This window comes from Sinohyriopsis cumingii, chromosome 17, assembly GCF_028554795.1.
Source record: "Sinohyriopsis cumingii isolate HCF-2022 chromosome 17, ASM2855479v2, whole genome shotgun sequence".
Lineage (NCBI taxonomy): Eukaryota > Metazoa > Mollusca > Bivalvia > Unionida > Unionidae > Sinohyriopsis > Sinohyriopsis cumingii.
The window spans coordinates 21,863,916-22,008,094 of NC_142977.1; the positions used below are offsets into that span (position 1 = coordinate 21,863,916).

The window sequence follows — 144,179 nt, forward strand, 5'->3', positions numbered from 1 at the left end:
GCAATAAACAATATCTGTATGTCGGACATAATATTTCATACGGATAAGTGCATATTCATTCTGCATCGTAGAGCATCTAAGACTGATGCTTGGATATCAATATTTATGCTATGGATTATGATGTCCTTATATGCCCATACCGTGTGACGGAGAAAGTCCATCGTATTCATATATTATCTGGAGCTCACCCTTATGATCCTCTGTTTCTCATGGACAATGTTCGCGTTTTAAGTAGAACTTTCTTTATTACTACCATTAAGGCAGTTTTGTCCATGTTAGGTTATGATTCACATCGTAATAATGGACACTCCTTACGTATGGGGACGGTTACCAGTGCTGCTAAGGCGGGAATCCAGACAATCTTGTCCAAATCTTAGGGCGATTGCCCTCTAATGTATAATGTAGATATATAAAGGTGCACCCAGACAGAATTATCTTTCCACAGAGACAGATGTCAGAACGTGTGCCTCACTAGTTGGGTCACGCTTGTGTCAACCAATGCACTATGCGTTTCTTTTCTTAGTGAGACCATCATACAAAAAATTACCATCTATTAGCAGACATGTTAATTTCTATTTCATGCGTTTTCAATGCATTGTATTCATTATTATATGTATACATCCTTACATTTCCTTCAAATTGGGACCTTCTTTAAGTTACACTGTTCCATGGTCAAAGCGCTACCTTCACTTCGTTAGGGCCATTGCCAAGTTTCATGCATTCACAACTTTGCTTTTGAATCCCAATTGGTGTCAGTACTTAAATGTACTCAACTATTATTCCCATATATACTTTTGACCCGCTTCCTACGGTGCATGTATGGAGTATCGGCTGATGTTTGTTATCATAGCATCCTCAGGATCGTATTTGTCACGTTTCGGTTATCAGTGTCCTTATATACCTTAGACCCTTGCGGCTCAACATGCAAGTGTCGGACACTCTTCACAACCCGACAAACTCACCCAGGTCTTTCTTCCTGAGGTATTCCTATGGAACTTAGTCAGGTGGGCTTGCCCCCCGTTATGCCAAAGATTTTGTATATGTAAAATAAAATGTATATTGAATCTATGCATTGTGTGTTATTTAAATTGTAATTTAACTGATTAAATACAATTTGAGTAATACAGAGTGCATCCTTCTCTGGCCCATTGTTGGATCCCTCTTTGTCTACTAGTGTTTATCTGCCAAGACATGATATCATTGCTGGCAATATATGTTAATAAGCTAGTAACTAAATTTAGATATGTTGTCATGTTGAACCAATCAGATGACAGAGTTGGAGCATGTTATCGAGCATTGTCAGTTATACTTCATACACGCTTCCTATGGTGCCTGTGTGGAATATCCGCTGATGTTTGTTATCATGGCAATCTTCAGGAACAGACTTAACGAGTTTCGGTTTTTACTGTTCCCATATACCTTGTATCAGCTCCTTGCGGCTCCACATACAGGTGTCGGAGACTTCACAACTCTACAAACTCCCAATAGGCTCTCTTCCTGAAGTATTCCCAAAGAAAAAGGGCCATTGCCAAGTTTCATGAATTCAAAATTTTGCTTTTGAACCCCAATTTGTGTCAGTACTTAAATGTACACAACTAATATGCGCATATACCCGCTTCCTACGGTGCATGTAAGGAGTATCAGCTGATGTGTGTTATCATTATATCCTCAGGATCGTACTTGTCGAGTTTCGGTTACCAGTGTCCCTTTATAGCTCGCATTTTTTGTACAATATCTGAAATTTTCAAAACTTGCAGTAGCTTATTGAAGTTTTATTTACTACTGTTCCTCATAATTTCATTGGATTCAGTGTTATTAAATTATTTAGGACAAGCTTTATTTTCTAAGGTCAATATGATCCTCAATAATGGCAGAGTCAGCTGTGGTTCTTGATCAATGCTCGAAACAGGCATGTCTTCCCCAAACGACATTTCACCTGCTTCTAAACTTTATCCTTCAGAAAAGTCAGTGTTATACGAATCAGTACCTGTTTCATCATCAAAGTCAACACTGATCTTCTCTAAATAATTTAAGATACAGAATGGCTACAGTATTCTAAACTTGAATCAAAGTATGCATAGCTTTCATTGTAGAACTATGTATTCAACTATTTTGTTATGTTTCTGTGAAGAGATTTAGTTGCCATGGTCCATCATTTAAAAAAAAAATCCTTGTCTGAAAGCATGTTTTCTTGGTGTGACCAGTTAGAGTGTCACTTAAGATGCCAGCTGTCTATATCTCTCTCTTCCTGTGTCTTTACGTGTTTGTTCTCTCTCTCTCTCTCTCTCTCTCTCTCTCTCTCTCTCTCTCTCTCTCTCTCTGTATCCCCACTCATATGTCTCATATTCATATTGAGATTGTGTATTCATAGAGTTCCATTCTCCAATAACGTATTCTTTAGGCTAAACACTGTTATTTCAAGGCAAATTTTACATTCGTCAGAATTTTTGCATTGCCTCTAGACATGCGCGTTTCCAAATGTCCCATATTTCTAATGAGACGTTGTTTGGTTTTTATATCAAAATATGTTCGAGACTGTGAAAAATTGCAAGAGCTGATTGGTTTAGGTCCTAAAGAAATAACCATAGTTTTTCTAAAAATGAGATTATTAATAGGAAACCATTTACAAACTTACTTAAACTAGAGCATCAGCTGTACATCATGGCATGCCTTTTTGTGCTAAGTAAAGTTACTTGAAATGTAAAGTTCTAGTCAGTCTTATCGTATTTCTTAATGTCAAGTAATTTCAGCACAAGCTTGGTGTTTATACCTTCTTTTGTCCATTTTGATTTAGTTGTGACAATTCTTTTAAAGTAGCAAAAATATTGCAGTTGTGTTTATTCTCACTCAGGGTATGAGTCACAGCAATTGATTTATCTCTTACCTTTATTTCTCCTAGCATAACAATTTAAATTTTTAATATTATTTACCTTTGCCAAACTTTCTGAACTACTTGTACATGAAACAAAGATATTGATTTTGATATCATTGGATCAAGGGTCACAATCCATGTAACAATGCGAACTTTGTAGATGTTCTTGCAGCAGATTTGCAGCTGCCTTTGCAAATTAAGTTAATGAATGTGATTTTGTACAGAATTAAATCCATGGTTTAGGTACGGATACAGAGTTAATGTCTCTGGTGCGGACATGACTGATTCTAAGTGAGGTTATGTTTGATAATTGTTAAGCAAATTGGTTCATCTTAGGTGAATGTTGTTCTAAGTATCGAAAAATGCCAAGGGATGAACTGATGCAGATACAGCATTTGTACTTTCTAAAATATTCATGATAAGTTGAAAAATATCAGAGATCAGTTTGTTAATGGAAGCACAGAATATTTGACAGGGTTTAATAACAAAGGTTAGATAAATCTAATCCTAACTGGCTAATAGAACTAAGTGGTATGTGTTTTCCGGGTTAAATTTCATGTTTTCCTGCGGAAGGCAAAACATCTCGACTCAAGAGGGTTCACCGCATATTTCTCTGACTAATCTATACAAATAAATACAAGTATATATATATATATATATATATATATATATATATATATATATATATATATATATATATATATATATATATATATATATATATATACACGTAGACGTATACATAATTATTTCAGTACATGATAACATGATAGATCCACTATCAATCTCAAATGCAAACGACCACACCAACACACGTAACAGTTTTGGGTTGGTCTAAATTATCAGGTTTCAGTTTTACAAAACATTTCAGAATTCTTTCTTAAATTGAGGATTTATTTTATACACTTCCCTTATAACATTGCTGGATTTAGTTAGATTAAATTTGAATTACCACAGGTTGGTCTAATGTGAGGAAAGCCTCACATCTTTCTTTAATAAATAAGACAATTCATCTGTGCAGAATTTACAAACTTTACTAATCACAGTTGTAATCCTTTCTACTATTCATTACCGTTGCCAATAATCCAAGATGTCGGTAGAAGTATCAAAAGCAAGAAATTTAAATCTCAATATACAAATGAAATCCTGATAAATCTGGCCAGGTACAAGTTTTTCATATAATTTAATGTGTGATAAGTAATTAAACTAGGTATAAGGAAATTACTACATTGATACAGGGCACTGACTGTGGATAAATCACTTTTTATAATACTTAAATAGGGCACTGATTACAAGTCATCAGTATTATAGGGTAAATATAATTTATATGATTTTCTATTGCAAAGAGTTTGATGCCCGTTACCTCAGCACATCATTTAATCTTAAAATAAAGTGAAGATAAAACAAAAACAAATACCAAGCGTTCTAAAGGTCACACAATTCCATTCTACAATTCATATATTTTCAAATAGTTGATCGAAACATGTAGTTACAAACCTGTTATTTTCATAATTGTCACAGTGCATCATTGGGTTACAGTAATTGTTGAAATTAAAATCGACAAAGTTGTCTAATGAAGTTATATCACTATTCTAGGGAAATGGGACAAAATAAGCCTCTCAGACACAATTAGAAGAATCAATTTTATTTTGCTTTGAAATTGCCAGTTATCATCCTGAACTTATATTCTCAAAACTTTCTGCACTCCAAACATTAATTCCCAAACCAACAAATATATTATTTGACCACTATCCACATTTTCGAAAACCATAACAATGGTTTGATTTCTAAATTGATTCAGCAAATGTTTGAGCATGGTACAATGTGCATGGCTTTTGAATTCTCATGTTTTAACATATAAGACTGTGTATGATCATTCTCATTTTAGCAATTACTAATTGTACATATTACATACTAGTACTGCATGCCTACATAATGGTGTTTTCAAACACAAATGGTGCCCAACAGCACCTGTGAATTCTAATGTTAGGGTACTGCTAATATTACCAAATCAAGTGTGCGCGATTGATCAGCGGTAACAGTTGTAGAAAAAGTCACACGAAGTTTTACATTTTGTTGCATCGTATCATATATTTGGGCAGCATACACTGCATCTGAGTTGTCTAAGAACACATCATCGCTGATGTACGAATGAAGTTTATCGTATACATCAGTGTTCTTGCATCAACGCACGATATGTTTTTTCTATCCAAGATTTAATTTGCAAATTGATGCAGCTTCATTATTGACTTCTTGTGCGTTGTCTCCCGCACGAACTGATCCCCCGTGTGTTTTCAATCTATCCGTGAGTTCGTTCGAGCCCAACAAGGCCTCCTCCATTTTTTCCTTTTTGATTGGCATCATTTTCTTAATGTTTCGCCTAGTCATTCGGATAATTCTTTCTCTGGTGTGAAAATGAGGCGCAGGTCCTTGCTCTAGCCACATTGGAAAATGTTCGGGGTTTGTTTTCCATTTTGCAGTTCTTCGAGTGTTTTCGTAAAAAGTGATATGCGTTTTGGTTGCATGTGTTTCTTTTATTTATTGCTCTTCGCTTCAAAGTGGATGTGCTTCACGCCTTTATTGCTGCATTGTAAAGATTTTCTTTTTCTTGGTCCTCGAATGCATGGTGTTGATTTGCTGATGTTTCTGCAGACGTAACCCTTTGCTTTGGAGTAATAATGATGATGATAATAATAATAATAATAATAATAATAATAATGAGGACTTTGTATAGCGAATCTTCAGAAGCTCGAAGCGTTTTACAACATTAATCAACACCTATAAGATAACAAACATATAATCATAAAAAAACAAACACCAAGAAAGTAGAAACATTAAAAAACATGCTGAGAATATTTAAGGCAGCAAACATTATTAGGTCTTTAAGTTTGTTCTTGCAGTCAAAATAAGTGAGTCTTGAATGTGATCACTGTGTCTTTGTGTCTAAGTTCAGTGGGCAATTCATTCCACGTTGCTGGGCCCTGGTATGAAAAAGTACGCTGTCCATATGACATGGTTTTCATAGTGGGAATAATGAGTATACGATTGTCAGAAGAGGAGCGTAAGTATCTTGCTGTAGCGTACACATGGGTGAGGTCGGATAGGTATGTTGGACTAGAAACAGTGAAATGTAGCACAGAGAACAAATTGTGTGCTTGAATCTGGATGGAATGGATAGCCAGTGTAGGGTACAGAGCAGCGGGGAGGTGAGCTCTGATCGTGGTACTCTAAGTATAATCCGAGCAGCTGTGTTTTGAACATATTGAAGTTTCTGGAGCAGATATTGAGATGAACCAGACAGACATAATTGAGCTACAGTAGTCCAGGCTTGAAAGTACTAATGAACACACAAGTGTTTTAGTGGCATCAACTGAAAGATATTTGTGAATCGAGCTGATTCTTCTCAGCTCAAGATACGCAGCTTTGCATATGTTCATGACATCTTGGTGCAATGTAAGACTACTGTCCAGAGTAACACCTATGTTTCGCACTGGTTGTGTAAATTTAATGTCGGTGTTGCTGATACTTATTGTTTGAGGTAAAGAATGTGAATGAAAAAGTCTTTGTGTTGTGATCAGAATGGCCTCAGTTTTATCATCATTCATCTGCAGCTTGTTACATGTCATCCATGATTCCACATCAGAAATGCACCTCTCTACACCTTGGATGTTGAGTGGCTAGATTTGTATATTTGGGTGTCATCAGCGTACAATTGGTGAGACACTGGATGATGCTCTATGACACTTGAGAGCGAATGAGTGTACATAATGAAGAAAACATGCCCAAGAACAGACCCCTGTGGAAGACCACAACATATATCAACTGGGCTGTATTCAATTTGCAGTAGGACTTGAACCACAGTAAGGCTGTATCATGAATGCCAAATACATGCTGGAGACGGTGAAGTAATATATCATGGTCTATTGTGTCAAATGCTGCAGACAAATCAAGTAGCATGAGGACTGTAATCTTTCCGCTATCCAACGAAGAGAGAATGTCATTAACTACTTTTAGAAGAGTAGTGTCAGTACTGTGGCAAGGGCGATATGCAGATTGTACATTGCTAAAAAAATTTGAATTTAGATGAAATAGAAGCTGGGATAGAACAACATCTTTGAAGATTTGTTTTATGAATGGGAGATTAGAAACTGGGCGGTAGTTCTTTAAATCGTTATGGTCTAGTGTTGGTTTCTTAAGCAGAGGCTTTACAATGGTAGTTTTGAAAAATGATGGTAATTCCCCGGATGAGGCAGAGGTATTAATAACATCAGTTAGTGAAGGCAATACTGGATCTAAGCACTCAAGCAGCAGTGATGTTGGAATTGGATCAAGTTCACATGACTTTGGTGTAATCTTCATCAGGAGTGTACGTACACAAGCCATAGAGACAGGTTCAAATGCTGCTAATGGTTGCCGCTCAAATTCTGCACCCCAACTGTATGGTGACGACGAGTCAATTGAAATTGTGATGTCTAGCTTATCTCTAATGGTTTGTACTTTGTCACGGAAGAAATTTGCAAACATGTCCGGAAGGTCGACTGGAGAGAAGGTAGATGGAAGTGGTGTAGATTTGTTCCTTGACATTAGCTTGTTAGTAATCTCGAAGAGCTTTGTGCAGCTGGAACTTTCCATGATCTTAGTAGTATAGTGGGCTGATTTCGCTGCTTGGACTATATTTGTGACATTCTTCTTAGTAGCTTCATAGATTTGATTATGAATAGTGTCTGGTGGAAAGCCAATGCTTCTCAGCTTTACGACGGTCTCTTTTAGCAGTGCGAAGCTGGTCCCTAACACTGCTATACCATGGGGAACACCTTTGACTTGATTCTCTGCACTTGGTAGCTATGGTATGTTTGTCAAGGAATGAACGCAGGCAGTTATCGAGTTGTTCTGCGGTAAGAGGTAAGCAAGTTGTTTGGTTAGCTTGGATATCGTGCATTAGTTTGGTTCTATTTATCATACGAAGGTTTCTCTTAGTAGCAGATAAAGGAGGAGGGTTATGGACTGATACGTCAAGATGGCATATAATTGGCATATAATGCAGAGGTGATCTGATGCAAGGTCATTGTTTACCAGGGAGGACCGTAGAATGTTATCATCAGGTCTATGAAGAATCCAGTCTAAAATGTGACCATGTAATCCACTTTCCATTGCCTGATTTGCAATCACCGAATCAGACAGTCGTTGTTGACCGGCAGACAATCAAACGGGTGTGATCGGATAATATACCAACTGTAGAAAATTCGCAATCAAGTGACGCATCATTTCCATTTCAGACCAATAAGACATCGTTTAGTACCAACATGACAATTATCAAATCTTTGTTTCAAATAAGTAATGATAACAATAATTCTGAGACGACTATCCCGGTGGCCATATTGGATGTCAGATTGTCAACATTTCCTTTATGACCAACTAGACATCATAAGCAACATGAAAATGTGTTTAAAATAAATGGGATCACAAGAGTGATTCAAAAGACAGTGACATTTGTTGCAAAAATGAGATGTTATGCAACACAAAATCTCGGCATCAAGCTTGAGACAAAATGTTATTTGGCCACGCAGCATCCTGAACAGCTATACTGTCAATGTCTAAGATATTGACTGGACAAGGAGCATGTATCTACATACTTGTCTTCTGAGATGCTTATTACATTTGATTCTTGTCATTGTTGGATATAAAGCTGTAAGTGGATTTTGCTTGACTTTGTGATTGAGATTTCTTTTATACAAGATTTCCAAGGCTACGAAATCATGCATCAATCACCTTTTTATTGCATTTGGTGAGAGTACAATATTTATATGACCAGCCATCTAGAAGAAATATTACTAACAGTATTTTCAACATGGCCACTGTATCATCCATACTGGAAGTCAGATCGACACCATTTGTATTGACAACCAATGTCACATTATACGAAGTCTTCAAGGAAATCCCATGCTGTTATGATCATTAGTTCAGGAGTAGTGATAAAAATGTTCAAGATGGGCAATATCATGCCCAAACTGTATGTCTAGAGAGCACTAACCCTAGCCAGTTTGATTTAGAACCAATCAGCCATCAAAAGATACAACCATTCATTTAGGAGGAGCAGTGATAAACCGTTCTTTTTAAGATGGCCGTGGAGGTGGCCATACCGGATGTGCAAGCAGCACCGTTTTCATTTTGGTCAAAATTTACATCATACCAAGTCCTCTGGTCAATATTACTTTTCATTCAGGAGGTGTAGTGATAACAGTATTTTCAAGACAGTCACTGTGGTTGCCATACTGTATTGGCGTCATTTACATTAAAGAACAACTAGACATAATTTATAAGAAATATTCTGGTGGAAATCCAGTGTGACTCTGTTCAGATTAGGAGCAGAGAAAACAATATTTCAAGATGCATGCTGTAACAGCCATATTAGACATCACATTAGCACTATTTTCATTTCAGACCAAACAGACAGCACAAAAGGTCTTTTAGTAAAACCACACTGTTTTGACCATTCATTTATGAGGAGTAGTGATTTTTTAAGATTTCTGGATGTCTAAGCTGCACCATTTAAATTTAAGAACAACAATGAATGTGTAATTAGTTTCGTGGTAATCCTAAAAGTTGTTTAGAAGGAGTATCAATAACAAAAGTGTGATAATAGATGGATGGAACAATGGACAACATACATCCAATATGTTCTCCTAGTACAAGACCAGTACAGCTAACCCCATAATGTTAGAATATATACTGAAGATATTAGCATTGTTCTCAGCAGCTACCATGTATACTCAAAACAAAAAGGAACAATTATTGTGCTAAGTGTCCAGCAACAATACTTTTTAAAAAATCTTAAATCGTCAAATGAAAGTCAACGGTTTATGAATAACAATTGTGTACATTGAGGTTATGAGGCTTATTTGTCATACATGCATACAACTTAGTACCACATGTATAAACAGTAGGTGATCTGATTATCCTTTGACATTCATGGACCTCAAGCAGTAGCATAGCATGGATATTTGAGGCCCTATGCACAGCCTACCTATGGGCCCCTGCAATGTTAAGAGCAATTTTGTGGGTCCACAATTATGTGGGCCCCCTAGACATGTTTTTTGAGAAATTATCTGAATATCATAGCATTTTAAGATTAGATGGCATGGAAGAAAATTAGTAAATGTAATAAAATAAAACCAATTTTCAACTTGCATTAACAACAATAAATTATATACAAGAGACCCAAGTGGACCTTATTCTAAACATTGATTCACTTTAACCACTGCAAGATTAATTCACTTTAACATCGATTGCTAAGCCTTCTCCAAACACAGTTTTGTAGACTAAAGATATTCTATTGAATTTTCATACCACATAGCCTCCAGTGTAGTCAAGAGTTCAATTAATCAGATGCAAAACCACATCAATACTGTACATGCATCTGACTCATAAATGAATTTACTTGAGCTTTGGTGTGATATAGCCAATACTGTATGTATATGTGTCAAATTTAATTACAATTGGAATGTTCAGTTTCATATTAGCACAAGCAATGACAAGAAAATCAATGTTAATGCTACTACAATGACACCATAAACCCATGCAACATAAATGTACAATGAATGAAAAACTTACTGTACAATAATAGTAACTGTTGTTGTTATGGGGTTTAACACCATTTTTCAGCACATGTTAGGCAAAACATGTCAATACGAGGTGGCCAGTATAACTGGCAGAGGAAGAACCCAGGAAACCCGAGTAATAACAATCAAACTTATATGATAATGTACAAGATAAATATATATTCCCACCTTAGGTTAAGAAATACATATATAAACAGTAACATGTCATATATCAAACCTATAATGGTATTTACACTTTTAGCCAACTGAAAACAGAAAAACATTGTCTCCATTGTGGTATCAAACTCTACAATATGCACGGTGACCTCATCACTATCTCACTCATTATCAAATATTCTGAGATTTTGATAAGACCATATTCCAAGCTACGTGATGACCAAATCAGAAAAATGGCCTCCAGAATAGATACAGGCTCAATCAATCACGAGCAAGATCACCTCATTAATATGCCTGGTTCTCATTCAATATTAACCTACGCTGGATCCTGATGAAAGAGCCGCTTATGTTCAGTGTTTAATTCTATACAATGTAAAGCCTCGAAAATGTAACAAGAATTTTTTTAATGGCTGGTGGACAGAAAAATGATAACTGTAGATTTATACAAGCTCATATTTTTAATGACCAAATGATTTAAAACTATATTGATTATTTTTCCAATTTTATTACAATAGAAATTAAATGTTTGATAATGACAGGTAAATCAATGTTAATTTCACTATTACAGTATCATACCACCTACTTATTTTTCTTTTAATATGTTTGATACACGAATAATGGAATTAAAACCCATGAGATAAAATTACACAAAAAGCATAAAAAACATGTATCATAATAATGATAATTGAACAAGATTTATATACATACAAACATATATACATACATACATACATACAAGATTTAATGAAATATTATATATATATATATATATATATATATATATATATATATATATATATATATATATATACACACACATACATACATACATACACACAAACATATTGCATCATGTACAGCTACTAGGTTCATACATATCAGACATGACCTTCATAGTGGTAATAAGGTACATTACATGTACAAAGATTGCCTCATCAATATACGTATCTCGATAATTATTGAATTATTTCGAGATCTTGATGATATAAGCCCGTATTCCAAGTTAGTTTAAACCCAGATCAGAAAATGGCCTCCACAACTGGAACAGGCCTGACCAATCACATGGAAGATCTATCTCCTCATTAAAATGATTGGATCTCACTCATTATTAAAGCTGGTTTGAGATCCTGATGATAAAGGCCTAAATTCAACATATGATCAAAATATTTTACAAATGTGGCCTCATGCGGGTTAAAAGAAATGGTTGTTGGACTAATTGACAATGGAAACATAGATGTGTGCGGTTGTGTATGTGTTTGTGTGTGTGTGTTTGTATGTGTGTGTGTGTCTGTGTGTATGTGTGATTAGGATTTTTAACATAGCTTTAACAATTTTTCAGTCATATCACTAAGATGTCTGCAGACTGTGGCAGTTTATAGTGATGTCTATAACTCGGGCATCGTGCCGTACACATAAAGCATGATGTCCCACCCAGTCACATTATCCTGACACCGCCAAGGCCGACCAGTCCTAACACTAACCTTTTAATTCTGAGCGACAAGCGAGGCAGCTGTTAGTGCCATTCTTGTAAGTCTTTGGTATGACTTGGCCCGGGCTCAAACCCATGACCTCCCACTTCTGAGGTGGATGCTCTAACCCGTAGGTCACTGGAGCGGTGAAAGATAAATGGATGTATGTTGGGTCATATTATAAACTGATATGATTTTATGATATATTCGATGAAATAAAACTGAAAATAAAAGCCATAAGAGGAAAAATGACACAATAAGCATTAAAAACATGATAATAATAATAATGTAAAAGAGGAGATACATAAATGTACATGAAACATATTAAGTTAAGAAATACAAATAAAAGAAGTAATATATCATGATATAAACCTATAATGGTGTTTAAATTTTTACATTTTTAGCGACATCAGAATAGAAACATGGCCTCCAAATTGTGGTAACAAACTGCAAATTAGACGCAAGATTACCTCATCAATATCTCACTTATTCCCAAATATTCTGAGATCATAATAAGACAATATTTCAAGCCAGATCATGACCAAATAAAAATGGCCTCCAGCATGAAGACAAAGCAACGGCTGGTGATCCACATATCGCATGCTACATTGTTTGATTTCCAGGATCTTCACACCACAAGTCTATGATTTTTTATCAACTTCCGCTTGCGTCAATGCAATTTCATGACTCCTTTAGGATGATTTAAGCACTAAAAATTACATTTTCTTCAATTATAAGAACGCGTAGGAAAATTTGAAGTCAATTTGGGCAAATGCTGTTAACATATGACAGGTCCACAACTAAAACAAAATCCTTCCTGGACCTCAGACAACCCTCATTTTAAGGCCCTGTTTGTAAGCCTCTTTTAGTCTGAGAAACAAAAGGTCAGTTGTACTCAAACACAATCTGGAGGTGTATTTTCATTACTTAATTATTAATGATACTAATACTAATGTCTGGATGAATTTGATTCAATTAATCTAACCTGAAACAATTAAGTAATATTTTGTTACCTGGTTATAAGGCATACAAAATCAGTGACATCTTTTAAAAACAAATCAGCATATCATTAAAAACCGCTAATGAAAAACTGACTGATTGCCAAGTCTATTGCCCTCATTTTTATTACTTACATGGACACCATTGTTTACTTTATGTACATTGAAAAGATTTGGTGTGTCTACTAATGCCGTAAATTGTTGTTGTATGGTTTAGTGCCATTTTTCAGCACACGATAGGCTATACATGGCGGCCAGTATTAATGGTGGCGGAAGAACCCGGGAAAACCACAGAAAGAACCACCGACATATGAGAAGCTACTGGCAAGCTTTCTCACATACCCACATTAGCCAAATCCGAGACTCGAACCCACGCAGACAGAAGTGAGACGGCAGTGATCCGTTATGGAAAGCACTTTAGACCACTTGGCCACTCAGGGCCCCATGCCGAAAATCATTATTGTTCTGCCTCAGAACACAGACACCTTGGTGTACTGCAGATCAAACAGACTTGACATGTCTACAGTAGTGTGTGTGTTTGTGTGTACTATTTGGATTTTTGATGTAGTTTTAACAAATTTTAAGTCATATCACTATGAAGTCTGCCGTGTGGTAGTTTTCAGTGATGTCTCGCACTGGGGCATCATACCGCAGACGTGTAGCATGATGTCCCACCCAGCAACATTATCCTGACACCAGGCCAACCAGTCCTAACAATAACAATAACAATAAACTCTTAATGCTGAGCACCAAGTGAGGCAGCCGTTAGTACCATTTTTATATCTTTGGTATGACTCAGCCGGGGTTCTAAACCCGTGACCTCCCATTTCTGAGGCGGACGCTCTAACCACTTAGGCCATCAAATCGGTCTACAGTAGTAATAACAACAATGTCATAAACATTTCAAAATATAAATAATATGAGTAAATGTATAGGAAAAATATAAGGATGACATCAGATAATTCAATATGTAATGCATATAAGAAACTCATCAATATAGCTTTTAGAAGGGAGGTTACTTTACTGGAATTTCTGAACTCACTCATGCTATCATTAAGAATGTAAGTTCATAATTGGAAAGACAAAACAGCTAAAACCTATTTGGTATATGCCCATACAACTGTAGCATTGGTGTATATATGATGGTCAAAATATTTAATTTGTAATACCAAATTAACAGAGCAAGGAATCATCTTGAATTAAGGCTCATTTTTTGGTATATGGTAGGCAATTTGATATCATAAAATAAATGCTAAATCTATAAAAAGGGTCAGTATATCCAGAAATAAATCACCTATCTAAAAGCTGTTACTTATACCATTTTGCAATCAACGGGTGCGACAACACTGGTATATATATTTGATTTAAAATGAATTTAAAGACTAAACGTTTCAAGCAAAATGCTACCATTTTCAAGTTTTATCTTGCCCATAATGAGGCTGCTGTGTTTAAATAATATTATACCCTTATGTTAAGAAAGTGGTCACTGGCATTCAATTTACTGAGAAATCATAACTGTATTTATTTGAAATCATGCATGGATCCTCTGAACAAACTAAATAATACATTATGACATTTTTATCACCATGTTTAGACAACATTTTTGTCCCAAGTGTTATTGTAAAATAATAAAAAAATGTAATGCCATACTCATATGTTTTTGTGTTTGACCTTGCAAAGAAAGTACATGCTGACCTAATTTACAAGTCGTTAAAATATGGCACTGACATAATTTCCGACACAGTTTCATGAAGTTTATAAACTGGATCGGTATGACATTTCAGATTCATATGAAGTAAGAGCAAAACATGGACAATTATTTACAGTGTTTCTCTGTTGTTTGGTAGATTAAAGGTAAGTATACCTATTTTCTACCACAGTTGCATCTTTAGAAACAACCATTGTGCATGGAAGTTTCACTCTGTAAAGATGGACAAGCATATAAACAGTTATCTATTGATGAACAAGTTAATTTCAATTGATGAACAAGTTCAATTTAAAATATTTTTCTTTACATTAACACAGAAACAGTTTGCAGAAAAAAGTTTTCATGTGCAGTCAATGCAAGTAAAGTTATTCTGCGGAGGACATTCTTAACCATCATATAATCACCTCACTGTCCCCAGTCCATGGAGTGATAACATGTAAGTGGGTTTGACATTATATTTTTCTATAAAGAAGAAACATGAATGGTAATGACATATCTGTACGAGTAAAGAAAAAATTGAGAAACAAATGACCATCGTAAATTGATTATATCCGATGATGTTCTGCAAGGTTGGGTGTCAAATGGGAAAGAAAATCCCTGAAACCACTATTAACAGTTCAATTCCTAAATAAAGTCAATCAGTTGTCAGATAATTTAGCAAATGACATTACACAAAAAGTATTTAAATTGCTCCATGTCTTGTAGAAATATGAAAGTCATGTTTTCATCCAAACTCATGTTAATACACCCCATCTTCTCTGTATAAATATTCTGGAAGCCGAATAAATTATAAGCCTCCCTTCTGAACAAGCAGATCACGTACATCATAGTTCTGTAGACTATAAGCATAATTTAGTGTTTTACATGCATCATCACATTTGGGATCCCAGTTATCCATGTCTTTCAAGTGTTGTATTGCTTTCTTAACTGATTTAATTGGTGATTTAGATCCATATATAACACGAGGCTGATTCATCATTGTTAGTGAGACTCCCTCTTGAACTAGAAGATCGCAAACATCACATTTGTGCTGACTATAAGCTTTTCCTAATGCATCCGATGCATCATCACACAATGGATCCATTGTGCGAGTGTCTTTCAAATGCTGTATTGCTTTCCTAACAGACTCTGATGATGCCTTTGAACCAGATATAATACCAGGAAGATCTTTCATATTTAGTGAGACTCCCTCCTGAACAAGCAGATCATAAACAGCATATTTTTGTTGACTATAGGCACATCCTAGTGCAGTAGATTCATCATCACACCTTGGATCCTAATTGTCAGTGTCTTTCAAATGTTGTACACTTTGTTAATGGACTCAAATGACGATTCAAATCCCCCTATAACACCTGCAAGATTTTCCATTGCTAGTGTGAAACCCTCCTGAACAAGTAGGCCACATATGTCGTACTTTTGTTGAACATATGCAATTTCTAAAACCTGACAGGCAGTATCACACTTTGGGTGCCAATTGTAAATAATTTTCAAATGCTGTATTGTTTTCTGAACAGTTTCAAATGAAACCTTAAATCCCTTCATAACACTGTGTAGATTTTTCATTGTTAGTGAGACACCCTCCTGAACCAGCAGCTCACAGATATCACACTTCTGTTTGATGATAAGCACTCTCTAATGCTTTTGATGTGTCTTCACAATTGGGATTCCAATTCAGTGTCATTCAACTGCTGAACTGCTGTTTTTACATAATCTGTTCACCTTGACATAACAACATGAAAATTCTTCATCGTTATTGAGACTCCCTCCTGAAGCAGAAGATCATACATATCATTCCTCTTTTGCCTATACGCAGTTTCCAATGTTTCAAATGCATCATCACAAAATGGATCTCAGTGATGGGTATCTTTCAAATGTTGCACTACTCTTGTAACCAACTCAAATGATGCTTTCAATTTACATATAACAGTAGGAAGATTTTTCATTCCTAGTGCGATTCCCTCTTCAACCAATAGGTCAAGCACATCATACTTCTCTTGAATATAAACAATTTCCAATGCTTTAGATGCATAATCACTGTTTTGATCCCAATGGTTTGTATCTTTTAAATGCTGTATATTTTTTCTAACAACAGGTTCTGATAAACATAATGATACCACACCAGGAAGATGCTTCATTCTTATCGAGACTCCCTCCTGAACAAGCAGTTCACAGGCATCATATTTATGTTGCCTATTAGCATTTTCTAATGCTTCAAATGCGTAACCACAGTTTGGATCCCAATTATGAGTGTCTTTCAAATTCTGGACTGCTTTCTTAACAGACTCAAATGATGATTCAGATAAACACACAAATCTGGGAAGATTCTTCATTGCTATCGCGACTCCCTCCTGAACAAGAAGATTGAACACTTCGATCTTCTTATGCCGATAAGTATTTTCTAATGCATCAGCTGCATCATCACAGTTGGGATGCAAATTACCAGTGTCCTTGAAACGTTTTATTGCTTTCATAACAGACTCAAATGATGCTTCAAATCCACATATAATACCAGGAAGATTCTTCATTTTTAATGAGACTCCCTCCTGAACTAGTAGATTACAAACATCATACTTCCTTAGATTATCAGCTATTTGTAATGCTTTAAATGCTTCACTGCACTCTGCATCCCAGCGGCCATTGTCTTTCATGTATTGTATTATTTGTTTAGCAGCATCTAATATTTTAGCAGTCTCTGATGATCCAAACAATACCACAGCAGGAAGGTGATTCATAGTTATGGAGACTCCCTCCTGAACAAGCAGTTCACAAACATCAAACGTCTGTTGCTTAAAAGCATTTTCTAATGATTTAGATGCATCACACGACTTGGGATCCCAACTGTCACTTTCTTTTAAATGCTGTATTGCTTTTATAACAAACTCAAATGATGCTTCAGAGGAACATACAATGCTAGGAAGATGCTTCATTGCTATTGACACTCCCTCCTGAACAAGCAGATGACATACATCGATCTTATGTTGCCTGCAAGCATTTTCTAAAGCATGCGATGCATCGTCACACTTTAGATCCCAATTGTCGGTGTCCTTCAAATGTTTTATTACTTTTGTAACAGACTGAAATGATGCTTGAGACCTTATAACACCAATCAGATTTTTCGTTATTAGTGAGACTCCCTCCTGTACCAGCAGATTACACATATCATACTTCTGTTGACTATAGGCTGTTACTAATGCTTCAGATGCTCCATCAGACCTGGGATTCCAATTGTAGGTGTCTTTCAAATGTTGTATTGCTTTAATAGCCGACTCAAATGATGTATCAGATCTACTGATAACACCACAAAGATTCTTTACTGATAATGAGACTCCCTCCAGAACAAGCATCTCACAAACATCATACTTCTGTTGACTGTAAGCACTCTCTAATGCTTTTGATGCATCTTCACACTTGGGATTCCAATTTTCTGTGTCATTCATTTGCTGAACTTTTGTTTTCATGAAATCTAAGGACATCATTATCACACCATGACGATTCCTCATTATCACACCATGAATATTCTTCATTGTTATTGAGACTCCTTCCTGAAACAGGAGATCACCCACATCATAATTTTGTTTCCTGTAAGCAATTTGTAATGATTCAATTTCATCATCACACGTGGGATCCCAACTGTGAGTGTCTTGCAAATGTTGTATTACTTTCTTGACAGAATCAAACGATGCTTCAGATTTCCTTATAACACCTTGAAGATTATATACTATTAGTGAGCCCCATTGTGAATTAGCAGATCACATACATTATACTTCTGCTTACTATAAGCAATCTGTAATGCTTCAGATGCAAAAAAGAACTGGAATCCCAGGCACCAGTGTTTTTCAAACTTTGTATCAGTCTGTCAACAGCATTCTGTGTACTATATTCCAACACATGAGGAAGTATATCCATTGATACAATGACTCCATTTTTCACAAGATAATCTGCCATAATAAACTCCTCATTACAGTAGGCTATATACAGTGCCGTAGAAAATGGAACTTCACCTATTTCATGTGGTTTGTATTTACCTGGACACACAAAAGGAGGTATGAAATTCCAGTTTGTCCCAAGTTTTTCCAAATGGGGATTCCAGTTATTATGACATTTCAAATGTTCTGTCACCTTCACTAAAGCGTCCATATCTCCTTGTCTTACAACACGTCCTAAATGCCTGCTATATAGTGTCATTCCTTCTTCTAAGAAATACTCTATCACCTCCTGGTTTCCTGATACATAGGCTCTACACAATACCTCCTTTGTCTTATCACATAGGGAATTGAAAACTTCACGCATCTTTAAGGTCTCAATGACTGACTGAATTCTTCTGAGGTCACAATGCCTGGAAGCATTACAAAGGCTTACATGAGTATAACAAGCATTCATAGTGATTAGTTTGTTTGCAATCGCAAAACATTTGTAATAGAGAGCTAATTCCAGTAGCTTCTGCTTCTCTCCACAGTGCCAACATTCAGAGCTGATACAACTATGCTTGCATGCCACGAATTCCAAGAATGTATCATCCACTAATGTGACCACATCTTCATCGGTTTGTAATAGATGTTCCAAAAATGTAATATACTCCCCTTCTGATAAAGCTTGGCAAATGAATGATAACTTATAATGTGCATTATTCTTAAAGAAATCCATGATCCTCTTCTTACCTCTGTGCAACTCATCTTTGAGTTTCATCAAAAACTGGTGTTGTTTAAAAGCTGGATGTTTAACAACATTCTCTACAAGTCCTTTCTCTGCAACATCATGAACCATCCGCTCTGCCAGAAATCCATATAAACACGCTGGTATAAATACACTTTGTAATGTTTTGTCCTTTGCTTCTGCAGTGTAGGTTCTCTGATATAAATGCCTGGAGTCTCCATAATTTATAACCACCTCTGGATAATGGCCCCCAAGGACATGTCCTACAGCCGCATAGACTGTAGCATGTGAAAAACATATACATGGTTTTTCAACAAGAATCCCAGAACACATTTCAATTGAAATGGACTTCACAATTACAACCTTGTAAAACTGTCATAAATATCTCTCAGTGATGTGATGGATGCCTTTTGTTTTCAAATGTCATGAGTGGAAGCCAATTCCATCAATAAACATTTGCTGGAATCTGGCATGTTTTCAGGTGATAGATACTCTTCTTGTATCTTACCATTACAAAAAAGAAAAGCCTGAGATAGGAATCTTATAGCCTCTAACTTGGTGATATTACTGACCGTCAGTTTTGCTGGAGATTTGAAGAGCTCTGGTCCTCTGTGAGATAAGCTACTGTCCCCTGAAACTAATGAACAGCACAGGGGAAAGCCAGTCAGTACACGAAAATTAGATATGCATTTTTCTTTTTCATATTCTTTCATGTTCATTTTATGCCTCTGAAGCTCTCTATTTAAAATGCTAATCTTCTCAAAATGATTTAGTTGTTTTGAAGACAGTGTTAGTGACAAATCATCAGAAAAGAGTTTTATCGATCCTAACTTTAAGCAAGCCTTTAACAGTATGTCTGTTCGTGTGACAATAATGACCTGTAACTTTCCTGCATCTGCATGTTCCTGTATTGTGGGTAGATAGACCAACCACTCAAGGTCAAAGTCAAATTGTCCTAATATGTCTTCTAGCACGACAATGTCTACCCAATCTGTGTCCACCATCTTCCAATCTTTTGGACAATAAACTACCACACACCTATTTCTATAAATTTCATTATCAATCAGATGAAAGGCAGTCATTGTCTTCCTTCTCCTGTGTTACCTTTGATAACAACAGACTTTTTCCTCTCTAGCAGTTTCTTGGCTTCTGCTGCCTGTGTGGTTGAAATGCATTTTAGTTTTCTAACTGAATTAGTCTTGTCCTCTGTCTGACCTAGAATAAAAATGTTTCAGTGAAAAGATGAGAAGGTATGCAACACAAAACGACTTCATAGAATAAAAATAACAAAAATCCACTTACAGATACCTATATGGCTTATCACATGACAAATACTTCCATGAAAAGACAAGAATGACTTTATCACAATTAGCTTTCTTCTTCCAAGTTACTTCATGGCTTGCTACAACAATTACCGATGTTTTAAATACATGATCGATCGCTCCTCTATTGTGATCTCAGGGTTCTGGTCCAAATTCTGCAACATATTCCGTGAAAACGATTCCACTAGTCTGCTCTGCAACAGACACATTCTTCATGACCTGACATAATGAACTCAGAAAATGAACCTTTATATACAGAACTCACGGTAACCACTCTATGACATTTTCCAAGACCCAGCATATATTAACCTTCACACAGCAGTCATATCTCTAAGAGAGACACATTGTCCAGACAAGGCATAATATATTTCATATAAAATTAAGCTCTATATGACACTCATTAAGGGTGAGATCTCGGAAACGCTTAATTACGCGTATCTGGACGCCAATTTTTTATCTGGGACGTATAAAATCACTGAGGTGGGAGTCCTCCGTATGCATGTAATATGTGTGCGGCAAAATTCAAAGACTTGACAGTTCTGCTTCAGCCACCTGCTTTGAGGGAAAATGTGTTGATCAATTAGCTGTGCTGATATTTACAGTGACAGAATTCAGTGACTGAAATACCCCTTGATGTACATACATGTTGCCATTATAAGAGTACATCAAAAAGAACACGATGGAATAGCTGGGCGGCAAGCTTAAAGGCTTTGACTGGCGTCCGGGTGGAAAATGATATTGACAGTGATTTAATTCAGAGTCAGAAAGACCCAGCAATGTACATTTGGTCATTTATTAAAGTACATCAAATAAACAACTTTATCTTTCGTTATTGTGTTAATTTCCAAATGTATCGGAAAAAGTAGTGCACGAGAATCAAGACATGCTGAGACTTAGACAAACTGCCATTCGTAAATTTGGATAAGTATTTTGGGCTTAAACGGCACACTTACGAGGATTGTAACGAGATTCAGAAGAGTGATAAAGCTGCTAGAATTGATAGTTTGGATAGAACAGTAGCTAAGTGTAAGAAAGTGTGTGATGCCTAGCTTAGTGTTTGGAATAAGTCCTAACATGATTGACAAAAAACGCTGATGGACGAACAAGAACTATTTAATAGGTACATTGACTGGCCATACTTTTTTAATGTCCCTCGCCTTAGCCCAGTCAGTTCTAGTGTTGTAGCGAAATCTATTCATCAAGACATCAGTAGCTAGGCCTAGTTTTGATATCAATTACGTTGACAACAAACTTTTGCCCATTCACAAGCATATGTTTTGATAGCTGATTGACCATTAACCCTTTTCTGAGTAAGATAGCTACTACCAATTTCCTGCATGATATCCTTTGATGACTAAACATACGAACATGTGTTTTAAGATCAGAATCGGTGGTCTGGATATATATTAACTGCCTCTTGTACACAGTTTCGTAATAAAATTAGTTTGAAACTGTAAGTGAACCAGTAGGCCTGACGGGAGAAAATGGCGGACTTATCTAAGTCTGGGATATACCAGTGTATTAGATTGTCTGTTTTCGTAAATCATCGGGCAAATATTTTCAGAAAAATATAAAAATAATTGAAAGCAAAGCCAATGTATTATTTTATTAAAGATTTAACTTTAAAATGCAAATTATGTAGGTCAGAAACGTATGGGACAATGCTATGTTGTGGAATTCGCGCTATGCGCTTTAAGGTCTAAGCTGTTTTCCGACTTTACACGTATTTGCGAAAATACGGGGAAAAACAGCAAATCAGAAACTATTTAACCATTGCCTGAAATTAATACAAGGACGTAGACGAATAAATAAACCATAAATTTGCAATCATGTCAATGGACTGTTGTAATTAAGCTATATTAAAGTGAATGATTACATTACGAAAAACCAATCCATCTAAAAATAGATGCACTCACGTCTGTGTTGATTCTGTAGGAAAGAAGGGACTGCAACTTTTGATGGTGGGACTCCTAATTTTACCAAATGGGAGTCCTTGTCTCCTAGTTTTAAAATCCTAACGAGACCTCTGCTACATTGTACATGTACTTAAGTTGGCCTTGATTTTGGTCAGCCAGAGACAACTATGATGATGCTGAGGCTACCAGGGGGATGAGACTATCCATAACGAGTAATCTTCAAAGATTCAGTATATTTCAAACATAATTAACCTGCATATAATGTGCACCTCTCTAGGACACATTTGTCAAGACATGACACATGTTTCAGATTGCAGAGTATCATTTGGTAATATATAATTATATAGCGTGGGTATTACTAATATAATGACTAACAGTAAGTCAAAATGATCAATAACTTCAATGATTTTATATTCTCATAATGGTCTAAATGAAGATGACTTTTTTATATTATAATTTTAAAAAATACTCGAGTCTGGTCTGAAATAATAACTGAAATTTTAATATATAATTTGGTGGTACATTTTAGTAATTCCTGAAGTTGCATTGCATAACAATTTATTCAAAACATGCACACATTGTGTGTCTTACTTCTAAAACCTGCTTTAGCATAACCATCTTGAAAGATCAACAATTTGAATGACCACTTGTAATGTTAAATGTCTTGCAAGTTTCAAGCTAAATGCAAATCCTACTTTAATCTTGTGTTATTAGACCTGATCCAATCAAGCTAAACCTGGAACCTACTTTACTCATGGAGGTTAACAGACCTGATCACTAGTCACTGGGGTTATTACCTGAACCAATCAAGCTAAAAGCAGAACCAACTTTGCTTATGGGGCTCAAAAGTCCTGACTCAATCAAGCTAAAACCTGAACCTATTTTAGTCACTGGGATTATTACCTGAACCAATCAAGCTAAACCCAGAACCAACTTTGCTTATGGGGCTTAACAGACTGATCCAATCCAAAAACAAAACTATGAATACTACTTGGAGATTTTATTAAGAGATACACAAAGCATGATAACGACCCAAAGTTGAAAATATGTGAAACAGAAGTCATAGAGGTTAGGGCACATGGATAAAAAGAATAGAATGCTTCTATCTCATTATTAGCTCATGCTGGTAGGTTTCAATTGACACCAATTTCAAATTTTGGATCCACTTAAGCATTTAGAAATCAATTGATTTTCCACTTACTCGGAAATTAAAATTTCTTGTGATCAAAACTACAAGGTCAGTAGAATTAAATGGCAGTACAGATGACAAGTTTCAAAGAATTTTTATCCTTTAGTACACTTCTGCCAATGAGATAAAATGTGGTTTGTAGTTCAGCTGCCCAACTTGATGACAACTGAGTCTGACACAGACATAGGTTTGAATGAAGAACAATACTATTATTTGGGAAATAAAATAGTTTTATGGTTGTCACTTTATGGGTTATTTTCCCCCGCTAAACTCTGATGCTTTATGAGCAGATTCAGGTGTAGTGATAACGAAAGATGCAGGCTAATGTGTAATGTCTTGGAATCTTGTAACAAATTGTTAGTTAATTGGCAGTGCATGAGACTCTCATACAGGCAGCATTTAATTGTCTATCTTTCATCAAACTGATGACTTGTATTTATACAAGGACACAGCTTTCTGTTATTTGTCAGCGTGACACTCTTAAAATTCATATTCATTAATTTTAGCAGCAATTTACGCTAAGATTAATTACAAGTGTAGTAAGTGAATGACTTCAATTTGAGTCATAAGGTAGTAAAATTTATTTATATGTGAAATGCACAGTTCACCTATCGGTCACTTAAAAATGAAATTAAGTGCATTAGATGAATGGTACACATTTCATTTACAAGTACTTACTGGAGAGATGAGCTAAAATTATTTAGAAAACTTGACATTTTCAACAATTATTTTCAACTGAATAAACCAAGAAACAATATATTTCATTTTAATCAACGGGCCCGAGTGGCCGAGTAGTCTAAAGCGCTCTCCGTTACAGATCACTGCCACCTCACCTCTGTCTGCGTGGATTCGAGTCTAGGATTCGGCCAATGTGGGTATGTGAGAAAGCTTGCCAATAGCTTCTCATGGGTCGGTGGTTCTTTCCAGGGTTTTCCAGGTTCTTCCTCCACTTTTAATACTGGCCGCCATGTATAGCCTATCGTGTGCTGAAAAATGGCGTTAAACCCGAGAACAACAATTTCCGGCATTAGTCGACACACCAAATCTTTTTAACGTATGTACAGTAAATAATGGTGTCCATCTACGTAATAAAAATGAGGGCAATAGACTTGTCAATCAGTCAGTTTTTCATTAGCAGTTTTTAATGATATGCTGATTTGTTTTCAAAAGATGTCACTGATTTTGTATGCATTATAACAAGATGAAACATTGTCTGAATATACGTTTATTACCTTTTTGGCTTTGTAGTAGCAAGGACACTGGATTATGGTTCAGAAAAAACTAATGTGACAACTGAGATTTTTGTATTAATTATTTAGGAAAGAATATACATCAGCAACAATTCTGGGTTGGATCATAACTGTTCCAGGTAAATAAGGTAGGTGCAATAATAATGTGTTAAAAACTGATGAAAAAGTTGATCAGAGGTCACTCTGTACTAATAAAATAACTATCTTTCTTTCATATCAGACAGTACAAAAGTAAAATAATTAGAGGATGAAGTTGGTAGGTTTAACTCATTCGGCTCCGATCCCGTCTGTAGGCGTGATCCGGTTTCTACATTCATTGGCCGATCCAGCCTGTATTCGTGAATTGTTTACAGCATTCAATGGCCGATCCCGTCTCGAGGCGTCATGAATGTGTGTTAGATACAGCGTCTCTCTTTGGTTAGAAATGGTTTTTTTATTCCAAGACCTAAACAACTATTAAAACAATCAGAAATGATTTTGCTTTAATTTGTGCAAGATTGAATTGTTCAGAAGCCAAGGGCTACAGTTTGAGAGCAGTTTAACAACACGTGTTCTGTTCATGAAAAATCGTAAATGATGGCGGACGGAAGAGTGATTTTTGATGAGAGCAAAAATGTGGAGTTTCTCGGGTTTGATCTTGAAAATATTGGGCAAGCTGAGGAAAGATATGTTCGGCAGTTGGATATTTTGTGAGATTTTGATTCGGACATAGAGGTTTCTGAAATTAAATCGTCCGAAGATGAGGACGCTGATAGCGATGATGATGGAGTTCTTGCGGATAAACGTTAAACGTAATTTTTTAAATACTGTATAAAGAAGTTGTGAAAGAGGGAAAAATATCAATGTGTCTACAAATTCATTTAAAATAAATGGTGAAAATTTCGTGGATTTTAATTGAATATAAGAAGAGAAATTAAGGTAAGAGTGAATGCATGTGAACGATGTTTTCAAACAGGTAAAAACTATGGGGCAAAAGCAGCTAGACACAGCTTTGTACTTCTGAGGCATAGCAGCAGAGATACTGAAAACAGTGCTGGGGCCGAATGAGTTAAGGAAGAAAATTTAAAAACTGAAGGATCCTATGATCAAGATGGAAGAAACATTAAGTAGTGAGTGCTGCAGCCATGTGAAAGATTCAAACGGTGATCAGGAGGAACAGCTCAAGTTGCAGATGGAGACATTCAGGTGTGACAACGGGCTAGATATGATTAAATTGTTGGCCCTGAAGATCTTCAAAAAAGAAGAATTATTCAACAGGTCAACCTTGGGGAAACCATCGGTAAAGTCTGGAGAAACACCAAAGATAGCCCCTTGACGTGTGAAACCTAAATATGCTTGAACAGTTTGTTAAACACAAATGCCTAAATATCTCTAAAAACATTCTCATAGAAAAATTACAGAACACACAAGTATAATGTATTGTTGTTGTTGTTGTGGGGTTTAACGCCATTTTCAGCACTCAATACGCTATGCATGGCGGACAGTATTAATGGTGGAGGAAGAACCCGGGAAAACCCCAGGAAGAACCACCGACCCACGAGAAGCTATTGGCAAGCTTTCTCACATACCCACATTAGCCGAATCCTGGACTCGAACCCACGCAGACAGAGGTGAGATGGCAGAGCGTAAGGGAGAGCGCTTTAGACCACTCGGCCACTCGGGGACCCACACAATGTATTGTGAAGAGTCAAAAAATGAGTAACGACTATCAATTACATGTTCTTTGTTGCATCGTAGAAATTTGTCTGAAATTAAAGAAGACTGTTTTTAGGATCATATATGTTTCATTTTTTAGTGTTTTAAAATCCTCACCCCAATGTTATTTCATTGTGAATGAAAAAATGTTACTATAGGTATTTGTCAGTTCTTTAGATAATCAAATTATGAATCATTCAGTTTATTGCATTTATATTAATCAATCACATGATCCATTGCTGGGTCCAGTGCACTTGAAAGGACTGTTATTTGCCATATGATTTCCATTCTTTATATATATGTATGCTATTATTATATGAGGAAAGAATGAGAATTTATTTTATCATATGGAAATGATATGTCAAAAACCTAATCATAATAATTTGGTATATTTGTTGTAATTATTTACATGCAGATATTAAAGTATAGTTTCCCTTTTGGGGGTTTGATCACTGAGACCCCAAAAATGTAAACTAATTTCTTGGAATAGTGCTTGTCATGTTTCTGTATTTGGTATTATTTGCTTTACAGCTACAGTTACTGTGGTTAATTCGATAAATCGTATGACAATAGAGACAAAGACAACTGCACACACACATTTTGACTCTGACGCACGAGGTGGTGAGTTCATACCAACTGTCAGGAAAAGTTATCTCTTTTAATTTCCTCCATGATACTGTAATGTCTATTACATTTTACTTTTCTAGCCACTTAACAAAAGTTTCCAGATTTCAGTTTGTGTACATATAGAGTTTAAAATGGAGCAGAACTATGCTTTATCAAGTTTAAATTAGCCCTCAAGATTTCCTTTCGTGGATGTCAGAAGAAATTGAGCATTATGTTAAAGAGACCTGGTACATGGATAACCATCAGAATCTGTGCAGTTTTGCTTCATTTCAGTCACAGGGCTTCCTTTAAATTTACATTTTATGGAGTCCTGAGGACCCCCACATTTGAATGTCATAGGATTAACTAGATGTTAAAGGGTCCCACTTTATATTTTCTGCAGTAAGTTGTGTGTCTATGTGTGTGTGTTTGTGAGAGAGAGAGACAGAGATAGGTCTCACTAGAATTTTGGTGAAAATATAAGTTCCACCAGCAAAAGTTGCAGTCCTCTTTCACAACCATGTTGGGCATACATGAAGTGGATAAAGTCCATTATAATGTGGGGAATAAAGAGACACAAAACCTTGTCAGTTTTATTTATTGTAATTCTTTAAATATTCATGTGTTAAAATTGATATCCTGTTAGTTGACTTGGGAACAAGCTACACAATGCCGTTATTTAAAGAAAGTAATACGTCATGCCCTACAAATTAAACCTATTGGGCATGGCGTCTTAATAACAGAACTGGATGATAGTGAATTTAATTAAAAATTTAGCAGCAGGCATTCATGTGCTCAAACCTGAGTGCTGAATTATATTGTTCTCAGATTCTTCTTTTAAAGTTTGTAAAACGGTGTTGATTTGTTCTTCTTTCTGATCACACATGTTTTGAAGTTTGCAAGATCCATCTGCTTTAACATTTTCTATCGTACAACATCCACAAATCACATTGTAAATTGTCTTGCTTATGATCTGGCGCCATTTACTATAAAACCATTGATTGGTCTGCTATCTAATCTTGAGGCTAAGTTCAAAATGATGAAACCCTTCTGTTTTTCTTGGAAATAAAATGGGTCATAAACAGTTGCTGTAAATAAAAGACATGGAAAATTCTTACGCAGCAGTGACGTTTTTAAAGCGGATTCTCAAATCCATAAAGGTGGAATTAAAGAGATGATATACTAAAATGATAAACGCAACTTTATACTGATTTTTATTTATTTTATTGATTTGCCAAAGCAGCCTAGTCCATATACTGGAGAAAATAAAATGTAATTTGTTGAACGAAATGCGTATAGATTACGACAAAAGCATGTTATGTATGCATTTAACCCCCCAAAATACTTATCCATTACGAATGGAATTTTGTCCAATTCTCGACATGGAAGCCACAAATGGTAGTAATATTTATTATCGTAGGGTTTATCATCTAATTGAATTTGAATCCTTGGAACGTTGTCCTTTCAAGATCACGTGCACTCTACTTATTCAGCTACACTCGGAAATGAACACAATGTATAATTAATGAGCACGACTTCAACAGATGGTGTAAAAAATCCTTGAGACCTCTTTCTTGAGAAACCTCAAACTTTTTTGCAAGCTGGAAATTGACTTGGTCAGCAGTTTTTATTGTGTCCTACGGGACTCTTAGGCTGGCTTTCAATGCATCATTTTTAATTTTATAGCATCAGGGATGCATATTTGTGCGTTATCGAAAGCCCTGTGTCAGGAATAAATGTGATTTTGTTATTAAATTGTTTGATCGTATGGTTCTTTTCACTGCTGGGAGTAAAATATCACTGCCTTTATATGATTTTTAAAAAAAGCATATTGTACAAACTGCAACAGAAATAAGGACATAACATTTCCGATAATGTACTGTATAGACTCGTGTATAAGCCCGTTCGCGTATAAGCCGACCCACAAACTTAACATGTACAAACATTAAAAAGTGCAAGACCCGAGTATAAGCCAACTTACAACTCAGAGGCATCTCAAGATGCACGAGGTAAGTTCTAAATGCATTAATTTAGGCAAACTTGTATTTAAAAAAATTACATGTATACTTATCTCGAGGTTAGTGTGCAGGATTATTAAAAATAAATGATAAAAACTTGTTTGAAAAGTAATTTAGTTTTCTGTTTTCTTGTTTCTGCCTAATTTAGATTTGTGTATAATTTGATCGAACAATGACAAGAATTATGCGATTGCAAGTTCCTGAAACACTACCTCTCCCTTTCATTCGATTATTGTCTGTTTATACCTTATTACATTGGACATTTTATAACAGTGCACCAGTAATTACGTTTTTACTTTGCTTTGAAATTGCAAATACCTAAACTCATTAAAATGTAATCCCAGTATGACAGCATAACGAACAAACAATACGGTTTGATTCAACGCTCGCAGTTAGACTACTGATCGTACTTACATAATGGGGCCACCGCATGCACATTATAGGTTTGATTACGCGCTGAATCAAGCACATCCTTTGGAGTCAAATTATGGGCACCATTGCGCTCAACTTTTATGATATCTCCAAAATACCATAATAAAGTTTTGGAAATAATGCTTCGAAAATTATGCTAATACTGTAAAAATTGAGTTCTTGTTTGCTTTGATGTAAGCGACCTTACACCATATCTGTTAACATTCATGCGGTGGGGGGGGTGGGGAAACTCCTGATTTTTGGGGTTTCTCCACGCCTATCTCTTGATTTCATAATATCTTCCGATTTGTGCAGAGAACTCCTGATTATTAAATCACGTCTTCGATTTTAATTTCTTCGTGTTCTGTTGTATCACCTGTGAATTATATTGATAAAATAATTATTTTGGCATGAATAGAATGTTTCTTCACTTTATAGAATGTTAAGTTTAAACATTATTCACGTAAATTAATGACGTTTTTACCTCTGCAGTAATAAAATTAAAAAATAAACCAGAACAAAAAAAATAAACCAGAGCAACAAAATCGTCCACAATTAATTTCAATCCCAAGAATGATCACTACGAATGACTGACGATGCTTAATATAGCATATGTTTTGGATACCTTTGTTTTTCGTGCGAGGACACACATAAAGACTGACGATTCTTGATATAGCATATGACTTGGACTATTAGGATATTTAGTTAGAAAGAAAACAAATTAAGGTTCCTTTGAAAACGACACAACATTGTAGCTAACCTGGGCCGATTCTATATTGGGATTTATACTTGCATTTTCTAGGATCATTAGGTTTCTGTATATAAAATGATTTTGAACATCAACGTCATTCATATTTACTAAATGATTAGTATAACCCTCTGAATATACATTTGCATCTGCCCTTAAAAGTAAAAATACGTTTAAGTCGCTATATAGTTATATATTGCATACATCGATATTTAGAAACTGTACTTCAAGATTCATGTATTAAAAGCGCGGCATAAAATTCGTTAAATTTCATTTGTGTATGTGGGGATTTTTTTCTCTCAGCGGCATAAATCACGTGGTATTAGTGTATATAACTCCGAAGATGAGCTGATTAGGGAGATTATGCTTTGTATTGTCCTGGGAGAAAGAAGACTACAGAAGGCATAAATACAAAATATAATCGTGAGGTAATTATTGTAATAGATATACTAGAAGTGAAGTGCCTGAAGAAGGCTTTTCACGAGCCGAGCAATATTAAAGATGATAAAAGGATTCCTTGTTTTTATCTTATTCTCATAGACGCCACGTTTCAAGAAGATTTATCAGGCGCCGATACCAATCTCTGAATAACGACAGATTACTAACATCGAAGGAGGCAGTTTCGCTACAAAAGTTGTAAATATTCCTTTATGCACGTCCATTTGCATATCGCAATACATCAACAGTAGCTTGATTTATTCTCCTAACACGGAATCCTCATACGACTTGAATGGGGCATCAGTTACACTAATGGCAGATTGGTGTATTTTCTTATGATCGTCTGTACGTGAGGTGTAACTGTTGTATTTAGGTAGAACGGGAAGAGGATAACAACGAAATGGGTGTGGTTAGTAAGTAATTGCATGCAATTAAACAAAAGAAGCAACAAAAAGTGCAGCTCAACCACTAACAGCAACCCCGGAAGTTCAAATAGTCGATAGAGGTAGCCGTCTAAACTTTGTCACTGTCTTATATCATTACAAATATAAAAGGCAATTGCAGAACACATACGCATTTGAAAATATTTAGTCAGTCGCAAGAAAGAGAAGAACACATCCTAAACAAATGTAATAATTTTTAATGAAAAAGAAAAACAAATAACATTCCAGAGACAAAAAATGCCTAATCGAGTTCACTTGTATCATTACATGATTGGTGCTGGCTCTTCAACATAAATAAATACGCATTACAGTTCTCAGGAAGAGGACACTAATAGGTTGTTTACAGTTATGGTCCGATTTCGCTGCTTTTCTTTACTTAAAGGCAATGCAGTTGTTGAAATGGATCAAAAATTTGCTTCGCCGATATATACGATCGAGTACGAATATTACAGCAAATAGTTTATTATATTTGTTCCAGTAGACTGGTTCCGAGAAGGCTCAGATGTAGTGTTAAATTAAAGCGAAACGCTCTTGAATTGAAATTTACAACATATTCATTGCCCAAATCACGTCTAAAGTAAAGCCTTACAAACATACTTGAGTATTATCATAATGACTGCCCTTTTAAATCGTGTTAAAGGATTCAAAAGAACTTTGGTCTAGATAATAATTGGAATTGCAGTTTATCGTGTGTAATTGATCTATAGGAAGTATATAATTATATAAATGAAAGTTGAAAAGTGGAGCTACCATGTCCTTTATCAAAACCAAACAGTGGTGAATATTGCTAGATTGTGTAATACAGAGCATACCACTTGCAGAATAAAATATGTGACAATTATTACTCTGGTGTATGACTCTATTTAATACTACATGAGCTTGCGAGGCAATAACACTCCCCATTATTTATATATATATATATATATATATATATATATATATATATATATATATATATATATATATATATATATATATATGTATATATTACTTTTTCTTTAGCTGAACTAGTATATAAGAATATAATTATAATTAGGTAGTAATACAAACTATAACCGAGATTCAGACGGTATGTAGTAAAAACGTGTAGCCTGGAAGATTTCAGGCAATATGTAGCAGAAACGTACCTCGTAGCATAGTTCAGGTTGTAGGTAGTAGAACCTGTAGCCTGGAAGATTTTTGGCCGTTGGCAGTATAAACGGATATTATAGAGGTTATCAGGCAGTAGGTAGTAGAAACTTACAACCTAGATAATTTCAGGCAATTAGGTAGTCGAAATTTGTTACCTGGAAAATGTCAGCTGTAGGTATTAGAAACGTATAGCCTGGAAGATTTCAGTCAGTAGGTAACATAAATGTATAGCCTGAAAGATCTCAGGCTGTAGGAAAAAGAAACCTAAAGCCTGGAAGATTTCAGGCAGTAGATAATACAAATGTATCGCCTGGAATATTTCAGGCAATAGGAAATAGAAATGTATAGCCTAAAAGATTTCAGGCTGTAGGTAATATAAATATACAGCCTGGAAGATTTCAGGCAGTAGGTAGTAGAAATGTATAGCCTGAAATATCTCAGGCAGTACGAAATAGAAATGTATAGCCTGAAAGATCACAGGCTGTAGGTAATAGAAATGTATAGCCTGGAAGATTTCAGGCAGTAGGAAATATAAATGTATAGCCCGAAAGATCTCAGGCAGCAGGTAACATAAATGTATAGCCTGGAAGATTTCAGGCAGTAGGTAATAGAAAAGAAGAGTATTTTACTACTGGCTCTGTTACGAGTCCATGCTCTTAAAATAAATAACAGAAAAGAGTGAAAGCAACAAAAATGTGGTAAAATTCAACAAATAATTTTTTTCTCTACACCACAAAATGAAAACCAGAAAGGAACTAACGGCATTGCGAATTAAATCACAAAATAATACTAGAATAACAGACGCAAGTCCTAATAATAAAAGTTCTGATTAAGTTTAGTGGAAATCCAAATTAATTCCAACGCAAAGGCATGTATTTGCTGGTGGCGGTCTGAATCATATTGTTGTACCAACAGTCGTTTGTTGAAACACAGTATTATAATTTCGGGTTTGAATCAAATCTGTATAAGAATATTATCTTTTATGAGCACTCTGTATTTCGAGAGACAATATTCACTTAATTAAATAATTTGAAGAAATAAATTCCAGCCGAAATAATCTTATTGGACACAGCAATAATACAAAATTGCTTCTGCTAGCACGAATATTAATAATCTTTCCACTAACAAGATTATATAGTATTCGACTTGGCTTCAGGTCACAACTTACTTTTTATAACAGAAAAATTACCTATTTAAAAGTAACTTTCTAGAAAGTTCTTAATGTTTACAAAATAAATAGGTAGTTATCATTAGAACATTCGATGTAAAATTATAATATATAGCATGAACCATGTCAGGTACACAAGGTAAATTGAAGTGGAATTACAAAACCCAAGACCAAGAACCAAATAAACATGTTTTCTGCTATTAATAATGATCCTGCTATTAAGCCCATACAAACAGAGAATACTTTAGCAATGTATTAGTTCTTTACAGAATAGCAAAAAATCAATCATTCAGGTCAAGTAGAAAATAAACTTGATTTTGGACAAGGTTAAGCCAAACATACAATGATACATGACAATAGCATATAATAAAATTAAATTTAAAAAAACCTAACTAAAGTGCAAATTAAATATACATAACAGTTTATTTATAAGAGATATTATTTGAAGAAGAACCGTCGCGAATAAGGTTAGGTAAAATCTCTTTCATACAGTTTTAAAATGTTTGAGCAGCCATATATTTTGAGACCCTGTCTCCACGTCTTATTTTATATCACATGATCAGAAAACTGTATAGAACATACGGCCCCCTTCAGTTTTAAATGGAGCCCCCCCCCCCCCCCCATTTTCTAAGTAAGATGCCGGTACATTATTCACGCCAGATGATAGTCAATCATTTCTTCCGACTAACGAGGACGTCAACATTAATTCAGAACATGAGCTCTCCAAACAGCGTACATTACAGTATCTGTACAAGCATTCTTACAAAAAGCATTGAATTACCTTTTAGTTTATTTTGTCAGGGAACAATGAAGTTGCACTGTTAATTTGAATGCGTCATGTGTACTGATTAACACACTTCAATACATTTTTCACAAATTATTCAGGTCTACGGCCTGAGTACGATTGAATTCGATTTTCTTTATTCAAATTATAACATGATGTGTCTGAGTGTAATGAGGACATATCATGCAGTATCTATTTACCCTATTATATGTTCTTAATTATGTTCTTATGAATTTCATAGTATGATTCCAATCAACGAGAAAAAGATAGATCTGTGATAAATATAAGCAAATATAGAAATTGTGAAGTCATGGGTAAAGCTAGATTATCATTCTTTGTATATCAAATATTTATCATCTAAATAGTCACTGAGTGTGCTAAACTAAGCATTTTAAATAGTAGAAAATGGCTAATTTTGAATAAATAATTACCGATTATATTGCTTGCAAAGACCACTAAAATCAACAATAATTTGTTATTTTATGAGAAGTTAATGGTAAGTTTTCTTTTAATGAGGAGCCATTGTGGATCAGAGATTAGCGTGCTTGACTCACGACAGAAAAAGCGCGGGTTCGAATCCTGCCAGCTGATAAAATTTGGGCAGCTACTGTGGTTTGTCCTTGGGCCCTTTGCTCCAATTTTCTCGGTAATAAAAGGTGCAATATGGCATCAAACCAAATAAAACCAAATCATTTTATGAAATGCCTGGGATGAGAATATACGTATGTAGCTATGTAATTCATTTTGCAGTTTAATTCTAACTAAAGTTTTTTTTTTTTTTTTTTATCGTTATGTTCGATTCCACAATCGTTCTTATTGACTGAAATAAATCAATGGTTCGTTAGACATTTGGATATGTTCAGTTCCTGTGTGGGTCTATGAGGTAACCTAACCGAGTGAATTAGTGACGTGCCAAAGAACACACAAACAAATCGAACAATAAAAGCAACATCAATTATCATTTTAATTCATTTGATTAGCAAAAAGTTGTTGGTCCCTGATTATATTATTATACATATGGGTACGCCCCACTGTATCTGAATCTCTGCTCCGTGACGGTATGTAACTTTTAATGATTTCAAAAGCCAGAATTAATTCTGATGAATAAAGTACGAACCATACTTCTCCAACTTAAACACAGTTCAAGTGAACAAGTTGTGAAGAGGTTTGAAGCGTTATGTAGAGGATCAGAAAAGGAAACTGCTGATATTACAGTGCAGGATAAAAAGATTCGGAATGAGCTTATTGGGCAAATGCTGATAAGTCCAGCTACGCAGTCTCTAAAAGCCACTTGCCCTTGTCTCCCACTAATTTGTTTTGCACACTGATCAAAATGGCATGATTTGTTCTCTTTTGTGGGGATGTGGAAGGCGAAAAAAGATGTGTCTTAGTTTCAAATAACGCACCCATGTAATGTACCTTATCCACCGCCTGGGAAACACAACCGATATTGCTAATGTGACCTGCTAAGGAATGCACCTACAATGTTGAGGTAGTTTCGTTTCTATGTTTTGTTTAAAGAGAAAACATACTGATATCAATTTATTTAATAATCATGCTTACTTGTATTAAAACATTATTTATTTGAATGAAGACACTTAATTGTTTAATGCTTTTCACCATGAAATAGATTTCACAACTAATTTTTAAATATGCCTAATATAGTAAGCTTTAATTGCAAACAAGACGATGGAACATCACTAATTAATGAATGAAACTAATTAACAGTTAATAACTGCGCATCATTGTGAAAGGAATATAATATGTAGCTCTCAGTTTTGTTGATAAAGGTGGTGGGAAGATTTTATTATGAGCAAATTATCACAATAATATGTTACAAACTGAAGATACATTCAAGCAGGACGTTCTGGGGACTTCATCAGGTTGTCACAACAGACGAGATTATAAAATCATACAAATATTGCCTTGTTTATTATTATCTGTATTTCAGAGATCATACGATCGAATTTTAATGATTCGAAATTTCAAAACACTTTGGACCATTTCACGGACTTAATTTACCTCGTCCTTTCTTGGTTAAAACTAGTTAAGATCCGTCTCAATCTATAGAAAATTAAACTTTGTAATATTCCAGTATTGGTAATACAGTGGGGATTCTAATAGATTTTTTATAACTTACTTCGGGCTTATTCAGAGTATGTATTGATTGTTTGTCTCAAGAGATGCATATCAATAACCCCAGTCTCCAGAAAAACGTTGAAAATATTTTGAAATTGGGCTCTACCTATACTACTCCGAAAATTAGCTGTGAGGGATAATAAACTCGTTACATTATCTGTTGACAGGTGGTGCGGAATTTCATACCCTCATATCCTTTGCATTTCCGTCTGCTGACGTCTTTGGAAATACAAATACTAGGAGAGTGGTACAATCCCCGTACACCTAGTCAAAAGTCATTGCATGGGTTAAATAATGTATAATCAACAGTCTAAACAGCTTAACATTAGACAAAAGAAGAAACGAAGAAGAAAGAGAAGATACAGAAGACGAAGACGAAAAATGCAAATAAATGGCATGCAATAAACTCACCGTCATATTATCTTACTGCACAAAGCCAATAACATATCAAGAGTGTGTGCTGACATAATAATTGTTAACATTTAAATCTTGGGAGTTATGCGTGGATCACAAACAATATTTAAAAACGATAAATGAATTGATAGAGGATTTAAAATATGAATGATTGATTAACTAATTAAATAAAAAGCTGGATGATTACAGACAGGATGATTGCAGGCCAGCCTTGAAATGTGCAAGGTCTGGATTATTTATCCGTACCAGAGATAAATTGCTTCAGATTCTTGCGGTTCTAGGAAGGAAAGTGTGTTTCTGAGAATCTTTGCTGGAATTTTGAATACCATACTTCTTTATACTGGTGATGCCGATGTAGAAAGGAGAATCTATTTTGAAAAGTTTGTTTATAATGTTATATAACATAGAGAGAGAAGACAGTCTAGGTCAGTTATCTTGTGTTCGAAGGTAAAGTTTTTCTAGCAGATACGTTATACTGCTGGTTTGACTGAAGTGTTTAGTAACATATATATGCGGATGTATTTCGCCTGCTAATGATCCCCAAACAGTAGAGGAGTATTCTACAAGAAAGAGCTCTTGAATATATTTTGTATGCTGTTTAATTTACCTGTGCTTTGCTTATTTTTTGAGGATAAATTTCAGGACGTTAATCGCCTTGGTCGTATAAACAATTAATATATTAACATTTTTTGTTCGCTTTCTTTCGTGTTTCGTTTTATCCTACGATAGGTCTATGGAGTATGTTAATCACTAATAATTGACAGATGCTAACGATAGTAAGGTATATTATGGTAAATATGGTTGCTGTTTGTTTTCATAGTTATAACAACCCAACATTTATTGAAAATGCAGTACCTACACCAGGCAGTCTTATATGTTATATCTCGCTAGCGCTGTTGATGGCGATAGTCACGAAAATCACCATCAGCAAACAGTCGAATGCTACTTCTGATGGAAGTGGGTATATCATTTATGTAGATCAACAAATAAACAATGCCCTACGTGGGACTCCAGATTGTGTAATTCTACAGAAGAGTCGCCATCAAGGAAATGTCTTGGAAACTGTAATATCAGGAAGTCATTGGAGGACTTGATGCCCGACAGTGAAGTCTCTTATGATCAACTTTCTCAAAAGCCTTACAGGAATCCATTGAAATGATTACTGTTTGACTATCCTATCTAATGCAACACGATTTTCATTGAGCTGAGTAACACAGATGAGTTGCTATTATATCCATGCAAATTTTAGTGAAATTGATTGTTTGACAAAAGAAAGCGATGATGCTTAAAACGTTAATGTGTTTCTGGACTTTGTACGGTCTGGTTTGGTTTGACGTTTGGTCTGATTTGGTAGGCAAATGTCTTAATTAGTGACATTTCTCGAGGATTTTGTGAACTGGCCTGCGTCTGTTTGAAATTGAAACTTTCTTTGATCTCTTCTTTTATCTGGTCAACATGGGACGGATTATAATTTTAAAATACCCTGATACGATTTTTGGGAGGAGAATTTTCTTTATTGACTTACGATTGATAGTCAAACTGTTCGGGCAATTCTGTTTAGTTTAGAAGAAGAAGCAGACGTATATTTTATGCAACGTGGTATCGCTATATGTGCCAGAAGTATTACTGCGTTGAGTCGAAGTCACGTTAAGTAGCGGGTTGTACGTTTTGATAAATTGCTGAAAAAACACAGTCTAATCTCTGAAGTTACAATATTTCCTAAAGATGTAAAGTTAATGTTAGAACACAAAAATCGTTCTTATAATTGTTTTCATTTAACCTTGATTCTGTTCCGATTATAATGACTGGCTTGCCGTGCTGAATGAGAGATTTAGAAACACTTTTCTTATGCACAACAGAAGGATAACTGAGAGTGCTGATTTTACATATATCCGTTGCAATCTTCCTCTTTACATTGATTTTGCATGATAATGCAAGGCTAGCGCTTTACTTTGCTTGATTACATTAGGCTTGTGTTTTACCTTATTTTATTTTGTGAAGCTTGTGCTTTACCTTGTTTGATTATGCAAGGCTTTTGCTTTACTTTTCTTGATTAGATGAGACTTGTGCTTTACTTTGTTTGATTATGTGATGGATTGCTTGAGGCTTGAGGTTTACGTTGATTATGTAAGGCTTGTGCTTTACTTTGACAGCGCGAGGTTTGTTGATTTACTTCGCTTGATTATGTAAAGTTCGTGCTTTACTTTGATTGATCCTTGTGTTTTGCTTCAATTATGTGGGGTTGTGCTTTACTACTTTTGATTATATGAGGCGTATGGACGAGCTTGTATCAAGATAATGTATATAGTATAAGGATATTTTGAGATCAAGTGTGAAATAGATCTGAACGATAGGCTTTGACTTGAATCGGAATAACCACGACACGAGGAGTAAGCATAAGTATCAAATGATTCATAAAGGTTTCTAGTCAGATACGTTAATTACAATTTAGAATGTACAATATTACCATTTTTAGTGATAATATGATGAAAGTGGTATCTCTAATACCTCGGCACTTTGCATCATAATATCGGTGGCACTTTTCTCCGTTAGGGACACTATATGTAACTAAGTTACTTGCTCACAGCAATAACCGATGCGAATGACTGGTATGATAGATGTGACTACCGTGTTCGCAGAGTAAATAAGCTTTTAAGGAGCTGTCAGAAGATCTGACAACGAAGAAGGGTCATGCGTAATGTAAAGCCAGTTGACGTTTGTTTAACATGTAACAGTAATATTTTGATCTATATGGATGCTGTTTAACTCCAAATGACCCCTGACATATGGAGCTGTTTTTCCATTTATGCAAATCAACTGTTACGAGTATATACTCTTAAAGTAAGTAACAAAACAGAGTGAAGACAACACGCTTTGTAAAATTTAATAAATAATTTATTTCCCACGAATAAAAAGTGAAAAAAGAAAATAAATGAACTTACGGTAATGGGAATTATATTTTTTAAAAATAATCCGAGAATTAAAGACACGAGTCCTCGTAATAAAAAGTATAGAAAAAAACAGTCCTAGTCCCGCAGAGATTTAAAATTGAAGGCGATGACATGTTTGTTATGGCCTGCGAAGTGATGTGTGTCAACAGTCTCTTGTTGAATCACATAAATATTTTTTCAGGTTTGAATTCAGTATAAATTCAAATACATGGCTTTATCCAAGCATTTTGTCAGAGCCTTTTTGTATTTCCAGAGAAAATAATCACATGAATTCAATAATTTGAAGAAAATAAAATTGACGCCAACCTGGTCGCAACATAATACAAATTAAAGTGGTAGATGTTAAAACAGTACTGGTAAAATCTTTACAGTCACAAGATAATATAGTTCTGTGCTTGACCTCAGGTTACGATTAGCACTTCCTAAAACTAACCATTACCTAATGGAAAATGACCTTCCATAATGATCTAATGCGCCTTGTTTATTTGCAACACAATAACATGCAAAATTCATCAACATACAGTTTAAATGATTGGCTGAAATGTGGAACTTGATGAACTGGCCTTTAACGTATAAAAAAAACTGCTGACATTTTTCAGGCCAACGAAACTTGGTTTTTCTTGCTGAATACATTTGTCAGTGTTTCAGCAGTTATGCAAAGATGGGAACAAAATTTCTGATAGTATCCAGCCATACCCAAAAACCGTATCAGTTGCTTTTTACTGATAGGCACAGGGAATCAGAGATGGCCTTGACCGTATCATTTATAGGTTTATCTTGTCCATGTCCCACTGTATGTCCTAGAAATGTTACACAAGCACGACAAAACTCACTTTTGAATAAATTAATTGTCAAACTTGCATTAGTAAGTCCGTCAAGAATTTCCGAATTGTCGCTAAATGATCTTTCCAGGTGTCGTTGTACATAATAATATCATCGATGTAAGCTTCACAAGTATCTAGACCGGATATAGTCATATTCATTAAACGCTAAAAAGTACTAGGCGAACCTCTCATCCTAAATGGTATCACTTCATGTTGATAAACTTTTCTTTGCCCTTTCTGTCACTGGAATTTCCCAAAATCCTTTCGGAAGGTCCAATTTGGTCAATGCAGTCATCGATTATTAGCAATGGAAATTAATCTGTTGTAGTCACACTGTTCACCTTTCTATTAACAGTGCACATGCGGAAAGTATTATCTGGTTTCGGGACAAGTATTCATGGTGAACTCCAATCACTTTTACTTGGCTCTATGAAATCATTCTCCAGCAAACACAGTATTTCATTTTTGAAACATTGCTGTTGAGAGGGTTCATACTGTGCGGGTGTTGCTTCACATGTGTGGAATTTACAATTTCAGCGCCATGGTAGATTTCGTTTGCTCTTGTAGGAATATCTGGAAATAAATGCACATATTTAAGTAATAACTGTTTAAGTTTAGTCCTTCCTTGATATTACAAATGTGAAAGTTTCTGGTCCAGATTATTCATAACTTCTGAATTCCGAAGATTTGTTATTCCAAAATCATTAGAGCCCGATTGCTTTCATTTGCTTAAATCCGCACCTAGTGGGACAGGTACAACTATATTAATTGCATGATTAACCTGGCTATCTCTCCCAACATACCCCTTTAACGTATGGCAAAGTTGTTTTTGTTTTCATTTCCCAGGTGTATCCATAATATAATTTAAACCATTTACTTTCTTTTCAACTGTGTAAGGACCATAATACTTGGCCTGAAGAAGATTTTGCGGCACGGGCAAGAGAGCCATTACTCTATCACCAGGATGAAAACTCCTTTCGTTTGCATTTTTCTCATTCCTTAATTTCATTTTTGACGCAGTTACGTTTGTATAACCTCACAAGCCTTTGACAACTTATACTTAAAACTAGAAGCATAATCGAGAAGATTTATTTATGTCTCTTCATTAGAAAGAAGTTCTCTTTTCAGAACGTCAATGGTCCACGAAGAGTATGCCCAAAACCTGGTTCAAAGGGACTAAATCCTATTGATTCTTGCACTGATTCCCTAACAGCAAACAATAGTAAATGAAAGCCTTCATCCCAATCTTTACCCGTATAAAAATAAATATGACCGATTCATATTTATCAAAGTTTGATAAAATCATTCTAAAGCCCCTTGGCTCTCAGGGTGATAGGCAGAAGATTTGAATTGTTGGGTGCCTAGTTCGTACATAACTTGCTCTAATATTCCATACATAAAATTTTACTCGTGCTCAGATTGAAACAGATTTGGGAAGGCCAAACTGAGTAAAAATATTATCAAAGCTTTTATTCTTGTTTTAGTTTTAATATTCTTTAAAGGAATTGCCTCTGGGGATCTTGTTTGACGCACACATTATGGCTAACAAGTATTGGTTACCTGACCAGGTCTTAGGTAAGGGAAAACACAATCTACCATTATTCTGCTAAATTGTTCGTCAAATGCAGGAATAGGTTGCAGATGAGATTTATGCATCTTCTGATTGGGTTTTCCTTGCATTTGACAAGTATGGCAAGATATGCATAATTTACAAATATCACTTTTCATTTTATCCAATAGAAGTGAGTCAGGATTTTGTGATAAGACTTATTAATCTCTAAATGACCAGCCAAAGGAGTTTCAAGGGCATGACTAAGTATTTCCTGTTTGGACAATTTTGAAACTAAATTTAATAGTTCACTGAACATTCGTCACCGGCAGGTACCTCGGAAGGTCTCCAGTTTCTCATAAGAAACCTATTTTAATGAAATAACAAACAGGTACTAATGTGGCTTCAGTTTCACTAACGGCCCTTAGAAACAAACATTAGATCTTACGATCTTTTTCCTGTTCAACGACAAGTGATTTTCATTTGTGACTCTGATTAGAAAAAAGAGAAGGAGTAGTTAAAAGAGGATCACTGTGATCAATACCATTTGATTGACCCAAACAAGGAGTGAAAGTGACCTCATCAAAAGCATGACCAAGACATGTATCAGCTAAAGGAATACTGTATTGATCAACTCATTCAGAAGAGCTTTCTTTTTCATAGCTTTAAAAACTGCACAAGCTGGGTATAAATCAGGGAATTATTTTTCAATAGGATCGAGTTTCTGGTCCAAACTAGTCTTTTCAGTTATAAGTAGATTAACCACAACCTTATGTCAGCTAGGTCATTGCTTAGTAATAAATAAGCGCCCTCAATGGATAAAGAAAACATTGTTCCGACTGTCACGGGTCATGGGACTACTTCTGATGACAACTTTACACAATGGAGAGGATCATTAACAAAGCCGCACTCTACTCCCTCAATAAGAACACTCTCATTAGAAGAAGACTTCTCAGAAAAAGGCAAAGTACCTGACAATAAAAGTCTCTGAGAAGCTCCTATATCCCTCAAACTTTTAATAAGGATGGGATTGGCTGAATCACCCATGAATGATATAGAACACTTCGACATGAATGGTTCATAATTCTCCATAATAAAATCAGATTGGGGTTGATTAGACCCAACAAATGTATTGCTTTCAGTACATGAGTGTGACCATAACCCCTTAGAAATAACAGTATCTTAAATAGGTCTGTCTTGGTTCTGTTGCTCAATATTGAATTTGTAGTAATCAGAAATAACGTGACCTTTCTTCTTGCAATAGGTACAAGTCGAAAGAGATAAATATTTCTGATCAATGGTATTATAAATTTGATTTCTAAAAGATGCGCCAGCTTGAAATTTGGAAGGGCTCGTATTAGGATGAAATACTTTTTACAAGACTACTGCTGAGTGGAAGATTTACTTACAAAAGGAATTTTATGAGTTAATGAATATTCGTCAGCAATACGAGCAGCATTTTCTAAAGTTTCGACCTTATGTTGATCAAGATAAACCTTAGCGTCACTATAGAAGCAATGTTTTAACTCTTCAAGTAATATTAGTTGTCTTAGATTTTCATACTTTTAATCCACTTTCTTGGCTAAACACCACCTATACAATAACGACTCTTTTTCCCTTGCAAATTCGACATGAGTGTGTCCAGTTTCATTTTTATAGTTCCCGATTCTTTGCCGATAAACCTCAGGGACTAACTCCTAACACTTTAATACTAAAAGATGCATTCCTTAATCAGATCATAGTCAGACCTTTGCTGTACTGATAGGGAAGTAAAGATGTCTCGAGCTTTTCCCTTGGCCGTCTTGAATTTTCAGCAAGTTTTTCTAAATGAGGAAAATATTTGTCTACTTTTTCTCTAAAAGAGGGCATTAATATTCTTAGTAACAACAAAGCTTGAATTTGTACGTAAAGTGGGAATGTGCATTTCACTTACCAGGTCTAATTCTTATAATCTAAATTAACATTCTCTTTCTTCCTTTTTTGAATTTGCATTTGTCTTCACTTTCTTTTCTCCAATATCATTTGTTTGTCTTCTTTCTGTAACTGCGTTTTAATCTTTCTCTCTCCTCTTTCTCCAATTGCATTAGAAGTTGTTTTTAACTCTCTCCTCTTTCTCTAACAGCATTTTTTTTTTCTCTTTCTGTAACTGCATTTGTTTCTCTCCCTCCCCTTTCTCGAGTAGCATTTTCCAATATCTTTCCTCCTTATCGCATTTGCTTCTCCTCATTCAACAATTGCATTCTCTTTCCTCTTTCTGAAGTTCAAGCATTCATAAATCTAATTTTGTATTTTAATTGTATTATTTTTACTTGTATATTAGAGTCTGATACAGACTTACTGACCAGAACCAAAACACTTTTATACAAAACGATTTTTCCTCCAAATATTGGACCAAAATATCTTTTATTTCTTGCTTCGTTAAAGAATATTTTGCTTCAGAACCATCACATTTTCTGGCAAATTGAAGCAATTCCTCTTTTTGCAAGCAGTCAAACTGCTCCTGGGTAGTATTCAAAATAAACATCTCCACTTCAGATGTCATTGTTAAAAGCTTGCTCATGTCAATGAAAAGTTCTAAAATGTGAAATTATACTTTGGATTTTTTTTCAAAATTCCGAAACGAGAGGAATTTAAATTTAAAAAACAAATTTTTCTGAACTATTTTAGCAAAATTTGTTTCAAAAAGACAAGCGCCCAATTTTCTGTTACGAGTCTATGCTTTTAAAATAGGTAACAGAAAAGAGTGAAGACAACAAGCTTTGTAAAATTTAACAAATAATTTATTTCCATAGAAACGATGTGAAAAATGAAAAAATGAACTTAATTAAATCCAAAAATCATGCAAGAATTAAAGACACAAGTTCTAGTAATAAAACGTCTTGAATAAAACTCAGCTCAAGTCACGAAAAGATTTAAAATTGAAGGCGATGACATGTCTGTTATGGCCTGCGAAGTGCTGATGTTATCTTGTTGAATCACGTAAATATTAGTCCACGTTTGATTTCAGTATAAATTGCAATGAATGTCTTTATCCAAGAACTTTGTCAGTGCACCTTTGTATTTCCAGAGAAGAAAATCACATGAATTCAGTAATTTAAGGAAAATAAAATTAAGCTCAAACTAGTCATAAAATAATACAAATTAAAGTGCTAGATGTTAAAGCATGAATGGTAAAATCCTCACAGTCACAAGATAATATATTTATCTGCTTAATATCAGATCACAATTAGGATTTTCTAAAACTAACCAGTACCTAATAGAAACTAACCTTCTACAATGATATAATGTGCCTTGTTTTTTTTTTTACAACACAATAGCCTACAACATTCACTTAGGAATCCCCAAAACACTGACCCGGATCATCATAATTGCTCATTGTTTGTTTACCTGAACAATAAGCCTGATAACAAGCTCATACACATAGAGAATAATGAAGCTATTATTAGTTGTTTACATACATGAAATAAAAAATTATAAAAGGTCAATCAGGTCAAGCAGACATGAACTCAATTTTGGACAAGGTCAGGTCCAGGAGAAAATGTTACATTACAATAGCAGGCAATGAAATAAATCATTTAAAACTAACAAAGAATTAAATTAAATCTATATAACACAATATTGGTGCGTCAAGACATCTCTGTGTGTGTATGATTTGGATTTTTAACGTAGATTTTGTTTCAAAATCAGTCATATCTCTATGATGCCTGCAGTGTGACAGTTTATAGTATTGTCTAGCACTGGGGACATGTAGTCATATTATCCTGACACCCGGCCGAACACTCGTAACACTAACCTCTAAATGCTGTGCGCCAGGTGAGACTGATTCTAGTACACGTCTTTATAAGTCCTTGATATGACTCTGAACCCGCGATTTCCCGCATCGGAGGCGGAGTCAAGAGATATATTTCCGTTGTAAATAATGTTTTGCATTTACTTTCAATAGACCATGTTGAATGTAGTTGTCAAAAGTTGTATAACTGTTGCGGCCGGTCATTTCATTAACGTCTTCTGAATACTAAATCTCCTGAGTGTTTCCTGACCTTGAGAGAGCTGAAATATAATTTTTAAAGTACCTTTTATCCGATGTTAACAATTAGGTACAATATAAGAGAAAACATGCATAAATATTAAGACAATTTTGATGAGATTTAATTACAGCAGACAAAAGATGTGTGTGCATTTACTGCCTACATGTATCCGTATATGCAGAATAAGACAATACATAAACCCAAGATATATGGTTTGTGATTACTGTCTTTATTCCATGTATACCTTGACTGTGTCTAAGTCTGAGATGGTGAGCTTCTTGATACTGAGACAGATACCAAACTCTACCTTTTAAGTACATTCTCGTGGTCGTCGACAACCTCTTGTCATGAAACAATTTTGTGGGGATTTGTAAAACAGTGTATCACAATAGTAATTTAACATCTTGGTTTTCTGCAGTTTATTCGTACAGTTAAGTCTTTATTACAGGACAGTATACAGTAAAAATGTTATATAAAATGTAAAATATACAAAAATGTGCAAGCGCAAATAATACTATCATGAAGATCTACTCACGACCTAAATACGACAATATATGATTGGTAAAAAATAATGATTATATGAAATAAAAATCTATAACGATTTCATTGAAACCAAGGCCTATCAACCGATATGTAATCGAAATTTATAACAAATGTGTCACACATTCACTAACATAACACTTTGGCAGTCTGTTATAAGTATTAAGTAAAACAGCATAATCAAACAAATTATTTGAAATCTAAACGACACTTTTAACAACTTAAGTTTTTAAAAGAAATACATCGTCATCTTATAATCTCATTTGTTTCTGTGTTAGAAGTCATTGTACACAAAAAGTTAGGTTGGAATTAGTTCTTGCAGCCTCTTTGTAAGCTACAATGGATATGCCTAAGTATTGATGTAAACAAAAGCGTTTAATAGCCAGAAAAGCAACATAATTAAACTAAATGTTTAACTTCCTTAAAACAGCGTTTCATTTACTCAGACATTCAAACTCTGTATGCATTATGATAATTTTCTCTTACAAAGGTAATTTATGCGCACTTCATTTGTATAAGACAAAGATCCAGTAGCACCCACTTTGCATAAGTCATTTATTAATTTGACAATACTGCTGCTGCTACTACTACTACTGCTACTACTACTATTTCCGGTAACTTACCACTGAAATAGGTACGGTGCTGTTATCGCAAACATGAATTGCACGTGATCCCGTGCTGCTGTAGTCGAACAGTGAATTGCATGCAATACACAATGTGTCATGATTAAAGCAATTATCTAAATAAAAAACGGTTAATCTAAACACAAAATATTCCTAGCAAGAATCTGAGTAGATTAAGAAATGATTTTGTTTCCTCTCAATTTGATTTTCATAACTATTATGTGGGTATTTAAAATATTTTACTCTCGATCCTTAGCAATCATCACTCTATTTTGCAAATAGTTATTAAAGGCTATTAATTTAAAGACTGACTGTTCATTTCAGCAGTGGCCCAGTGAAGAATCAATGATGACCTTTTCATGTTCCTGTAAAGGAATGATAATATTACAAATATTACATAAGGACTGGTGAAGACTTTCTTTGAAAGCCTATGAATTATATTGTCGGTGGTATCAGACGGTGATATAGGAGTTTACATAACCAGTGTTAAAAAGGGTCGAAAATTTATAATGGTCTACGGGAATTTAATGTGGGGAAGATGTATCTAAATAAAAGGAGAGCGACAGAGAGTCGAAAGTTTTTAGGGATAAACGGGAATTTAACACGGAGTGGTACTCTGGCCTCAAACGGGAATTTAACATGGATCTGCACTTGAGATTCAAACTGAAATTTAACATGGAGAGACACTTGATATTAAAAAGTTAATAAAACATTAAGATGCACTCTGACTTCAAAGAAAAGTTTAACATGAGTGACATTTGAAACCCGTACAAGGATTTAACATGGAACAGCATTTGAGATTCAGATGGGAAAGGTAATGCCTCCAGTTTTAGATACAATGCAACACACCGCATACTTAACAGTAACCTCTTTTTATTTACAATCTAAAACACGAGCTATATACATGAACGGCGTTTGAGGGTGGCCTTTGGGGCAACCGCCCCAGGCCCCGCTCTTGAGGGGGCCCCGCGCTTCGGGCCTAAGGTCGTCATTATGAGTTTGTCAAGCTATATTCTCTGGTAAATTGGAAACGCTGATACAGGCCGCACGTAATGTACGCAAAGTTGCGAAGACATTGCTGGTACTGTGAGGTAGGTAGGCAGTGCCTAGTCTAGACATAATCAGTGTTTGCAGTAGCATACCAATCGAGATACCGATACTCTGGCCCCGCACGGTCATGGTCGGCCTTAGGCAACCTGGTTTTGATTTCAACCAGTCTCAACACATATACTATCCAGCAACAACCTATGCATCCATACACCCAAACGAAAATGGTGGTATGATTTAAAAGCAGTGGAATGAAATAGAAACACACTGTCATAAATTTACAACACAATCACAGAAAGGTACGAGTGTTTACGGACATATTACTATACCAAAAACAAATGCACCGTCATATTGGGATAATAGGTTTTTAAGTTTTAGTTGTAAACATACATAAACATACGCAAACATAAAACACAAACTGGCAACTGAATAGAGTATCTGTTTTCTAGATATTTTGGTGGACAAGGGCCGTTGGGTATTGTTAACAATGATGAGCTTTAATACACACTGCACATCTTATTTATTTTCGCAAAGCTCTCCTCACTACTGGTCCATAGACTAAGACCAAATTCAGACATTCTTATCATAATCCTTCATTTCCATCTGACTGTTCCCGTAAGCAGACGTCGTAAACGCTGTAGTATGGGTTAAATAACAACATATGGTGGCTGATTCTACACGTGGATATATTTTTGTTGGGTTGTATTGAAAACAGCTGAGAAAATATGACAGTGTGTCTGGTGAATTAGAATCGTGTATCGGAATATACTGTTATGTGCGACTATTTGAAATATGTGCTTTTGCGCACTTAATTCAGAGTGTCCTGGTTGCATGTTGCACCTTTAACACTCGATTTCATGCTTCGAGAATTTAATTGTACATGCACGTGTAAGATCCTGATATTCCCCAGTTGCAAGTCTCGAAGTGTAAGCATTCGTTGAACAGACATCAGAGTAGCAGCTAGCATATTCCCTTGTTAAAGTGGAAGCGCTGGTTGAATCAACAGGCTTACTCGAGTGCTGAAGTTTAAACGCTTGTTGAATAGACAGCACAGGAGTTCCCACGTTTACTCGAGTACAAACGTTGACTGCGTAGACATTATGCACCTAACTATGCATACTGGAGAGCTAAAGTGCAAATGTTGGCCGAGCAGTCAGCTGGTGTGTAGTTAAGATTACTCAAGTACTTATATGAATACACACGTTCGCCAAAGGTCATATGGGAATTGTGCTCCTCGACAGTATAATACTGTCATATTTTAGTTGCACATAGCAATAAACTTTAAGAGCATGCTATATGCAATGAGGTTAATTAAGAATTGACTGGCATCAAGAGGTCAGGATCAGTATGAGGTAAATAAAAATAATTAATTGTTCTAATCCTCTGATTAGGAAACAAAAGCATTAGAAGAGCCAAGTTTAAGTCGTAAAACATGCTTTTCTTTTGCACACGTATATGCACTTATCTTTGCTCTAAAAGTGATAATGGACATACTTGTGCTTACTTTCTATATAGGCTGAATTTGATGTATGGGTGTGTTATCCAGATTAGTCGAGTGCTGAAGTTCTAAGGCTGGTTGAATACAAAGTACGGGAATGTCCAAGCTTACTCGAGTGCAAAAGCTGATTTTGCAGACAGTAGGGGCATAACCAGGCGTACTGGAGTCCTAAAGTGCAAACTTTGGCTGAGTAGCTTGGATTACTCAAGTACACACTGTCACCAAAGTTTATATAGGAATCGTGCTTCTAGAAACAATCTTTGGATTTTTGTCATATTTCTTGCGTGTGTGTCATAGGTACCATCACTACTCAATACACCACTAGATAACGTTAAGTCAAGGCGTACTATTATACAATATTCCCGTGCTCAAAGTTAGATTCAACCAAAGCTATGATTTCAGATCAGGTGGCATTACACCACGTACAAAACAGACACTGTAATGTCAGATCAGCAACATAGCACCAAACATCAGACACTGTAATGGTAGATCAAGTAAAACGACATAGAAAATCAGACCATATAATGGTAGATCAGGTACAAATACACACAAAATCATGGCAGTGTAATGGCAGATCAGGTAAAATACATTAAAAAATCAGACACTGTAATGGCATAACAACATGTACAAATCAGACACTATAATGACAAATCATGAAACACGGCACCAATGACAAATCAGACACCAAAATGTCCCTCTAGGTAACAAAACAGTGACATATCAAACACTGTAATGGCACATGAGGTAACATAACATCATTGACAAGTCAGATACCGTAGTGACAGATCATGTTACAATACATTGACAAATCAGACGACGTATTGCCAGATCAATTGATTAAAAAAACATTATTTAATTAATTAGACACTTTAAGTACCAATCGGGAGATATAACACAAATTTAAAATCGGCCACTGTAATATCAGATCAGGTAGCATAACATCATTGGCACATCAGACACGGTAATGTCGGATAAGAGGATATTACTCATTCACAAATCGGACACAGTAGCGAACATTTAGTTGAGCCTGAGTTTTCTAATTTTCAGTTTGTACTGTTATATGGTACAGGTTCAAGAAAAATCGTTACAGAACATACTTAGTGAGGAAAATGTATATCTCATCATGCATTTGTACATAAATATCCCGAGACATTAGTGACTCACTATAACGAAAATGAGAGCACGTTCATGAAGAAAACCATTCTACAAGTTTCACAAATTTAAGATTTAGTGACTGCGTACTAATTGTATTTTATAGTGAAAATACTTTCAAATAAATTTGGATCCCTTCAACGTAGCGCTTTTCATGTGCACAACGATATGACATCATTTCTGATATACGGATGTGTTTTTGCAGGTGTCACATATCCGAAAAGTATCATATTGGTATATCAACATAAATAAAACAGTATTTATTTGAAAAATATAAGTTTCAATTTAAGTTTTAGACATATCGTTTGCGAAGCAATACTAATTTTCTATATTTTGTGAATATTCTTTACAAATTAATAATTTATATTTCTTACTGAAAACAAAACAAAAAGTGAAGATATAATTTTATGTGCATATTTAATTATATAGTGCATTCCTATTCAGTTCTTAGGCGCTTGAGGCAGTTGTTCAACGAAATCCTATTGAGCATTTTTATGTGAGGTTTAGTATTTTACCAGCAGCCCCATTCTGTTTCAAGAACACAATGCATCCTGTTTTTCACAAACTTTTCTGTTCGAAACAGTGTACATTACCAGACTGTATAATAATAAATATATTACATATTTTAGTATGCGTGTGTGTGACTTAGATTTTTAACGTAACTTTAACAATTTTCCAGTCATATCGCTACGATGTCTGCATTGTGACAGTTTAAAATGATGACTAGCACTGGGGCATTATGCCGCAGACATGTAGCATTATGTCCCACCCAGTCACATGATCCTGACACCAGGCCGACCACTCCTAACACTAACCTCCTAATGCTGAGCGCCAAGCGATGCAGCTGTAAGTACCATTTTCAGACGTCTTTGATATGACTCTGATGGGTTCGAACCCATGACTTACCTCATCGAGATATATTGCATGAGTTCTAAACCACTGAAACATTTCTATCAGACTGCCATCTTTTGTAGAAATCAAAAAACAAGCGAACGGTCTGCATCAAAATGGATTCAAATTTGGTACTGCTTACTCATGTCACTTTATGCTAATTAGTGTGCCCTCATTGCAAAGCAATCATGTATAAAATTATTTGTGTTTAAAGTCATTTATGTTTTATTATTATTTACATAAATGTAATTGATCTTTTTAAACTGAATTGTTTTGTTTTTCTCTGATGATATTACATTACACGGTGACATTAAGCGATTACATAGCTAATTGTTCTGGTGAAGATCCTCTGTTATGATACAATACTACAGCCTTGGTGGGAGATCCCTCTGTAGAAAGTATCAAAGCACTAATCAACATTATTCACTGGTTAACATCTCCAAGAAAATTAAAACAAAATACTTCAAATAACAAAACGTATTATCGATTTTCTTAGGAACTTCAGCATCATGCAAAGATTCCTGATTGGCAAACTCGGTATGGTTGTACTTATAAAGGTGTATATTATTTATTATAACGGTTATCTTTATGACTCACATTAAAAGTATTTTAAAGCAAGTAATGACATTCACATACGTCTTTTTAATATGCAACAGAAAATCGTAAATCGATTCATACTAAATGACAGTGACATTGCAAACATCAAAATCAGATATGCAATTACCTCTCCACTAAAATTTCAGGAGACTTACGTGACCAATATGAAAATTACATCAGCAATCTAAACATTAAACTTTTAAACATTGAAACAGAATTATATGCGTATGACAAACAATTGCTGAGGGAATTTACATTTAGATTCATACAAATTTCCGGCAAAGGTGACATTTCTAAATTATATAAACACAAAAACACATTTTAAGGTCCCTCAAGACAGTCGATCCAAAATTAGGTGCTCGTTAGTACAGGTTAGACTATTGTTAACTTTCTTATTTTTTCATTTCTGAAACAATCATGCTCTCCAGGTTGTAAACATAAATTTTAGTACTAGTGTTTACGTTGGTATCTGATAGTATCATCCAGTACCTCCTTGTCTTGTTCACTCTTGTCAGTCAAATAAATTTTACTAATATTAATCGTCAATAGGATGCCAACTATATTCTGAATTTGGAGGTATGCAACATTTCTATCATCTTTTATTAGTAGTAGAGATTCGATTAGGTACTTGACAGCAGGTCCGTACATATCCAGCTGCAGATAACAGTAGACCAAGATGTTAAGACCTACTGTTCGTGCTTTTTTTTTTTGGACCTTCCATGATTGCGCGATACATATCATCCAAACATGTCTTACATACGTCTCGAGAACTTTCCATATTAAGGTTGCACAAGAAGCTTAGATAACATGCATACATTCCTGGATGCAGAGTAAAAATTAAAGTTCTCTCAAAAGTTGACCTTTTCAAAAGTGAGTTGGGTATCGGGCCTAGTTTGTTTTCGAACTCTTTCATCATGGCCTCCAACTGGACTGGTTTTGGAAGTACTGATATTTCTGCTGACGTGAAAATAATATCAAAACATATATATTTCCAAGCGATTGAGTACACCTGGAAAATGGACTTAGATGTATACTGTAGGTGAAGCATAGTATCTTCTTGATCTTGAAGTTGAACGTCGTTTTCTGCTATTTCATGGAGTAACTTTAGTTCCTCCAACCTTCTTTCTTCCTTTAGTGGAACTAATGTGTCTCCCATGGCCTTGTCCAAAATAAACCCAACTTTCTTTTGATATGGCATGGATAACATCTTAGAGAGCTCAGTATAAAAATCGTTCGCCTTTTTTATTATAGGAAGAGCATCACTGTAACGTTTCTCCATCAGAAAACAGGTGGCCATTCGCAAGGGAGCATGGGTGCAGTCTGCGTTATCACTTGCTTCAAAGTATGCCATTGCCACGTCTTTTTCGATGCATGCAATGTTTGCATTCTCTGTCTTCAAGGAATTAGCATAATGAAGCACAGCCAAGCAGTTTTTTACAAGGTCACACATGGGCTTAGTGTATCCACCAAGTTTCGACAATCTTGCTAATACAACTTCACATAAATGGATGCTTTCTGGTACATTCTTCTAATTATATGCTTTGTATAAAATCTGGTTGCCTATGAAGAAATAATGCTCAGCCATATTTATTCTCACTCTCAGCCATTTCACTACATCCATAAACATGGATTCAATGTCATCCGATGGTGCATCCAGAAAACCTTTCATCATCTCTAAACGATCAAGTACCCCAAAGGGATCTTTGGCAACTTTGTCTAATTCACTCACGGTGTCATAAACTACCTTATCTGTCAATACAGATGGTACAAACATATTTCTGCCTACAATAAAATAGTTGGGCATTTCCCGTTTCATAATCCAATCTCGTAGTGTTGCAATGCAATTCAAGAAACAAGAAATCAACGTATTTGGTTGCCATTCTTCTTGCATCATGGATTCTGAGACCCAGAATATTGTGAGCTTCATGATATAGGACGTGGTACATTCGTTTGAAATAGATTTCAGAATTTCTACATGAAACATTTTCAGCAATACGTAGCAACACATTTATGTTTGATTAAATGATCTAGTCAGCAGAGATTCAGCTTTGTTGAATGATATTCTCCATTGCAAATGTTTAATTTCAACGCCTGATTCTTTGTTGCCAACGGGTGCAAAGATACACCCTGTTTGAACTATCTGCTCGACCAAATCGCCTTTAGGCCAGTCATATAGTCTTTGTCTTGATCTCCATTCGTCTGCTTCAGCAGGCCATGTTACACTTTCTACACAGAAAACCTGATCAGTTTTGTCTACTCCCGTAGAGCTCTCTGTAGTGAAGGAACGATCATCGATTCTTACCGTATGAATGCTTGGTGTTGCTTAAAAATATTTGCTACCTTACTTGGCGGAAGATCGACATCTAATGCAGGCCCATGCGCATCAACCTTTTTCAATGTCACTTGTGCTTTCTGTCTATTCCCTTCAACCATGAGATGGATGGAAAGATAATATTTTCCATCAACATATTCACATATGTTACCAACGGCCTCGTGTCGTTTGACCCAAAGTCTTGCATAACCTGTACAGTTCGGATCGGAAACTTTTATTACCCAATCATTATCATTGGTGTCGATTTCGGATACTGGTTCCATAGCTATAGTACAATGGCACTCCATCTCCAAAACTTCCACTTTTAATGGTATAGACAGTTTCATTTGTGGCGAAGGCATTATGAATATCAAGCTCATATGAAATCGCCTGTCTATTTACAGATAACTGAAGAGGAGAGAGACCATTTGCTGAGAGGAACTCATTCAGCATCATACTTTTCTGTCTTTCTTCTTCACTCTGTGTTACATCCATGTTTAATCGTGGTATCTTCTGAAAGCTTCATAATGCCTGAAAAATAAAATATTCGTATATGCACAATTAGAGTGAAAAAATAACTGAAAAAATATTTTTTTAAGTTCATAAATAATAGTACTAAGCTATATCATAATCGATTAAATAGCTTTAGGAGAGGTAATGCCAAGTAGTTCACGGGGTTTTAAAAAAGAAGACACTAGTGACGGTGTCAGAAATTATTTTTGGATTGGATCAAAATGTTAGACAAATATAAAGATGTGTGTACAGCCAAGTTAACAGTACAAGTGGAACTATGTAATTTTTACAACTTCTGGCTACAACGATTTCACATAAACACATTCTTTTTGGAACACAGTTTCCTATTTAAATGGCACATTGTGACTATATGAACTGGCAATTTTAGAACAAATAATATATTATTGGCAAAGTTTGGCATAAATCTGAGGTTATTGATACATTTAAAATGGATGAAGAAACTTTGCACATTTCAGATAAAATGGTTCCTCTTACAGATGGAGATACTGCTGGCACAGTTAAAAATAATTAGTAAACGTTAAAGTACTATCATTCTGTTTATTCTACTGCTTTAATTGCTGATTAAGAATACTGATAGTTGATAACACAAATGTAATCATACTCAGGCAGCCAATAAAAGGCAAAAATGTAAGGTAAACACAGTACGTTAAACAAATGGCTAATTCAACAATCTGCCAACATATCATACAAGTGAACAAGGAAAATAGTTAACAGCAGAAGGATCCTTAATAGTGGATGACCAGTGGCAGCAAAGTATTGTTGACATGAAAACAAACGGATTGTGCAACGATTTATACAATATACATTTAGTCCGTTTTCTCAAAATTATTTAGGGCTGTAAACGCAAAATCTCAAAAGGAGGATGATATATATTATGCTTTCAGAGTAAAGTCAGGACGCATTTGACTCAAAATGGCTTAAGAATATGGGATGTGGTTTTGACAAATCAAGAATTATATATATATATATATATATATATATATATATATATATATATATATATATATATATATATATATATATATATATATATATATATATATATATAGAGAGAGAGAGAGAGAGAGAGAGAGAGAGAGAGAGAGAGAGAGAATTACGATTATACACGAAACTGAACTCATGAGAATGCTTGATAAAACAAAATGCTTTTCAAGTACGAGTAAAAAGTATTATCATACAGGTTAGAGAATGTTAATTCATGTTCTACGGAGATTCGAACCCGGTTCCATGCCCAGCAAATGGCACCCATTGCCTTCCCTGTAAGGCACCGACCCCAAAACCAATTCGACCATGCACACATCGACCAACAAAATGTTACACAGTCAGTGGTATACGTACGTGTACGCTGTAGACACACCCACAAGTCGACCTAGTAATTTGTACAGATTCCTATACTACCAACTCATTGAAAACGTGCATTGCTTTTGCAGTGTAGTGCATATCTAAAGATTCTGCAACTTTCTTTTGATTATAACTGAAATCAAACTACTGAAATCAACAGTTCAATTATAATCTGGCGGTATGAGACCTGACCATACAAAAATACATTTATTTATAAATGTTAAAAATGTAGCAGTAATAAACCGATCAAGTAAATGAAAAAAACTTAAATGCACAATGACAGATATGAAAAGATATTTTGCAGCTGAGTAGTTTGCTTTTGTAATTAATACACAGATCACAGAGAACTATCAATACATAATTGCATGTGAATATGGATAAGAGTTTACAGAGGTTCAGTTTATTTGAACAGAAAAGATCAATTCCATATTAGAAGCATAGTTAAATATCGTCTAAGTAATTGTTTCTTCATTTAGAATTTTGAAAACATCCTTCAGATTAAGATCAGAAAAGAAAAACAATCTAAGGAGTACAGCTCCTAACTCTTGTCCTTCAGTTTAGTATAATGCATTAACATTCCTAACTTACCTAAGCCATTCTAATAAATTAAATTTAATAAGATAATGCTTTATTATATCATAAATTAACTATAAACCATTAAACAGTTTGTCGTAAAGACAATTTAAATTTTACAGGGAAGACCCAATTTTAAAACAAAAATCACAGTATAACATGAAAGTGTTGCAGAAACAGCTAAACCGAGCAGCGTGGATGGCAACATCTAATTATGCGATTTCCATAATGCATCTGAGGTACTATTTCTTGTTTATTTCCAGATTAGGAAACTGCTGTTTGAATGAAATATACCCGATGACTATGCATTTGAATAAAATAGAAATGCTATTTATACGAAACAATAGTAGTGAATAGGGACGATGTAGGCTCAAGGGAACTTCCATGTTAAGTAGTAGGTGTGCCTTATAGCCTCAATGGAAATTTAACATGGAAAATTTTTGGAGGCCTTGTAGCGTCAAGGGAAATTTAACATGGGAATATGGGACTGTATAGCCTCAAGGGAAATTTAACATGGGAATATGGGACTGTATAGCCTCAAGGGAAATTTAACATGGGAATATGGGACTGTATAGCCTCAAGGGAAATTTAACATGGGGAAATGTTACGTTCTACTATGGCCTCAAGGGGAATTGAACATAGATGGGCTATATAGCCTCATGGGAAATTAAACATGGTGGAACTGTATAGCGTCATGGGAAATGGAACATTAAAAATAAATTAGGCATGAAAGTTAATGTCTTTTCGAGGCATTGGAGTGGCCCTGAAAAGGGCCTTTGGGTTTATGTTAACATACCATACTGTTAACAAAGAAGGGACCGCTTAGGGCTCCTTCTTTTCCTTAAACTCTGTCTTACTTCTGGGCCGTAAATCAAAACCCTCTTCAAAACAACCTTGTCTTTCTACGTAGATTCTTCTTTTCCACACACATGTATCCGTCATCTTGACAATGGTCCACGAGGATCGGACGTACATGGGTAAGTCCGTTCTAAACATCATTGAAGAGACGAGAGTAGAGGAATCCACGTTGGTTCACATCTTAATGACGAAAACAGATGAAGCAATGCAGCGAACTGCGATTACTTATAGGGAAAGGGAGGATCGAAACGGATAAAGTTCATTGACCAATCCAAACACGCGTTACAAAATTCAGTCACCATTCGTCCAATCGGAAAATAGCAGTCCGTGACGTCACATTCCCTATATAGGGGCACTAGCTTTTGTGCGCAGTCAATCTATGCGACACAGTTAGCATAAACATGGCGCAAACTCTGAAGACAATGAATTAGGGTGCACCGACCGTGGAGACTACCCAAGGGAACCCGGACTCACTTCCAGAAGAGGTGAATTGGGATTTTGTGGATTTTCTTTCGCAAGAATTTGTTCCGGAACCAGTACCTTCGCCACCTTCTCCTTCTTTACCACACGTGGATAATTTAAAAAAAGGACACAAAGAAGAATTGGAGAAATTTATACAACAGCAAAAGGTAGCGGAACAAGCTTTTCTCCTACAAGAGCAAGAAGAAGAGGTAAGAAAGAAGCAATAAGAAGAAGCAGCAAAGAAACAAGAGGGTGAAAGTCAAACCATTACGGTACTGTTAGACATTTTAGCGGAGTTAAGAAGTCTGCAACAAATGAATCAGACTTCTTTATTACGACCGAAGAGAAAAATACCTTACCGAACTAAACAACCCAACCCTGTGACAACATCTATCATACCACCCTTAGTGATTTCTACCGAATCATCAACAGTGCGCAGTCCAGAAATAGGCCTTGGCCGTGGCAAAGGTTTAAGGCAGATAAGTTGATTGCTTCCTAAGTTTGTTATATAAAACCAACAAATACCCAAAGGCCCTTTTCAGGGCCACCCATGTCTCTCGAAAAGAGATATTATTTCAATTGCCAACATCAATTAAAACTCAAAACAAACTTTTTTACCCCTATAGTACGTGTGAATGATTCAGTGCGTGAGTGTAGATTCTTATTCTAAAAATCAAAACCAAGAGACACTTACTTTTTATAGACTGTCTTATCTTGTACAAATTTTACAATTCAAATCACAACACAACATGACACTTTAAAAAGTTCATAGGCTTCTTCTTTGTCTGTATTCTCTCTTTTTTTAAATGTCTTCACTTTCACAGCTTTTTCCTCCTCTACATCTTCACTTTCTTACCTTCTTTCTTTCTCCTGGTTCGGTTTCCTCACCTGTCTGCTTTTTGCCTCTTCTTCCTCTCCATAACTCCCCTCTTCTTCTTCTTGCTTCTGTTGTTTCTTAGGGCAATCTGGAGACCAATGTCCTTTTCCTTGACAATGATAACAGGTATCGTGACTTTGGTCTCTTCTAACCCCTGTTTTCCTTTTTTGACGGTCTGGACACTCTGAAGACCAATGTCCTTTATTTTTTACAGATATAGCAAGTATCTTGACTTTAACCTCGAAAGGAGGGTGAGTAGTCCGTCGGCTGGTCTGAAGAAAATTTTCTGATGACCCCTTGCAAAGCTCTGATGAAAAGTTCGATCTGTGTAGTCTCGTCCACTGTTCTGCTCGGTTTGAGAGTGAAATGAATAGTGGAAAGACAAGACACACACCCTTTATATATGCTGGTCTGTCATGAATATAAAGTGACCCATGGTGTTTAAATTTTAGTCATTTGACATTTTGCAGTCAAGATGAAACGATCCAATTCATTCGTGAAGAAAGGAGATGAAAGTAAGAGACAGAAACGTGATCTATCGCTTCGTACCATTGCTGAAGTCTTGGCACAAACTCATGGCAGTGATTTTGAAGAGGACATGAGTGAACCAGAATCCAAATCCAGAGAGTCTGCACCTGATCAAAGTTCAACCCTGAAAAGTACTATCACATTCTAGAGACGGAAAAGCGCTCCTCTAGAAAATTTAGAACCACGGCTTACACTTACAGGGTGAAGTTTAAAGATTTCAAGGCCGATGTATCTTTGAGAAAGCAGAAGTGTTCATCACCGAAATGTGGGATTCTTTGCTCACAACACTCAAGCGACAATGTCAACCCAAAGAATACGATCGCTTGAGACTTTCCATGCAACACTAAGGCTTGAAATCCCCTGTTTGGATCGAGTTTAGCAGTCCCGCAGAATTGACCCCTTCCAAAGTCATGGACAAGATTCAACACGTGCAACAATCCAATGACCAATTTGACATCACCGATGGAAAAGCGACACTGTTCATGATCCACGTCTCTCCTCCTCAAGGGACTGGTCAACCCAAAAAGGTGATATTGGTGAACAGCCTTCACAGCATTAAGCGTAGCCTCGTTCAAAAATTCACAATTCTCAAGACCAGATATGTTTAGCCAGGGCTATCGTGGTGGGACGAACCTAAGCCAACAAGAACGACACGGTAGAATGGAAAAGAGCCTGGAAAACCATTCGACAATCGGACCGAGCCAAACAACGAAATTAAGCAGAACTCCTGTTTCAACAAGCCTGTCTGTCCAAAGACACGCCCTATGGTATTCCTGAAATGCAAAAACTGCAAGATGTCCTAGCTCCACGCTACACCTTGAAAGTGCACCCTCAAGAAGTGCGCGGACCTCTGTTGCTTAGAGGTCAAGATTTTAAAGATGGAAAAATACATTCATCTCTATCATCACGATGAACATTTCGATACCATTACCAGTATTACCGCATTCCTGGGATATGGTTATTACTGTGAGAAATGTGAATATGGCTATAACAATCGAGAGCAACACAAACATTGCGGATCAAAATGCTCGGGATATTTGGCCTCTCAACCCTGTCTGGACGAAGGACAAGAAAAAGTGCATTGTCCTGCTTGTCTGCGCAAGTTTGTCAGCCCTGCCTGTTACCAACAACATCTGAAGACACACGGTTCACAGCAGAAATGTACTTGTCATCTCCTGAGATTGTGCCCTACGTGTGGACAAGGCATATGTACTAATACTACCAAGGCACACATATGTCGAGGAAAGAAAAAATGTCACATTTGTCACCAAATCGTGGACTTGGAACACCAATGCTACATGCAAAAATACCAAACCCAACAAGAGAAAGATGATGATCACATGAAGAAGAAAGGCAATTTCATCTTTTTCGATTTAGAATTCATGCAAGAGACCGGCATTCACATTCCTAATTTCTGCCTGGCTCATCGAGCGTGTGAGAAGTGCATTCAAGAACCTTTCTTCAGTTATTGCCCTCACTGCAGCAAGATTCCTGGAGGCTGTAAACAAATCTTTCGGTGACCGAACACGCTAGCCGATTTTGCCCGATGGGTCTTAGACCCCATCGACAAGACATCGAACCAAGAGGACATCGAATGTTACCGAGATTGTCATCGTCATGCCACGGTGATGGCTCACAATTTCTCGGGATAAGATGGACAGTTTCTTCTCAGATACTATATGGAACACGGTACCGAGCGTCCTAAAGTCACTTTGAACGAAGCCAAAATCATTTTCATGCAAGTGGGACAAGTACAGTTTAAAGATTCGATGAGCTATTTGGCCATGTTTTTGAGTCGAATGCCTAAAACGTTTGGAATGACAGTAATGGCTAAAGGGTACTTTCCACACTTTTTCAATACCGAAGCTAATCAACACGCCATTCTACCCCATTTGCTTGAGGCTCACTATTACGACCCCGACAACATGCGTACCGAACAACGTGAAGCTTTCTACGTTTGGTACCAGGCTCACGCCTCTGACCCTTTTGACTTTCAGGAAGAAATGCTAAAGTATTGTTGTTCCGAGGTGGACATTTTACGGCGTTTCTGAGGAAAATTTCGAGAACTGTTCATGGAACACGTAGGGTTTGATCCTTTGAAAGAAACTTGTACCTTTGCCAAAGCGTGTTCCTTAGTCTACCGACAAAGATTCTTGCCTGAAAACACCGTGGCTGTCATCAGTCCTCAAGCGACCAACTATGTCAAACGTTAATACTCGGTCAAAAGCCCTACGCTGGTTATATTACTTGTGCGACGAGGAAGACAAATAGATTCAGCATGCCCGCAACGGAGGGCGCGAAAAGACCATCGGAACATATTCGGTCAATGGCAGGGACTTAGAAAACCCCAAGATCATGTACGAGTTTAACGGTGGCTTAGTTTACGGATGTCCCGTCTACTACACAGATCGTGGCACTAATCAGTTGTAACATCGAATCATGGAAGACTTGTACCAGGACACTTGTCAGAGGCTCTTGAAGTTAGAAATTCAGGGAAACCAAGTGATAGAAATGTGGGAACACAAGTACGATCATCGTTTGAAAATCGATCCCGAGTTTAAACGCATCGTGGAAAGCTACCAGTTCATGGACCCCCTGAATCCGAGGGATAGTTTGTGCGGAGAAAAAACCAACGCCACCTGTTTGCTGTACCAAGTCGACGAACAGAAAGGAGAAGAAATCAAATACTTGGACGTGGATTCGCTGTATCCTTACGTGTGTAAATATTGTCGCTTTCCTGCAGGGCACCCGCAATTGTTAACGGAACACATCGACCTGAAAATTTCGACAATAGGAAGGCTTGATGAAGTGCAAAGTTTTGCCTCCCACGACATTGTACCATCCCGTGTTACCTCACCATTGCCAAGGCAGACTGTTGTTTCCCTTGTGACGTACTTGTGCCGAAACGTGTAACCAAGATCAACCTTGTCAGCACACCAAGTAAGAACGTGCCTTGACGGGACGTGGGTTAGCGTGGAATTATTCAAAGCTCTGGACATGGGATACCAACTGTTAGAAGTGTACGAAATTTGTCACTTTCCCAAGACAAAACAATACCACAAGGGTGATTCAACTCAGAAAGGCATTTTCGCAGACTACGTGATGCTTTTTTGAAACTGAAAGAAGAAGCCAGTGGCTATCGTTCTTATTGTCAAACTCCCGAAGGCCAAAATACATTAAAGAGAAATTCTGGACACAAGAAGGCATCACTTTAGATCACATCGAGAAAAACGAAGGCAGGCGATCGTTTGCCAAAGTGATGTTAAATTGCTTGTGGGGTAAAATGACACAACGACCATGTTTATCCAAGACGAAGCATTTGACAGAACCTTCTCGCTACTTTCAGATGATTCACGACAAAACCAAATACATAAAACACGTGGACGTCGTTCGCGAGGATCTGATCTTAGTTCATTACGAAGAAGATCTAGACTTTGTAGAAGCCGACGAATTCGGAAATGTCCTCATTGCGGCTTACGTGACAGCTCATGCTCGCTTAAAATTTTACGAAGCTTTAGAACTGTTAGGGGAACGTGTCCTGTACTTTGACACGGACAGTTGCATCTACATCGAGCGCACGGGTCAACATCACCCTGACATCGAAGGAGACCGTTTAGGAGCCTGGACAGACGAGCCCGCCGACGAGAAAATTTTATGATTCGCGAGTGGCGGTCCTAAAAATTACGGCTACGAATACCGGGACAAACAATGAGAAGTGCACACGGAGTGTAAAATGAAAGGATTGACTCTGTATTATCGTACCAGTCGAGTGGTGAACTTTGGTGTATTGAAAAAAGCCTTGCGGTCTAGAGAAGATGAAAACTTTAACGTGACTACCTACCAGCCAAACTAGATTTTAGGTTGACCAACTCATCAAATCGTCAGTCGACCCTTGGAAAAAGTCTATCAAATCGTGTACAAGAAGCGAGTGCGTCTACCCAATCACTTTACTTTGCCTTATGGACATGTTGGTATAAAACATTGGTTGTAAGAGGATAGCCACTCACCATAAGAATGACTTAGCCACAGCAAGAATCGAGTGAGAAACCCAAAGAGAACTCTCATGTTCAAAGTCTACGATTTTCCGGTCTTCTTGCCTGACTATTGCGATTGTGCCCGTCGATTGGAAACGTTTCAAAAATGGCCCACGGATAGGGACGGATTACCTACTTCGAATGTTTTAGCTAAAACATGATTTGTCTACTTGGGACTTGGGACTGGATTGGGATACGAAGTACAGTGTTTCAGTTGTGGCCTGAAGTTACGAATGAATCTATGTATCTATAAAGATTCAGCTTTTCTGGAACACACTCGATGGTCTCCGCACTGTCCTTACCTTTATATGGCCTTTCCACCCATTACATTACGATACAATTATAACGGCACCTTAGAGACGGTACCTTCCAAAACTTGATACAAAAAAAGAAACGATCTACAAGCTTGAGACTTCATTGCGACTAGTATAAAAAGGAACCATAGGCAGGATCGATAGTTCATTGTGACTACCAAGACCAAGCGAGCAAGATGAATACATTCAGAGAAACACAAAACAAGGTCATACAGGCACAGTTCAAGTTTGGGGCCTCTGAAGTGTAATGCGATTGTGAGCCTTGCGATGTGAGCGATGATGTACGCTGTGACCTTAGCGATGCCTTAAAGCATCATGGAAACTTTGTTCTCACTACCCCTATCATGGAAAGTGATGCTGTGCATATCAAACCTGATGGATGCGAAAGCGATGCCACTCGTCCTCTTGGACACTTTACTGGGTTTCATTTTAAATGTGGATGTCAACCTTCACGTCTACCACCCTACAGATGTCATCCAGCCCTGAGCAAACTCTTATCGATGTTACCCTGTCCTCGTCGAAACGAACCTGTGAAAGACGAATATTCGTTTCCTGTGCATTTGCCTGAATACTGTGACTTTGAAATCGTCTTCAATCGTTCAAAGGAAAATGGCCTAAGTATCTGGAAGGACCGACCCCAGAAGAATTAGCCAGAGCCGGATTTTTGTACATAGGTGAAGGGGATAAAGTCAAGTGCTTCAGTTGCGGTGTGTCACTTCACATCTGGGAACCACACGATTCGGCCTACCTGGAACATGCTCGATGGTCACCGAATTGTCATTACTTACCCTTAGTGGGACCGAGACATTGAAGTAACCTACCATGAGATGAAGAAACCAGACTGGTTATGAGTCAAATGTAGGACATCACCGAGACCAGTATTTAAACTCCATTTCAAAAATGATATTGAATCATTACCTAAAGAACTGCTAGAGAAGATCTACAAGGAAGTTTGGCAGGGACTTGCCAGAGTGAAATCTCAATGGGTAACTGTATAACTTTTGTGCCGAGAAATTCACAAGAGGAAAGTGACAAAAGTCAACCAATTAGTTAGATTTATCTGGATCAACGGTGCATTCATCATACTATACCAATTTAGACCGTTTACATTACAATATTTCAGTGACATTCTTGGACGTTACCCTGAATGGCAGTGGCCAGAAATTACTCGTTATGTGGATTACTTTTGCTCTAGGTGATGATTGTTTATTCAATCGTACTGACTGACCTATTTCTGGATACTTCACAAGAGAACATTCGTGGTTTGCGTGTGGAATTGAGAGAACGCATTTACCGAGAACTGGTCAAAATACAAGTGAAACGTAAAGAACAGTTGCACCCGTTACGTCACCGGTGTTTCAACCACTGGTACCTGAATACAATAAAGGACTGATTCAGTTAAAAGTATTCCATTGGGCAGATATTCATCAGCGACCCCATGATTTAAAACAAGATTGGTTTGGTATTGATGATTATATGTACTACATTGTAAACTTACTGCATCGAATTCCAGAGGAAGAGTTAAAGACTTACCAACATCTTTACACAATGTCAACCTAGTGAAAGAGGAAATTTCTGAATGAATTGTGATGATGAGCAAATTTAGATTCGACACTGAAGTAAAATCATGTCTGTGCAAACAGTACATTTCTTGTGTCAGACAAAAGAGGATTTAGTATGATCTATTCATGGATACTTTACAAGAGAACATTCGTGGTTTGCCTGTGGAATTGAGAGAACGCATTTACCGAGAACTGTTCAAAATACAAGTGAAACGTAAAGAACAATTGCATCCGTTACGTCACCGGTGTTTGAATCATTGGTACCTGAATGGTATAAGAGTACTGATTCGTAAGAAATTGATTCAGTGGCCAAACATTGTTCAATACTTTAAGAACACGAATGATCCACGTGTTCGTGATTTTGGTTACTTCGAGATTCACCTACTGCAACGAATTGAGGAAGAAGAGTTGAAGGATTACAATCATCTTTTATGCAACATCTGTTTGGTGGAAGATGAAACGTTTGAACGAACTCTGTACTGTAGGTTACAGTTTGGGGCATTTAGATTTCCAACTGGAGAACGAAGATCTCCGGGTAGAAAGTCATTTATTGCTTCCGAAAGAAAGAGTGTATAAAAACAGGCTGCCATGCCAAGGCTTTTATCACATGTGATTGAACAGATTCCGTGGAAGGAACTCAGTGACCATATTCAAACCGTGAATCATTGCCATCAATTATTACAAGAACTATTTCCGTTGAATTTGGGTCGACAAGTGGTGTGTGTCTTAGTGACTTGTCTTCTGGGATTTCGTTTACCAGCCAAATCCTTGTGGGCTCTTTACGAACAGTACTTACCATCCGAATGACCTTAAATGTTCACGAAAGACTCATTTTGCTCAAAGCCTTGCGTTTTCATCTGGATATGTCTCGACCTCTACGGGGAAAAATGATCCGTCAACGTTTAGCTACCGATGACGTGTTTGACGATGTGTGTGTAGCTTGTGACTTACACCCCATTGGACAGATATACGTGCCTGGGAAAAAACGGGTTTTGAGGCTTGTACCCAAGAGGTGGCCCAGTATGCTCGAGAGTTGTGATCCTTCCTTTCAACGTCCAAAGATAAAAGTCACTATTCAACATGTGTTAGTGACAGTACCAGAAGAAGAAGAACTCGTCACTCAGGACAGGACTGTCATGAACATTCCTGAAAGACCCTTTCGGGAGGACACTTGTGTCACCGTACCCCCTTTTGAACTGGTCAGAACATTACCCAAAACATGTTGTACAGAAACTTGTTTCTATTTCACTTTGATCGTTTTCATATGCCCGAGTTACAACGTGTCACCAAAAAAGAAGACGACGTGTACGACATCAAAAGGATATCCACCCAGTTTTGATTCTTGGATCGACGCTTCGCATGTCATCGACAATAAAAAGAAGTGACCACCATGCTCTTTCACACAGACTCAGCTACTGCGACCACTCCTTCACCCAGTTCTTATCTGCAAGATTTACAGAAGCAACCCTTGCGGGTGTGGTGTGGAGAACGTGTGCCTAAAACGCAAATCGTCTTTTTCTGCAAAATCTTCGTGGTATAATGTGTCATCGGTGCAGTCATTGCCAATTTGAGTTTGCAACAAGGAGACAAACAATTGTGACCATTTCAATCCCACCCTGGAATTCTCCTCGAACGAGAACAACGGGAACCTTGTGTCCAGTGCCAGTCACCAATCCAACAACAACAACCACCCCATTTTGGGCGGAGACACTCCTCTGACTTCCAGTAACCCCTCGGACAGCCACAGAACTCTGGAATTATGAACCACACTGACCAATTTTACTTAACCTTACCCAGTGACAGTTCCGTGGAGGTGTTTCCCAATAACACTTTGTGCTGTTACACGGCCAAATTACCTCAGGCCATGCAATTAGATCACGAAGCCCATTGGGAAGTAGTTTTAGTAGAAATCAGTCACCCGACCCAAGTCCTTAATGTCCTTCCCAATCCATTTTTTTTTTTTTACGGTGGAAGTTCATGACGAACAATTGCAGTAGTACTTGGGTACCCATGTCAAATATGATAACAAAATACATAACTCAATAACTCAAAAGTCGACCAATTGCTTGATCATTCCCTCAGGCTATTATTTTAGTGGTCAACATTTGGTGAGCACCATTGCCTCCAGGTTTAATGCCGTGTTTCTTAAAGCTTTGGAGAGTGTCAAAAAAGTGCCATCCTGGAGTACCATAAAGTAATTCGTCGTCTCCTGATGAAATTTCCTGAATGGAACAAAATGTTGTCTTTTTTATTATGTCCTGAATTGTTTGACATGTTGGGTGGAGACATGGAGATAAGGATAACCATGATCAAGAAAAACGAATTACCAGTCATTTCCGACAACACTTCTTTTGCCAAGTTCTTTCATTCCCCGGTAGAATTGAACCAAGGACTGAAATTGATCATTGTGTACTCCGATGTGGTGGAGTATAACCTCCGTACCGTTACTGCATGTCATTCCTTTCAAAGTGGATTCTGCCACGAACGCTGACGAGGAAGTTGGAAACACGTATTGCATTCACCGCGAATTTGTACGTCCTCACTATTTGCCTGTCCGCAAGTCTTATTTGGACAAGGTCAACATTGCTATAAAAGGAGATCTGGGACAAAATATTCCATTCCCCAAAGGGAAAGCCACGGTGAAACTCCATTTTCGAAAACGGTTCTCTAACGACTCGTAAGTCATGTATCCAGTGTACCGAGGCGTTGCTCGTCAGCGAGGACACGGTTTAGGAGATATGCTAAAATCAGCCTTTCGTTCAGTGGCTCCGGTGTAGAAACCGATGGTGACACGCGGATTACACGCCTTGAAAGATGCGGCATTGACAAACGGTAAAAAATTTCTCCAAAATGTCATCATCAACAAACAAAACCCTAAAGAAACCTTCTTGAGGGCAGGCAAAAATGTCCTGTTGCAAACGGGCAAAGACCTTTTGGGTCTACGAGAAACACCTATAAATGCCCAGCACGCTGCCGAGTCAGGCATTCCTACTTCCCTGACGCCACAGCAAGGACAAGTAGAAAAAGCCGAAGAAAACACCCTTTCACCAGATGTGTGTGTGTGTGTGTGTGTGTGTGTGTGTGTGTGTGTACAAACGAGAGAGGAATATACATCGTGCACACATGATGTGGGGGCAGCTGCTGAAATTAGCTTTGCAGCTGTTTTGGCAGACATAATACAATTTCAGTATCCGGAGTGTTAACCAAACATTCTGAGCAAGTAATGTCCTAAGTCAGCAGATAAAGTGAAGATGAAGAAAGACTGTTTTAACAAGGGAATCGTAGACTTTATGATAAAACCAAGAACGTGTAAGTGCAAAATACCACGTTTTACCAATTTTAGCTATACGCAAGTTCATTAATCGTATAAATTGCTCACACTTTGGCTTCTAATGATGCGTCAATGTGTATGTGCGTTTTATGGGAAAGACAATGAGCCTGCAGTGGAGCAGGAGTTGTGAGTGTTGAAATGGAAGTTCACATTCTCTTTTAAATATGGTATATGACAGAAAATGAGACTCATGGTTAGTGTTCATGACAATGTGAAGCAGCATACATTAAAGTCCGAAATAAAAAGTGTACATTTTAAAACCATGTACATGCATTTGTTTTCTATTAATGCCACAATTAAAAATATTCTTTTTTAAATTACACTGCAAATGCATTAATACTGTGTCAGATATTCTGAACCAAGCAGAATTCATTCTGTTTATAAAGGACGAAAATGTTTTGTGTTACAAGCTAACTACTGATCACATGATTCATGTTTTCCTTCCAGTTTTAAAAATATGAAATTGGAATGCATTCCTAAAACCAGACGATGTTTGCACAATATATTTATCTAAACAAGGCATGTGCTTAATTGGATGCAGACTACCTCCACTAGTTATATGTCTGTTATTGAGCATTTTCATGTAAGACATGCTATTAAACTATCCATTGTAAGAGATGTATAGGGTAAATGCAAATACATACATTATTGCATTTAACGTTCAGAAATTTTTCTATTAATAACTGAAATTGTCGCAGTAAATTTATTATTTGTCCTTCCACCGTCCTCGACGTTTATGAAGACAAAATAGGCATGGATTGACTTCTTTGTTAACGCAAGTGTAAGCCATAGAAAGGCATTAGGAGTAGGTTTAGGATATATGCATCTTGGATGAATGTTTGTGGTTTTCACGGAATTGGGTAGGAGTAATATCAATATGTATATGTTGTCAAAAATGTACTTTGGTTTCGTTGCTGCGTACAGCGTCACCAGAGGGTGGTATATTTTTAGGCATAGTTATTTCGAAATCCTGAGTGAAACTCAGACCATGCTGCACGAACAAATGGCCTGCAGCGGGGAAACTAAGTACCTAGCTGCGCATCTGTCACAGCTAGTGTACTTATAGATTTGTGATTTGTGATTTTGATTTTTAACGTAGCTTTAACAATTCTGCAGTCATATCGCTACGATGTCTGCAATGTGGCAATTGATAGTGATTTCTAGCACTGGGGCATCATGCCGCAGACATGTATCATGATGTCCCACCCAGTCACATTATCCTGACACCAGGCCGACCAGTCCTAACACTAACCTCTTAATGCTGAACGCCAAGCGAGGCAGCTGTTAGTACCATTTTTTAAGTCTCTGGTATGACTCGGCCGGGGATCGAACCCACGACCTCCCGCATCCGAGGCGGACGCTCTAACCACTAGGCCACCGGAGCGGTGTATGTGTACTTATAGAGCAAATTCTCGAAAAACATTACATTACGCCAACTCTTGTCAGGACGCTCACCCCTTTACGGAAGCAAATCTCCAGCTGTAGAGGTAATGAAATTCTTTATTATTATTCGTCTATGTGACAGAATTGTTTTTATACTTTAGATGTTTTAGAACCTTAATGTTTCAAAAAGACTTCTATCTGCAAACACATTTATTGAATGCAGTAGCTAACGAGCAGGAAACATATATTTATTCTAAATTCTACGGAGAGTCAATACCTAGGTTATAAAACGCTATATTATAACTAATATGGTCTGGTTCGAGTTAGCTATTTGCTGCAACCGAACAGACAACTTGTATTTAATTATACAATGTTTGCTTTAAACAATGTATTGGATAATGAATTCATGAGCACACATGCGCTACATATGACTGAAGAAGTACTTAACCGTGTCGTATGTACTACACGGTTTAGTTATCATTTTAGCTGCCTAAATGCCATGCCGTGTACATCGTTTGATGTGCAGTCACAGAACTCCGTGGGGGTTACTGTGACGTATGCGCTGTGTTTGGTGACGTTGGATCGGAAGAGGGGACTGGTTTTCTTCGGTGCGAGGGACCAGGTATTAGCTACCAACGAGTCTGTGATGTGAGGGATCCTTCAGCAGACCGAGAGGAGCGAACCATGCTTGGGTGCTTCTCTGACCATTACTAGAGCGCGAGGAACCAGAGTTAACGTCTTGGTCGTCAAATGGGCGCCAAGATAGTTGTAGTGTTCCATTTTATTTCCACAATTGCATTTATGTCATTCATTCCTATCGTTATGTCGTTATATGAACGATCGATAGGTTAATCATTTCATTATGTCATTCATTCCTATTATATCGTTATATGAATGATCGATAGGTTCATAATGTCATTCATCCCTTTTGCTATGTCGTTATCTGAACGATCGATAGGTTCATCAATCCATTCATTACTATCGTTATATGAACGATAGGTTCATCATTCCATTCATTACTATGGTTATATGAACGATCGATAGGTTCATGTCATTCATCCCTATTAAGTTGTTATATGAAAGATCGATACCTTCATAATTACACGAAGTGTTATATCGTTATATGAACAATCGATAGGCGAGTAATTGCACGTATTGCTGTATCGTTATGTGAACGATCGATAGGCGAGTAATTACACGTATTGCTATATCGTTATGTGAACGATCGATAGGCGAATAGTTTTATTCATTCATATCGTTATATGAATATATCGTTATGTGAACGATCGATAGGCGAATAATTACACGTATTGTTATATCGTTATGTGCACGATTGATAGGCGAATAATCGCACGCATTGCTATATCGTTATGTGAACGATCGATAGGCGAATAGTTTTATTCATTCATATCGTTATATGAGAATATCGTTATATGAACAATCGACAGGTTTATGTTAATTCCTATTGCAGTGCCGTTGTGTGAAAGATAGATGGGTTTATAATGTTGTTCATTCGTATTGCAATACCGTTGTGTGAACGATTGATCATCATTTCATTCATTTCTATTTCAAGTTTTACGATCGATAGGTTCGTAATTTGCACTGCTTTTCAATATAGTTTTATGAACGATAAGTTAGTAATATACACTGCTTTTCTAAATCGTTATTTGAACGATACATGATTACATTCTTTTTCTAAATCGTTATTTGAACGATACGTAATTACATTCTTTTGTAAATCGTTATTTGAACGATGCCTTCAAGACTTTTTTATATTGAGGTATATGTCACTTTTATTTTGTTGATCAGTGATAGGAATTCACGTTTGTTTTGAAATTCCATTTGTTAAATTAATGTGAAGTTTTGAGTTAATTGTTGATAGTTCCATGTTAGGAACTTTATAATTTTCCTTATCTTTTGATTATAATGGTGTCAGATTTGTTATATTTAAATTGCGTTTATAAATAAACATCTTGTAAACGCAGTTGCTTTTGGTGTCTTCCCTAATCCAGTCCCAACCCGGCTTCATCCTGTGACAGTAGTCACAGTGAACGTTATGAAAAAGGTTTGATCAAAGGCAATCTTGTATTTAATATAAGTCACAGCTCTCTCTTGTTGAAATAAGGAATGATGTAGAACTTATCAAATGCATTCAATCAGAACATTTCATGATTCTAGGGAGGATTGCATACACAAAGCGGTCATGAGCTATTCGCAAAGGTTCAACCAGTGAATAATAAAATCATTATGGTATCAACAGAAGAAAAATAACCAATAAAAATGGACTAATAGAATTCATTTCTTCCTCGAAGAGAGTGAGAGATTTTGATTTTAAAATGCATTATTCTTTATCGTGCATTTTTATCATTACATGTTTGTTGCTGTTTCTTCAACAGAGATGCCTACTTATTATTGTTGTAAGGAAGATTAGAGTTGTAGGATGTTAACAGTTGTGGTCCAATTTCATTGCTCTCCTTTACTTAAAGGGAATATAATTGTTGAAACGTAACATGCACGAGCTTCACACACACACACACACACACACACACACACACACACACATATATATATATATATATATATGATAATCTAAGTCTCTGCATTTATTGACAATTGCATGCCAGCCAATAGCATAAATATGAAGAAAAAATATTTTGTCAGGGGAAGTGTTGAGTTGCACTGATGATTTTAACACGATCTGCGGTCTGCAGAACACATATGTGCGTATTTGACAATTATACAGGTTTATGGACACGATTGCATTCCTCCTTCTTTGTTCAAGTTCTAACATGCTTCGCGCGGCGGTTATGTCCACATAGCGTGCAGTATATATTTATTCTAAAATATGTTCTTACATATGGAACAATCAAAATGCATATTACTGTGTTCTGTATTGTTCATTAGGGACTATATTAAATACTTCAAAACTTCATTTGGGCTTTGCCGAATCGAACCATATCTTGTTCTTTGCCTCGAAAAATGTATAACAATAACCAAAATTTACAGCAAATTTTCAAAATATCTGGAACTTAAATCGCGTTCTACCCAGCCTACTCAAAATAAACTCAACTCTGAGGGTTCATACATTCGATGTGTTATCGTTTAACTGGTTATAGACGATTCTACTTCTCTATTAATTTTGCATTTCCTGCGGCAGACGTTTGTGGAAACGTTAATGATAGGATGATTGTAAAATCCCAGTAATGAATGGTAAGAAATATTATTTATGTTTAAAAGTCACTCACCAGTTTTAAGTATTAGCATCCATCTTTGTTTGGTATATTCCCTACAAAAGACAGTGTAATGATATCCAATCGTAGGAACTACTATATAGGTTTAATAGGCGCTTACCAGTATTAAGTCCTGGCATCCATACTTGCTAAGTTAAGCCATGCTCATGTAATATCACCAGCATAAAACTGTTGGCGTCATACGGTGAATCACATTCCTGTACGAGTGTCCCAATATATTAACATAAAAATGCAGGTAGGTATGTAATAATGAGAAATATATATCGAGCATGTCCAAATGCATGGATCTGTCTGTACACGTTATACGACCCGTCTTTCAATTGCACATGGGGTGAGTCATAAATAGCATTCCGCATCATGCCACCGATATAAAGTGTACCATGTGATTAGACCACACAAATTTCTTAACAATGAGTCCTATGCGAAACGTTTCCACATTACTGGTTTATTTTAACCTTCGATCACGTATCAGCTACTAAATAGTTGCCTCGTGTGAAAATGTCAATAGAAGAGATGTCACAAACAACCAAAATAGAAAACTGGTTGATCCAGTTGATGAACGCCACAATGCTACGTGTAAGCTTGTTCCTAACAACTTATTCATATATTTACAAAGACACTCAAAACCAGGTATGTCAAGTTACAAAAGATAGCTGATTACATCCACAAGAACACATACGACAAGTAATATGTATGAAAAACCAAAAGGTAATCAACGGAGAATAAAACATCTCAGAATATAAGCAAAACGATTCCCCATTATCTACATAAACGAAATTCAATGGAAAATATATGACCTGACCCAGAATTAAAGCAGCAGCGATCATGAAAAACAATTTGTTTCGTACACCATTAACACACTCTACAATGCAGATGGGGATCGAGGTTAATGATATTACATTATACGTGTTTATTTTGTTACTCGTATGAAAATCGAGATGGTTAGGCTCCATTAGAGGTATAAATGTGGCGATATACCAAGGAAAACGACCCTATAAGGAAAATGGCAATTAAACATATGGCCACTATCTTGGATGTATGAGCCTTTATGTGGGAATTTGTATTACAGCCTTCATCTTATAGCTTAAGTCCTTTATATAAGAGATTGTACGGGTAGGTGTCGGATTGTAAAAAACGTGTGCTAGACGACAATGATGTATATTTGACTCATCGTAATATCCCATGATTGATATCATTATATCAGTCATATTCAGATTCACGCAGAGGTTGATACCGACCATTCATGTGACGAGCACATAAGACCCACCCGTCATAAAATCTCGGGCCATACAAAAGTCCATAACGTAATTAAACATCCCGAATAATATGGTCCATATTCAAGTCCCACACTTACCGAGTACCCTCCGAAACCATGGATCCCTATTAAAGTCCCTTAAACCCTTACAGTCCCAAGCATAATGTTAACTTTTAACATTTTTAAATCCTATTTGCCTTGATTTCTAATGCGTGTTATGATATCATTGGAAGGATCGCTAAAGATACACAGCAGTTCTATTAATTGCAACGTCTATCAATTAACTTTGCCTGACTATTTTTATCCCTTGAACTGCGTGTCAGCATTTACAGCCTATCAGCAATAAGCAGCAGATATTAATTAGCTTCTTTCATTTTTCTTGTTGACAAGCTGTTAAGTTTGTACTGTAAAATAAGGAAAAAAAGGTATATTTCTGTCCACCTGAAGTGGAAGAAAGAACACTATAAAAATGAAACCAAACACCCCAGAACAAATTGTAAAACAATAAGAGAACAGTATTTTGTGTTCAATTGTCGCTCAATGACATGTAATTCGTGTTGGTCTCTACCATGTATTCCACAAACCGATGTTAGGCAACTATTGCCTTTTAAACATGGATTAATGAATTCCACAGAACACACACACACACATACATACATAAATACACACACACACACACACACACACACACACACACACATATATATATATATATATATATATATATATATATATATATATATATATATATATATATATATCCCTCGATATTAAAAGAGATAATTACAACAAAACCAATTATAGACACTCAAAATAGTTCCATTTATTCTTAAAGTCAAATGTTTTCGTGCAGGCTACAATATAGTTAATGGGACGATCAAATATTTAACTTCAATACCTCTCTATTAAATGCCCCCTCCCCCTCCAGTAACGAGGCCAGTTATGTTGTTAAGGACGATACTGGAAACATATTTAATAGATCGAGCATATAGCATTTTGCCTTGAATAGGCTCTGTATGATTTCAGGATAAACTCCAAATGTCTCATAAAAGCGCGACGACTATTGTCCGCGGTCAAATAAGGCTTTATTTATCCTTGGGAGTAGAAGTCATACAGTGAGATAGGATAACTGTAAGTTTAGAGTCATCCAACACACTTTATAATCTGATTTGTGTGCAACAACACTGGCATGCTCCAAGATAAATATGTCAATGTTTATTTGCATATGATCCATACATTGTAATAAAATACTGTCAACTTCAGTCAGGGGAGACAAAGTGGTATTTCATAGTATGGAAGCATTCCTCAGACAGCAATCTGCAAAGGTCATTTCCATTGAAGGACAAGAAGTAAAAAGGCAAAGGCGAAGTTCTAGCACTGAACAACACTATAAATGCATTACTAGGTGTCGTTTGAACCACTTTCAATGTCTACAAGAGATGCCATTGCGCCAGAAACCGTAGAAAGGGATTATGTCATGGTTTTCTTGATCTTATCCTCGGGGTGTAATTTTAATTAACATGTGTCCCGCCTATTGATATATCCCGGTTTTGATTATGCCAATGACTTTTATCCTGCATAAAATATATCTTGTCGTTTAAATGGAGTCCATTGCTTTCTATATAACTTAATATAGCTGCAAACAAAAGACAACTTGCCCAATGGATTACGCCGTATTGTTCAATACTAATGGCGCATCTTATTGTCAAATAAGCTCATTTAGTGAGAGGAAGTTTGGAAAAGGGCCAGCAAGACGATTTCTTCTAATATCTTTGTTGCAAAATTGTCCTTTATATACCAAGAACGATGTGTGAATACTGTTGAACGTTTAGCTCGCACACAGGATAAAGAATCGCTTTTGTTATACGTAGAATGTTGCAACCCAGAAATAAATATATCTATATCCAGAAAGGGTTAGATAATTTCTGCTGTGATATTCCATGTGAATACCATGTAGTCCTAGCAAGCAGACTGTTTCATGTAATTTATCAGCAAACTACAGTGTTTAATACCTGGCAAAATAGAGAAACGTTTCAGACTATAATAGCTAGAAATACTTACAAAAGAATTTAAAGGAATTTAATAAAATATCGCTCTTTCAGACTTCTTGCAAAAATTAAAACGGATGACCATCGTAGGACATAATTGTCCTTGAGAAAGTGATAAATATATACGATAAAATTGGTGTTTAATGATTAATAAGTATTTAAGCTCGCAATAGAAAATAAGTAGGCTGTATGTCCTCCTTAAAATAATGGGGAAAGCACAATGTGAACTTAGGGCGTTATCTTTGCATGCACATAAAATTGCTACAGTGGGTCTCCCCTAAGTGAAATCCATAAAATGCAGTCTCTAAAAATTACACGATGCCTCGTCCTAAATTAGAAGGGAATGTACTTTTTGTAGAATCATTTCTTTTGAAAATACTTGGCTATTCGCTAAATCATCAACGGTGTCATTAACGTCCTCCACAGAGCGCTATATACAAATACCCTAACGCCAAACCAAACCAGCAAAATGGCGTTAAATCCAAATATCAACAACCTTTAACGATATGGAGATTGTTGTCGTTTTTATTGTGGTTTCAACGCCTTTTCAGGATGATAATTTATACATGGCGGCCAGTATATATGGTGGACAAAGAACCTAGAAAAATCGTGGGAAGATCCATCGACCCACTGTAACATACATACCAATGCTAGTCGAGCCCGAGAGTATAACTCGCACAGACATAGGTGAGATATCAGTGATCTGTAAAGGCAAGCACCTTAGATCATTAGGCAACCCAGGTCCTCTGATGTAAATGTAAAAGGCGGATGCTACCTACAGTTATACAGCAGTAAGGTCATACTTTAACTCAAACAGTTGAAATCTAAATGCAGACAAGATGATATTTGTAACAGACAGGGCTATAACTATGGAGATTGCAATGGAATCATAACCAATTTTAGGAAAATATCATAAGATAAATGCGAACGTGAAATTGTGTGCGTGCTCCAAATGATAGACATGTTTGTTTTACGAGTAGTCGCTAGATTTTGTGACTGAAGATTGTATTATATATGTGAATATACGTCGAATGATAATGAAATTTGATGACAAAACGTCTTATGTGGTTGAGTCTCTACACGAAACAACCATATAAATATAAGTACAAAAGACACAAAAAAATGCCATTTATAAAAGATGACAATAAAGAAAGAAGATACAAGGAGAAACTCTTCTAGTGTAGTGTTTATACAGTTGAGACAATAAAATAGGAAGATAAAATAATGAAAGTGATAGTGACCAGCGAATCATTCTAGCCTTTACAGAAGTGATGACAAATCATTTTCAACATGAAAAAAGGAATTGCTTTTTGCAATCATTCATGAACTGTGGAGCTCAATTTAAGTAAATATCTGAGTTTTTAATTAATGTATGACGATATTAAAAATAACAATATGGGACCATTATGTCGCTATACAAAATACTTATTTGAAGTTAACTTACCATGTGACGTATGTGATTGAAAAGTTGGAAAAGTTGCTTCTTGTTATACACGCAAGAGAAAACAAAACAAACAAATCAAACAAAACAAAACAACAAGAAACAAATCAAAATAAAAAACAAAACCAAAGAAAATGTACTATCTCCAAGTCTACATCAACATAGAAGTGATCCTATTATATTCTTTCTAAATAATTGTTAATTAAGTAGGGTGTAACTTTTCATCAAGTCGAGCATGAATATTTCAAAATTGACTTCTACCCCGATAAAGCAATACTGGCACCAGAACTATCATTCCTTATCTTCTTTGAAGTTATTATCAGACTCATTTGACGAGTTTTGATATATAAAATGACCCTTTATGTAACGATTAAATGAAGAAACGACCTCGCTTTGTATTCTAAGGCGTCTTAGGTTAAAGAATTCTAACAGTTTTGCTTGTTCAGACCCATAATTGAATATGTTCTTCTTACATCAAGTCGATATCAAGAAGTTGCAAGATCTCCAATCTTGTTCGTTCTCACTACGCCCCATTTTCTGTTAGACAATATTCTGCAAAGATGCGGTGCGGGATTCCTTCACTGGTCAAAGATGTGCAAACGCTACATCAAATAGTGTTAACAAGACGATCACTGACAAATGATAAATGACTTCCAAGGAATCAAAGTTATATTTACACTATTAATCTCAACAAACTACTCATATGGATGTCAATAATTGGACATCTTAGAATAGCCTGAAACACTGTGTTCTACGTTTCCTGGAGAACACATCAGACCATTAGCCATCTTCATTATTTGCATTTACTTATATCGTCAGTTCTGATGTTGCAAGTCTCCTCCTTCGCCCTTCCCCACCACTTTCCCCTCCTTTGTTAATTTCATATGGCAACATTTCTGCGAAGAAACATGTTTAATTTAAACTGTACAAACGAAGAAACATTCAGGTGGAGTTGCGTTTTGGAAGCCTCTTAGTTTTGACGTGTACCCAGATTTCTTCAGTTTGTGTACCGGAATCACCAAAATCATCTATTATTAGATTTGTCTTGTTTGAAAAACCATGTTTAAACAAGTATACGCACCAAATTACCATAGTACCTGGTTTGTTCACTCCTCCTCCCACCCAGTTTTCACAACCTGTTTGCAAGCTATGGTCCAGTTTCCCTCATTTATTCCACATCCCTAACTATCATGCTGGCCTCAAGGTATGGTCGAGTTATGCCAGGTCATTCACCAATTCCATCTATCAACCTTCCAGCAAGCATTGGTTCTGTTCTGCCTACTCATTCGTCCTTCCCCACTTACCAACTAAACCGCACGGCATGGTTCTGCTTTGTCCATTCATTCACCCATTCCCAAGAACCAACGTGCTTCACGGTATGATCATGTTCTGCCCATTCATTCACTGTCGCTACGTACCAAACTGACCACTGGGTTGCTGGTGGCCGAGTGGTCTAAGACGCTTTCTTTTGCGCATCGCCGACATCTCACTTGTGTCTGTGTGGGTCCGAGTCTCAGGCTCGGTCAACGTAATGGATTTGAGAAAGCTTGCTAGTAGCTTCCGGTGGGACGGTGGTTATTCCCTGGGTTTCCCTGGTTTGTCGTCAACCTAATATACTAAACAATATTATTACAGTTGTACAGGTATTTGTGCAACGTTTCGTTAATACTAACATACGGACGGATGAAATCACATCAATTTATGGAAATCGTATAAATGAATCAAAGAGACAACAAACTATCAAATCTGCTTTAAAAGGGCTGTACGTCGTCTCAATTGCGGCATTTTTGTTTAAGGATTTGTTTACAAATTATGTTATTGCTTTTGAAATTCTGAACACTGATATGCAAACAGTACACGGTTAGACGCATCTATGAAGGGCAGTGAACATACCTCAAACGTTTGTTCTTTATTACGTACGGGTTATTATTATTATTATTATTATTATTATAGAGCAGTACAAAATAATTGTGAAATATGAAAAAGGGTTTAAATAGGGAGCACGGTGGCTCAGTGGTTAGCGTTCCGGACTCCCTATAGAGACGGTTAAGGTTCGAATCCTACCATCTGAACAACCTGGGTCATATTACATGATGTCCTAAGGCATGACACCTGACCCTTATTGCCTCGGTATTAAATAATCTGCTTGTGCTATTCTGTAAAAAACTACCAAACCAAACAAAATCAAACTTAAGAGGCGTTCAGTGTATAACGGGCCTTCTAAGGAAGATTTTACAGAACTACCTCTGCTGCAAAAAATGAGTAATTGGCTCGTGAGCCGAGTCTTCCCCTGCTATCGAAATGTAACCGAAACCTTCATTCTAAGCAAAACGATTAACACCAAGGAGCGATTAAACCCAACACTCATTATTCCCCAAGAGGATCTCATTCAATAACGTGGACTTAAAAATAGATAACTAGAGGCCTGTGAAATATGACACACAGGAAACAGTGGGCTCTGTAAACAATGTATACATGTATGTGTGTAAAGGATACCGCTGCTTCAAAAGGAGAGGCATTAGCAAGTTTTACCTTTATCATAGACATTAAATGAGTTATTATTACAGTTTCAAGAAACACTGATTCAATAAATTCAACCAGTCGGCATTAACATATCACAATTCTAACAATGAGAGTGCATGTGGGTAGACGCTCTTATCGCATATAGGGTGAAGGACAATAGGTAACACAGTGTATTGCCGTCAGGGTTGTGCAATATGGCGTTGGTACCACTTGACATCAGACAAAAACATATTAAACAGCTGGTAGACCTCTATGATCTCATGTACATCGATGGTCAGTGTTACAAAAATTGTATTGGTTACCTGCACAATGCTGCCCTACCCGCGGGACGACTGCAACGCGTTAAAGACGAACCAATGGAGGTGTTTCATTTGATGGGAGAAAGAGGAATATTGAAGGAGGGTGACTACAGCGTACTGGAGGAAGCACTTCATGCCAGTTGCTATAAGCAGGCTTTGGGGTTGGTTAAGTAAATCAGGTCAGAGATAATAAACAAATTGAAGGGCAAAGTTCCACTTCTGTCGGTTTGTTTTTCAATATAATGACTCATGTGGGCCTCTCTCTCTCTCTCTCTTTCTCTCTCTCTACTCTCTCTCTCTCTCATATTATTTATAGCTACAGTAGCTACAACCAAAGAAGAATATTGTAGCGGATTAGCTACATATGAGTCGCTGGTTATTACCTAGTGCGATATATCAACCCCACAAATCTGTGTTGATTCTCAAGGACGACCCGAAAATCAATATCACGGGTGAAGGGCTGATTTATCGGTCTATTTCTTACCGGCTTTTCCTCGTGTTCTTCCTCTACCAGTTATACTTGCCTCTATGTATTGCCTATCTTGCTCTGGGAAATGGTGTTAAACCCAAAACTATAGATACTTATATTTTACATTCGGATAGTAATTCTGGATATCTGAAATTAGGTGTCGTATATATTGATTTTGCTAAGTGGTAAATTTTTTATTTAACCAATGCCAACAAAATAGTATACATTCCGATGTTCGCATCAACACTTCAATGTTTAACTAGGTGGCACGACAATTATCCCCCTTCCGGTCAATTTACTCACCACCGATTGACACCCCAAACAGTTCCCCCCCCCCAATCAATCACCGACTGGTCAATTGCTCCACCCCACCCCACCCGTGTCATTTACCCCATTGAAACCTACCTCCCCATGACATGGATATTCCTCTTTATACGCTGAATAAATATCTAAAACCGTAAGTAATAACGGTGCATGGGGCGGCCGTATGAAATTAATAATCAGAAGACGACTTTATGCGAGAAAGGGGCTTTCTTCAAACAATAGTATATGCTCATATGCAATATATTACCTCTAAATACGTTTTTAATTAAGGCGAGCTTCCTTATAATTTTAAAACAGATTACAAACTCCCAAATTGTCCAGGTATTGAAATTTACCTGTTATGGTCATCTATATTTTTGTAACTCCTGGTTCAAGGTTTTATCTCATTTTTGTAAGTTGTATTCATGGCTGTAAACTGTTCAGATTATCTGTAGTTAGATTTTGCCTACGTGATAAGGGTCAGTTGTAAGAATACTAAGAACGTAAAATAACATAGGATCTTTAAATACATGCTTACATTGGTGCTGACAATTACTAATAATACTCTTAATATTAAGACTTAATCACGACTTTGGGTTAATTTCTCATTGGTTAATAAGGTTTGGACCGTTCGGGAATAATTCAGTAACTTCCCATTGGTTGGGCTAGGTCACATGAACAGGCAATTTCGAAACAAACTGAGGACTAAGATCTTTGCTAATTCAAAGATCGCCAGAACATGACCCTTAAGCAATCGCCGTCAGATCTTTACGTAGGACAGCGGCGATATTGTTTTAATCAGACAGAATTTTACCGCAAGGCTCGACGGACCATATGAAGCAAATGTTCATGTTTATTACATCGGACTTTTTGTGGAGATACTGTTGTGTTTCTCTTTTTGTAAATTAGTGTGGTTTCAATCCTTCTAATATTTTATTTAAGTTTGTCTCGGGGTGGGTGTTTAGCTTTTTAAATGTGAAAAGAAGATATTTTACTGCGCCACGAAGCATGCTGTCTAAAACAATGTATCGTGGGGACTACGACCCTTTTCCGGTCCTGGATTAAGGCCTTCCAGGGTCCTATGCATGGAAAATATTATGGGGTTTCCTCCCCTTAAAAATCTGAAACTAAACAAAATGTAAAAAAAAAAAGTGGGAAAATTCCAGTGTTGCTATCATTCTAAAAATCAAAATGCCCTTTAAGGCAGATCGAATTGATGCTATAAAAATCACTAAAGTTTATCATCAAGAATTAATTATTTTTCATGTGCCCCTGTTGGACTGGTGCCTAAAGCACGTGCTTATTGTGCTTGATGGTTAATCAGGCACTGCCCTTTTCTTTGAAGAAAGTATTTATCTTGTGGTAGTGTGTTGTTGATTTTACTTTAGTGTGTGATGATAAGACGTTGTTTTTCAAAAATAACGATAAAACGGACATTGTGTGTTCTACAATAAATAAATTGTGGAATACAATATTGTCGATTCGTGTGACAGAATCATCCCTGCCAGAAAGATTTATGTTGCCTTAAATTTAAACAAAATGATGAATATGTATCAAATGGTTCTGTCATGGACCATCTTTAACTTGTCTCAATGAATACGGCTTATAGCCAAAATTTTGTTTGGCATTCAGTTTATTTTTGTCTTTTATTTCATATGACTTTTACAGAATTGTAACATATTTACCTTTCAGTTTTTCCTGTATAGTTCTTTAAATTTAGGATAATTCCGAAGGCTTTATCTTCCTGGATTTATTTTGTTGCAAATATGTATGCTTTCATTTGTAGAACTTTGCTTTAAGCTGACACCATATATCGAAAATTGCGCTGACGGGCATATAAACCCAGCACTGTCGAAATTTTCCCCTCTTGTCATTTCTTAAAAATACGAAACACAAACAAATCTACACGCTCCGAGAATTGCATATGCTAAAATCAATGTTCAGCCACGGAAGCATTTTTGGACGATATCAAACTAAAGATGTGATATAATACAATCCGGATTGAATGATGCGCGCATGGCTGTCGCAATGAAAACTGCGCATGTTCATAAACGAATTCATACTACCCTATAATGTGACGATTAATCTCAACGTGCTCATTTCTTAATCCATTTCCGCATCTGGTTACTTTGTAAAATTCGATAATTTTCATATGAAGTTTCTCGATTACAGACAGTTAAGGTGCAGAACATCCATTAATTATGATTCATTCGACTTTGCTTAAACAAAATTAATATTAAATTATAAAACAACAATTTATATTTTATTGAAGGTGAGATGATACGCATCCATGACCTGCATGACTGTTCCTGTAGAAATAACCGAGTTTCACTTTTACATAAGATTTAAAAAGCTCTGTAACAGGGGGCCGCCCAGAATAAATACAATTTCAAAACTTACTTGCAAAAGAACATTTTTCAAAATAAATATGTGTAGCCGGGTAATATAGCCCTCGCCCCACCACACCTCCAGCTCTGCTCACTCCTCAAGCCGACACCACTTCGAAATATTTTTTTTTTTGTTTTAAATCTCTGTCCATTAATGTCAACCACGTGCACAGTGACCTTAGAAGTTTGGTCATTATGGGCAACGTACTTTACATAAATGTTGGAATGAAAGTGAAATTAAAAAACGAGAGCTGAAAATTCCTATTTTATACACACATATCCACTGTACTTTAAATAGAAATCCAAATTCCAATGAGATCCGGGTTATAACAAAACATTTTTTTCCCCTGGAGGGCCTCTACCAATTTCTACGCACAGTTAACTGGAAAATACAATGGCATGTATAAGCAGAGATATGACCTTGAAAAAGAAAATCTACATGTATGTACCCAACGTGGTTCAGATTTCGCGACTTCAAAGGGGATGTTTTGACAACTTTACCTTATTCAGCGAATCTGAATTGTTGCAGTTCATAATGTAAACGGCTTATGTTCACGTGGGTACAGGACGTGCACGGAGGAAGTGAAATATAGCCGATTGTATTGTGGTTAGAGTTCCAGATTGCTGCTGCAAAAATTTTTTTTAAAAAATTAATTTGCTTTCATTTTCTGCTTGATCCGAGATATCGAAAAAATTGAAATTAAGTTTGTATTCCATGTAATAGGACTGAATATGGCATTAAATACGTACAAGCTTCGACTTACGCATGACTGTCTTCTAACAATAGAGTTTGTTTACGTTCACATGATCACGTGACAAACCTAAAACTGCAATCTACGACGTAAATACTGTCAGAGTGGATGTCGATGTTGTTTCAATAATTAATGTGATAATTAAGGACTCTGTACTGCTGTCGCGGATGGGACGAAATAGTTTTAAGACATAGTAAGGTACTCTCCTTGAAGTAAATCAGCTTTTGTAGCAGTTTTAGAAGAGTGGATAACAAGTAATTTGTTGTGGTAATGGTGTAATGGGTCATCTCAAGGTGCTATTGACTGAAAGTTTACGTGATTCTTTCCCCCTCTCTCTCTCTCTCTCTCTCTCTCTCTCTCTCTCTCTCTTTCTCTCTCTCACACACACACACGGATGTGGCCTATATCTCTTTATATGGCGCACTCACACACACATCATCATCTACATAGAGTGCAAGTTTATGGAGCTGTATAAATTATACTATAATTTTTGCATTACAGAGTAAGACAGATGGACCCAAAGACAGCAAATCCATTATAAAGGGAAAAATTTTGAACAGGTTGTAACTCTTTGAGTCATTTCTGAAATATTAATGGAAGTATCAAGGGTAAACAAAACATACTTTAAAAGAACCCCAAAATGGCTCACAAGGTTTCTATTCAGATAACAGTAAAATAGTGATCTGCAGATTAAACATGGTTTAGAGATTTTTATCCTGGTTACATTAAGCTCTAGGACTGTCCATTTAAATTTTTTTCTTGGGCAGAGTTGAAAGGAGGGGGGATTCTTAAATATTTAACAACAAATCTACAAATGTCCAAGGCTCTGAGTGGTCGAGAATGCTCACCATTCTGGATCACTGCCACCTCACCTTTGTCAGCATAGGTTCGAGTCTCGGGCTCAGCTAACGTGGGTGCGTGAGAAAGCTTACCACTAGCTTCTCATGGGTCGGTGGTTCTTCCCAGGGTTTTCCCGGATTCGTCACCCTCCAGTTGTACTGGCTACCATGTATAGTTTGTCTTGTGTTGAAAAATGGCATTAACCCCCACAACAATAGATGTCCAGCCTTTTTATAACTTTTAGAAAATCTCAATCTTATTTGTGGAAAAAGAACATTATATCCAGTTATATTCGTTCAAAAGAATTAGCAATCTTGAGGTAATAGAGAAAGATTATTTCTGGTTTAACCATAAATCTAAGGTGTTTCCCAGCCCTTTTCTCAAAATAATATGTTCTTTTATCAGACAGTTTATTGTTTTCCATACAGCAATATAAAATGTAAAAGATTTTTGTCTTATATATGTTTAACTTGAATTGCCATAGTAGTTTTAAAATATTAAAACAAATTTCTACCTTGCTGATATCAAAGATGCTTGTTTTATATTGAGGCTATCCTAAATAACACTAAAAGATGAACAATATTTTGAAAGTTTGACAACATTAAATAAAGTAATCTTGAAGAGGTGTAAAACTATTTTTCTCATCTGGTTATCATGACAAACAAAATATATCCATTTTTTGTACATTATGATATGATACATATAATACATACTTCCTCCATTATTTTGAGAAAAATATTACCAGTGTTTACCTGGTTGCTATGGAGTTTCAATGGTTGATATGGAAACTATCAAAAATAGAACTTGCCTATAATATTCCAAGATATAGTTAACTAGATATAGTTATTTCTTTAGATATCAGTCTATTTTTTAGTCTGATCCCAACGGGAAATAAATTTTTGTCATATCAAAAGTTAAAACAGGACAGATGATAATTGAGTCATGTATAATATGTATGATGTCTCGCTCTCTATGAAGCTACATCAGGCAGGAATCTTCATGTTCTAAGCCTACTTCACATAACGAAGAGTTCTTTGATACCAAATTTGTGTCATATAAATTATTGATTTATTTAATTAAGAAATCTTCGTTAAGAACAGCTTGTCTGCATTACTTCCTTTTCATGAATTATAAACTCTGTATTGATATAGCTGCATGCACAGGAAATTGATGAATATTCCATAACAAAGGTAAATAAATTGCACATATTTAAAAGAACTCAATATTTTACATTAGTTTCACAAGAGTTGATGGCAAAAGCATGTCAAATAGTGTGTAGGGTGCATAATGACCTGCTGGTGTATAAATAAATAACAAAAAATAATAAAGATAATAATATAAGTACAAATAATGAATATACAATACTAATACAATAATAATACAATACAAATAATAATTACAAGTTACTCATTCATACGAAATATGAAAATCCCATTTTATATACCTGGCAAATGATAAATGCAGATACTATCTTATGTATTTAACCAAATGACAAATAATTGCAAATATTGATATAATAAAGAAAAGAGTAGCGAAATTGGTGGTCCAGTTTCATATCAAAAGACCTACTCCATAAATTAAAATAAATAACTCACATTTTGAGAAACTGGAAAGCATTTCATACGCATTGTAGACGTAAACGTAATCTTGATTATGTCTTGCACAATTTTATGTCTACACTAGAATTGTCCCGCAGCGTCATGGAATCAGGCATTGTTTACATCTCTGTAAAAATAGTAGAACCTTTTTTAAAGATCACTTGTATTAAGCACTTATATTCCTGTATAAGCTCACCTTTTTCATGTTTACTTAGGTCAGTTTGCTGAAGAAATAATTTTCCATTAAATAACAACCTTTCTTTTCAAAACACTAACATCCATGATGTGGCTTTGTAAGAGAGCTTTGATTCTAATGGGACATATCCATGGAAATATACATATAGTACGCAGACATCTGCATTGGAACATTTTCATTGCCAAATCTAAACTTTGGAATGTTTCTTCGTACTATTACTATTCAAACTTTTATACAACTTACTACAGCTTTATTATTGTTGTTGTTGTTCTTGTTGTTATTATTATTATTATTATTATTATTATTATTATTATTATTCCAGCAATCCAAGAGACTAGCACCGCACGTGGTCACTCTCCAGCAAATAAGAAGATAAATATTGGTATGTACTAAAAATAGAATAGAAGGGTTTATATATACGTTTGATGTTAGGTCTACATATAGGCTTCCCATTCACATACATAGCGTTCATGGTGTGTAAATTAGCATGCATTGTAAATGACCATTATAATAATAACATTATGGCGATTTTATAACATTTGTCTACTCACGTCTCTAATGTCATGTCAGTGGCATTTGTACAGGTGACACATATATGATGCCGATCCGAAAACAACATCCGAAGTTACTAGCACAAGGAAGTTGAGAAGAAAAAAAGCAACTTAATCTCAAGCAATGCTGAACATAATTTGATCATGATTAAACATTATTGTATGATAGGAGGCCTTGCAAGGGTGATCTGCCATCACATTTGGCACCTGTTACTAAGAATAGAATAACAAAGTGAAAATCTGTCTTGTATTTGGAAAGCTTTGCTTCCTCAATAAAACATATGCAAAGGTGAAAGTGCAGAAGGGACAAAAGGTACATTTGCCATCAGTTAACACAATGATTCTGCTTGCATTATTTCATAGTGTGCCATTTGACCAGTATTGGCCTGACTGACAATAGTTTCTACAGAATAACTAAACTGTACAGTTAAATCAAATTTTAAAATTGCTGCCAGAGTTAAGACTTTTCTGTGCAATTAAAATATTTACATGTTTCATGTGTAACATATTCCCTGTCCAAACATTCTTTACATAGTTTTTGTACACAGTGCACACATATGTGAGATGTACATATTGACAACATGCCACTTTGCCATTTAAATTACTTACCTTATGCTATTTCGTGTAACAGGGAATGACACTATCCCTGATGATGTATTAACATGGGCAGTTCTGTTCCTTACCAGAACTTCTAATCAAATAAGAAGAAGGTTGTGACACAAGTGTCATTTGTGGTCAGATAGAGCTTCATAAAGATTGTTGAATAACATCAGTTGTAGGCATGGGGATTGTCATAAAAAATATTTCCAAAGTTAATGAGGAGTCTGAGAATGCTAACATGAATCTTGGACTCAGTTCTCAGACCTAGATATTGAAGTGTAAGTTTGAAGTGGTTTGACCTAACATTTACAGCGACCTAACATTTACAGCAATTAAAACATGTTCAAGGATTGCACACAGCTCAAATACATTTGGGGTCAATCTGATATACATTTTATTTACCATCACTATTTATCCTAATTCTGTAAAAGAAAAATTATCAGGAGTCAGGTCAGGTCATAATTTTGCATAACCAAACCCACGAACTATATACTAGGGTAGTCCAAGATCTTTAACACCATGGGTTTCATTGACCAAAAATGTAAAGTTCATCGGCCATATATATATATATATATATATATATATATATATATATATATATATATATATATATATATATATATATATATATATGCTTCACCATCCAAATAGTGTGATATGTATCATATCATAACCCAAGTTTTCTGGTATGTATTTTGTCACAATCCAAGTATCATGATACGTATTGTATCATGATCCAAGTATCATGATATGTATTGTGTCACAGTCCACATATCATATGTATTTTATCATGTTCCAGGTATCATAAGTATTGTATCACAATTCAGGTATCATGATATGTATTGTTTCATAATCCAGTTATCATGATATGTATTGTATCACAATCCAAGTATCATGATATTTATTGTGCCACAATCCAAGTATCATGATATGTATTGTATCACAATCCAAGTGTCATGATATGTGATATGTATTGTCTCACAATCCAAGTATCATCATATGTATTGTGCCACAATCCAAGTATCATGACATCCATTGTATCACAATCCAAGTACCATGCTATGTATTGTATCACAATCAAAGTATCATGATATGCATTGTATCACAATCCAAGTATCATGATATATATTGCGCCACAATCCAAGTCGCATGACATCCATTGTATTACAATCCAAGTATCATGATATGTAATGTATCACAATCCAAGTACCATGATATGTGTTGTCACAATCCAAGTACTATGATATGTATTGTCACAATCCAGGTACCATGATATCCAATGTATCACAATCCAAGTATCATATTATCATATCGTAACCAGGCTGTATATGATTAGAAGATTTCCTGCATCATATTTTGACAGCAGAATTGTAACTTGCATTGTCCTCATATCACTTTTGTATTGTTTTTACAACACATAAGGACTTACATAGAGCTGTGTGAAGAGATAACTCTGTTATATTGTGTCACCATTACAGTTGATAATCATTCTTATATGGAGGAGACAGACTTTACTGCCACTAGTCAGGTTGTCACCCCACCTGCACAGCCAACCTCAATCAATGAATGCACGCCCCAATCCATCCAAGCTGTTGCCCCAACCCAGCAGCCATCCTTGATGCAGCGCACACCGCCAATCATTGCCACACAGCCAGTAGTCGAGGTAAGTGTAAGAATATTTTCTTAACCCATTTCACGCAGGGTTTGATTCTGGTCCAACAACCACTATCTGGACATCTTGTAGTCAGACAAAGCCTAGATTTATTGTTATCACATTGCATTGCAAATAAATGATATAGCAAATTTTATTGAGGTATGTCCGGATATTTACTTTGAAAAATAGTCTCCTAAACACAATTATCACATAATTGTTTTTATTTTTACAAACCCTTCATTTATATTACCCTCCTATTGGATGTTATACATTGGGAAAGGATTTCAAAACAAATTGAGATTTGTATGGGTTTGAATTTGTTGTATTGAAGCAATTAACATGCAAATATCAGTAAAATAGCTGATGTCTGAGTGAGTAAAATGGAAGTAGGAAAAAACATACATCAAATGAACCAAAAGATACTAATTAGTTATGCCGTTTACATAGAAGATATTTTAGAGATGATAAGTGCAAACCACATACTTCATTCTTAATATAACCTTTTTTATATTCCAGGAGAGCCAATGACAAGAAGAAAAGAGTGATGGTAAAACAAAAATAACAGGATGCTTCAGTGTTCTTCACGGAGTCCTGCCAGTTCTCATCAATAATACAAATTGCAATACATTATTTAAATGTAACTCTAAATATAGTTTCATTACTTGAATAATAAAATACTTGCTTCTGTATCCAAAGCAAATTAAAGCTGATCATGGTACTATAAAATTATTGCCCTTTAGGCAATTAAAAAAATTAGCTTAAGTGAAAAGCAACCACCCATACCAACCAAAATGATTTTTATTGTATAACGTTATAGTGCTGTGACACATTTATTGGATTAAGATCTCAGACGAAATCATTATTCCACTCACAATCATTTTATTGAGTTGATCTTGTATCTGTTCAACTAAAGATGATAATTCTTATTAGACCACAATTCTGATCCAATGTTGAAGTTATATATTAACCATGTTTTATTGAGATATATGCGTGTTAAGAGTGACACTAGAGTATATTGTTGGCATGTTTATGGCCAATACTCTGAAAATCCAGAGGTAATGAGTTGTAAGCAACATATACACTTATTACTGAGGTGAGACCCAAAAGGCACATTATTTTATCAGATTTTGATCATATATGGTATGTAATCTTGTTTCATCAAGACCTCTCATATGTTTGACATTTACCCATACTAAATATGTGATCCAATTTAATGTGGTTGTGAAAACTGGAATCCATATTTCAGATTAGAGTTTATATTCAAGCTTATATTATAAACGTCTGTGATACGTTCAATTGTTATGCATATTGATTAGAAGATCTTTTGACTTGTTGTGCTCGAAAAGTAAGATATCGTATGAGTTGATGATCAAATTTGATATTGACAATTACATCAACCAAACATTCAATGAGGTCAGTGATTAGCGACAGTCGTGCATATTAATGAGATGATATGGCATCTGATTACTGACCTTTTTTAGACTGTTGCAGCTTCATTTCACTGCAGTGTTTGGTTTGATATGGAATGTATCATGATAACAATTGCAGAGGACATCAACGATGATCGACGTCATTGGATATTAATTTATCATGCATCTGACTGAGAATGTGAAAATTTAGAGGTTTTTTTTGTTTGATCATGTTTGTTATAAAAGCTCAGATCATCAATATGTTGTATGAGATCAATTATGAATGACATCTGTACCTATTAATATGGCGATCTTTTTTCTGATTGGTAGAGTATGTAAACATAATAGATTGAATATTTTTGATCATATTTTCATCTGATTTAGTATTTTTAACAGCATATTAATGAGATAATCCTGCATATCGTAGATCGAGCTTGTGAATGCTGCTGTATTTGTGGTCATGTGTTTTGCCACATTCTGTATTTAAGCGTATATCATCAAGATCAATGGTGGGCATGTGTGAACTTACAACAGAGCAGTTCAGATTCACATTTAAGATAATTTCATTTTGACCGTATACCTGGGTAGCCAGTCATTATAATTTTCAGTTACCCATTTGACCTTTTCTAAAATTTTGACATGTCTAGTTTTAAGGTAGGGTGGACATGACAGGCCATGAACTTTATGGGCCAATAAAAAAACAGACAGCTGCAATTACCCTTTGAGGATCAAGAAGTGGCCAATTGCCCAGGAGATTAACTTATAGTTTAGCCCCATCACCTCCCAAGCACAGCTGCGAGTTGAGGGTAACAATATTTAAATGCTTCCCTTACGATAGGGAGACACTAAGAGGGACAGTCATGCATCTTGGAGGGGGGGGGACTGGTGGGTGGGTATGGCATCAGTGGATTCCAATGAGTTCTCAGAAGAACTGTTAGCAATGCCCCCACCCCCTTCAGTGGGTTCCAGGTTATGACTTTAGACTTTCTCCTTCAGACTTGTATCATAAACCTGGTATCGAGGATTAAAAGATTCTCTTAAGGCTAGCACCTTGTCCAGACCTCATATTGTTCCTGCATATAGTTAGAGAGCTTACACCTACATTTTTTCAGGGACAGGAGTTTGCCCAGCAGCAGAAACGATGGTCTGATTCCATCTTCCATGTGTTGGCAACTAGTTATTGCATGCAGCTATCAATCCCATTCATCAGCTTCATCCCATTAGACCACCCCACTTGAATATACAGTAACACAAGTGGAGATATGATCTGGTGCCTGGACTCACTTCCCTTTAAACCATGGAGGTTTTGAGGCTTAATGCCTGGACTCGGGTGACCATTGCCTTGTTTGCTTATCTTTCTTTGGATTCCTCTTTCAGTTTATTTAGGGAGGAATCATTGTCTCTAGCTGCACTACAGTGATTACTGACAGCTGTACATAAATTGTCACAACAAGCTTTCTTCATTTTGATCACGCCCTCTGCAGAGCTTTATGTCCAAGTGATAGTTGCCTTGGATAAGTTGAAGTTCTTACTGGATTACAGTAGGAACCCTCTAAGGTCAACACCTCTTGAAGTTAAGATGCTGTTCAGATGATTCATTCCCTTCATGGCCTCACAGACTTTGTATAATCAACAATACAGATTCCTAGCAGCAGTGTTAGACATTTATAAGAATGATAAGAAGCGATCCCTACCTGAACACTCAGTAACCTTATCCCAAGTTCTTTAACCAGGTACAGCCTAAAAGGTCTCAAGAACAACCTCACTTGAAAGCTCCCTTTTTCGTGTCATTCGCTATTAAAGGCAGTCAGAAAGACTAAAGTGGAAAGTCTTCAGATTGTTCTCTGTCCAGCAAAAGGGAATGGGTTGACCCAAGGGATTTGCTTCCTGTCTGGCAATATCTTTCCAGCTTCGCAGTGGGAACATGTTTATCTATCTTATCAAGGACAACTAGGACATACAATCATTCCACCTTTCAGCATGCTACTGGCTTCATTTCCAGGAGCATTCTATCTCAGACTCCCACCTTAATTCACCACTCTAAATTGGCTCATTTAAGGGAAGAGGTGCATACCTATTCTGTAGAAGGGCACAGTCAAGAGGGTGCGAAATGATTAAACCGCAGTAGTATCAGCTCAGAATCAAGCTTTTTGCATTAAACAGATTTCTTCAGGAAGATCGCTTCAAGATGATGTTTATCAATCTTACCTTAAATTTACGTTTTTGGATAATTTTCATTTTTATATCAGTAGCTGTGAATATCCCCACCCGATACAGACAGAAGAGACTCAACAGCATTATGTATATAATCTTTTGATCTTTAATTATGTTTTATAACAAATCTAATTAGACATTTACATATATCATTTTTTAAGCCTAAAACTTGCCCGCTGTTGCCAATCCAAATGCAAAATCGCACTAAGCACACATGAAGAACAAAACGAAAAAGAAAATAAAGAAAAAGACGACTAAGATTGATTCAGATTTAGTTTTTTTCCCTTCTTTTTTCTGAACTTTCTAAACATAATACTAGTAGTCATAAAAATTGTCATTTCAGCCATCTACTTTTCAGTTTCTTCACAAGCAATGGTTATCTGACTCCATTGTACCTATGATGCAATGACAAATTAATGTTGAATTGTTAAGTAAAATTGTTTAATATTTGTTTTATTTAGCAAATCTGGCTATATGAGCTGGGTAAACTTCTGAAGTTATGATATGTCCTGTGCCCATTTTTCATCACCTGTACTCCATTTGTAAACAGTTGCTCATTAACACTCTGAAGGCCATATATCTAATATGAGTAAATCAAACAGAGAGTATGATAAGGATCTGACATGATTTAAGAATGTGAGGGATCTAGGCATATTAGTGAGGCAATGCTACAAGTGACTTGATGTGCTCATTACAAATCGAAGGTCTGTTTTCCTGACACTAACATATAAACCATCTGATCAAACATAGTCAAAAAGCTTATGTCCATGAATCCATGAAGATTATGGATGAGTACATCTGGGATGGCATCTTTAACTTTTATATCCTTCAAGAAAATCTCAAAAAATGAAAATCACAGTTTTCATATATAATTTTATGTTCGAACATAATTCCATATTCAGGTCATTTTTCAAACAATGTGTATATTATGAACCAAAATTATTTTATTGAAGCACAGGGTTCATAAAGAAATACCTTCATTATTGCAGGATCACTTGTCACTATCTAAGAAAAAAATTATTTTTTTCAAATGAAATTAAATTTGGTTTCGGTGTGACAAAAACTACATAGAGAATAATTTATTTTCTCTTTCATTATACATGTTCCACTTAAATCATGGAACTTCAGAGACTTGCTTTCTGCCAGGTAAATTTACATAGGCCATACAGTCTCCTTAACCATGATATTTTTCAGCTTTACTGAAAGGATACTATATGTGCCATACTGAGGCCTCCAACATCGATCTCATTCATAATTATGAATATTTTGGGTTTTTCTCTATTTCTGCACCAAATAAAGCAAAACAACATTGTTCAATTTCTTTAAGTAAGTAAACAATAACGTTTAAAGTTTGGATTCAAAGTGTTTGATAACTCTGTGTTGAACCAAATCCCAAAAACTGTTGTGAAATAAGAAATCACCACTGTAACATAATTTCAGATGTGAAGAATTTCCTCTGTTGGTGAGATCAGAATGAAAAATGTAGTTTACGGAGAACTTTTTTCTGTATTAGGAAATTCCTGTTTCACCTAATCAGTGTTGGTTCATAAATTTCACAAGATACCATATCAGCAAAAATTGTTTCCCATCGAAGTAAGATTATTTCCTACCTAAAAACATTATGATCCGTCACTTTTACTCAATGACATTTAATTTATAAATTCCTTTCGAACATTTATAATATGTTGTGCATTTAAGAACAAGAGTGTTTAATGCAGAAACAAATTTCTGTGTTGTCAACCTGTGAGCAGGAAGAGAAGAGACAGCTGAATGATGATATTGCCCAAGGAAATAAAGAAATACGTATATACCAGCCTACACCAGAGCCTGGTTTGTAACCTTATGGGAGAGTATAAGCTATAGGCTTGGATGCAGGAAGCATTTTTTCACCATCTGTTGATGCAGCTATTATTCAAATTACAGATGAAGAAAGGAAACCAGAAATGGGAAATTTTCCTGATGGCGATTTTGAAAATGTTGGTAAGGATACAAAATTTACATGTTTTTTTTACAAGAGTAACAGCCATAATCACTATCTATTCCCGAGAAATCAGTGCCACTTATGTTCCACTAGCGTTACATTCCTTTTGCGAGATGAAAGTTCAAAGCAAATATTGATAAAATAAGATTAACATTATGGGACAATGTATGTGTTGAACCCCAATATGATTTTTCCCATTCTCGAGATATTGTAATTTTAGGAATTAACGTTGAATCATCACTATCTAGCCACATTTATTTTATTTTAAAATGCCTTCGCTGGATGCCATGTATGTTTAAATGGAACAGCCCTCATGGAATGTGTATCAAATGAAATGCTTTGCTATGTGTCAGTCATAACTTTCAACGAAACCAAATTTGCCCAATACCGATGACATGACACAATATGAAAGAAGCGGATGTGGAGCCTTTTAAAGCAGTGAGATTAATTGGTTATTACGTCATGACCATCCATATAAATTATCTCTGATTATAGGTTTTACAAAAGAAAAGCCCATGCTCTATACCAGTGGGAGAATCCTGGATGACGTGGGTTTTCGGCAAAGAGGATGTCAGGTCATCAAGTTTGGATGCATCATAGGCATAACACATGGCTGTACGGAATGTATTGGAGAGTCTGTTCGACCAGTGGATATATGGGGTAGTTACAGTTTTCCATTCATGACTGGAAAACTAGAAGTGACGTCGTTTAATTTTGCAGCACCGGGTGACTCAGGAGCATTGGTGTTCCTTTGTTTAGGTGGAAATATTCGAAATCTGCATGCAGTTGGAATGATCATAGGTGGAAGCTCAACAGGATGCCAATGTTTCATTACACCTATAAAAGCTGTCTTTGAGAAACTTGGATTAATCAAAAACAAGTTCAAGGTGTTTCTGTCTAGACAATTGTCACAGCAGGAAACAATACCCCAACCACTTACATAACATTTTGAGGTGACTGAACACTTGACCATGGTTGAACGAAACATGAACATAAGCATGACTGAAAATTTAATGAGGATTGAGCAAAACATGAATGAAAACATGAATCGACGCTTTATGTAGGTTGAACAGAACATAAATGAAAACATGAGCGAACGCTTTAGGAGGGTTGAATAGAATATGAATGCAAACATAAAATGAACGCCTAACGAGGGCTGAACAGAACGTGAATGAAAACATGGACCTTGGTTTTAACAGGTTGGAGGATTTATTGAATAATTTGAATAGCAAATCCTAAAATCGAGATTTTTTCTGCAGAAAATATTTCAATATTTTTAATTTTCGAAATTTAATTTGGATAATGATAAAGATGATTAGATGCATTAGTATCATGTTATTATTTCACCTGTCATAAATGTTGCATGCCAGTGGCGGATGTAACTCCTCATTACTGGTTGCCTCATTCTCACAATTAGGTGAAAGTAAAGCGAGTGGCACAGTCTTTCATCCAGTATGAGAAAGGGTGATATATTCAATTTGTTTAAAGTGGTATATTAGATGTATCATCAACAATCTTCTTTGACCATTTACTTAATAACGTCTTTGCTGTATAGTCTATTAACTGTTAATATGCATGTGCGACAGTCGTTGAGTGCAGAATTAAATACATTTTGTTGAACATCTCTTAAAAATGTGGCATATACCTTAGATGTTCGTGAAGTGTAATTTAAATAGGTATCCCTGTGAAATAAATTCATTAAAGCTGATCGCTTGGAATACGAAAAAGCCCAACCAGCCAAACAAACAATCTCAAATATCTAGTTCACAAAGATACATGCTTTTCAATTAAAAAATGCCCTCAATTATTTGGATGTATGCTCAGATATGTTTACTGATATTACTGTTTTTTATGTGTGTTCTTATTGGGTCTTATTCAGATAACGGTGATATATGCAATAAACATGCCCAAATATCTGAAAAAGATATTTGCGACATTCGCTTGGGAATTGAATCCAGTTAGTCGGTCTCACACCAAGTCTCATAAAATACAAGAATAAAAAGGACTGAACTAGAATGACTGGTTAGTTTGTGGTCTCTTATACCCAGATCGCTTGTATTTATTTTATGTAATGAATGTATGAGAAAAGGATCCAATTTAAAATCAAATGAACATTAAGTAACTTTTTTTTTTCAAATCGGCCTTTCTAAATCGTCGCAAATCATTGTGTTCGAGATAAATATTTCTTTCTCTTGAGTTATCTCTAGTTTTGCTGTGGTACAATGTACGATCGTTGGAGATAAAAATCAATTATTATTTGATTTGAATGCATCGAAATCCATAAAGACCAAGACTTGTTTGTCACATATGTAAATACTTATCAAATGTATATACAAGTTTCGCTAGTTCTGGCTCATTTTTGTCTACTAAATACCAGTAGACAACTTAAGTACCTGATGTTGGCATCCATAATTTAAATGGTTTTGCCAAAATGTTATGTCACACATTTAGGATCCATTTCTTTTTATGGTCACCAATTTTATGGTGTTGTCATCAAAATGTGTTTGTTTTCAAAATGCATGTTATGGTAAATATCATCTCTTTAACATACTTTGCAACACAAAGTTAACTATATCATAATATTTTTAGTTCTTGCTTATGCTGTGATTATACATTTATAAACTCATTACATTGCAATAAATGTTAAGGATTTGTAAGCTAAAACGTTTATGTGATGAACAGTGTTTGAGTGTCACAAATGATATTTGTATTCTTGCGCAAACACTTTACGTGTATTCTTTGGTATCCTTATATACTTCGATGTTTTTGTACCGTGCAATAGAACGAGACCAAACAATAGGAAAGCATGAAAATGCGCAAAAGGTATCTCACCACTGCCAGTATAATCCTACAAAGCATGGTAACAAAGTGCCATCAGAATGGTTGCTATCTTATCTCAACCTGATCAAGACCCATGAACAACTAAACAAACCTAAACAAATAAAGGTGTATAAAACGAATAAATCAGCATCTAAATAGTTTTGATTCAGTTTACAAATTAAGTAGGCAATCAAAACCGCAATACAATAATTATTTTTTCTGTTTTGATTTAAGAATTACGGAAAATAATAAGTGGAACATAAGAAAATAGGTCAGTAAAAATCTACCTAGATTTATCGATTCACTTAAGAGTAAAATAGGAATGCAGCTTTTTTCTTCATAATAACGTTTTTTTTTTCATCTGTCTAATATATTATATTATGAAACCAACAGACCACCATCTGTATAGACCACAAAAGCACCAAGTTGAGAGATATTAATATCGGTTTAATAAATGCGCAATAAATGCTCGAATCTTACAAATTTAAAATTAATTTAATATATCTGTTCATGTGTATAAAATAGGAGACGAAGATATCAATCTTGATTAGAATTTGAGATCGATTAATCCTACTAATTTTATTTGAGAAGACAAAAGCTGATCGAGGCAATTATCAATATTGTGGAACAAAATATTCTGAATTATAATAGACCACACAGCAGATATAATGCATGAAAACGATTACGTCGTTAAAGTTAAAAAGTATCAATACCTATTCAGTGTTCCCTTTTTCTAAATTATGATTTTGAAAGTACTGTGTATCCAATATATAGTTTTACACAAAACTCGTACATTATGGACAACAAAAGCATCAACGCACATAGCATTGGGATTTGTCTTATGCTCAGTCAAAAAAAATGAGCATGAGCCAAACAAATTATTAAAGCGTATAATATAGAGCAGAGCAGGCTGTATTTTCAAAAAATGAGAAATAACTGCAAACAATTGCAGAAACTGCTTACGAAAAAATAAGCCAAAGAAACGCCGTTAAAGGTAAATTCTCTTGCAAAGATAAAAAGCATAATTATTCCGTCATATATGTAATATCCTTGAAACAGACATTACTGAAGAGACCAAAGTAAGAGATTGTGCACACTTGACAAATTGCTGCACATATCGAGCTTCATATAAACTACAGATATACAAACTATCTTGCACTGTTTATGCATAGCTTGTCTGAATTTGAGTCTGGTCTATTTATAAACTTGCTCGAAACTCCATGATAGTGAAGGGGTAGGTACGGTTAGAATCATATTCGGACCAAACTCAGATCAAGATGAAACGTATAGAGTACAATATGCCCATCTCTCATCCTTAACTGTGTATTTCATTTATCCAGGATCACTTTCAATAGCGGAAATTAACAATTAAATTCCTATGGATGTCTTCTCGGCTATGGATTCGGGAAATATATATATATATATATATATATATATATATATATATATATATATATATATATATATATATATAATGACAGAACTAATAAAATTGTATTTGTGTTTTGAACCAATGTATAATGTATGTATATATTTCAATTAGATTCGGTTGATTACCTCTGTCAATTATTTTCGTTTTCATTGATAACGCTTCACGCATGTATGTGTTCAGTGCTGACTTTATGTTGTAATCTCATCAGAATCGCACCAGAAAAGATAACTTATACTTTTGATGAACATTTGTCATAATAATTGTAGTGAATACACTTTGCACATTGATAATAGCCAAATGTTGATACCGTCTATACAGAAGAATTAAAGATGTCAGCGACTAAAGCTCTTTTGATTATGCATCTTTCGGGGCAAAATGTTAGTTTTTGTTATTAATGACTCAAACAAACATATTCCTTATGATGGTGATTGATCCTAAATTTTGATAAAAGTTTACACTATACAGAGTGGGAGACACTTGTTCAACATGCAATGCACGGTTTTATTCATTCACCAACCGAGGATATAAATTTTCATGCATTTATTGTCAATACAATGAATAACTGGCACTGGCTTCTAATTGTAAAATAAATGGGTCTTGAGAATGAATCTACGAATAAACAAAATGTACAGTAAGACAGTGTCATTCCAATGTATTTGTTCCAATGGGTAACACTATCTTATATATAATCTTATCACCGACATCTTTACTGTGGCATACCTAATTAGATCTCAAAATGATTTCATTTTAATAAATGATATTTATCACTTGCGTTCTTGCATATTCAATGTGTAATATAATGAGGAAACGGCTCTATATTTCGCTTTGTATAGGAAATTGTGATATATTAATACATTTCCCCGGAAGTTTGAAATTTATGTTAAATCACTTGGAAAATAAAGACGGTGCATTACAAATACATCATTATAAATCATGTCATTTTGTTTTTATGAAATTTGTATTCGTGAACCGTTGTACGTCAAATAAACCAGGTGACAATGCATTTAATTCCAAGCTGACACGGTAACATTTTTCTTCTTGTATGGATGTAAACATTAAACTAAACATTAAAAAGATAACTACCACTTTCATATTAATGTAAGAATGGACACGGGAACAGGAAAATAGGCAAAGCGGTCGTGGACACACAAAGAGTCCAGGGTCATATATAATTTTAAAAGTGTGATGTTTACACAGGGATAAGGAGGAATTTTGTCCAGTTGTGAGAGCTGCAATCGAATGTTTGGTCCATGAGCTGCTATTGTAGTCCGTCTTGCAGGATTGGACGATCCAAGTGCACATGTACAACACACATATGCATTTAAATTATAAGATGAAAGAAGACATGTTTCTAATATTCAAAATGAAGCCAATGAATAGCGGTATAGATGGGAAAGATATACCCCGAATGGATCCAACTCCTCCAGTTTCTGTTTTTATATGGCTATCCTTATTGGCTCTCTCAGCCTCTCTCTCTCTGTCTCTCTGTCTCTCTCTGTATCTCTCTCTCTCTCTCTCTCACACACACACACACACACACACACGCACAAATGGTCACGAGCAAAGAATTTTATTGAAGAGCAACAGGAAACAAAGCAATGATAAACAATAATGAGCTTGATAATGACAAATGTAAGCATCCAATTGAGATAGCAGCATTTGAAAACAAAATGTCTTCAGTCTTATTTGTAAGCTAATTCGAACTTAGATGATACTAAAAAAGTTAGAAAGAAAGAAACAGTGCAAATCGAACAAACTTAACTCACTGAAGGAAAACCAAAATAAAAAAAACTTATATATAGATATAAATCTATAAAGAAAAATAAACTTCCATTGAGGATCAAATCGCTTATTTAGGATTTATTGATTTGCTGGAAGTAGCCATGCACTTTACCTTTACACAATTTAGATGCCTTAAACCCGGAAGAGCATATTATTATATACAGGGACCTTGTTGCCATGTGGGGTTCTTTTGGGTAAGATCAGTTATGTCTTAAAATTATGTTGTTTTTATACTTTTTTGTTTTCTTTCTTGTAAAAAATCTTTTAAACTTATCTTTGCATTATAATACACTAATATCTCTTTCGTCAATAAATACGTTTTCGATAACTATTGCATTCAGTTTCTTTTCCGTTTTATTGCCAGCTGGAGACATAAATCTATGGTCTTCAGCAGAGGATGATGCTGTAAACTTGTGTAATGAAGTAATTTATCAAATATAAAAATATTAAATCTATTGTTACTATTATCATCATTCCATTATCTTGTAGTCCTCTTTAGTAAAATAATATCGTTAGTTGCTCTGTATTGTTGTTGTTGTTGTCGTTGGTCGATTTCCTTCGTACTCATCTTCTATATTTAACTACCCTCAGGTCAATAGTCAGAATGTCCAAAAACAGGATCAGAAAAAAACAAATAAGTAAGACAAACCACAGGCGACATTTGAATGGTAACTTTGAAAAAAAGATGAGAGAGAAAAGGGCATTTTTGTTACTTTGTGTTTGAATCGTATGGCCCCTATGGTGAGGGCCATAAGGGATGAGATAAGAGCATGGGTTATTGTATTTATCTTTTCACTAAGGAGGAGCTCAAATGAGAATACATCTGAAATTTGCATATGTGTTAGATGGTTTTAAATAGTGACTTCTGTCAAAAAAATTAAAACATATTCTCATTTGCGATGGTAGCTTGTGAGGTCTTTTGAAGATGCAGAAATGTGACGAAGTGTGAAGTATTTGAGGAACATACGAACAAACTTAAATGCCTAGTGCAGTGTTTCACGTACCCCATTTGTATACGTGCTACTGTGGACATGTATTCATTTTGGTATATGTGCAAATTATTGTATGCATTCAGTATAGCAAAACGTCAGTTTAGATATAGCTAATACTTGACCGTTGTAGAGATACAACTTACCAATCAACGATGATGCACTTAAATCTACCTATTTGCACATAGTATGCAAGCAAGTATCAAAACGATATTCTGGTAAAATGTTAATCACGCATACCTTTATATTTTGTAAAAATAGGAATTTTACTTGCGCCTGTGGACTACATTAAGTTATTAAAACTTCTCATTGATTCACCCAAGCTGAATGAATCATATTTTGCAAACATGATAAAGGCACTTTTCCAGCATGTAAGGCTTAACAGTGAACATTATCTAATTCTCAAATGTATAATGCTTTCATGTCTGTAACCAAAAATATATTAAAGTTTAATCCATAAAAGTTTAAACCATAATTTATATTTTGATGTTTTGATGGTCTTGATCATTGAAGTTCTTACAAACCAAACAGAATTTAAACCCTGTAATGTTTGAACTATTGGTTTTAAATTTCATAAAATTATCTGTCGAGCCCTTTCGTAAAATGTTTAAAAATAACTTCGATGATTGGCGTGCTGTTTTAAGTAATGGCTAATGAGCAGCGTATACAGGGCTAACTTATAAGACACTACGGCAGCACCATTGTTTGATTATAGTAATAATAATAATGATATTAACTATCAAGATTCATATATATGATGTCTGATCAGTGCAAATAGCGGCCAACTTGGATCATTGTATTCAAAGATACTTCCCTCGATGCACCTAAAGTACACCAACGAGTATTAAATATTGATGCAGTTAAACTCGTATAATTCCATCCAAATTACTGTCAATCTGCGATATAACAAGATCTATTATCAATTGCTAGATTAAGCACAATCAGTTTTGAGATTTGTACAGGGTAGATAAAGTAATTGAATTAGCTAACCCATCTGTTGCTGTAAACAAATTAACTTTGGGGGCAAGGACCATATAAATAGGTCAATCAATGAAACGAAGTATAATTACTACGTTACCATGAAAATGGAGATAAGATACAGTTATGTTTCTGGCAATTTCATCTCAATAATAGTAATAATAAACCTGATCTCATCTCTTAAAGGCTGAGTAACATGTAGATTAACAACATATCCTTGTAAATTGTACTTTAAGAATAGGATTTTTATCTCTGTATTTTTTATTTTATTTTAGTTTTGGTTTGGCTGTGACATTATATCCTAGTGTAACCGAACGTTTTTACAGTCCGTATTGTTTATTGATATTAAACATATTTGAACTTATTCATCCAGCGACATTGGAATGTTTCAGTTTCCTTCATCCAAGTTCCAGTTCATAATAATCAATGTGTTTATTTCATTGTTGATATATGCTTTCAGAGAGTAATATTTTGAAGAGACACATCTCCTATAACACCTCGACCTATACATATCGAATGCTTATCACATCGAGTCAGATACTTAGCGTTTTAGTTTAGTTTCCTGTTTGCATATATTGTATTAAAGCTCAAGTGTATGACAACATGCAAACCAGATGCTTGCTATTGACATAATGAGGCCAGATGCCTCCACTTGGAGCATGAAACTTGTCCAAAATGATGCCTCAATTGACAATCGGACAGTAACAATGAGTGCTGGTATGATGCTACAATAGAATGTAAAGGATTAGCACAAAAGCCGATGTGGTATACTCTTTGTCTTCTCTGACCATACGAAAATCTATGGCGAATGATACTGTACTTTGTTTGCAAAAGTGTTAAGATGTTGAATAGTACAAGTCATGAGCCTCTTAATTATACATCTAATAAAATGCACACAACAAGATAAGCAAAGGCCTTTCTACAAGTTGAGTATAAAATGTAACGTTTAGAGGCTTAATCTTAAGTAATGACGCACAGTATATCCAACGTGCATTCCAATTTCCAAAATGAAAAGTTATTTAAATAAAATATAAACACAAGCAAAGTTAAAGAATTAAAGATAATTTAGAGTTTATGAATTCCTGGAATATTATCCTAAATTGTACTATCAATTTCTCAGTCATTCAGAAACGGTCAAAATGTATTCCAAATTAAGGTTCTAATGTGTTTATCTGCTACTGTTATAGCACCATTGAAGAATATTAGTTTTAAATTAAATTGTTTCCACTTCAATGTAATCCAGTGAACGTAGAATATCACTAAAGTCCTTAAAAGTTTCACATACTCCGATATAATTATCGAAATATTCACGTCCTTGAATAAATTCAAATATTACTATAACTACTGACTGCTTAATAACTACTGACTGCTTAAGTTAAAGATTGTTCACTGTTAAATTCAACAAACAAATATTATAAATAAGTTACTATTTCTTGTCAACGACTCTTACAAAACTGAAATAAACTGAAGAATAAGCAGGCTGTTTTTGCATTCTGATTATAAATCAACTGATGTTTATCAAATAAACAATATCTGATTTACAATATGATTCTCGATCCCTTTAAATCAATTTGTCCCTTTGAAATTATCTTGGTTGTGGACAATATTTCTTTTAAAATGTATTATTCAGTCAGCGGATATGGCGCTAGTGATATATGCACAGCATAAATGTACTCCCTAGAATCATGCTATGCTGACATGATCTCCATCCCAATAAACCGTGGCGCACTTGACTTAAATAGTTGTTGATATGACCTTAGTGATCGGACTTGGCTAATGAATGAGATTCCGACAATATAGTATACATGTACTTTAGTGTAGTGCTAGCCAGCCAATGAATTAAGGAAGTGTGACAAACGTCGTAAACCCATATGTTGTACAATAAAGCTGCATTATAAGTGTAATAGATGATACAGATATCTATAAGAATATTAAGAAGATAAATGGCTAATTATGTTGCAAGTCTCCAGGACATTATGTCTAAAGTTGAAAAAAAAAGAAGGAAGACAAGAAAGGTGCGAATAAACTTGAGCAATGGTTCATTGTAGTCGTTGCAGAGAGCTAGAATTTGAAAAATGGGAAGTACGTTTTCAGCTGTTCACGGACTGTATAAGTACCATTCATTATCTATATATCTTGTTCTATAAATGTATAAACCTTATCACAATGTTTACTTGTTAATGGACGTCTAGTTCATTATGCAGAAATGGGTTGGACGTTATAAGTCGATATGGTGTACACGATTCGATGTGAGGCTATTGTTAATACACGCAAGAGAAAAATAAGCGTTGAGTACTTTCCTGCAAGTATATATCCACACTGAGGCAATCCAGTATTATTCTTTCTAAATAAATGTTGATTAAGTGATCTGAATTACTATATCTATTTACTTTTTCACGAATAATAAAATGCGTGAACAAGAATGTCACAATTATTGAATTCACTTTTCAAGTCATTAACGAGTCTCGATATATAATATGTTAATTTTTATATGTGTAGGAAGAAACCTTTTGCGGTAAATATTCTAGCTTGGGTAAATTGCACACGGCATCAGGGTAATACCGTTGAGAATAGTTGAATCAGATTTGTGAGATAGATAGGGCTTGAACTAGTTATCGTTGTGAATAAAAGTGTACGTTTGAGTCTGTATCGTCTGGATTCAAGACTTTTCATCCTATTTCGCTATATTAATCGTCAGAAGATACTTATTGTGATGTATCCGACAAAGTTCTGGATGCCTCATTTCGCACTCATGCAAGTTTACTTTCAACAAGTAGTGTATATTTGTATCAAGCCATATTAACATATTCCAGAATAGGCATAAAAGACGAATATATATTTTCTAACAATATTCGGTCAACTCGAGGTTTGTGTCTGCGAACAGGTTTAATGATGAAATATTATTTTAACGTCTCTTTAGATAGTCCATTTGTTTGTGTCATGAAACATCGTTCGAGATGAACAAAAATAAAAAAGAACCCACTAAGGTAGTTGTGTGAGTTAGCTTCATTAACTCTGTGGATGAGCATAATGTAATGGGTGAAAGGGTTTATACCTGATCCTTTTAATTCCTAGGGATTCTGATTAAGGAGCTTCAATGATACAAACCAGCTATTTACACAACCCATTGACAAACCAGCTATTTACACAACACTTTGACAGTTTTTGTTTGATTATAGTTGATGTTTCAGCATTTATAAAGAGACTTATATTAGCAGCGAATAAGTTTATATTGGAGTGTATATCCAGAGTGATATCCTTTATATACACCATCAAACGTAGCAAAAAACGGATCACTGTGGAACACCAACTCAAATACCGCAACTTTGAAAACACACAGGAAGTCTCACTAGTTGTTTCGGTTTTAATATTGCTATGACACCATTGTAAAGGCTTTATTTGATGCCATTAGCGTCTATTTATGAGTAGGTCCTTGGTTTATGTCGCAAAAATATAACTATAATTTGCTTACCGAAATAAACTGCTGATGTATTATAGATTACATGAAGAATCACCCTGATGAAAGGGCTTCAAACAATATTTTCACGAAAGTGATTCAATACATGTTGAAAACCAATTTATTTTAAAAGTGTTCCCAAGAGTATCGAGTAGAGAAATTGGCTTGTAATTTGAAACAATGAAATGGGGAGCCATTTCTTAAATTTGGACAAAATATTTGCTTCTTTTCAGGTGCTCTGTCAGGTGGCTTCTCAAGCAGTTCATGTAATTATCATAAGTCCATAAAAAAAATCAGATGCCACCACAGAGAAGTCCTACCAAACATACATCTCACATATCCTTTGTGATTTCTCTCTTCCAGAAAGTAGAACACATTAAGGAATAATGCAAATAGAAGTACTCCTCAACAAAAGATGCAAAACAAAACAAATAATGAAAGAGCAGCTACGCCTGTAATTAAAACGTTTTTCATTTTTAGTTTGAAATTAAAGTGTGAGGACATTAAATGTTTACAGAAATGTGCATGCTTCATTGTAATACAAACTGGGTTTACGTTTCTAGGGCTATACCGTTCCGCCTCATCTGGATTGAATCTTAGTTTCAGAAATGTATCGCTGAATTTAGCGTTCTCTAATTCTAGTTGAGTAGTTTTTACTGACATCACACACTATCTTTTTACATGTTCTGAAGGAGCTCCGTGTAGCTTAATGGTTTGTAGCGCTCGTCTTTACAGACCATTCATTCATCTCATTTATACACACGTAAGTTTGAGTCTCGATTAATGCAACATATTGATGTGAAAAAGATTGCCAAAAGCCGCCATAGGTTTGGTAAGTCTTCTCAGTATCATCGTCATATGTAGCCTATGATGTGCAAATAATGACGTTAAACCCTATAAAACCAAACCGCGCCATATTACCCAAGACACTACTTTTTTCCTACATTTAGTCCAGAAGGGATCCGAACAGAAGCCATTTTATGGTTTGGATTTGCATATAGTGTCGGATATGATGATGCCGGTCACCTCCTCCACCTCCACTACTTTTCCCCACCCCTCTACCAGTTTTAGTCCGACAATTCTCACTTTCAATATTTCTGACCTTCATATAGACATCTTGCTAAGACAAATTCAGTGAACATTGCAGTTTAGAAGCTTCTGACCCTTGATTCGTACCTAGATTTCACCTTGCACGTTGGAACAGGCATATTGCAATTTGCTACAAAAATCACCGTGAGCTAGTATACTTCAATACCGCTGGACAATATGCTATATCTTGTACAGAGACAACCTACCATTTGTTTTATTACTTAACTTGGAATCTTAAATTTCTCTGTTTGATTTTAAGAAGATGAGTTAAAAAATAAAATATCACGTTATAATTTAGTTTTCTAAATTTAAATGTTTACAAAAGTTCCAATAAATTGTAATTTATCAACGGTTTTATTATTCAAACATAATGTCAGAGAGAAATTAGTTTGCATTGCAATTAAGCATTACGGCATTTAAATATTTCCTTAGATAAGGATGATACAGCAAATTTAGTTTTCGCTTCTCAAAAGTGTGTTTGTGTGTGTGCATGTGTGTGATTTAGATTTTTATCATAACTTTTACAATGTTTCAGTCATATTGCTACGATGTCTGCATTGTGACAATTTATAGTGATGTCTAGCACTGGGGCATCATGTCACAGACATGTAGCATCAAGTCCCACCCAGTCTCAATATACTGACACCATGCCGACTAGTCCTAATACTAACCTCTTACTGCTGAGCTCCTAGCAAAACAGTTTTAATATCATATTTGTTATTCTTTGGTATGACTCGGCCGGGGTTCGAACCAGTGACCTCCCGCATCCGATTCAGACGCCCTAACTACTTGGCAACCGGGGCGGTCCGCTTTTCAAAACAACATGGTCCAAAACGTGGACGCCTCTGCAACACCAACATTAAAATCTTTCTGTCACACACCATTTTTGCTTTTAATTCAAAACATCTTCGCGGGTAAGGTTTAAATGGGCGTGGCATGCATATGTAAACGTTTTCTAAAATTGGCCATAAATATGTTTGTCGGTTAGGACTTAGGTCACAATTTTTGCTTCCGGTTCAGTACGAATATTGTCCAGTCTATTTATGGAGCATTGCTTCCTCTCTTAATTTGGTGGTGATACAGGCTTTAGATTTAGGCATTTTTGTTTATTCATTAGAATATGAGCATTATGGTATTGATGTGTGTGTGTAGTTTGGCGATAGTACACAATGAGTAATGAGGCATTCCTACTGATCCTGGAACGAAATCTGGACCATTCCATGTTGCTTTCTTTACAGTCCACCTCTCTAACATACCAAATAACCTATGACAAGAACTTGACAATGAGTTTATCTCTAAATTTTAGCTAGATTAACATATTATATATTCTGATTCATACGCAGTGGAAAATGAAGTACGGATAAACAAAAGTAGAGACAACATTGAATCTGAGTCCATTGATCACATCTCAACCGCAAGGTTTGGCCCTGTTTCGTCCATCCCTTCACCCATATCCTAACCTGGTCGCAGGATATCATTCAAAACTCTAACACTGTCTCATACTATAATACAATTACAATCATATAACAAACATAAAAGTACATATATAAAAGTCCTAGTGTGATGTTACACAAATACTCGACGTCGAACGGACCATATTGTTCGATTTTATGGAACTCGTATAAAAATGCGGTGCGGCTACACTTTTATTTACAAAAAGCAAGGAAAAATACCAACAAACTGTCCACAAATTAGCATAGCAAGCACTATCATAGGTTGTGTACAAATATTAACTTGTATCGATATGTCACCAGTTACGAAGGTCTCGTTAGAAGGAATAGATTTTAATTTTGTTTCGTTATGAATGAAAATCTTATGAAACAAATGATGCAGACGACAGAAAGAAGACGGAAATAAGAAAAATATTTTCTATCTAATATCAGGAAACTTTATCAATCCAATATGTGTTCAGTGGCGTACTAAGGGTAAATGGCCCATGACGGCCCAAAGGGGCGCCCCATGACCTTCGGCTCGCACGGGGTAATCGCCCTGTCCGACCCCACGTTAGTACGCTACTGTTTGTGTCAAATACATAATGATAGATTTCAACTATATTAGACTAGATTTGAAATCCACACGTCGTCGTTGTGGTTGTAGCTGTTCTTGATATTGTTAATGATATTAAAATTATATTGTTTTTAAAACAATATCTGAACAATGATATGCAAGTCTATGTAGGACTTATCATACACACACACACACACACACACACATATATATATATATATATATATATATATATATATATATATATATAGAGAGAGAGAGAGAGAGAGAGAGAGAGAGAAAATGATATGTACACTCAAAAAGGAGCCTTTTGTAATAAACAAGAGTTAACTATATGACCGTATTTGCTAATGTAAGTTTCATTGTAATAATAATAATAATAATAATAATTATGATAATAATAATAATAATTTTTAAAGACTTTAATTATTCTTTATTGACTCTCCATGCTCTTCTCATACAGTGTCGAGATTGACATGAACAGTTCTTTCTAAACAAAGCGCAACACAAAGGAGTGATTCGAGTTGAACTTCAACGGTAATGACTCAGTAGTGACGCGAACTTAAAGTAGACCACGCAATATCTGGCACACATACTATACATATATCGGTTTATCACAGAGGTCGCTACTACAAAAATACAGGGATTTACAAGTTTTACCCGTTTCTAACGTTGCATTGTTGGCTTGTTTGTATGCACAATGAATTTATAGATTTCATCACTCAAAACTAAATTATTCATAATTCAAACAATACAGTACAAGTGGGTACAGGTTGTTGCATATAGCGTGCAAGGGACAGGAAGTAAAACGATATATTGGCAACAGCATGGCGTCGGAATCGGATCCCATCAAACATAAACATAATAAACTGCTGGTAGATCTTCATGATCTCATGGACATCGATGCTCCGAGTTACAAAAATTTTATTACAATCTTGCGCGCTGAACTACCCCCCGGAAGACTGCAAAGCGTTAAGAAGGAGCCATTAGATGTGTTTCATTTGATGGAAGAAAGAGGAAAATTGAAGGTGGGTGACTACAGCGCACTGGAGCAAGCCCTCAGTGCAAGCGGCAATAAGCAGGCTTTAGACCTAGTCAAGAACGTTGGGTCAGAAATAAATATAGATATCAAAGGACTTGGTTCCATTAAAAGCGGTAGGTGTCTTTAATATCAAGGTTCATCTCTCTCTCGACCGATCAATCGATCGATCGATTGATCAATCGATTGATCATTTTGTTTCTATTATTATAGCTACAGCGTATGACCAAGCGTAAAGGTTATATATACCAGTAATATGCGTGTTGCAGCGCATATATTTAAACAAAGCTGCACACATTCATGCAGTCAATTAGGCAGACAAAACAGTACATGCATGCATATACGTTAACATACGTGCATTCACAAAGCTGAGAACATTTCATTTCATGCAACTTCTCAGCCAACGATGGGAAAGTAATGCACGGTTAGCATTTAAATGTTTCAAAACTCGTTTTAATCTTAAAAATGGTTTTGTCACACAGGTTTTCAGCATGTGATGATATCTTCATGAAAATTGAAGTAAACAATAATAAGATTCTTAACAGCTGGCAACTATGTATGTTATATGGCGAAACTGTCGATTGAGATTTCCTGGGTGACTGACAGACCGCTTCACCAACTCATATACCATTAAGTTCATAAGTCTTGCATTAATGAAATCTGCTTTGATGCACCCGATGGAGTTCAGATTTCGCGACTTCAAACGTACATTTCCATGATGCAAAGAAATTGAACGTTGGCAGTTTCTCAACGCCTTGACTCAATATAAAATCACATTAAAAACATTCTGAATACACGTAGGTACATGTTCTTGTATCGAAACACGAATGAAGAAGTGGACGTCAAATATTAGCACAGATTAATTGGGATAACGCATAAAGTTCAGTTAGAACTATGTGATATGGTTAACCTCTCCTATCAGGTGGATACCAATTTTGTCATGACCCTATCAAATACTGAACTATTTACGGAACGATTGTACTGCCTTCAGCACGACCGAATATAATTGTTTGCAGTAATGGAACCTTGCATGAAAATAACCTGATAGGAGAGGACTAAAGGCCGTCTAGCGATTGCTGTTCATGCATGATGTAGCCAAGGTTCTGAACATCTCTCTTAATATATCCCTCTCCCAATGTGTGGGTGGTTTAGAACTTTGTATGCCAGCTACATTTAAAAAGATGTAGTAGAATTAGTCAGTTTAAAACAATATCAGTTAATTCTGACGTTAAAATGTATTGCAAATACATATGTGAAATTTTAAAACAAGATAATAACAAAACAAAAGATAGACGTAAACTTTGAAACTAACAGGGCGGAAGTAACTGTGAATTTAACTGGCCGATAAAACAATTCAGACAATAAAAAAACTACACTGAGTCAAAAGCTATTGAAAGGTTCAGATTTGTGAGAGGCTGGAAACAGCCTTTCGTTACAATTGCCACGGTTTTTCCACTTCTTCATGTGAAAGAAATGGCCCTTGAACTAACTATAATGCCGGGATACACTGATTGTGAAATAAGACGTTTATTTCGGGGCTTCTATTTTTCATGTTTAATTAGCTGAAATATATTTAATTACTATATGTTAGTGCCATCTAATTCTTGCAATAATTAGCTTGAACAACATAACACAACATAAATAGAGATAGTAGAAAATGGAAAGCAGTTCATACGCCTTGCAGGCGAAAATATAGTCGTGATCCCTTCATGCACATTTCATTTTTCTCTATAAATGTACTATAATTGTCTACTTGTCTTTGTATTACTGAATCATACATTCTTTGTACCACTATAAAAACAGTCAAACATATTTTAAAGGTCAGCCGTATTAAGCAATCAGGTGCCTTAAACAGTAGCTTTTTCGTTGAACCTTAAGCCACTTGACTATAGAAATACTCCTAAATTAAACAGCAACCTTTCTTTACAGGTTTTCTTTTGTTGCTTCCATGATGTGGCTGGGCAAGACAGATTAGATTGCAATTTCTAAACTGAAAAATTTCCCAGACCAGACATACGAAACTGGAATGTTACAAATTATTATTATTATTATTATTGCAGCGACCACAAGAACTAGAGCTGCGAGCGATCGCTCTTCTAAACAGAAGGTTGAAACTGGTAAGTACTAAATGTCTATTAGAAGTGTTTAAAACAAATATGAGTGTTTGCGTACACATAGGCTTCCCATCCATGCACAGAGCTTCATCCAATGCGCATGACACATCCTAAGAGAAAATATCGTGGATACATGTACCTGTAGAATTCATCTAACAACGTAATATTATTGGAACTTTAATGATGCCTGCCCTAAACAAGCAGAGAGAGAGAGAGAGAGAGAGGGTGAGTGACTTTTAGTTTAACTTATTAAAGATACTGCTTATGGAAGTAGTAGCGAACGTAGTTTGAATGTACCCTATATTTTCGCGATGTATTGCACGATTACACGAAGAGAAATATGATTGTAATCAGAGAATCCGGATAGAAGACCCCAATATTATATTATCATGTTCATATTCATACTAATACTCAACCAAGCTCATGAAATCAGAAATGGTGTGTGTGTGTGTGTGTGTGTGTGTGTGCGTGTCTTTGGGCTTTTTAACGTAACTTTATCAATTTTAGTCATATCGATACGCCGTCTGCAGTGTGGCAGTTTATAAATGTCTAGCACTTAGGCATCATGCTGCAGACAGCTAGCATCATGTCCTACCGGGTCACATTATCCGGAATCCAGGCAGATCAGTTCGAACATTAACTTTTAATGCTGAGCGCCGCGCGAGGCAGCTGCTTGTACAAATTTTTTAAAATAAGTTTGACTTGGCCGGGATTCGAACATGCGAACTCCAACATCAGAAGCGGAAGCTCTAACTACTTAGGTCACCGGAGCGGTTGACCTCAGGCTGGCTAAAGTCAAGTCAATGGTCCAAGCATTCACACGTTCTAAAGTCAATTCAATTGACCAGCAAGATAGACCATTTTGAAATAAGCCTGGTTATGACCCTTGGAATCTGTGTATACTTACGGACCTGGCTTGAAGAAAACAAGTAGGACAGCTTACGATACAATGATTTATATAGTATTATGTCTTTTAGCTGAAACGTTTCCTTGGACATACGCCACATAACAATTCAATCTTCATGTTATTATTATTATTATTATTACAGCGACCCAAGGAACTAGTGCTGCAGGTGATGTCTCTCCTTCTAACACCAAAAGAAAGATTGGTAAGTTAATGAGTTTGAGAGGATATGTACATATAGTCTTTCCATTCACGTATGCAGTACGTTTACGGTGCGTGTCCCACTTGTACATTCAGAGGGTAAAATATCATCATGGCACAATTGATGACACGTCGGTGATGTCCAATATATAAATACAAAATATGGAGAGAGGGAGATGATGAAAGATGGAGAAGGGAGAGAGACAGGAAGAAGAGTGATGATTTTGGTGACTTTTCCTTAAACTTCTTTAAGAAACAAAGTCCAGAAACAAACAATTTAAATAGTTACCAGAGTGGTCTCAATATATACTACCATTCACAATATATTGGTTGACTGAGTAAAAATAGGTGATAGTAATCAGAGAATAGGAACAAATGTCCATACTATTATAAGATCACTTTCTTGCTCCGTTATGGAATCAAACGGGAAATCGTGGCGTTAGAATGGCTAAAGTCAAAGCAATGATAAAACATTCATGTTATTGAACGTCAAATCGATTGACGAATCAGACGTGTCGACTTTGAATTTTTCCTGAGAGTGAACGTGTAAATATTTTTATATTTTTGTATTTACAAGCCTGGTTTTTATAAAAGGAATAGGGAAGTATAGGACACATGGATATATATATATATATATATATATATATATATATATATATATATATATATATATATATATATATATATATATATATATGTGTGTGTGTGTGTGTGTGTGTGTGTGTGTGTGTGTGTGTGTGTGTGTGTTTTCCAACATACCGTGGCCAATAATATGTAACTTCCCATTTACGTAGACAGCGCGTACAACATAATCAAACTGGACTAGACAATCGATTTCGGGTAGTTATACGCACAGAGTGTTACTAGCTCTCAATGCACACTTATTACAACTTCAGTGATTATTCAATATGTAAATATAGAAGATAAAGTGGGAGAGAGAGAGAGAGATGCATACAGACATAAGCGGAAATCGTGACTTCAGATTGGCTAAATGCAAATCAATGTTCTCATTATTTAGAATGTAATTTGCTTTATGTTTACTAGAATTTAAGTCCCATCTTTTTGAAAACAAATTTAAAATACAGTAATAATCAAGTTTGTGCATGAATGGTGTAGTCAATCTGTCTTAACCAACTTTACTTCCATGCTGTAGATATTAGTTGCCAGGTCATGGGTCTAGTGAGGAGTTTCAGGTACTCTCTGTTTTAATCACCACTACAGAATAGTTTGCCCAGTGCAGTTTCAGGTAAAAACTTCCCTGTTTGTTATTGAAACTCGTACTGAATAACTGAGATAGAAGATAATTGGCGGAAATTTAGTAAGATGCAGTAACATGACTCCGTTCTGTTCTGTTTCGCCATTTGCTATATTAGAACTCAATTCAATGACAACAAAAAAACACACGGCTTAACATTCTGCTTCACACACATTACTTGATTTAGACTATATTCGTATATATGTCTATACTTTCGTCCTTACATCCATCCATAAGAGATTTAAAGTAAGACTACGCAATGATAACTCAAAGGTGACATGTTAACACGTTCTAACTTTATACTCACGTCATGCGGCGGAGCTCATTATATTATGATGTATATCCGTCCGTCTGTTGCTAATTTCATTTACGCACAAAAACACTCGAGTTCACCATCATTGACAATTACCAGACAATTTAGATACCAGTTCATCATGGTAGGAAGACGCGTGCCTATAGTGTGGTCAAAGCTTCAAAGGTCAAGGTCTGTAACGAAAAAGATACATTGTGTACAAAAATGTTATCGACCAGGTACCTTAAAACTATTTTAGGATGACTCACAGGTAAAAGCTTATTGATATTAAGCATCAATGGTCAAACATCAATGGTCAAGGTCACTGACTAAGAAAACAAACATAATTTTGCGTAATAATGCAAAGTCTAGTCCATATAACTATATCACAACTGTTCGGCTTGTACTTAATTGCAAGGAAGAGGCTTATGTTGACTGTCAGGCTACAATTTCAATGGTATTTGTCAGTGTCAATATAATTCCTTGTTTCCAGAATAACCTTGTTTGATTTCATGTCATAAAACGCAATTTTGCTTTCTTCTCTGCATTAACTTTACACTTTTTATCTTTATGGTTTGCAATGGATACATACATGTCTTAAAAATATGAATTTAGTTCACACATATCGTATCTACATCTAGTCAAAATGCGGAATTTCTCATAATATAACACATTTTGTTGCTCAAGTTCCACAGTTATACAAATACCATAGATTATTTACTAAAGATTATACCACTACAGTGACGTAGAGAATTTTGGACATATGACACTGATGCTCCTGACAGACCTGGATACAGTTTACGTTTGCTGTCTGCTAAAAGTTTCTACACGTGATTTAGCAAAATTCACTTTTACAATTTTTTCAAACTTAATTACATATAGTTTTGTTTCATTATGAACCCATCCATATCTCTTTTACAAATTTATCAAGCTGCCTAACGCATTTTTCACAGTTCTTCATAAAGTTGGCTTGATTCGGTTTTCTACGGCATGGTCACCGCCAAGCGATAGCGGACCCTTTCTCCATTAGTCGTTTCTTATGACATACTTAAGAAGCATCGGGCCTATTTAATTTACCCAAACTAGCGGGGAGAGGATAAGGTATGGATATCTATGTGGGGGAGGGGCTTATTATGAAAGAACACAAAAAGTCACGTATCTCAAATAGCTCCAGTTTAAAAAGATCAGATCACATTATACATGCAATCATAACAATAAGTCCCGATATACGTAGGAGTATCTGGGAATATGTTTTCTGGTTATGACCCATTGGGCATGGTCGGAAAGGTGGCATAGGGAATGGGTGTATCTGTCATATCGTTGCATAGATAGAAAATCTAAAGTGCCACTGTTTAAAATAAAACACATCATTTTATATGTAAAGCATGAGCATTTTAATCGAAAGGCATAAAAATTGTTCTGTTAGTAATAGGAGAAGCTGTTAATGGTACTGGCTGTGGTGTGTCGGGTTGTTATGAAGCCACTGTGGTAGGTGTGTTATTATATTATGGTTAGGGTTGGGTGGGGTAGGGTGCTACTAATATTTTATTTAAATTATTATAGAAATCCCACCTAGGATCGAGTTTGGTTGAAAGTTAAATAAGTGAAAGTGAGATATAAAGCTCCGAGCCCCCAGTCAGCAATGCGGACGGTTAAATGATTGAATATACAAAAAAGTGAAATTCAACGAATAACAATTTAATAACGATTCAATAGTCAAGTGCTTCCTTTCGTTCGACCGTGAGATAGCCTATTGCATCATTTGATTAGTAGTGTGAGATAGCTTTCCACCTATCCTTGTATTCTACTCATTTGTGTATTCTTTTCTCCTTTTTCCAAATTCTGTCTCCTCCTATACTCCTCTATAATAATCCTCCTCCACTTTCTCAGCCTCGACTCCTTTCTCGCCTCCTCTTCAACACTCTCCACCGACTAGACTTGTCGATTCCGACTGATCTGCTAGTCTCACTTCCGTTTCCCCTCTTAGAGACTCGGGACTTAACTGAACCGGAAGCTCTGTCCGGACAATAGCTTCCCCTGAAAACACAAGGACGGTACAATAGTTTCCTTAGTCCTCTCATCTCACACTACATGCAGCCTATCATCAGATAACAATTTCTTCGGTCACGCATTCATTCACATCGAAATGCCCATACGTTCTTGAGTGGTAAAACAAAGTTGTTATAAAAGCACGGTATAAATTGCTTATCATACATACATCAATAAATTGCCCCAAATCAGTACATATTCTTAATCTCATTATACTAGACAATATCGCAACAATCAGATGCATTTCTTTACATTAGATCTCATGCAAAGTACGCAAATATTCAAATATTCATGCTCTGATATATTCGTACATCCGTGTTAACTAAATTTACACACTTAAACCATTTTCCAAATTCACAGTTCATGCATATGTACAATTTAACATATCACATGAATAAATGCAGTCGTTTATTACAACGTAACCTAATAGCGAATTATAAAATAATTTCTTACCATAAGCTAACAATCAACATATTCTCTACAAAATACTCAAGCTCGTTTCTCAAATACGCATGTAAATTAAAAACTGCAAGTGTAATTCTATGTACTAAACGATCCAATTAATTAAGTATACATACTACATACATTTACAACCACAACGCGGTAATATTTTGCAAACATCGAGCAAATAACTTACTGACCTTTACGAAGCTTTGTCTTTCCTTAAAGTCTCCTCTACAAGTGGCTTCCTTGGGGTAACCCTACATTGCTCAGCAATCTTCCTAGGCGAGACTAGATTTTCGTTTGCTAGTTAGAAGTTATAATTCGGATCTAAATTATTATCACAATTCCGATTTGGTGTCTCTTTGACCCGATCCAATCAAACTTAGCGGGAATTGTCCTTCTCGCTGTCTGTCCACGTGGAGATGGATTTAGAACACGACCCGATCCTCGACCCGATCCTCGCGGGTTCCTCTGATCTTAGGACTTAGCTGTAACACATAGGTGGGAAGTCGCGTGACCCAACGTTTGTGCCGATTCCAGATGTCGGGTCTTCTATCTGGTCACGGTAACCTTGCGTAAGAGATTAACTTGAGCCTGCGTAAATGTTTAGACATCAAACCATGGCTTGAAATGATACCATAGTTTATACACGACGTACGAACTGGGTCTGAGCAAACGTGACACTGGCGTTTATTCCATCAGGTTTAAAAAACAGGTAGTTCAATATTTTATACACTTTTCTAAAAGCTCCAGATTAATTTTGACCAAATTCATCAGATACCAAGGCGCAGACGGATTTTACACTCGTATAAATGATGTCGATCCGTTATAATAATATGGTTCTGTTGCGACAAATTAAAGAAATTAAACACAAGAGACCTATTTCTCAAAAGAGCTGAACAAAGTTTGATCAAAATGTGGAAGAAAATAGCCCAATAGAATGGTTAATATGCCATCAGATTTAGCAAACGTTTTGCTAAAAAATAGAAAACAAAACTTTTGATTATTTCCATCATATTTGCCTAAAAACTCCGTGGCATAAAAACCTGATTCTTTTTACAAATGATGCATCTGATGCACTAATCTATCTATCTATCTATGTATCATATATCTATCTATCTATCGATCTATCTCTCTCTCTCTCTCTCTCTCTCTCTATATATATATATATATATATATATATATATATATATATATATATATATATATATATATATATATATATATATATATAGATAGATAGATAGATAGATATATATATATATATATATATATATATATATATATATATATATATATATATATATATATATATATATATATATATATATATATATATATATTATTTAAGGGACTTCTGCAAAATTATTCAATAAAATTTTGTACAACGTGACAAAAAGCACACTGAAACAAATATCTTCAAAGTTTGCATAAATGGTGCCAATCTACCACGAAATAATGCTGCTGTGGCGAAATTGGTACAAATTTTAAAAAATTACAGAGGACCAATTTGATAGGAATGAGATCGAATTGTCAAAACTATTTGTTGTCAAGGCTTCTCGTCATTTTCTCTGTTCCGAGAAATCATCAAACTCTGACTGCAGGGTGGATAACTGGCAATATGACGCTGTGGTTATAACGTGATGCCAGTCAATAGAGCTTATCCAGTGCGAGTAAGTGTATCTGGCAAGATTCCATATGCCCCATACTATTTAGAGAAAACGTGTCAACTTATATGACTTACTCCGCTACACTATTACACTACATTCAATATATCGTTTCTGTAAGAATCAATAAGTGTCAAACAAAAGAACTTTTTGCGATCGGAATACAGTGGTATTGTTTAATGTTAGTGGCAAAACAATGGGTACTGTTCTTACAAGAGTTGACTCATAACATACATTGTTTAAAATAAGGTAATTGTAATTGGTACTTCGGGGACTGGACATGTTATATCTCAAAGTCTTTCTATATGTTCAAAGTGGTGTTTGTGTTTGGTACGAATCGCTTTCCAAATAAACGTAGGTAGGTCGTTTGCGATTTTCAGTTGAATGGAGTGGGGTGCAGAAAGAACAAAGGGAACATCTCTTGAAGCTACGAAAAAATTGATTAGATATTCCTAATGTGATACTTGATATGTCTACATTTATCGATGCCAGGTAGCTACCTGACGAATCTTTTTAAGATTATGAGTCTTTCGTACGCAATAATGTATAAAATGTTCGTTCATTTAGTTGAATGTAAAAGTTATAATAGAATGTACAAGTTATCGTCTACAGAAAAACACTCTGTAATTTAGATTTATGTACAAATAAAAATGTGCATCTTTCATGTACAACATATGAACTGATCAAATATTCTTTCACGCATGTTTTGTACACAATGCACAAAATGTACATATTTCTGAGCTGCCACTCTTTGATTTCAAGTAGTCCCGATATCATCAGGTAACAGAGGAAGCCAAATAATCCAACAGCATTAACCTTAATAACGTACTAATACGAGTAGCCCTGCTCCGCAGCAGAAATTTTAAAAAGATTTGCGATCAGAAAAATTTCGAAACGTTTTTCAAAAGAACAGCACTGATATAATAGGTGTCTAGCAAATGGAAGATTATTAAAATTGGTGAAAAGTCTGAGAATAAATATATACAATTCTGATTCAATGATCAGACATATTGAAATTCATGATAGAACGGAATTATGTTTCTGTATATAAATAACCCTAACATTTGCACATATAGAATAAATTTAGAACGAAAGAGGGATCAATCTCTGGTACAAGCTATTAACTTGCACTCTTAATTGTACTTCTGAACAAATGAGTTTGAAGGTATCTGAATTACACAGTTAAATGAGAAAGGCATCAGTCGACTAAATTCAATTCAACATTACCTGATTAATCAAGCAATCAAAAAACACGATTGATGCTTTATTTTATAATTGACTAGCCAGTCTAAGTCATTGTGAGTGTTGTCCTCAAGACCTGACAGCCAATTTATTTCCATTTAAATAAATTCAATTCAAATAATTATTATGCTATAATTGAAGTGTAAATCAAGCTAATGGTCTTGTAGATTTTACATTTCACATATTACAATCAAGTCATATTATATCTGTTGTAGTAAATTTTATTGCAAGTGAATCCAAATATATTAAATCTTACATAAATTTCAGTCATCAAACGAGTTAATTATATAATGAATAAAAAGTATAGTGTTAATTTATACCCTGACCTTGTGTGAGGTTATCATATACCAAGCTGTTCCTCAAGACAATGATACCATTATGTCCATGTAAACAAACAACAAGACTGTCATGGTTATGAAATGTGACTTTATTCAATGTTTCTTGATACATGATTCGTCTTGTGTCATGGTTGAAAAGAGATCAAGAGTTCTAGTTTAATTCATTATTCCCAGTTGAGTCAGCTGGTCAGAAGCATACTCATTCCTGGTGTCATACTCCAATGTAGTATTAGCTGGACCTATCTCGGCCATTACAATAATATTATTGGGACTGCAACGATGCCCTCCCCCAAAAAACAGAGAGAGAGAGAGAGAGAGAGAGAGAGAGAGAGAGAGAGAGAGAGTTTTTGTTAAGGATGATTTTCAGAGTGTTGAATAAGTAGTCACTACCACTTCCACAGATTAAAAGAGATTGATCAGAAACCAAACATATAAATTGTAGCTAACGTAACAATGAAGTACCCTATCTTTGCAGGATGCATTCCCGGATTACACGAAAAGAAATATGACTGTGATCAGAGACCTCGGTTAGAATACCCCAATATTATAATATCATGTTCATGCTCAGACTAACACTCAGTCAAATATGTGACATCAGACTGGGGTGTGTGTATGTGTGTGGGGGAGGGTTAATGTAGCTTTAACAATTTTAATTATATCGCGACAATCTCTGCTGTGTGGCACTTTTAGTGATGTGGCATCATGTCGCAGACATATAGCATCATGTCGCACCCGGTCACATTTTTCAATATCCAGGTCGATCAGTTGGAACACTAACGTGGTACTAAGTTTATAAGTCTTTGATTTGATGTGACCTGGGTTCGAACCTGCGTCCTGTCTCATCCGAAGAGGGCGCTCGAACCACTTAGGTCACCGGTGCGGTTGACCTCCGACTGGCTAACATCAAATAAATCGTCCAAGCATTCAGACTGTCTAAAGTCAATTTAATTCACCAACGAGATTGGCCATTTTGAATTAAGCCTGGTTATGACCCTTGAAACCTTTTGATACTTACGGACCTGGTTTGGAGACACCAAGTAGGACAGTTGACGATACACTGAGTTATAGTAATATGTCTCTACACTGGAAGAATCCCGTGGCCAATGATACAAAACAGTTCAATGTTCACATTATTATTATTATTATTATTGCAGCGACCCAAGGAACAAGAGCTGGGGGTGATGGTTCTCCCTCGAACAAGAAGAGAAAGATCGGTAAGTCCTATATACATAGTAGAAGCATTTAGATAGGTGTTTGTGAAAGTATGTGAACATAAAGACTTTCCATTCACGTGTATGTAGTGCGTGGATGATGCGTAACCCACTTTTACATTCAGAGCGTAAAGTGCCAACATTATTACACAGCTAATGGAACGTGGGTGATGCCCATTATATCAATATATAAAATGGAGAGAGGGAGAGGGTAAAAGAGGGAGGGGATAGAGATATGAAGAGAGAGGATTTGGGTGACTTTTACTTAAACCCCCGTAAAACGAATGGTCAGAAACAAAACGCGTAATTATTTATCAATGTGGTTTCAATCTACACTTGTAGTCACGATATATTGCTGTATTGAACGAAATTAAAGGTGATAGTAGTCAGCTAATAGGAACAATGGCCCTGCTACATTAAGAGCACTTTCTTGATCAGACTCGAAAGCAAATGGAAATTATGGCTTTAGAAGGACTAAAGTTAAATCAATGGTTCATGCATTCGTACTATCGAAAGTCAAATGAGTTGACACTTTAGGATAAATGGAGATGTAGTATACATATATACATACATACATATATATATATATATATATATATATATATATATATATATATATATATATATATATATATATATATATATATATATATATATATATATATATATGCATTGCAACATTCCGTGTCCAATATTACTAAACTATCGACTATTATAAATTACCATTATTATTATTATTATTATTACAGCAACCCAAGGGACTAGTACCTCGAGTGGTGGCTCACCTTCTGCTAAAAGTAAAGAAATTGGTAAGTACTAAATATAGAATAAAAGGTTTACATAATTGTCTGATGCCATGTATACAACACATAGACTTCCAATTCAAGTAGACAGCACTTTCACGGTAGCGAAACTTGTTTAGAAAACCGATTCCGGGTAGTTGTACCTAGCCTTCAATGCGCACTTACTACAGCTTCAGTGTTATTCAACATGCACACACACACACACACACACACACACACTATATATATATATATATATATATATATATATATATATATATATATATATATATATATATATATATATATATATATATATAAAGAGAAAGATGGGGACATATAAATTCAAAGGAAATTGTGGCTTCAAATTGGCTAAAGGCAAATCAAATGTTTCTAAGCATTTTCCAACGTTTTCAAAATGAATATCAAATCCAGAAATAATCAACTTTGTGCACATCTGCTGTAGTCAATCTGTCTTAGCCCACTTTACTTCCGTATTGTTGATAATAGTTGCCGGGTCATGGGTCTAGTGAGGATTTTCAGGTACTATCTATTTGAATCACCACTACTGTTTACAAATGTAGAATAGTTTGTCCAGTGCAGTGTCAGGTAAAAACTTCCCTGTTGGTTATTGAAACCCGTACTGAATGACTGGCCGGAAATAAGATTAAAGTATTAACAATTAAGATATTTGGCCGAAAATAAGATTACATTACTAATAGTGATGGCTAGTATTTGCTAAGATGCAGTAATATGAATCCATTCTGTTCATTTTTGACACTTGCTATATTAAGACTAAACACTGTAACAACAAACAAAAGAACAACACGATTTAACATTTTGTTTCACACACTTAATTTGAACATATTCGTATATATGTATATACATTCGTATTTCCGTCCATCCATAAGAACTTTAAAGTACGACTACGCAATAGAGACAACATACACAATTGAAATTTTGTTTGCATATGCAATAGTGACCTGTTAACATGTTCTAACTTTATACTCGTACCATGCGACAGAGCTAATCATATGTTGATGCCGGTCCGTCTGTCTGTTACTAAGTTCGTGTATGCACAACAACTCGAGTTCTCCGCCATTGAATAATACCAACCATTTTAGATAGCTTGTCCTAGTAGTATGAAAGATGCCAGCCTATAGTCAAATATGCAAATACCAAGACCTGGACCGACAAAAAGATCATTTGTGCAGAAATAATTGAGGCATCGACCAGGTACCTTTCAAAATATTTGTGAATGACTAACAGGGAAAAGCTTATTGATTTTAAGGTCAAACATTAATAATCAAGGTCACTGAATAATATACCAAACTTACATGATGATGCAAGACCTAATGCATGTATGTCTATATCACAGTTGTTCAGCTTGAGCTTAATTGCAAGGAAGAGGTGTAGTTTGACTTTCAAGCCAAAATTTCAAAGATCTTGGTCCATGTGACTTAGAATATAATTCTTTGTTTTCAGAATAATATCGTTTTGGTTTCTTCGAATAAGTACCTTGAAGAAACTTTGGTTTGCACATTGCGTAATAAGGAAACTGTCGTCTAAAGGGCAGTGATCATGGTCATGACAATTCAATAAATACCTTGTGAGTTAACACGGCTTTTATTCAAGGACCTAGTAAACAATTTATTGATAAGCTCTACGGTATTGACAGAGCGTTTCGTATGAATAAAATAGGTAAATTAAATAAGAATAATTTATATTCATACTAAATATTTTAGCACAATGATCAGTTTAATAACTCGGTGACAAGAAGAAGAAAAAAATCATTAAAAAAATAACATAATACATAATCGACTACATTTCTACCTCTAGCGTTTACGAAACTAAATTCACCTATATTTGGATCCTCGCATTTTCGACCATTATTTATACAAGTGATGTTTTCTTACGGAGCTCTAAAAGTGCATGACCTCATGCTTTTAGCTGACCATGCTCGATTCCAGATCCTTGTCTCACAGATAAGATCACTAAAGTACTTCTTAACTGTGATTGAATGGAATACACTCCAGCCCAGTTGATCTATGTTGTGGTGTTCCACAGGGGTCTGTTCTTGGACCTGTTCTCTTCATTCTGTACACTGAGTCACTCTCAAGTGTCATAGATCATCATCCAGTGTCTCACCAGTTGTACGCTGATGACAACAAACTATACAAATCTAGCCACCCAACTGAAGTTGATGCTACCATCCAAGGTGTAGAGAGGTGAATTTCTGATGTGAAATCATGAATGACTTGTAACAACCTGCAGATGAATGATGATAAAACTGAGGCCATTCTGATTACAACACATAGACTTTCTCATTCACATCCTTTACCTCAAACAATGACTATCAGCAACGCCAACATTAAATTCACACAATCAGTACGAACCCTAGGTGTTACTCTGGACAGTACTCTCACATTGCACCAACATGTCATGAACATATGCAAGGCTGCATATCTTGAGCTGAGACGCATCAGCTCAATTTGCAAATATCTTTCAGTTGATGCCACTAAAATACTTGTGTGTTCATTGGTACTTTCAAGACAGGACTACTGTAACTCAATTATGTCTGGTTCATCTCAATATCTACTCCAGAAACTTCAAAACGTTCAAAACACAGCTGCTCGGATCATCCTTAGAGTACCACGATCACAGCACACCTCCCCCTGCTTTGTACCCTACACTGCCTATCCATTAGTTCCAGGATCAAACACAAAATTTGTTCTCTGTGCTACATTTCACTGTCTGAGTCTAGTCCAACATACCTATCCGACCTCACCCATGTGTACACACCAGCAAGATACTTACGCTCTTCCTCTAACAATCATATGCTCATTATTCCCACTGTGAAAACAAAGGCATATGGGCAGCGTTCTTTTGTATACCAGGGCCCATCAACGTAGAATGAATTGCCCGCTGAACTTAGACACAAAGACACAGTGATCATATTCAAGAGGGCTCTCAAAACTCACTTATTTCGACTGCAAGAACAAACTAAAAGACCTAATAATGTTTCCTACCTGAAATATTCTCAGCATGTTTTGTATTGTTTAATGTTTTTTCTAATTTCATGTTGTTTGTTTTTGTAATAATATTATTATGTTTCTTATCTTATAGGTGTTGTCTAATATTGTAAAGCGCTTAGAACTTCTAAAGATTAGGCGCTATACAAAGTCCTCATTATTATTATTATTATTATTATTATTATTAATGTGATCCAGCGTGTATTAGGAATTTAGCAATTAAATTATCAAGATAATACAATATTTTTATAAACAATCCTTCATTCTCTCGGATTATGGTCTCAGTGAAAGACTGAAATCGTTCAGTATCCGGTAATATTTTCTGAACAGTGAATAAACAAACCTAAATGAACTAACCTATATGTGTGCCCCTTTCAGTTTAGACTGGAAATTGCAGCGAGAATAAAGAGATCTTTGCTTGCTATTCATAGAATATCACTTGTCAGGTCTACAATGAAAGTTGGCAAATAGAGTACTGACAAGGATGTGTATGTTATACTGTACAGCATCTGTGTACATTTAGTATCATCTGTGTACATTTAATATCATCCGTGTTCATTTAATGTTATTGTAGAGGTTTCAATTTGATGTCCCAATTAACGTCTAGCTAAAACATTTTGTACAAAAAATATGTAAATTTTTCATGTACAACTTATGGCCAGACCAAACATTTGTTAACGTAAATGTTGTACACAACACACGAAATACACCTATATATTGCTGAAATGTCACTTTAACAGTTTGGCCATTGTGGCTGCTATATTCAAGGTCAGGGACATCATTTAGTGTATGTAGTTTGTCGCTTATGGCCTTTAAATCTAAAGTATTCAGGACAGTGGGATAGTATTTCGTACAGCCATGTATATTGTAAACAGAGAGTGCTAATCTGCAAGGTCAAACTCAACAGGCAAAGAATTGACTTTTTTGTTTTGTTGATCTAGGTAATTCTGAAGGAAAGACAAATATTAAGCTGGAGATCCATATATATCGTTACCAGAATTTATTTCAAGTGTCACTGATTAATATTTTCATGGGCCCAGTTCAAAAGTAGGTATTTCTTAGATGTGTTTATACTCAGTAATTTGACAAGCCATCTGAAACATACGAAAGGTTCAAGGTACATTTATCCATTATTAACAGCGAAGGTGTATGATTTTCTACATTCGGTATTTTCCAAATCCAGGTAAATTAAGTTACTAAATATCGTGTACAAAAAAGCTTACTAATGAGATGATAAAACCTTCTACATCCTTGCTTTTGGTCAATGACACGTTATTAATGTTCATACGTACTTTTGTATGTCAATATAGATTTACCAAATATGCATTATTATTACTAATATTATTATAAGTATTGCTATTAGTAGTAGTATCGGGTGTATTAATAGTAACATCAGCAGTAATAGCAGTACACATTACTGCACATTTAGGATATTCCTACACCGACGACTGAAAAGATTATATCTTAGAAAACGAGAAAAGTAAACAAAGTAAGGACGAGACACAGACACCAAAACTCTTAACAAAGCAGACTGAACAAAACATAATTTTAACATGTTCAGACGTGTTCACTCCTGTTTCGTTCATGTATTACGAGTTTACGGCTTAGCCTGAAAAACCAAACATTTGTCAACAGCGAAATTTCATAATGAAACTCCAGTTAAAATATTTTACAAATATGACTTCATTTTAGCAACACAATCACTCATTAATGGACGCGTAATTTAATAATAATTTGTTTTCTTCAGATTTTTGTGCAACAATTAGCAACCACTTTGTATCCTCGTATGCATTGTCTAATTATTGACATTCCATTTGCTCCTACTTTAATTCAATAAGTATCATTGCATTTTTCGAATGCTTTCGGAAATCATCAATGAACATTGCTAATGTTTTCGTTTGTACTTTTTCAATATCAGTATGGAAAACAGTAAAGATTGATTTATTAATTTAATGACGTCAAATGGTTTATCTCATCTTCGGCCAAATCTCGAGAGATTAAAATGACTGAATAAAAATGTATATATTGAACAATGTATGAATTGATATTGTAATCATGTATCAAGAAATTAAAAACCATGAAAGTGCGAAAATATCAATATGAATAAACGCGCGGAAAGTATAGAATATAAGAGAGAGAGAGAGCATTGATTTTCAAATAAATTTAAATGGCAGAAGCTGACAATGTTAGTATTTATCGCGCCATTCTATAAATGAACAGTAAAAGAATGGACAAATAACGAGCAACAAAACTGAATTAGAGTAAAACAATTGTATATATATATATATATATATATATATATATATATATATATATATATATATATATATATATATATATATGGCGTTTGTCATTTCGTAACAAACAAAACTAAAAATAACTAAATAGTATAGTCATCCACAGACAGATACTTTAACAATATTGTGTAAGTGTAAGCATAGTTCGCACAAAAGATATAAATTCAGACAGAACAAGACTATGTCCCAAAGATAAAGTTATGTAATATTTGCAATGAAATTTGGCTGGACTCGTTTAATAAATTGTATTTTAAGTCGTGTTTCTTCAACAAATGTACGAACTACAGTTTTTGTTGACCATATGTTTTATTGACCAGTTTGCTTCTAAAATTAAATGCTATAGGAAAAAATCGCATGTACTTGTCAAACATTACCAACTGGCAAAGACAGTTCTTCCTAGCTCATGAAATTCCATTAACGAGATAGTTTATTCACTACCCATCATGCTTTAAAAAAAAAATGCAAAACATGCAACAGAATAATGTCTACTTGTTTTGTTCAAATAGCATCACAGCAGATGACATTGACAAGAAAAAGCTCTTAATAATTTTTTAAGATATCATTATTATCGCATATATATTATTAGAAGGAGGCAATGACGATGGCGATAACTAAAACGACTGCTTATAGCTTTTTATGACCTGTTCGTTCCTATTAATACAAAATCTTTTTTGTACAACGTAACGAATTACAAACTAAACGTATCTATTTAACTGTGTAAACATTGTTAACTTTACGTCTAAATATATTTTATCCCTTATTTGCAGAATTCACTGATGTCGGTGAGTCATCTAAAGGAATTTATGACGTGTATGGTAGAAACGACAAGAAAGGCTATCTTCTTATTTTGAATTTTACCGAGGATAGAGACGGTATGATTTAAAAATTTATTTAAATGTCATAATTCTTTCCCAGAGTTGCAAACTTTCTTTGGACGTATTGTAATTAATGCTGGCTATCTTCTTAGGTATTTATTAGGCAGTTTTCGGTTCTATAGCTAACATATCTAAAACTACTACTACAGCTACTAGCATTACTAGTAAAAATTCATGTAAGGATTTTGTCAAAAAAGTGAGACATGTTTGCTGATGTAGCCAAACTATTTGTTCGCTAGATTTTTTTTTCCTAAATAGTGACAATTACACAGTGAGACAAAATTTATTTTAATTAGGACCTAAAACTCGGAAGTAGAAAAATGGATAAACGGAGGAATTAAAGTGTCATTGACTAACAAGAATAAATAAATCGTTATAATAGAATGCAAAGAAACAGTAAATGATACCGAACATCGAAACGTGATTTAAAATAGTAGTTTAACCTCATGAATGGTAATCCCAAAGACTTCAATTGCCCAGTTATAATTCCTCCAGTTTACGTTAATAACTGTATAATAACATTTTAACATTGAGGAAGCAAATGGACTTTAGGATTATTTCTGTTTGAATTCTTCCCAAATATATGTGCTAGCAAATGTAACTCAACGTACAATGCATGAAACTGAGGAAAATTAAAGCGAAATAGTATATGCAATAAGACAATTTAAAATAATAAAGCGTCCTTTCCAGACGATATTATCAGTCACCTACTAAATATACAAGACATACAATTGTATAATACTTAGAACTTTCTTTTAATAGTTTGTTGAATTCAAAATTGTTTTCCCAACCATTCTAAATAAGCTAACGTTGTGCTAAGATAATTAATTCATCCTTTCGAACAAGAAACTAGTTTCAGTTCTAAACAATATCAGCGGTATTTAAAACAGTACGTTCAAATGTATAACTACTATCAAAATTGCCGTTCTTTTCAATTTTCAGTCCTTGTTATTATTGTCTCCTCGCGTATCGAACTACTGAATATGTTTATTTATATCTAGGCTAAAGATAATCTCTGCATTATTGATATGATTTATGCTTGCTACACTCAAAAGTAACGATTAAAACTGTCATCATTCAATATTGAGAAGTTATAATTAAAAACTGCAATGCTAGTTTATCATGCACAGAAAGGGATGTACTCTGTTTTGAAACGTGATTATCTATACTTTCAAAATAAAGAAACAAATATATACTGTTCTTCCAGACAATTCCAGATTTATATAACTTTATATGTGCAATATATGGTAACCTGCATTTGAGCAAATATTTTAATCCTGGTTATTGATGTTGTCTTATATCTCTCGTCAAAAATTCCCTTGAACCATTCAATCCATGAATAGCACATGGACGAGTTACCTTTATCCACACAAAATGATCAAAATATCAGAATCGTTAGAAATTATATAACTAGAGCTATCATTTCAGCCCCTGGCTATTTATAATGTCATATTCGAAGAGATGTTTTATCAGCCTGCTTGAGACTTCATTGTAGCATATCATATATTTAGAGTAAATAATGTCGTTGATCCTTCATGGTCTTAAGAGTTTCCAATCGAGAATAGAATTTCCATGCTGAGTGCCGATTGAGGCATAGAATGAGTGACCAACTTTATCAGACTTCTGCTATTTCATATCAATATGGATTTCAATACCAACCTGTTTGTAAACGATTTACAAGATACGAAACAAAATTGATCTATATAAAAGGAAATGCAAAGACTTGTAATAAAAGCGATTAGATTTACAAATTTACTCATAGTCTGATCAATCGATCCACATCAATCGATCCACATCAATCGATCCACATCAAACTCAATATCCCCTCTTCCACTTCTCTCTCGAGGTTTCATAAACAGTTTCATATCATAATATATAAATCTTTATGTCAGCTGGATATTTAATTTGATATTGCATTAATATTAACAGTGCTGCATTTTGTTTCCTATTCTTTACCTTAAATATTCAATCTTGGCAATCACATATAGTTAAACTAAATAAAATATCATGATATATACACAACACTCACAAAAACTCCAACATACCATTTATTTCAGATACAGAACTGGATGTGAAAAAACTCAATCACTTTTTTGGAGAGACTTTAAGGTTTGATGTTCATGATCCACGGAAGGATAGAGATACTGACCTAAGACTATCGGAATTAAATAAAGAACTTCAAGACGCAAGAGATCATCTAAATACATATTGGAAGCAGTATTACTGCTTCTTCTGTGCAATTCTTAGCCATGGAAACAAAGTAAGTATTTAAAGAAGCTTTAACTTTATAGTACAACTTGGAAGCTCTTTTGTCTTTTTGAGACAGTTTACCAGGTACCAAGATATTTTAAGAAAGAAACCTTCTAATCGTATTGTTAAATTACACTAAATGGTGAGTACTGGTTTTATTTGCTGAAATACTGCCATTTATTTAATGTGTATAGAAAGAAAGGACTGGACTTCTTTAAAATTAGATTTTTCGTCATCAATCTAATTTTAAATAAGTCCATTCCTTTTTTCGATTAACAGTGCTAAATTTGGACCTCAAAACATATATCACGCTAGCTAAATGTATTATTTATAGGAAATTGTCAGACAAAAGCACACGAAATCAGTATATATATATATATATATATATATATATATATATATATATATATATATATATATATATATATATATTAGTTCAAGTTTCCTCTGACTCTTGCCACTCCATGTGTGATATTTGGACATTTATGTTGGAGTGTATAGTCCGAGTCCACTCCATATCGAAAAGTGGGAATTTGCCGACGCCATTTGGTGTCGGCATAAGGTAACCAATTGCTAGCCGGCCTAGCAAACTTGAACGACCTTTCATCAAGATATACCTGCATGAAATCGATAGGAATATGATTTATTTTATCAAATCGCTAGCATAGCATTCTTCATGTCTTTCGACGAAAGTACATCGTTGCTGAAATTTGACCTGGATCTCGCCATTTGCATTCCGAGTCACATGACTATACAAATCTAGCAACCTACCTGTCAATGACATCAGAGGTCATGTGTGTGTGTGTGTGTGTGTGTGTGTGTGTGTCTGTGAAAAATGCTTAATTTTGATCTTGATCAGAAATCAGCATGTTATAGTGTTGATAATTCCATAGACACAGTGCATAAAGGTTCATAAACAACCTGTTTGTCAAGAGGTTAGTAAAAATAATCCATATGACGAGGTGCGTGTGTGGGTGTAAGAGAGAGAGAGAGAGAGAGAGAGATTTTTAACGTAACTTTAACAAATTTTCAGTCATATCGATACGATGTGTGCAGAGTGGCAATTTATAGTGATGTCTAGTACTGGGGCATCATGCCGCAGACATGTAGTATGATGTTCCACCCATTCACATTATCCTGACACCAGGCCGATCAGTCCTAACACTAATCTCTTAATGATGAGCGCCAAGCGAGGCAGTTGTTAGTACCATTTTGAAAAGTCTTTGGTATAACTCGGCCGGGGGATCAAACCCACGACCTCCCGCATTCGAGGCGGACTCTCTAACCACTAGGCCACCGGAGTGGTAGACGAGAGGGAATCTAATAGAAAGTAATGATGAGAAAAAGAATTAGTTAAGCAATGATTTCAGACTTGATGGGCTCATAAAAGTTGATTAGAAAATACCCCCGAAAAGAACGATTACCTTTGTATATAGCCTTTGGTTCATGGGTGAATGCCTAGAGTAGCTGGCAAATAATTTAAACGATGCCTGGCTCAGTAACAAAGTAAAATGTTCTTTGGGGGCCTGAAGTGTCACTCGGGAAGAAGATTTTCACTGTTGGTACAATGAAACTTTCATTTGCTATAGGACAAGCATTCATACGAATGCTTGAATAATTATGATAGATGCAGTGACCGTTCTAGGATAGACAATCCAAGGAAACGTTTCTCTCAACATTCAACGAAACGGGCTTACATAATGATGCTTATAGATGTATTACATTTTAACTTTAAAACACTCTATGAGGTTTGCGTAACTGCCACATAAAGAATGAAATTTTCTTGTTGCGTAACAATTTTAAAAGAATGTAGGAATAGCTAACTGTACGCTAAAAGCTGGATACTTTTACCACACACCTGGTTTAGCAGGTGATGCGGGTTTAAAGTTCAAAATATGATGTTGAGATACAACTTCCTACCAGCAGACTACAATATGTTGTATAGAATAGGAATTTCAATTCGTCATGGAACTTGTATGATTTGGACGACAAACGGAACAAGACTTATAGGGCAAAGCTTTGGATTAAAGATATTTATAAAAGCTACTTAATTACAAATTTACATTTGCATCACGGTTACAATCATGTCTGAACAATAGAGAAAGTGGGGTAAGAGAAATGTTGATTGCAAACCTGAGTTAAGTCCAATTTTATAATATAATTTGATCAATGCAGTAATACAGCCGTTAACGACAAAGTAACTTAATGGAAGAAAGCGTGGCAATATGTTTTATTGTCGCTCGTGGCTTGACCAATTTTTACATTCCAACGATTTCACTTCGCTCGCCAAGTTTTTGTTGTCATGTACTCATAATATTATTAGACAGCTCCGGTTGCCTATTGGTTAGAACGTCCGCCTCGGATGTGATAGGTCGCGGGTTTGAACCCCGGCCGGGTCACACGTATACAAATGGTACTAACAGCTGACTCCTAGCGATATAACTGAAACACTGTTAAATATCCGCTAAAAATTCAAACCACACACACACACACACACATAATATTATACATATCCACTTTCTTCGGTGAAGTTATGCATCTTACTCATCTTAACGTGGCTGAAAGAATTATTACAAAACAAATATTGTTTCTTTTTACATCTGTTTCTAAAACTTATGTTCTGTTCATAACCAACAACACGATAACATGGTTTCTAAAAGAATTATTACAAAAACAAATATTGTTTCACTTTATGTCTGTTTCTAAAACTTATGTTCTGTTCATAACAAACAACACGATAACATGGTTTCTGAAAGAATTATTAAAAAAAACAAATATTGTTTCTTTTTATGTCTGTTTCTAAAACTTATGTTCTTTTCATAAAAAAAACAACACGATAACATGGTTTCTGAAAGAATTATTACCAAACAAATATTGTTTCTTTTTATGTCTGTTTCTAAAACTTATGTTCTGTTCATAACAAACAACACGATAACATGGTTTATTTCCTTACAGAAAGGAATTGTATGCCGTGATAGAAAGCACAAGCCTATAGATGACATCAGGAAAACATTCACTAATGCTGAAATGCCAATGTTCGCTGGTAAGACTATGTTTAAAATAAGCTTCTGACAATCAATACAATACATGTTCCGATATTTTCATTGAATACGGCAAGAGGCAAATAATCATAATTCCAAGAGGCTTTTATATATTCAATAGTTTAAAGAGCAAAAATAAATCACCATTTCTTTCTCTTTATTTTTGTCGTAATCGATGTCCTATTATTCACAAAAGAGGCAACTGCAAGATTCTTATATCACGATAAGATAAAATAATGACACAAGGCTGAACACTTAATGTCCAACATTTTATCCAGTTTGTGTTTATTTTTGGGAGCAAAATTATTTCTGAGGCATATAGTAAATACAATTAAACACTGACGCACGGGAAAATATAAATTGTACAATCTTTCTCTCGGTAAATCGTATATAACTAGCCCCGAAAGGCAGGGAAGTTAAATTTATTTTACTATTAATGATCTACTGCCATCGAATACTAATTCAAATATAAGAACCCACTCGTAAATATATAGAGGAACAGTAACCGAAGCAATTTATATTTACTGCGAAAAGTAAGACAGTGGTATTATATTAGGAAAAGCTTTATTTGCTGGTGCAGAAAGACTACCGAGACTTTATCTGAAACATTATTTATTGACATATATTTAGCACTGTGCCATTTGAAAGCATCCGGCATTAATAGACGAGATGACAAAATGCTATAAAAGTATGATGCAGTGTTTTGAAAATAAACATATTTGGTCGAATGGATGAAGAGCTACTCACTTCAGTCCTCAACAACATCAGGAAGACCATACGTAAATAATGTAGAATCACTAACGTAATTCGTTCACAATGAATAAGTAGCCGCGATCATTTAGTGTTGGCATATATTAAGGCTTACCTAATTTACCTTTAAAGGTATATTATTAATTGAAACCGCATTGTATTGGTATTTAGCACCAATTTTGAGATGGAAAGATCTGCGGTTCGACTCCTGCCGAATGCGAACATTTGTCTATATGAATAAAAGCCATCATATTGAGCCCATAAATATTAAAATCTGTCTACATCTGCTATAACTATGTCTGTATTCTTCTTTTGCCTATTTTTAAAAGCAATAAAAGCCTGAAATTATTACAGGACATTATATTGGTTTGAAATGTTTGATAAAAGATCATCTTCACACCACTGGACAACATGAAACTGCTGTAAAATTATAACGCTTAACCAACTAACTCTGTTATAAGGTTTTAATGAATTTTTAAGTCACTGTATACATATGTAGAAGTAAGTCTTGTAACTGTTCCATGGTCTCGTTAAGTTGTTTCACTGTGTCCAAGTTTGGTTTAACTGCGAAACAATGCCATTCGTCACTTAGTAAAAATATAATTGATAATTCACAGAAAATTTAATTAGCGAAACTATTAACTTATAGGTTTTGATATAATATAGGATTCTGCAGAGATTTTGTGTACTGTATACATTGTACAATATATTTAATAGACATCTTTTACTGACAAAATTAGCACAAAAGCTACTAAGAATTAAACATGGCAAAATATGACCCGACAAGCACAGTCTCTATGAATTTGATTCATAAAGGTTTTCACTTTGAAAATTACAACAAATCGTGTCTGCGCGGTTATGAGATTGCTCTGTCTTAAAATCTGTCTCTTTTGTCTTTGCTTTGTATATTTGTCTTTTATGATGTCCCCAATTTTTAATTGACAATACATGGAGCATGTCCCAATAACACATATTCCTCTTTTTACTCTTTTGTTTACTGTTAGGGCATGCTCGGTAATTCCTTTTGTATGGCCCATCAAATTTCATGTAAATCCTCTACCATTTGTTCCAGTTCTTTTTGTGCGAAATCCACTAAGTGTCAGCTTAGTCAGAAAAAGGCAGTAAAGGCAAGCAGGCAAACCTACTGTGCAGCCTGACAATAACTATTACATCCCTCTCGTGTGTTCTGTTGGTGTATTTTAAGCGTCATAAAAAAGAACTATACTAACAACAATATAAACGTAGTGAATATCACTTACCATACCTTTTTGGACATCACTTAAAAAGCATGATAGAGCATGTTTGACGCCAATCTAGTCGAAAACAATACAAGGTCTCCATATATAATGCCCAACGTCGAGCTGTTTAAAACGCTATTGTCTGTATCTATATATCCGTTTACCAACGGATATTTAATTGTGTATGGATTATTATCGGATAAAACATAGTTCAACTGACTAAATAATATATCCTAGTGTCTCTGTATGTTCTTATATTGACTCGGTTATAAACGATTTGTCCATAAAATATACGACGCTATATGTCGTGTATAAAACCAGTGATGTACTCTAATTCATGTCGTATTAAAAGTATATTAACATTCCGTTTTGTTTCCATTTTAAATATGTTAGATTTTATCAAGGCATTTAATGAGACAATATAAGTAAACTGGAGATATATATGAATAAGTACTGCCATCATTTAATTGTTTTGTGCCGTTAGCTAACATAATACCTGGAGTCGCAATAAGTTTTGAATACAGTTGCATATTAATACCTAAGCGATTTTAGATGTGTAATTCTGAGAGAATGTAAAGGAAAGTTTGTATACGGCTGGGTCGACATTCGGTAAAAATTATTTCTTTTAACAGGAAAGCCTAAAGTATTTCTAATTCAGTCTTGTCGAGGAGATGATACGCAACAAGGTCACTACGTAGCAGATGATTGGCCTCAAGACATCTCAGACGTCGCTGGAAAAATGTCTGTGCCCACTGATGCCGATGTGTTAATCGCCTATGCAACTACTCCAGGTACTTCATGATAATTTGTAACACACCGAACAGCAGCTTTTTCCTCTTCGACACTATTGAGCCCGTACGTTAAGGATCTGGTAACGTCATATAATTTTGGATAGGGGTGTGGGTGCATGGGTCCCAGTCATGTACAACAGCCATTATAAATTATCTATACCATAACAGTATTCAACGAATTTGGCAAACAAAGTATAGAACAATATGCAATCAAAGCTATGTCTAGGGTGACGTGAAGCATATATTTTATTACTTAGGTTTGTCTTGTATTAGAACGCACCACCTCTGATGAGGAAAACCATTTGAAAATATTTTAAATTGGTGATTGTATCCCTGATAACAAAATAGCCATGGTTGTTGACAGATTATTTTTAAATAAGTTGTGAAAATTGTGCAAGGGTTATGTGAGGTATAAAATTCAAAATTGTAAATGTTATATAACCATAGCTATTTTGGTGACCCACATAGCTGCACAAACACATGTCTGTTTACTAAATATAATATAACAGAACAGATCTTTATTTATGAATAATCCCCCAGGCCACACACAAGTGACATATGTGAGCAACACAACTGATTGTTTTCCATTTCTTTGTGACATTATAGAGCATTGTGAGTTATAAGTTAAAATGGGAATGTTAGTCCGATATAAGCAGTACAAGTAATGACTGAAATGTAGGAAGAAATCGTTATTACTTTGTGGCAATATTTGCTCAAGGGTCTATTATGGAAATCTAAAAATGATACAACACACTCCATAATATACATGCAACTATGCGATTATATGATAATTGTCTCTTGGCTAAATCATCATCTTGCGCTGCAACTCAGTGGAATGTTTATGTTATAGTTGCATCATTGTTTAGTATGTGTCTCTCCCAAACTAGAGGCAAATTATGGACCCAGACATCTTAACCTAGGCATGTACTGATGAGGAAAAATTACATCAGTTGGTTTATCGCTATGGAAGTAAAAGACATCAAAATGGGCGGCGCGTTCTGAATGCTATCATATAGGAATTTTACTGTAAAGGCTATTGAGTGCTGAAAGGACGTTAAACTAATTATTGCAGTAATGCGCATTTCTTCTGGACTATTCATATACAAGCGTTTCCTATTCCTTTCACGTTTTTAGTATCATCTCGTATGATCTATATTTTGAACGAAACCCATTTTGACATAAAGTAGTGAGGGTTTGAAAAGATCTGCACCAGCTAAATATACGTGTCAGTCAGAACTAAAATACTGTATCCTCATGTTTTGAAGTATCGTTTGGGTCCAACACTGAACTATCTTCATTATGGTCCAGTGGGTTGCAGTATTATGTTTCTTAACAAAACAAAAGCTCCTCATCAGCACTTCAATTGCTACCACATATACGTAATCGACTTCACTTTTCAGATATTTTTTCGGGACTTTTGCTGAATTTTATTCAGGACTTTAAATTACTAGGACTTGTGTCTGTAATTCTTGGATTATTTTGGTATTTCATTAGCAACACCATAGGTTGTTATTTCTCATTTTCACTTTGTATTCTCGGGAAATAAATTATTTGTTAAATTTTACAAAGTTGATTGCATTTCAATCTTTCCTGTTACTTATTTTAAGAGCATCATCTGTATTGGTCACGTAATACAAGATCCATGAATATACAGGTAAATATTTATTTTTGTGGTAGCCTAAATGGATGGTTGTGTTAATTGATCAGAACTTTGTTCAACATCAAAAGTGTTTTGGATCTTCTTTATACAATGGCGTGTGTTTTCTGTTGATACTTTACCACAAGCTGGCAGACAGTTTGTCCAGTTTGTAGTTGTATTTTTGTCTTTTGTGTTTTTCTTCTGTGTGCCTGCTTGTAATATTTAGTTGTTTTTCTATAGCATTGCTTTTTGTTGTTCTTGTTATTCTTCGTATGTTTAAGACAAAGTCCAGTGTCTCAAAGAAATATTGACCCAAGCAGAGTTACAAATGTATTTTTGTTTTGGTATGCATCTTTGTGATACAAGTGTAAATATGATAATGCCAGAAGTAACCATATCAATATCTAAACTATTATATATGCGTGTTCACTTGAAATTTTACATTGTCTTGTAACGAAGATGCTTCGCAAAAAATACTGTTCTGGTTTGCGTATCTTCACGTCTTGTTTATATGTGACACCGTCATGTAACAATAACTAGATCAAAAACAATTGGAAGAACATGATCATAACGGTATGCCTAAAAAAGAGCTGAAAGATGTCTCGTGATGTAATGTCTTATACATGTTCTTTTGAAATGTCTTTCATACGAAGCTAAAAGTTTGTAACAAATCAGCATTATACCTACACCTTATTGGTAGTTATCGCTATTTACCACAACGTATATACCCATTGTCATTGCATCTTTGATTCATATCATAAAACTCCAGCCTAGGGTTTTCTATTGCGCTTCCACAAACAGTGGATCGGAAAATGTGCTTAAAATCTAAACTTCTTCGTTGTTGAATTCAGTCAACAAAGTTTACAATTTCCATGCCAGGGAATTGATTTTAAAATAAAAGATTGGGTATATCAACAGATAACACCATGTCATCTTTTAAAGATGAAAGTCAACACTTCAAACGGTTTTACTGGCATTAAGCAATATTACTGATGCAACTACGTTCGCACGTACATCGGACCTGAAGGGATAACATAATGCCAACCTTTTCTTCCACATTCGTGCTAGTTACGTTTGCTAGGCGTCAAACTATCAAGCATTTGGTGTATAGCAAATGTCTCATATTTGTTTCTTTCAAGGACACTGTGCTTTCAGGCGGAAAAACATCGGCTCTTGGTTCATCCAAGTCACAATGGACGTATTTGAAAAGCGTCACAACGACGACCACGTTGAGGAGATGTTCATTATGGTGAAAAACAGAATTGCCAAAGACGAGAACTGGAGAACCAAAAACGACGAACTAATGATGCCTTGCACATGGAGCACCCTTACGCAGAAGCTTATGATATGATTACAGGCGAATATGGTAGATGTCATAGCACATTCAGGTTTATCCTGTACAAAATTAAGGGAAATGGAAAGATTCGGCAATTTCAGCTTCCGATAATGTTTAAATTTGCTTGTCCAATGTCATTGTGGGAATTCCAAAGTATATGAACTGTGCACAAACTTGCAGACTTGCCGCTGCATGTGGATTTGTGGCGTAACCTGCAGATTTAGTTTATGTGGACGTTCTTTGAAAGTCATAGATGTTTAGGTGTTTCTTTCTGGAAATAAAACGCAAATAAATCCTGAGACTATCGCCTGAAGTGGCTTTATTGTAAGGATAACTTATGTTATATTATGTGAAAATAAAAGTGGTGTGGTAAGGAGCGGTACAATAATTAACTATATGTGTATCTTTTCTAAATAAACGTACAACAAGCACGATGAAACATTTAACTTCATGATGTTTTGGGTTGTTTTTAGAGACCATCGTAGATTTTCGATTGCATTCCTGTGGTCTTATTGAAACAAAGGTACGCTGTTACCAAACTTTGAGCTCCTGCATTCTTTCTCTACTATCAGATGAGCAGCTGATAAAGTGTTAGTTTATGAAATCTCTCGTGAATATATATATATATATATATATATATATATATATATATATATATATATATATATATATATATATCGAAACTGACAAAGAAAAGTGTGGAGGACCCAATGTTGAATTGACCTACTGTTTAAAAAACCAAATGAGCAAAGGTCTATAATGTTATATTCATTGTTCATGGTGAGCATGGAAATGAGAACTTAAGTCCTCTATGTGTCTATTACAAGTTGCTACAATTTCAATGCAACATTATGATATTAGCTCGGACTTAAAACTGAAATTTCCAATTTAAGGATAGTGTATCCCCACGCCTTAAACACGAGGTATCACGTGCACAAAGCAAATGAATTATGTTGGATACTAAAAAGTAGTGCAGTTTTGTCGAGTAATATGCAACTCACGAAATGTGATTAAAATCAGAGCTGTTCGACATGAAGATCTTACAGCGACCACTTATGGATCATGTTCTGGTGACATATGTTATTATCGTAATAGCTAATATTAACAGCCAATCAGATGACATTTTATATCTTCCAGTTTAGGAGACTAAACATTATAGCCGAAGAGCATCAGTCTGTGTCGTGCGATTTGATTCACTTTCAGATTTCTGAAAGCCGCATTTCCATTGGCTAATTCAAAAGTCCCCAGCATACGACACCTAATTGGTTATCGTCCGATCTACACGTAGGACAGCGGCGATCTGATTTTAATCAGGTTGGCAACGAACGGTAACATTGACAATCTCTTCTCCATAAAGCATAATCAAAACTAGATTTCCTTGCAAGCACTTTTGTAGTAGATAGATAAGTGCTTTATACAAGAATCTGACTTTGCATTAAAACTGATTCTTTGTTACCTTCATTGTTTGTTTGACGTTTGTATTTTTGGGACATGTAAGCTTACCTGGCACTGTATAATCAAGACCATCTTTATGCGCTCTGCAACCCCATCTATACAAGCAGTCTCTCTGTCTCTCTCTCTCTCTCTCTCTCTCTCTCTCTCTCTCTCTCACACACACACTATTGTTTGCAACGATGCAATTTTTCGGTCAATGCTACCTGAAAAATCGTTAACACTTTAAACGCTGTCGAACATAAGGATTTCGTGGAAAAGATACGAATACTAACAGTGAACCAAGTGTATTATATATTTACAGTAATGTGCACGGAGGATGCTACTTCATTGAATAAAGGTATGTAACAATGGCTTACATTTTGTGGCTCTGCGATAACGTTAAACAATTACATTATCTCCTTTCTCAGAAACGCTCATAAACGTGATTCTTCTTTACGATGTGCTAACGTTGGTCAGCTGAAACCCATCTGTACGATATCTTTTCAAATAAATTCACAACATACATCCAAACAAATGCACTGTCCACCATTTTAATATTGGTTTTTTGTCACGTTTTGCATAATCTTGACCTCGTGGTTATTTGAAGTTGACATTTACATATTTCTCACATGTGTTAATATAGAAATTTTGCATGAACATTTAGCTTTAATTTTTATT

General features: G+C 35.5%; 2 protein-coding genes and 1 long non-coding RNA gene across 4 annotated transcripts; 2 read left to right on the forward strand and 1 right to left on the reverse strand.

Annotated features, from left to right (window-relative positions):
* Positions 1 to 46,903: 46,903 nt before the first annotated feature.
* LOC149777909 (uncharacterized) lies at positions 46,904 to 74,601 on the reverse strand. The gene is made up of 2 exons (XR_016415481.1): positions 74,307 to 74,601; positions 46,904 to 55,689 (listed from the first exon to the last, which is right to left on the reverse strand). It is a non-coding gene; the product is annotated as an uncharacterized LOC149777909 (long non-coding RNA).
* A 6,986-nt stretch (positions 74,602 to 81,587) lies between these two features.
* On the forward strand, positions 81,588 to 98,742 carry LOC149777910 (uncharacterized). Of its 2 annotated transcripts, XM_089939006.1 has the most exons (5): positions 81,588 to 81,951; positions 88,640 to 88,699; positions 90,947 to 91,131; positions 91,639 to 96,725; positions 97,222 to 98,742. In XM_089939006.1, exons 1-4 carry the CDS (start codon positions 81,906 to 81,908, stop codon positions 91,648 to 91,650), a joined length of 303 nt encoding a protein of 100 aa, XP_089795132.1. In that variant the 5' UTR covers positions 81,588 to 81,905; the 3' UTR covers positions 91,651 to 96,725; positions 97,222 to 98,742. The 2 variants fall into 2 exon arrangements, with proteins under 2 accessions (XP_089795132.1, XP_089795131.1); XM_089939005.1 differs by lacking the exons at positions 81,588 to 81,951; positions 88,640 to 88,699; positions 90,947 to 91,131 and having other exon boundaries at positions 91,650 to 96,725.
* Positions 98,743 to 111,842: 13,100 nt separating this feature from the next.
* LOC149777911 (caspase-14-like) lies at positions 111,843 to 142,518 on the forward strand. Its single transcript, XM_089939007.1, has 10 exons — positions 111,843 to 112,435; positions 114,380 to 114,436; positions 115,483 to 115,542; positions 123,980 to 124,039; positions 124,786 to 124,845; positions 130,915 to 131,019; positions 133,080 to 133,282; positions 136,228 to 136,315; positions 138,934 to 139,092; positions 141,871 to 142,518. Exons 1-10 carry the CDS (start codon positions 112,108 to 112,110, stop codon positions 142,080 to 142,082), a joined length of 1,332 nt encoding a protein of 443 aa, XP_089795133.1. The 5' UTR covers positions 111,843 to 112,107; the 3' UTR covers positions 142,083 to 142,518.
* Positions 142,519 to 144,179: the final 1,661 nt, after the last annotated feature.

What these genes read in the sequence shown, in the direction of transcription:
- LOC149777911 (XM_089939007.1), top strand. Translation starts at nt 112,108, where the DNA reads ATGGCGTCGGAATCGGATCCCATCAAACATAAACATAATAAACTGCTG. An exon ending in TTCTTAGCCATGGAAACAAA is followed by an intron (nt 133,283 to 136,227) that starts GTAAGTATTTAA and finishes ATTTCCTTACAG; the next exon opens with AAAGGAATTGTATGCCGTGA. An exon ending in CGCCTATGCAACTACTCCAG is followed by an intron (nt 139,093 to 141,870) that starts GTACTTCATGAT and finishes GTTTCTTTCAAG; the next exon opens with GACACTGTGCTTTCAGGCGG.
- LOC149777910 (XM_089939005.1), top strand. Translation starts at nt 96,689, where the DNA reads ATGGGAAATTTTCCTGATGGCGATTTTGAAAATGTTG. An exon ending in TGGCGATTTTGAAAATGTTG is followed by an intron (nt 96,726 to 97,221) that starts GTAAGGATACAA and finishes CTCTGATTATAG; the next exon opens with GTTTTACAAAAGAAAAGCCC.